The sequence below is a fragment of the Callithrix jacchus genome, chromosome 13 (genome assembly GCF_049354715.1).
Source record: "Callithrix jacchus isolate 240 chromosome 13, calJac240_pri, whole genome shotgun sequence".
NCBI classification, from domain to species: Eukaryota; Metazoa; Chordata; class Mammalia; order Primates; family Cebidae; genus Callithrix; species Callithrix jacchus.
This window is the reverse complement of record NC_133514.1, coordinates 48559823-48689877: the sequence shown is the minus strand read 5'-3', so window position 1 is coordinate 48689877 and position 130055 is coordinate 48559823. Positions and strand designations below refer to the sequence as shown.

Below are 130055 nucleotides of genomic sequence, written 5' to 3'. Positions count from 1 at the left end.
AGTGACTAGACTGCCTCCTAGCTGGGCAGGACAGCACAACAGACGCAAAGAAAGCCCCAACCCCCCCGAGACAGAGCATCTGAGAAAAAAAGGGTTTTTTTAAATGAGTTCTGTTGCAGCAGAATTAAACGTAGCAGCCTAACAGACCTGAATGAACAACAGAGCTCACAGCTCAGCACTTGAGCTCCTATAACGTAGAGACTGTCTCCTCAAGCAGCTCCCTGACCCCTCTATATCCAAAAGACTGACATTTGGAAGGCATCATTCTGGGACAAAAATAGCAGAAAAAGAAACTGGTAGCATCCCTCACTGTTCCGCAGCTGCTATGGGTGCACCCCAGACAAGCAGGGCCTGGAGTGGACCTCAGCAGTCATACAGTGAAGGGGCTAGACTGGTAGAAGGAAAACCAAGTAACAGAAATACTTCATCACCAACAATCTGGGCGTCCACTCAGAGACCCAATAGAAAAGTCAGCAACTAATCAGATGACAGGTGGATAAATCCACAAAGATGGGAAGAAACCAGTGCAAAAAGAAGGAAAACACCTGAAACCAGAACAACTCACCTCCTAGAAAGGACCAAAACTCCTCACCAGCAAGGGAACAAAGCTGGACAGAGAATGACTGTGACGAAATGACGGAATTAGACTTCAGTAGGTGGATAATGAGAAACTTTTGTGAGCTAAAAGAACATGTTTTAAATCAATTCAAAGAAACTAAGAACCTTGAAAAAAGATTTGAAAAAAGATTCGAGGAAATGATAACAAGAATGGATAACTTAGAGAGGAATATGAATGAATTAAAAAAGCTGAAAAACACAATATGAGAACTTCAAGAAGCATGCACAAATTTCCATAGCCGAATACACCAAGCAGAAGAAAGAATATCAGAAGTCGAAGATCAACTCAATGAAATAAAATGAGAAACCAAGATCAGAGAAAAAAGGGCAAAAAGGAATGAACAAAGTCTCCAAGAAATGTGGGACTATGTGAAGAGACCTAACCTACGTTTGATGGGTGTACAAGAATGTGACGAAGAGAATGAATCCAAGCTGGGAAATACTCTTCAGGACATTACCCAGAAAAATTTTCCCCACCTAGCAAGGCAGGCCAACACTCAAATGCAGGAAATACAGAGAACACCACAAAGATATTCCCCAAGAAGAGCAACCCCAAGGCACATAATAGTCAGATTCAACAAGGTTGAAATAAAGAAGAAAATACTAAGGGCACCCAGATAGAAAGGTCGAGTCACCCACAAAGGGAAGCCCATCAGACTCACAGCAGATCTCTTGGCAGAAACACTACAAGCCAGAAGAGAGTGGGGGCCAATATTCAACATCCTTAAAGAAAAGAACTTTCAACCCAGAATTACACATCCAGCCAAACGGAGCTTCAGAAGTGAAGGAAAAATAAAATCCTATGCAAACAAGCAAGTACTCAGAGATTTTGTCACCACCAGGCCTGCTTTACAAGAGCTCCTGAAAGAGGCACTACACATAGAATAAAACAACCAGTACAAGCGATTCCAAAATCACACTAAATGCTAAAGAGCATCAACATAATGAAGAATCTACATCAACTAGCGGGCAAAACAGCCAGATAGCATCAAAATGGCAGTATCAAATTTACACATAACAATATTAACCCTAAATGTAAATGGACTAAATGCACTAATCAAAAGACACAGACTGGCAAATTGGATAAAAATCCAAAACCCATCAGTGCGCTGTATCCAGGAAACCCATTAACATGCACGGATACACAAAGGCTCAAAATAAAGGGATGCAGGAAGATTTACGAAGCAAATGGAGAGCAAAAAAATCAGGAGTTGCAATTCTCATCTGTGATAAAATAGACCTTAAAGCAACAAAGATCAAAAGAGACAAAGAAGGCCATTACACAATGGTAAAAGGATCGATACAACAAGAAGAGCTAATGATCCTAAACATATATGGACCCAATACAGGAACACCCAGATATATAAGGCAAGTTCTTAATGACTTACAAAGAGACTTAGACTCCCACACAATAATAGTGGGAGACTTTAACACTCCACTGTCAATGTTAGACAGATCAACCAGACAGAAAATGAACAAGGATATCCAGGGCTTGAACTCAGACCTGGAGCAAGCAAACCTGATAGACATGTAAAGAACTCTCCACCCCAAATTTACAGAATATACATTCTTCTCAGCACCACATCACACCTACTCAAAAATTGACCACATAATTGGAAGTAAAGCACTCCTCAGCATATGAAAAACAACTGAAATCATAAAAAACAGTCTCTCAGACCATAGTGTAATCAAGTTAGAACTCAGAATTCAGAAACCAACGCAGAACCGCACAACGTCATGGAAACGGAATAACTGGCTCTTGAATGTTGACTGGATAAACAATGAAACGAAGGCAGAAATAAAGAAGTTCTTCAAAACCAATGAGAACGAAGACACAACATGCCAGAATCTTGGACACATTTAAAGCAGTCTCTAGAGGGAAATATATAGCAATAAGTGCCCATATGAAAAGAATGGAGAGATCCAAAATTGACAACCTATCGTCAAAATTGAAAGAGCTAGAGGAGGAAGATCAAAAAAACTCAAAACCCAGCAGAAGACAAGAAATAACTAAGATCAGAGCAGAACTGAAGGAGATAGAGACACGAAAAACCCTTCAAAAAATCAATAAATCTAAGAGCTGGTTTTTTGAAAAGATTCACAAAATACACAGACCACTACCCAGATTGATTAAAAATAAAAGAGAGAACAACCAAATAGATGCAATAAAAAATGATAAAGGGGAAATCACCACAGATTCCACAGAAATTCAAACCATCATCAGAGAATATTACAAACAACTCTATGCAAATAAACTAGTAAACCTGGAAGAAATGGATGAATTACTGGACTCCTGTGTCCTCCCAATTCTAAACCAGGAGGAAGCTGAAACTATAAATAGACCAATAACAAGGTCAGAAATCGAGGCAGCAATTAAGAGCCTACCACACAAAAAAAGCCCAGGTCCAGATGGGTTCACAGCCAAATTCTACCAGACACACAAAGAGGAGCTAGTACCATTCCTTCTGAAACTATTTTGAATAAACCAAAAAGAGGGAATCCTTCCCAAATCATTTTATGAGACCAACATCATCCTGATACCAAAACCCGACAGAGACCCAACAAGAAAAGAAAACTTCGGGCCAATATCCATGATGAACATAGATGCAAAAATCTTCAATAAAATATTGGCAAGCCGGTTGCAACAGCAAATCAAAAAACTTATCCATCATGATCAAGTAGGATTCATCCCGGGGATGCAAGGCTGGTTCAACATACGCAAGTCTATCAACGTAATTCACCACATCGACAGAACCAAAAACAAAAACCACATGATTATCTCAATTGACGCAGAGAAGGCATTCGACAAAATTCAACAGGCCTTGATGCTAAAAACCCTCAATAAACTCTGTATCGATGGAACGTATCTCAAAGTAATAAAAGCTATTTATGACAAACCAACAACCAATATCATACTGAATGGGCAAAAAATGGACGCATTCCCTTTGAAATCCGGCACTAGACAAGGATGCCCTCTTTCACCACTCCTATTCAATATAGTACTGGAAGTTCTAGCCAGAGCAATCAGGCAGGAAAAAGAAATAAAGGGTATTCAAATAGGAAAGGTGGAAGCCAAATTGTCTCTATTTGCAGACGACATGATAGTATACCTAGAAGACCCCATCGCCTCAGCCTAAAAACTCCTGAAACTGATAAGCAACTTCAGCAAAGTCTCAGGATATAAAATCAATGTGCAAAAATCACAAGCGTTCCTCTACACCAATAACGGACTTAAAGAGAGCCAAATCAAGAAAGAACTGCCATTCACAATTGCTACAAAAAGAATATACCTAGTAATACAACTCACAGGGAACGTAAGGGACCTCTTCAAGGAAAACTACAAACCTCTGCTCAACTAAATCAGAGAGGACACAAACAGATGGAGAAACATTCCATGTTCATTGTTAGGAAGAATTAATATCATGAAAATGGCTATACTGCCCAAAGTAATTTACAGAATCAGTGCTATCCCCATCAAGCTACCATTGACTTTCTTCACAGAACTGGAAAAAACCACCATGAACTTCATATGCAACCAAAAGAGAGCCTGCATAGCCAAGTATATTCTAAGCAAAAAGAACACAGCGGGGGGCATCACACTACCGGATTTCAAACTATACTACAAGGCTACAGTAATCAAAACAGCATGGTAGTGGTACCAAAACAGAGATATAGACCAATGGAATGAAACAGAGGCATCAGAGGCAACACAACATAGCTACAACCATACAGTCTTTGATAAACCTGACAAAAACAAGCAATGGGGAAAGGGTTCCCTGTTTAACAAATGGTGTTGGGAAAACTGGCTAGCCATGTGCAGAAAGCAGAAACTGGACCCCTTCTTGACACCTTACACTAAAATTAACTCCAGATGGATTAAAGACTTAAACATAAGACCTGGCACCATAAAAACCCTAGAAGGAAATCTAGGCAAAACCATCCAGGACATAGGAGTAGGCAAAGACTTCATGAACAAAACACCAAAAGCATTGGCAACAAAAGCCAAAATAGACAAATGGGACCTAATCAAACTCCACAGCTTCTGCACGGCAAAGGAAACAGTCACTAGAGTGAATCGGCAACCAACAGAATGGGAAAAAATTTTTGCAGTTTACCCATCTGACAAAGGGCTGATATCCAGAATTTACAAAGAACTCAAATAGATTTACAGGAAAAAAACAAGCCCATGCAAAATTGGGCAAAGGATATGAACAGACACTTTACGAAAGAAGACATATATGAGGCCAACAATCATATGAAAAAATGCTCATCGTCACTGGTCATCAGAGAGATGCAAATCAAAACCACATTGAGATACCATCGCACGCCAGTTAGAATGGCGATTATTAAAAATCTGGAGACAACCGATGCTGGAGAGGATGTGGAGAAAAAGGAACACTTTTACACTGTTGGTGGGAGTGTAAATTAGTCCAACCATTGTGGAAGACAGCGTGGCGATTCCTAAAGGCCTTAGAAATAGAAATTTCATTTGACCCAGCAATCCCATTACTGGGTATATATCCAAAGGACTATAAATCGTTCTACTATAAGGACACATGCACACAAATATTCATTGCAGCACTCTTTATAATAGCAAAGATCTGGAATCAACCCAAATGCCCATTGATGATAGACTGGATTGGGAAAATGTGGCACATATACACCATGGAATATTATGCAGCAATCAGAAATGATGAGTTTGTGTCGTTTGTAGGGACATGGGTGAATCTGGAGAACATCATTCTCAGCAAACCGACACAAGAACAGAAAATGAAATACCGCATATTCTCACTCATAGGCGGGTGATGAAAAATGAGAACACATGGACACAGGGAGGGGAGTACTAAACCCTGGGGTCTATTGGGGAGAAAAGGGGAGGGTCAGTGGGAGGGGGAGCTGGGGAGGGATAGCCTGGGGAGAAATGCCAAATGTGGGTGAAGGGGAGAAAGGAAGCAAAACACACTGCCATGTGTGTACCTATGCAACTGTCTTGCATGTTCTGCACATGTACCCCAAAACCTAAAATGCAATAAAAAATTTAAAAAATATATTTAATGGGAGGCCGGGTGCAGTGGCTCACCCCTATAATCCCAACACTTTCGGAGGCCAAGGCAGGTGGATCACGAGGTCATGAGATTGAGACCATCCTGGTCAACAAGGTGAAACCCTCTCTCTACTAAAAATACAAAAATTAGCTGGGCATGGTGGTGCATGCCTGTAGTCCCAGCTACCCAGGAGGCTGAGGCAGGAGAATTGCTTGAACCCAGGATGCAGAGGTTGTGGTGAGCCAAGATCGTGCCATTGCACTCCAATCTGGGTAACAACAGCGAAACTTCATCTCAAAAAAAAAAAAAAAAAAAATTTAAAGGCAACTAGAGAGAAGGGGCAGGTCACCTACAAAAGAAACTCCATCATACTAACAATGGACCTTTCAGTAGAAACCTTGCGAGCCAGAATAGATTGCGGTCTTATATTTAGCATTCTCAAAGAAAAGAAATTCCAACCAAAAATTTCATATCCAGCCAAACTAAGCTTCATAATTGAGGAAGATTCTTTTCAGACAAAGGTTACAAAAATTAATTACAATCAGAGCTGCCTTACAAGGAGTCCTTAAAGGAGTACTAAAGGTGGAAATGAAAGATTAAGAGCCACCACATAAACACTTTAATACATAGTCCATTGACACTGTAAAGTGACTATACAAGTCTGCATAACAACCAGCTACCAGCATGATGACATGATAAAATCTGCACATACCAATATTAACCTTAAACAAAAATAGGCTAAACACCCCCACTTAAAAGGCACAGAGTGGCACGTTGGATAAAGAAGCAAGACCCAACTGTATGCTGTCTTCAAGAGACCCACCTCATATGCAGTGACATCCCTAGGCTCAAAGTAAAGAGGTGGAGAAAAATTTATGAAGCAAATTAAAAAATAACAAGCGTTGCTATTCTAATGTCAGACAAAACATACTTTAAACCAACACACATAAAGAGACAAGGGCATTAAGGGTTCACATCAACAAGAAGAGTTAACTATCTTAAATATTTATACACCCAACACTGGAACAACCAGATTCATAAAACAACTTCTTAGAGACCTTCAAAGAGACTTAGATAACAACACAATAAAAGTGAGAGGTTTCAACACCCCACTAACAGTATTAAACAGATCTTTGAGGCAGAATAGTAACAAAGGTATTCAGGACCTGAACTCAACACTTGCACAAACAGACCTAGTAGACAACTACAGAACACTCCACACAACAACAGAATATACATTCTCCTCATTTGAACATGGCACATACTCTGAAATTGACTATACATTGCCCATAAAACAATTCTCAGAAAGAAAAAAAACAAACCAAAAACATATGAAAGCAAAAACATATCAACTACACTCTGAGGCCACAGTGCAATATAAATGGAAATAAATATTAAGAAAATCACCCAAAACTATACAATTACATGGAAATTACTTTTGGGGTAACTATGAAATCAATGCAGAAATCAAGAAATTCTTTGAAACAAATGAAAAAACAAAGATGTAATGTAGCAGAATCTGGAACATAGTGAACACAGTGTTAAGAGGAAAGCTTACAGTGCTAAACACCCATATTAAAAAGTTAGGAAGATCTCATATTAACAGCCTCACACTATATCTACAGGACCTAAAGAAACACGGCCAATCTGACCCCAAGGCTAGCAAAAGACAAGCAATAACCAAAATCAGAGCTGAACTGAATGAAATTGAGATATGAAAAACCAAACAAGAGATCAATGAAACCAGATGTTGGTTCCCTGAAAGAATAACATTGATAGGCTGCTAGTTAGACTAATAAAGAAAAAGAGAAGATCCAAATAAACTCATAGGTGACAAAGAGGACATTACCACTGACCCCACAGAAATTAAAAAAAATTTGCAGAGACTGTAACAAACACCTCTATATAAAAAAACTAAAAAACCTACAAGAAATGGGTAAATTCCTGGAAACACATAACCCTTCAAAATTGAACCAGAAAGAAACTGAAACCCTGAACAGATAAATAACAAGCTACAAAATGGATTCAGTAGTAAAAAGCCTGCCAACCAGAAAAAGTCCAGGACCAAGTGGATTTATATCTGAATTCAACCAGACAGATAAAGAAGGGCTGGTACCATTACTACTGAAGCTATTCCCAGAACATTTGAGGAGAAAGGACTCCTCCCTAATTCATTCTATGAGGCTAGCATCATTACAGTACCAAAACTTGGCAGTGACATAAGAACAACAAAAACTTCAGGCCAATATCCTTGATGAATATAGATGCAAAAATCCTGAAAAAAATACTAGCAAACCAAATCCAGCAGCACATCACAAAGCTAATCCACCACAAAAATGTAGGCTTTATCCATGGGATGCAAAGTTGGTTCAACAAACACAAATCAATAAATGTGATTCATCATATAAACACAAATAAAAACAAAAAATTTATAATCATCTCAATAGAGGCAGAAAAGGCTTTCAATAAAATTCATCATCCCTTCATGTTAAAAATCCTTAACAAACTAGGCACTGAAGGAACATACCTCAAAATAATAGAGCCCATAGTCTCTGCCCAAAAGTTGCTTGATCTGATAAGCAACTTCAGCAAAGTTTTAGGTTACAAAGTCAATGTACAAAAATTAGTAGCATTTCTGTGCACCAACAGCATCCACACTGTGAGCTAAATCAGGAGCATAACCCCATTCACAGTAGCTACAAAAAGTTAAAATACCTAGGAAATACAGCTAGCTAACCAGGAAGATGAAAGCTCTCTACAATGAGAATTACAAACCACTGCTGAAATAAATCAGAGACAACACAAATGGAAAAGCATTCCATGCTCATGGATAGGAAAAATCAATATTGTTAAAATGGCCATACTATCCAATGCAATTTAAAGGTTTAGTGCTATTCCTAACAAATGATCAAGGACATTTTTTACAGAATTAGAAAAAAAGTATTCTAAAATTCATATGAAACCAAAAAAGCCTGAACAGCCAAGGCAATCATTAAGCAGAGAACAAAGCTAGAAGCATCACATTACACAACTTTATACTACAAGGCTACAGTAAGCAAAACACCATGGTGCTGGTACAAAAAGACACATAGAGCAATAGAACAGAATAGGGGATCCAGATATTTTATTTTTAAGGCAGGGTCTCACTCTGTCCCAGAAGCAAAGCTGTACATCAACTACCTGATCTTCAACAAATTTAACGAAACAATTTGGAAAGGACTCCCTGTTCAACAAATAGTGCTGGGATGATTGACTAGCCATATGCAGAAGATTAAAACTGGACCCCTTCCTCACACCATAAGCAAGAAAATGAACAAAATCTCTGAGAAATATGGGATTATATTAGAAGTGCAAAATTCCACTTAAGATGGATTAAAGACTTCAATGTGAAACCCAAACACACAAAAACTCTAGAAGAAAACCTGGGAATTACCATTTTGGACATAGGCACTGGCAAAGATTTCATGATGGATATGCCAAAAGCATTTATAACAAAAAAACTGACAAATGGTAAATAAATGAAAAATTTTCTGCACAGTGAATGAAACTATCAACAGAGTGAACAGACAACCTAGAGAATAGGAGAAAATATTTGCAAAATATGCATCCAACAAGAACGAACTGCCATTCACAATTGCTACCAAGAGAATAAAATACCTAGGAATAGAACTAACAAGGAATGTAAAGGACCTCTTCAAGGAGAACTCCAAATCACTGCTCAACAAAATAAGAGAGGACACAAACAGATGGAGAAACATTCCATGTTCATGATTAGGAAGAATCAATATTGTTAAAATGGCCATACTGCCCGAAGTAATTTACACATTCAACACTATCCCCATCAAGCTACCAATAACCTTCTTCACAGAACTGGAGAAAACCACCTTAAACTTCATATGGAACCAAAAGACAGCCCGCATAGCCAAGTCAATTCTAAGCAAAAAGAACAAAGTGGGAAGCATCACACTACTGGACTTCAAACTATACTACAAGGCTACAGTAATCAAAACAGCATGGTAGTTGTACCAAAACAGAGATATAGACCAATGGAACAAGACAGAGGCCTCAGAGGCAACACAGCACATCTACAATCATCCGATCTTTTACACACCTGACAAAAATAAGCAATGGGGAAAGGATTCCCTGTTTAATAAATGGTGTTAGGAAAACTGACTAGCCATGTGCAGAAAGCAGAAACTGGACCCCTTCCTGACACCTTACACTAAAATTAACTCCAGATGGATTAAAGACTTAAACATAAGACCTGGCACCATAAAAACCCTAGAAGAAAATCTAGGCAAAACCATTCAGGACATAGGAGTAGGCAAGGACTTCATGAACAAAACACCAAAAGCATTGGCAACAAAAGCCAAAATAGACAAATGGGACCTAATCAAACTCCACTGCTTCTGCATAGCAAAAGAAAGTCATTAGAATGATTCGGCAACCAACAGAATGGGAAAACATTTTTGCAGTTTACCCATCTGACAAAGGGCTGATATCCAGAATCTACAAAGAACTAAAACAGATTTACAAGAAAAAAACAAACAAGCCCATTCAAAAGTGGGTAAAGGATATGAACAGACACTTTACAAAAGAAGACATACATAAGGCCAAAAATCATATGCAAAAATGCTCATCATCACTGGTCATTAGAGAAATGCAAATCAAAACTACATTGAGATACCATCTCACACCAGTTAGAATGGAGATCATCAAAAAATCTGGAGACAACAGATGCTGGAAAGGATGTGGAGAAATAGGAACACTTTTACACCATTGGTGGTAGTGTCAATTAGTTCAACCATTGTGGAAGAGAGTGTGGGGATTCCTCAAGGACCTAGAAATAGAAATTCCATTTGACCCAGCAATCCCATTACTGGGTATATATTCAAAGGATTATAAATTGCTCTACTATGAGGACACAGGCACATGAATGTTCATTGCAGCACTGTTTACAATAGCAAAGACCTGGAACCCTTTATAAACTCTTCCAGAATATAAAGGAGAAGCGAACAATTCCCATCTCATTCTATGAGGACAGTATTTGCATACCAGAAGCAGAAAAGGGCATTATTTTTTAAAAACCTATGAACAAACATTTCTTACAGACATAGATGCACAGATCCTCAACAAATCACTAACAAGCAGAATGCAGCAGCATATACAAAGAATTGTACACCACGATCAAGTGGGATTTATTCCATAGTGCAAACGTGACTTAACATCTGAAAGGTAATATATTTCACTGCACTAATAGAATGAAGGACAAAAACCACATAATCATTTCAATAGATAAAGGATTTTTACAAAATCCAGCATCCCTTCATGATGACAGTCTATAAAACTGGAATAGATGGGAACCTCTTCAATCTGATAAAAGCATCTACAAAACCCTACAGCTAACATCATAACTAAAGATGAAAGAAAATGAGGAATAAGGCAACAATGTTCAATCTCACCACTCTTATTTAACATTGTACTGCAGGGTTTAGCCAGTGTAATCAAAGAAGAAAATAAAATATGTATAGATAATCCTTAGAAATTCACAAGATTACATCATACAAAATCAGTATGCAAAAGTAGCTGTATTTCTATGTCTTAGCAATGAAGAAGTTAAAAATGAAACAGAAAAAATTTAATTGACAATAACACAGGAGTAAATGTGTTATTTTATAGTTTTAGTGTACAAAGTGTGAGGCTTGTACACTAAAACTATAAGAAGTATTGCTGAGGGAATTAAATACTAAAGGAAACTTTAGTTCCTTTAGTACCTTTACAAGGTACTAAATAAGTGGAGAGATATTTCATATTCATGGATTGGAACATTCAATATTGTTAAGATCTCAGTTCTCCTCAAATTAATCTATGAATTCAACATAATCCCCATAGAAACTCCAGCGGCTTTTTTTTTTTTGCAGAAATTGACAACCTGATCTTAAAATTTATATATTAATGCAAAGGACTCAGCATAGTCAAAACAACTCGTAAAAGGAAAAAAGTGGAAGAACTTATACTTCTTGATTTTTAAAAAATCACTATAATTCCACAATAAGACAATGAGTGTGGTATTAGAATAAAGATAGACATACAAATCAATAGAATGAAATGTAGAGTGCAAAAATAAACCCTTATATTTAGGTCCATTGATTCTCAGGAAAGGTGCCAACACATACAGGGAAAGAATAGTCTTTTTGACAAATAATGATGAAACAGTTTCAAACCTTACCTCATGCTACATGCAAAAACTATTCCAAAATGGATTAAAAACCTAATTTAGGAACTGAAACCATCAGATCTTTAGAAGAAAACAGAGAAAAATCTTCATGACTGGGTTAATCAAAGATATTTTGGATACGACACAAAAAGAATACATTAAAAAAAGATTGACAAATTGGACTGTGTCAAAATTTAAAACTTTGTGCATCAGAAAATGTCATTAAGAAAATAAGTAGACAATCTACATAATGGTAAAAAAAATACATGCAAATAATATTTATGACAAAAGTCTTCTATTCAGAATAAACAAAGAAATTTTACAATGCAACAATAAGGCAATCTTGCTTACAAGTAGCCAAAATATATGAATAGACATTTCGCAAAAGGTATGAATGACTAAAAGGCACAGGAAAAGATAGTCAACATGTTTAGTCATTCAGAGTTTCAAATTAAAACAACACAATATCACTTTTCACCCATTAGAATGGCATAATCAAGATGAACAGACAATAATAAGTATTGGGGAAAACAGAGAAAAGGGAGCTCTTTTGCTGATGGGAATGCAAAATGGTATAGCCACTTTGGAAGGCAGTTTGATATTTTTTTTCTTTCTTTCTTTCTTTTTTTTTTTTTTTAATTGAAACGGAGTTTTGCTGCTGTTACCCAGACTGGAGTGCAATGGCACGATCTCTGCTCACCACAACCTCCGCCTTCCGGGTTCAAGCAATTCTCCTGCCTCAGCCTCCCATGTAGCTGGGACCACAGGCGTGCACCACCATGCCCAGCCAATTTTTGTATTTTTAGTAGAGACAGGGTTTCACCTTGTTGACCAGAATGGTCTCGATCTCTTGACCTCGTGATCCACCCTTGGCCTCCCAAAGTGCTAGGATTATAGGTGTGAGCCACCACGGCCGGCCCCGACTTTTTCTTAAAATGTTAAACACAAATTTACCATGTGAACCAGCAATTTCACTCTTGGATATCTATCTACTTAAAGAAAATGAGAACATACGTTCACACAAAAACTTGTTCAGGAATTACAACAGCTAACAGTATTATTTATAATAGCTAAATGCACAGGTCCATCAAGTGGTGAATGGATAAACAAAATATGATACAGCCTTACAATGGAATATTATTCAATAATAAAAAGGAACTAACTTGTTATCCATGCTATAGCATGGGTAAACCTCAAAAACCTCAAAACATGCTAAACGAAAAAAAAAATCAGATTTAAAATCTTACATATTGTATGATTCTGTAAACAGGAAATGTCCAGAAAAGACAAGTCTACTGAGCAGATATCAACAAACGTTTGGTATAAAGGGCAATATAGGAAATATTTTAGGTTCTGTTGGCCATAAAACAAAGCTCTGTTACAACGATCCAACTCTGCATTTTTCAGGAGAAAGCAGCCACAACATATATGTAAATGAATGGGCAACACTTTGTTCCCATGAAACTACAATTGACTCTTAAACAACACAAGTTTGAACTGTGTGGGTCCACTTATATATAAATTTTCTTTTACTTCTGCTACTCCTGGGACAGAAAGATGAACCCCTCCACTTCCTCCTCTTCCTCAGCCTACTCAATGTGAAGGTGACAAGGATAAAGACGTTTATGATAGTGTTCTTCCACTTCTTTATGATAGTTCATACTATTACATATTGTAAATATATTTTCTCTTCTTCATGATTTTATTTATAATGTTTTCTCTAGCTTACTGTATTTAAAAATGTAATATATAATACATATAACATACAAAGTGTCCGACCTACCCTCTACGGGAGGACAGAGCTCGTTCAGAAAAAACCGGGCCGCAGGTTAGAAGAAAGTCTTAAGTTCAGGCTTTATTGAGAGGAAAGAGCCTCCAGGCGGACCAGCCGGGAAGAACAGGAAAATGGTCGCGCCGCTCAGAGGAGCAGGGTTCTTTTATAGGGAACTGAAGGGCCGAGGGGGTGGGAAGGCCGGGAGAGCCGAGGTGGCGGGCAACGGTTGGTCAGTTTGAAATGCCGGGCGGGGAAGCCGGGTGGCGGGAAGCCGGGCAGCGGGAAGCTGGGGAGAGCTGATGAGGCAGGCGGTGATTGGTCAGCCGGTTGCCGGGCCGGAGGTGGCTGCAGCTGGGCGGGAAGGCTAGAGCGGTATGTAGAGTGAGAGATAAGGGAGCCTCTTTGTAGGGGAGGGAAAGAGAGCTTTCACGATAGGGGCAGAGTTTTCCAAACACAAAGTGTTAATCAAATAGTTAATCAACTATTTTATTAGTAAGGCTTCCAGGCAACAGTAGGTTATTATGTTTTCGGGGAGTCAAGTTATATGTGGATTTTTGACTATGCAAGGGATTTATGTCCCTAACCCCTGTGTTGTTCTAGGGTCAATTGTATTTATAAAAGCAGGCCTCAGGCTGGATTGTCAGGCCCATTACAGTAGTTTGCAGACCCCTGCTATAGAGGGAAAAGTACATTAATGGTTGCCTGGAGCTGAGTGGGAGTGGGGAGGGTGACAACTGCAAGTAACTGAAAAAAGTGAAGAGGAATATTTTTCAGATAACAGGAGTCTGCAAACTACAGTTTTGTTTTTTTTTTGAGATGCAATCTCCCTCTGTCATCCAGTCTGGAGTGCAGTGGCACGATCTTGGCTTACTGCCAAGAATTCAAGCAATTCTCCTGCCTCAGCCTTCCCTAGTAGCTGGGGCTACAGGGACGTGCTGTCATGCCCAGCTAATTTTTTTTGTATTTTTAGTAGAGACGAGGTTTCACCATGTTGGCCAGGCTGTTCTTGAACTCCTGACCTCAGGTGATCCACTCTCCTTTGTTGTACTGGCCCAAGCATAGAAAGTCAACACTAAGACAAAAGTATGTCAAATTGCAGGGTCTTTATTGCCAGCAGCCATGGAGGACTCACGTCTCTCCAACCCGTGGCCCCAAAAGGAGGGTGTCAAGACCTTTTATACCTGTAAAACCACCTCGGGAGTGAGGGTGAGGGGCAGGGGTGGGGGTGAGGGGCTTCAGAGGTTCTGAGCGCTAGTGGATTCTGTAAATCACCTCCTGGGTGGAGATGAGGGTGAGGGGCTCCACATTTGGAGGGCCCGGGAACTTGACATTCTGATTGTTACTTAAGTGGTTCACAAAAGTCAAGATTAGCATTTGTTTACACATTGTCTGGGTAGGGTGGAAATCGCAGACCTTAATTACTTATTACAAGTTGCAGGGGCCAAGATGGCGTGAGTTTGGACTGCTTGCCTGTCACATTAGGGTTACAGAGAGCAGTTTCAAGAGAAAGCCGAGTATAGTTGGGATATGCAGTTTTATGGGACTTTTACTATGTCACAACTTGGCCTCCCAAAGTGCTGACATTACAGGTGGGAGCCACTGTGCCCAGTCTGGAAACTACTATTAAAGAAGAGAAAGAGGAAAAAAGTTAAAGAATATGCAACAGAGAGGATTCTGAGAAGATGAGGGAGTAGGAAGCACCAGGAATCTGTCTCTCCATCTAGACAACAACTGTATTGGCAGAAGCTATCTGATGTAACTGTTTGGGAAATCTGGATTATATGGAAATGTCCAGAGGTTTCCATGGGTTGTAAATTGTGGTTATTTTAGTTAATTTCAGCTCTTAACAAGGTAGCAACTCCCTATCCCTCACTCCCAGCCTCATGGCAGGGAGTTATGTGTGTATTCCTGGAGCAGCTTGCACACAGCTAGCCAGAGACTGGGAGGGCAAAAAAGACCCTGCTTTCCAAATTTTGAGGATCTTTAGTCTGATTCTGATTGCTGCTTTTGATCACACAGGTGTGGAAAAACAGGAAAAACAGGTGGTCAGCCACTGTTGTGGCTCTATAGCTAAATGACTTCCATGAGATTTAAAGGGCCAGAACCCCTCTCCTCTCTGTTTTCTTCTTTTTGGAGCCAGATATTACTGTCTAGGACATTAAAAAGCAACTGTATGTATGGGGAAAATTAGGAAGTAACCTCACATACCCAGGGAAAGGCACAGGCTAAGAAAGACCTAAGAAATCCTTAAGTTTACACCTCAAGCTAATCCTTGGAACAGAGACAGTCTACGATAATAAAAATTAATATACAAATAAATAAAAACAATAACAAAAAAACCCCAGCAAACTCAGGGGAAGGAGGAAAATCTGATTTTCAGAATTACCACATTACTAGATTCAAATGTCCAGTTTTCAATAAAAAAGACACAAAGTATGCAGAGAAATAGGAAAATAGGCCTATTCAAAGGAAAATTATAAATCAACAGAAATTGTCCGTGAAAAAAACCACAGGCAGATCTATCAAATGAAGATTTAAACAACTCTCTTAAGAATGCTCAAAAACTTAGGGGAGATGTGGGAAAAGTGAGAAAAGTGATGTATAGGCAAAATGGAAATATCAATAAAAAGAAAACCAAAAGAGAAACAAATAAATTCTGAAGCTGGAAAATACAATAACCGAAAAATTCACTAGAGGATTCAAAGGCAGATTTGAGCTGGCAGAAGAAAGAATCAATGGGTTTGAAGATAAGACAGTGGAAATTATCAAGTCTGAGGAGTAGAAAAAAAAAAGACTGAAGAAAACTGTACAGAGTCTAAAGAGACTTGTTGGACATCATCCGACAGTAGTCAGACACCATTAGGTGGGCCTACTAACCATTTTGGGAGTCCCAGAGGAGAAAAGAAATTTAAAAAAGCAGAGAAAATATTTCAAGAAATGATACTGAAAACTTAAATTTACTGAAAGACACAAATGCAAACATCCAAGAAACTCAACAAACTTCAAGTAAGATGAACTCAAAGAGACCCACACTGAAGTGCAGTGTAATAAAACTTTCTAAAGACAAAAAGAGAATCATGAAAGCAGTAAGAGAAGCTACTCATCATATAAAGGGGTCTTCAGTAAGATAATCAGAAGATTTCTCATCAGGAACTGTGCATGCTAAGAGATAGTGGGCCAATCAAAAGAAAGGGATGTCAACCACAAAACTTATATCTGGCAAAATTTTTCCTCAGAAGCGAGGAAGAAATTAAGACAGGGAATTTTTTACCACCAGGTATGTCCTGCAAGGAGGTCCTGCAGGTTGGAATGAAAGGGCAATAGGCAGTAGCCTGGAGCTGTATGAAGAAATAAAGACCTCGGTATGGGTAAATACGTGAGTAATTAGAAACGCTAACATTACTGCAACAACACATTGTAAGTCCATATTTTATTTCTACATAGTTTAAGAGACTAAAGAGATTAAAAAGAATTATTAGAGCCAGGTGCGGTGGTTCACGCCTGTGATCCTAGCACCTTGCTGAGGTGGGTGGATCACCTGAGGTCAGGAGTTGAGATCAGCCTGGCCAACTTGGTGAAAACTTGTCTCTACTTAAAATACAAAAAATTAGCTGGGCATGATGGCATGAGCCTGTAATCCCAGCTACTCCGGAGGCTGAAGCAGGAGAATCACTTGAACCCAGGAGGTGGAGGTTGCAGTGAGTCAAGATCTCACCATTGCGCTCCAGCCTGGACAACAAGAGCAAAGCTTTGTCTCAAAACAAACAAAAAAAAATTAGCCTGTTTTGTGGCAGATAATGTTTAAAGATGAAAGTTTGTGACATCAATAATTGGAAAGGGCAGGGACAGAGCTGCGAAGAGCAGAGGGGGCACGTACACAGAGGTCCCAAGCAACTGCTGTGTGGCATTCCCTGAAACATCCCTGACATCATGACAGTCAGCAACTCCATTCCAGACACCCATGATAAAATTCTCTAAATATAGCCCTTCTGACTCCAGTTAAAAGTTTTCTTCCACCACCATCTTGGAATCCACTGGATGCTTATTTACAGAACTCAAACCTGAACTCTTAACTTTGTTTCTGGTTTTTTTTTTTTTTTCCTCCTTTCTGCCTAACCAGTGTGCTAAACTTTGGTATAACTTTTTATATGAATATTTATCTTTTCCTTCCTAGGCATTTTTCTTTTCAGATCCTTGATCCCCAGGACCCTAAAACCACCAACCTTTGCCACTACCTCTTAACAGATGATTTCACTGCTTTACAGGAGGAACACAGTAAGAGTGCTCAAGAGACTATTTCTTAGACCCTGTTTTATACTTTTATCACCCACGAGTGATTCAGCAATGAATGGCATTCATTTTGAACCAAAGACTGTACAATATGCAACTTTATTGGAGCTCTGTGCCCCTGGAAGCAACCATGGTTAAAATAAGCCCCTCATCCTTTTGTGTACTCAGAAACAGCTCATTGCAAAAGACCCCCTGCCTGCATGTATTTTGAGACAAGGCCCCCGCTGCATACTTTCTCTTGACAACTTTGTTTCCTTGACTCTGTGAAACCCTATGCTTTCTCCTTCTTTGAGACCGTCCTCTTGCTAAATTAAATAAGTGGAAGGGTATTACTTTGAGGTTGGATTCCTACTTTAAGTTCTTACATAAAGGACTGCAACCTAAATACATAAACAAACTGAAAACCTAATTTAGGAGCATAGCAAATAGCAAGGTATCAGCCAATCACAGCACTGAGTTTCAGCCAATCACAGGCTGTCACCTGATCAGACCACTTCCAAATAAAGCTTAGCTACAGCCAATCAAGTTGTTTATGTACTTCCTTTCCATTTCTTTCTGTCAATACCATCTCCCCATGGAGATCTCAGACTCTCTTCTGGTTCTGAGGGCTGCCCAGTCATAAATTGTTCTTTGCTCAAACAAACTCTGCTAAATTTAATTTGTTGATTTTTTAAAAACATTCTTGAGCATCTTCCCTTTGGTAATAAGCTGAAAAAAAAAGTCTCCTTAGTTGCCTAGTGCATTTTTCTCTCCTGGTGGCAAGTTGAGCACAGATGGCTAACCATCAACCTAGTCTCTACAATCCCACTGAGGTGTTTTTCCAAAGAAAAAGAAAAATAAGCAAATTTATATCAAAGCTAGGAACAGTTTATTTTTCTTTCAGCATATATTAGAAAGGAGAGTAGCTTAATTAGGCATTTATGTATATGTGTGTGTTTGTATACATATATATCTCACCAATTTGCACCTCTCTCTCTCTCTCTCTCTCTCTCTCTATATATATATATATATATATATGAAGAAGAAAAGAAGATTACTATTTAAAACAAGAACAGGTGACTATCAGGGGAGTTGATTATTTCTTATTGGGTAGTTGGATTTTTATTCAGGAAACACCATGGTGGCTGCATATGGTGAAAGGTGAATTCCTACCTGGTGTATTAGGGTAAAATAAAAAACATATTAACGGAAGAGAATTTAGCTTCCAAGTGCCAGTGAGAGGAGCTAAGGGATTAAGAGAAAATGAGGGGAGATGAGAGATAAGAGAGAGGTATACAGTTTTGTTTTGCTTTGTTTTTTTTTTTTTTCTTCTTTTTTTTTGGGATGGAGTCTCATGCTGTTGCCCAGACTGGAGTGCAATAGCACTATCTTGGCTCACTGCAGCCTCTGCCTCCCAGGTTCGAGTGATTCTCCTGTGTCAGCCTCCTGAGTAGCTTGCATTACAGACTCCTGACACCACGCCCAGCTAATTTTTGTATTTTTGTTAGAGACGGGTTTTACCATACTGGCCAGGCTGGTCTTGAACTCCTGACCTCAGGTGATCCACCTGCCTTGGCCTCTTAGTAACAAGGCAGGGGACAGAGGGCCAAGATGCAGAACCATCCAGTGAGAAATCCCCAGGGTGAGAATAGCCACTGCTCTTTTAAGAATAGACAGGTAGGCCAGGTGCAGTGGCTCACACCTGTAATCTCAACACTTTGGGAGGCCAAGGAGGGGAGGTCGTGAGGTCAGAGTTCAAGACCAACCTGACCAACCTGGTGAAACTCCGTCTTGATTAAAAATATTTAAAAAATTAGCTGGGTGTCGTGGCAGACACCTGTAGTCCCAGCTACTCAGGAGGCTGAGGTAGGAGAATTGCTTGAACCCGGGAGGCAGATATTGTGGTAAGCCAAGATCGCACCACTGCACTCCAGCCTGGGTGACAGTGTGAGACTCCATCTAAAAAAAAACAAAAACAAAAAGAATAGTCAGGTAAGGTCCCAGCGTGGTGACTGATGCCTATAATCCTAGCACTTTGGGAGGTTGAGTTCTGAGGATTGCTTGAGCTCAGGAGCTTGAGACCAGCCTGGGCAAGGTGGTGAAACCCTGTCTTTACAAAAAATTAGCCAGGCATGGTTGTACTCACCTGTAGTCCCAACTACTCTGGAGGTTGAGGTGGGAGGATCACTTGAACCTGGGAGATTGAGGCTTCAGTGAGCTGAGATGGTACCACTGCACTCCAGCTTAGGTGACAGAGTGAGACCCCCCTGTCAAAAAAGAAAAAAAAAGATGTAATCCTGATGGGTTGCTTTAAACTTTTGGTTTACAACTTTTGTACTAATGGTGCTTGGAGAAACATTTAGTGAAAGATGCAGTGCTCCATGTTAACATCCAAGTGAAGACAGCAGCAGCGAGGTACCATGCAAATGGGATATAGAGATTTGGGGTAAGAGGAAGTAGGGGAAGAGGTGACAGTGGGAACTGAACAGACATCAGAGATAGCTGCACTTCAGGCGACAGTAGAGGTCTGACCCACAGCCTCTCAGTAGCCAGGCCTGGAATGCAGTCATCCCTCGAGAATAGTCAGGACTTGGTGAGTGACTGCAGTTTCCCTACTTTTTGTCTCACTTCCAGCTCAGGACCGACTAGGGAAAAATCTAATATACCCCCCAACCAATCACGTAAGATGTTTCGCTTCTAGCATGCCCACCCCCAGCGTCCCGTGCCCGCATGCTCCAAACAGCAAACCAGGATTATATTATTATTGTCACTGGTGTTGCTGTTTTCACTATGAGATGCTCCCATTCCCTTTCCTGCTTTAAGCATCCACCAGACAGGAGCGATGGCGTCCGAATACCTTGCTGTAGCAATCTTGAAATAATGGATTCTGTTTGTTTGGGTTCATTTATTTCCACAGCTCCCAGGAACTCGTAAGAATTTTGGGGAATTTTCTACAATTATTTGAGATGGTATTTGAACAGCCTTTATTTAAACATTAAAAACAAGGTGGGGCCGGGCGCGGTGGCTCAAGCCTGTAATCCCAGCACTTTGGGAGGCCGAGGCGGGTGGAACAAGAGGTCAAGAGATCGAGACCATCCTGGTCAACATGGTGAAACCCCGTCTCTACTAAAAATACAAAAAATTAGCTGGGCATGGTGGCGCGTGCCTGTAATCCCAGCTACTCAGGAGGCTGAGGCAGGAGAATTGCCTGAACCCAGGAGGCGGAGGTTGCGGTGAGTGGTTTCTTTTATTGTTGTTGTTGCTTTTTTTGAGACGGAGTTTCGCTCTTGTTATCCAGGCTGGAGTGCAATGGCGCGATCTCGGCTCACGGCAACCTCCTGGGTTCAGGCAATTCTCCTGCCTCAGCCTCCGGAGTAGCTGGGATTACAGGCACGCGCCACCATGCCCAGCTAATTTTTTGTATTTTTAGTAGAGATGGGGTTTCACCATGTTGACCAGGATGGTCTCGATCTCTTGACCTCGTGATGCACCCGCCTCGGCTTCCCAAAGTGCTGGGATTATAGGCGTGAGACACCGCGCCCGGCCGCTTGTGGTTTCACTCAGCTCAGTGTATAAAGGACTTGGCTCCTTCTGCATCCCCCTTGGCAGGACCCCTGTCTGTCCAGTCAATCCAGCATCATCTTCCCATATTCAGATCCCTTACTCAGTCAGATTTGCCAAGTCCTGATCATTATGTGAGGCAACAAATTCACAGGTTCTGGGAATTAGAATGTGGAAATCTTTGGGGGTGGCATTAGTTATTCTGTTTACCACAGACACATAACCCAATTCTGGTTAATGAGATGTCAGGGGAATCTGTTCAGGAGTTTCTGGAAAAAGTGTGCTCTCTCCAGTAAGAAGTTTTCTGAGGGGAAACTCCTTTTCCTCTGTCTTTGGACATAGCCATAGAGTAAGGTGATGTGTTTCACATAACCACAGGGAGCAAGTTTACCGATGAAAACAAAAGACAAAAATAGTCTGGATATTTGAAAACATTGTTGAGCTGTTTGATTAGCCATTCCTGGAGGCAGTCACCCCTGGACATCTTGTTTTGTGAATATTCTAAAAAGGTACCTGGCATTTGTTTTAAGCAGGTGTAAAACACGCAGGCACAGACATGGTTGCCGTAAAGGAAGAAGTTTATACTCACGGATCCCTAGACAGACAAGGCTATATGGGGAAGCGGAAGCACTAGAGGTTGTCAGGAGGCCCAGGGGGCCGGCAGAGCACGACCCAGACCTTTACTGGAATGTTGGTGGGGAGGAATAAGCAAGGCGAGTAGGGACACGGAGTAAAGTTGGATTGGGTAGTCTGAAAAGTTTCAGTGTGCTCAGGGATGCAGTGGTGGTCCCTTGTTGCCTGGTACCTGGCTCTGAAGTAATTTAGAGCAGGGGGATCTTGGCTTGGTGTGTGAGAGTTTGATAAGGAAAATTTTGGGAATGTGAGCTCTGGGTTGGTCAGTTTGCATATGAAAGGTGTGCCTGCAGGGAGTCATTTGCTCTCCAGCAATTAGCTATCCCTGGGAGGGGAAGTTTCTCCAGCATCAAGGCCCCAAACACCAGATTATCAAGAATGCAGAAAATAAAGTCAATACAGTAAGATAATAACTCTCTCTTGTTTAAGCCACGTGTACTTGTTTTCCATTTCTTGTAGCTTGAAGCATAATAACCAATACACTAAATATAGCTGTCACTCTGTACCCCTGGAGGGTTGGTTCTAGACCCCTGCATGGGTACCAAAATCCATGGATGCTCAAGTCCTTCATATAAAATGGCATAGTATTTGCACAGAACCCATGCATATCCTCCCATGTACTTTTTCCTTTTTCTTTTTCTTTTCTTTTTTTTTTTTTTTTGAGACAAAGTTTCACTTTGTTGCCCAGGCTGTAGTGCAGTGGCACGATCTCGGCTCAATGCAAACTCTGCCTCCCGGGTTCAAGCGATTATGCTGCTTCAGCCTTACCAGTAGCTGGAATTACAGGCGTCTGATACCACATCCAACTAACTTTTGTATTTTTAGTATATTTTAGTATATTTCATATTTTTAGTATATTTTAGTTCATGAGCCCAGGACTTCCAAGTTCATTGAGTGTTCACCAGGGAGCCCCTGAATTAGACAGGAGCAGTAAGGGGTAAAAAAGGAAAAAAAAAAACCAAGGTATTCCTCAGCCACCAATGATCGGAGGATACTGCATCCATAAGTGGGCTCTTGGTGGTGAGGGAGTTTTCACAGTGTGGGGCATCATTCTCAGGGAAAGAAAGCCGCCTGCATCAGCTTGATAGAAAACCACGTAAACTTCTCCAGATACTAGGTAAGGCTGTCAGTCTTCCTCTGTCCTCTAATTTTTCACTCCTTACTGGCTCTTTCTGGTATCAGAACCCTTCTTGATCAAAGCAATGAACCCAAAACCAACAACTTCTTACCCTCCCCACCTGCAGCCACAGACCTTGGCCACCACCACCCTCTCATCCTCATTCAGTCCTCTCTTTTCCTCTGTCACTAAGACTTTTGAAGAGAGCTGTGCTGCATGAATAAAACTGGAGTTCTGCTAATGAAGAAGAGAGGAAGGGAATGATTAAGACCTACCATTGATAGCACAACAGGGTGACTGTAGTCAATAATAACTGTACATTTTAAAATAACTTAAAGAGGCCGAGTGCAGTGGCTCACACCTGTAATCCCAGCACTTTTGGAGGCTAAGGCAGGTGGATCACCTAACGTCACAAGTTCGAGACCAGCCTGGCCAATATGGTGAAACCCAATTTCTACTAAAATTACAAAAAATTAGCTGAGCATGGTGGTGCGTAGCTGTAATCCCAGCTACTTGGGAGGCTGAGGTAGGAGAGTTGCTTGAACCTGGGAGGTGGAGGTTGCAGTGAGCCAAGATCATGCCATTTACTCTAGCCTGGGAGACAGAATGTCTCAAAACAAAAAAACAGGGTCAGGCACCCTGGCTCAGGCCTGTAATCCCAGCACCTTGGGAGGCTGAAGCAGATTGATCACGAAATCAGGAGATCGAGACCGTCCTGGATAACACAGTGAAACCCCATCTCTACTAAAAATACAAAAAATTAGCCAGGCGTGGTGGCATGTGCCTGTAGTCCCAGCAACTCTGGAGGCTGAGGCAGGAGAATTGCTTAAACCCAGAAGGCAGAGGTTACAGTGAGCCAAGATCATGCCACTACACTCCAGCCTAGGTGAGGGAGCAACAACAAAACAAACAAAAAACTTTACAGAACATAATTGGATTGTTTGTAACTCAAAGGAGAAATGCTTGAGGTGATGGATTCCCCATTCTCTACAGTGTGCTTATTTCACATCCTATCCCCGCTAGATGCCCCAGCAGGCCATGCGGAGGAGGCCTGAGATTGGCTGGATGTTGCCTGCGGCTGCCCCCCGAGTTGCTCCAGCCTTGGCTCTGGTGGAGCCTAAGGTCCCTGTAGGCAGGCCCGGGCCTGCAGGCTTTCTCCAGAGCGCCAGCATCCCGGGGCCCCACAGGCCTCAGGGATGGGAACGCTGCCCCCTAAGGCTGCGGGTGGTTTCCTTCCTCGACTCCTGTAGTCATTCGTACTTCTCTTTTGCTACATTATGGGTTATATGATTTTCATTCTGGGCTTCTCTCTTTCTGTTCATTTCACTGTAAACTGCCTGAGAACAAGTGGGTCTTCCTCACATTTGCTTTCCTTGGGAAACCCAGCCCCAAGCTGCGCACAGGAGCTGGATGAGCGTTGAAATCGACACATTCATGGAGGAGGGCAAATACAGAAATAGTATCTTAACTCACGGCTACCTACAACTTCTTAGAGAACGTCTATGAAACAGATATTCTGAAATTATTCCCAATATGAGGAGGTTTTAATATTAGGAAACATTTAAAAAATATTACTCCCTTCTTATCCACTCTGGAAATAGCCTCCCCTTAATCTCTATTTTCTGAAAATAGAAATTCATGTCAAGATGCTACCTTATTGGACTGGTGTAGCCCATAGTCTTTTACTCCACAGCATACTTACAAGTTCGACTGGAGAAGGGCATGCCATTTTAACCTCCATCCACCAAACAAGAACTATTTATACATGGAGGTTGCTGCCCTGACTTCTTTGAGATATGTGACATTCCATTTAAAATTAGATTGTTCAGGATGGGCACAGTGGCTCATGCCTGTAATCTGAGCAATTTGGGAGGCTGAGGTGGGCGGATCACCTGAGGTCATAAGTTGGAGACCAGCCTGACTAACATAGTGAAACCCCGTCTCCACTAAAAATACAAAAAAATTAGCCAGGCTTGGTGGCCTGTGCTTGTTATCCCAGCTACTTGGGAGGCTGAGGCAGGAGAATCACTTGAACCTGGGAGACAGAGATCATGCCACTGCACTCCAGCCTGGGCAACAAATAGTGAAACTCTGTCTCAAAATAAACAAACAAACAAATAAATAAAACAGATTGTTCAGAGTAGCAGAGACTGGAAAGACTTCATTGAGAAGAGCTAGATCCAAAGTTTAGATTCCCAGTGCATCTCCTTTGAATTTTTCTTTATTAAAAACTGCTTGTTTCTTCACATGCAACTTTGGAATGGGTCTTGTAGAATCCTAGGACCACCATTTCCTAGCCTTGTGACCTTGGACACATTATTGAATCCCACCAAACCTTAGGTTCTACACCTAAAAATGGGAATAATCATTCCTTCCTTTTACATATTAGAAGATATGTAGCTGGCATCTAACAGGTACTCAATATATATTCTCACACTGTAGTGTACCTAAAAACAGAAGATTATGAAAAACTGACATTCCCAGGCCTCTTCCCTCAGAGGTTCTAGCCTAGACTAAGGGTGCTCTGGTGTGTATTTGTCACAAGCCCCTTAGGTAACTCTTACGCAGCTGGTGTACAGACTGCACTTCAGGAGATGCTTCTGCTGAGCTCATCTTCTTTGGACGATAAATGCATCACTAGGAGTACTGGACCTCCATGGCTTGCTCAGGATGTATGTATGCAAAACGGTCTTACAATATCATCAGCTGAACTCAAACTCTCCTGGCCACTTAGAGTCCAGCTGCCTTGGTGCCCACTCCTCTCTTGGCTGTACACAGACGGTTGGAAATGGATCCTAGGTCTCCAAGTCCTTGTAGCCTCCAGTAGGGATTCAAGGCCCTGTAGAGAGAACCCATTGGCTGTCTTGCATTGTGAGCTACTCTCCCCTGGAAGGAGAAGGAGCATTTGCTCCCCCAGGTGGGGATTCCTCCTCTTCTCATTTACATCTGATTGTTCTTCAATAACTGGATTGAGGTCCACACTCTCCACTATTAGAGTAAAACCCTGGGCAAGGCATCAGATGGAGGGGTAGAGCACCCATGCAGGGCAAGGAATCAGGGCAGGAATGCAGAGAAGTGTAGACATCTGTCCTCCAGTGAAGGAAAGGTTAGGAGGTCCACTCTTATCACGTTGCCACCAGCTCACACTCACTCTCCAGACCTCTACCTCTCCTCCCTTCGCTGTTGTTTCCTGCCCAAATGCATATAGATACATTTATATCATACCTATTTTTAAACAAGAGGTCTCACTATGTTGTCCTAGATGGAGTGCAGTGGCTTTTCACAGGCATGATTGTAGCTCACTCCAGCCTCCACCTCCTGGGCTTAAGCAGTCTTCCCACTTCAGCCTACCAAGTAGTTGGGACCACAGGTATGTACCACCATGCTCGGCTACCATGTCCGTATTTCTAAGGATTGTTTATACGTATATAATCTCTTTCATTTCCTCCCTAAATCCTACGCCAAATTTCTCTGAGGTTACAATGGGACAAAAAGAAATGCTCAAGTGGTGTCTCCAGGACTTTGATTCTAAAGAGGAAAATTTAACTTCTTTCAGTTGGCAGCTGAAATAGGACCCATTTATGCCTCATATTCTCAAACACTGGACTTTTGAGAAAGAACTCACAGGATGACAGAAGTGACTATTAAGTGTCTCAAGAATTCATTTCTTTCTCTTCTCCCTTTCTTTAATATTCAATTTTTAAAAATAGAGATGGTGTCTTGCTATGTTGTCCAGGATGGTCTTGAATTCCTGGGTGTAAGGGATCCTCCCACTTTGGCCCCCACTTTGTTCCAGGGTGCATGGCTGGTCAATATACTGAACACTGGGTTGCAGCAGAGGAATGGGTTTAATTGTAAGGCAGCTGAGTGAGGAGGTGGGAGGACATCTCAAATCCAGTTCCCCAAGGAGTTTTGAGGCTAGGGATTTAAAGGGGTTTGGAAGAATAGTGGGCCAAGGTGTAGGAATGATTGATTGGTCAAAGAGTACAGGGTGAAGTCATGGGATGGGGAGATGAAGATTTTAGGTAACTATGATTAACATGCTAAGGCTTTACTGGAAAAAGGAGGGGAACAGGAGGACAGGTGAGTAATTTAATTAGAGAGTTAGAGAAGCTACAAAAACAATCAAAAGCTCCATCCATATTGCTGCAAAGGTATGATTTCATTTTTTTTATGGTTGCATAGTATTCCATGATGTACATGTAACATATTTCCTTTAGCCAATCCACCATTGATGGGCACCTAGGTTGATTCCATGTATTTGCTACTGTGAACAGAACAGTGATGAACATTTGTGTGTATGTGTCATTTTGGTATAGTGATCTGTTTTTCTTTGGGTATATGCCCAGAAATGGGTCAAATGGTAGCTCTGTTTTAAGTTCTTTGAGAAATTTCTAAACTGCTTAATTCTTAGCAAATTAATGCAGGAACAGAAAACCAAATACTGCATGTTCTCACTTATAAGTGAGAGCTAAACATTGAGCACACACAGACATAAACATGGAACAATCAACACACCGATGACCACTAGACGGGGAGGCAGTGAGAGGGCATGGGTTGAAAAAGCACTGGGTAATTACTATGCTCACTATCTGAGTGCAATGTACCCATGCAACAAACCTGCACGTGTACACCCAGAATCTAAAATAAAAGTTTTTTTTTTTTTTAAAAAGGAAATGGCAGAAGTAAAAAAAACCCACTGTGACAGAAATGAAGAAGGTGTTTTTTGGGCCCATGGTCAGACTGAACATGAAAAGAACCAGTGACTTGATGATATGTCAGCAGACACTTCCCATACTGCAAAACAAAGAGAAAACATAGACTTAAAAAATGGAATGGAATATCCAAGAACTGTGAGACATTTTTATTTTTTATTTTTATTTTTTGAGACGGAGTTTCGCTGTTGTTACCCAGGCTGGAGTGCAATGGCATGAGCTCAGCTCACCGCAACCTCCGCCTTCTGGGTTCAAGCAATTCTCCTGCCTCAGCCTCCCAAGTAGCTGGGACTACAGGCGTGCACCACCATGCCCAGCTAATTTTTGTATTTTTAGTAGAGACGGGGTTTCACCTTGTTGACCAGGATGGTCTCAATCTCTTGACCTCGTGATCCACCCGCCTTGGCCTCCCAAAGTGCTGGGATTATAGGCGTGAGCCACTGCACCAGGCCAATTGTGAGACAGTTATTAAAGGTATACATGTGGACAACAGAAACACTGGAAGGAAAAGAAAAAGAGAAAAATTTGAAGTAATAATGGCTGAGAATTTTCCAAAATTAATGACAGGCAACAAACCACCAATCCATGAAGCTCACAGAACACCAGGCAGGACCAATCCCAAAAAATCTGCACCTAGGTATTGTTGACAAAAAGAGTCAAACTCTGCAAAATATTTGAAGATATTTATTCTTAGCCAAATATGAGTGACCATAGGCTGTGATGCAGCCCTCATGAGGTCCTGAGAACATGTGCTCAGGGAGGTTGGGGTACAGCTTGATTTTATATATTTTAGGATGGCACCAGACATAAATCAAACACATTTAAGAAATACATTGGTTTGGTTCAGGAAGGTGGGAGAGGGTCAGGTGTGGTGGCTAATACCTGTAATCCCAGTACTTTGGGAGGCGATCGAGACCATCCTGGCTAACATGGTGAAACCCTATCTCTACTAAAAATACAAAAAATTAGCCAGGCATGATGGCATGCATCTGTGTTCCCAGCTACTCAGAAGGCTGAGGCAGGAGAATCACTTGAACCCAGGAGGCAGAGGTTGTAGTGAGCTGAGAAAGAAAGGTGAGATAACTCAAAGCAGGGGCTCCCAGGGCACTGAAAGTGTCATTCTTAGTGAAGGTGATGGTTGCCCGTAGCTTACCAAGCAGATTCCTTCCTAGCAGGGGCAAAAGGCAATCAGGCATATGTAAGAACTGGTGCATTACCTCATGACCCCCCACCTCACAAGTCCGAGGCAAACAAAAAGACTTTTTCTGACACTCCAGTAGCTTCAATGATATTGGTTGTTTCCTTTGATGGGGGATACAGGGGTGGTTACCACTGAATATTCAGCATCTGTGTTGATGAGGAAGTTAATGTCCTCATCCCCCACTGTCATTCTGACCATGGGCTCTTTGGGGGCAATTGAGCCCAGTCCCCTTCAGTCCAGTGGCCCTTCCATTAGATTAAACAGAGCTCCTTCACTTTCATCTGAAGCCTCGGGCTTAAGATCTCCCTGTTTTCTTGTCAACTGGGAGCACTGGTCCTTTCAGTGTCCCACTTCCTTACAGTAAGCACACTGGTTATGCTGCAGGAGTGGGCGATTGGACTGGGTAGCCTTCCAGGAGCCCCCTTTCCCTGACCTTTTGGGGGTGCTCCTCTAATAGCAGCAGCTATCAAGTCGGTGCTTCATCAGGCTCGATGCTCATTTTCTCTACAGCTTACCACGTCTCTGTTCACAAATACCTGGTTAGCTATTCCCAATAACTGTGAAGTATTCATGCCCACAAATCCTGCCTGCTTCTGTGGCTTTCTCCTAATGTCTTCTGCACACTGACTAACTAATGCCATATTTACCATGCGCTGGTTTTCGGGGCTCTCAGGGTCAAAAGGGGTATAGATGAGATAGGCTTCACATAGCCTCTCATAGAACTGTGCCGGGCTTTCCTCTTCCCCTTGAGTAACCTCAGACTGTATTGATGTTTGTAGCTTTCTGGGCTCCCTGTTTCAATCCTTCCAGTGAGGCCTCTCTGTACCAGATTAGCCTTTGTGTGCCCTCTGGGGTGTTTGGGTCCCATTGGGTAGCTGGTAGCTGGGCCCTGACATACTCTTGGGGGCTCTGGTAATCTGCTGGAACATGCTCCTCCAACCATTTGGAAGCTGCTTAAAGTACTCTCTGCCTTTCATCAGTGTTAAAAAAGATACAAGCAGCTGGTGGCAGTCAACCCAAGTGGCGTTATGAGTCTGGATGATAGTTTGCAGTAGGTCAATGAGAGCTTGTGGGTTCTTGGTATAAGATGGGGTGTTATTTTTCCTGTTGATAAGATCAGCTGAGATGAACAGCAGGTACCTGAAAACACGTCTTTTCACCATGTGGCCATCCTCATCCACTCCCATATACCTCTGCTCTCTTAAAGGCATCTGCACCCCTGGATTTGATCGCAGATGGGTTGCTAGAGGGGCAGTTCCTCCCGGGAAGTGGGTGGCTATGGGAGGAGTCCCTCCCCATTTCTTTCTTGTCTACCCTGGGTCGGTTAGGGGTGTGCAATTCTAGCGGGGGTGCTGAGGTTTCAGGCCCAGGGGCAAGGACTTTTTCCTCCTGATAAGGGGGTGGTATCTTTGGCAAGGGCTCTTCTACCGTTGAATCTGTCAGGACCTTAGGAGTCTGCATCCCTTGGTGGGTGGAGTGGGGTTTTTTCCTAGCTGCCTGCCCCTTTGCCATCAGTATGGTTGCTGCCTATCCTCTTAGGCACTGTGGAGGGTTTAGAACTAGCTGCAGCCATGAGTCTATATACAGAGATTGATCAGGGTGTCCTGGCTTGCATGTAACCTTATGCCATACTTTGGAGACAAGAGACCTGTCTAGGCTTCCCTGTGAGGGCCAATCCACCCCAAATGCTGACCAGTCTACCTCACATAAGGTCCTCAGCTTTCCTGGTGTCATAGTCACCCCATAATCCCCACTACATCCCTTCTTGAAATTTTTCAGCATGGTCCCTAGAGGAGTAGGCTTGCTATGAGTGTGACCCATGATTTTTGCACAGAAAACAGTACTCACAGGCAGTAAAGAGAGTCTTACTCCACCCTCAGTTTCTCCTGCCCTGCACGGCAGAACACACTTTCATTTTCACTTCAGGCCAGTAGGGCAGTCTCCCTTGGGGGAGTGTTTCAGGCACTGCTTGAAGAGTTCAGCTGGCATTGGAGAGTTTGTTACTCCCCCCAACAATACCTAGATTGCGAAGGCACCTCCTTCTAGCCCTTTGTGGATTGCCCCTAATCCCAGTTGACCCCACAGTTTGCTCAGAGCTTACAGTCCCCACTAATGGACCTGCCATTTCCACATTTCACAGCTAGTTAGTCCAATTGGACCCCCCAATCACTCACACAGTCATACACCTCCCACCACTCAAACTGAAACCAAAAGCAAGACTTCCAAGGCGAGAGAGAGAGAGAGAGAGAGAGAGAGAGAGAGAGAGAGAGAGAGAGAGAATGCGCGCCGAGTTCAAGAGTGCCAAATTCAGCACTCGCGGGTGATCAGGCCATGCTTCCACCTAAAGAAGGTGGGGGGACAAGTTTCCCAGGACTGGTCATACCGTGTTTCCATCGTCTGGACTGCCAGTGCCAGTTCCTTCCTGGTGTTCAGCCTCTTCGTGGATCCTCCACAGGGGCCTGCCTTACCCTGCTCTGACAAAGCATTCCCCCGGGACCAATGCCTATCTGGGAGTGCTCTCAGGACCCGCATTGTGCAAGCGGGCCAGAGGCCCCTACCAGGATGCTCCGCAAGGCAAGGCAAACTGCCTAAGAGGTTGTCTCAGTTGTCCACCAACTGCAATCATTTCCTGTTCAGGGAACCAAGAAATGTAGCAGGACACACTATAGACAAAACTTCTCGAACACCAAGTTTGTGAAGGAACTGCTTTTTATTCAGCTGGGAGTCTTGGCAGACTCATGTCTCAAGAACTGAGCTCCCCAACTAGAAAATCCTGGCCTCTTTTAAAGGCTCACAATCATAGAGGGTACATGTAAGAGGGTTGTGATCCATGAGGCAAGCTAGGGGTATGTGACTTAGCTGGGGTTCTAATCATAATTAAGCAAGAACAATACCTTCCAGGGAAGATTCTTCCATGCCATGCCTACAATCTATAGATAGGATAGGAATAGGGTGGGGGTTTGATCATTAACCTCCAGGTCTGGCTAGTGGCACCAGTTCTGTCTCTTCCACTGATTTTGTGCTTCTATTTTCAACTGTTACTTCTCCTTTTGGAATGCAATGTAGAAGGCTAATGGGAAGTGGTCTTAGAAGCTTAAGAGGAAGGGGTCTCCTTCCTCAAAACCAAAACTGCTTTAAAAATAAACTCTCTTAAAAAATATAGGAGAGGACTTATAAGATTGCACAGAATACACTCACATGCGGCTTGCTCTGAAGGCTCTGGAGCTGGCACAGCAGGGAAAAGAGGGTGCTGAGAATTGGGCAGAGCCCTCCAGGTGAGCTCCCAGGGCCCTTTCTGATTTACAGAGAACACGCCTTCTCTGGACTGGGAAGCCCCACCAGTGGTAGGAGGAATCTTAGTTTCAGGAGAGTTCCAAAAGTTTCAAGCAAAGTCTCTCATGCCCTTGTGAAAGGAAAATAAATCTCAGGAGTCCAAAATCACTAAGGCAAAGACAAAAGTCAAGCTGAGAACTGTGTTAGGCAAACCTGCCTCCCATTTTATTCCTAAATAAGATAGATACAAAGATAAAGCTACATGCCCCTGTCACAATTGGCCCGTGAGGAAATTTTCTGTGGGCCTCACAATCTTTGGCCTAAAACAGTTGTGTTGAATTTCACCCTGGCAATGTAAATTGTGAGCTTATCTTTGCAGTTGCAGGAACTCAAGGTCATCCCTCTGCTCACCTGAGACCTGGTAGCCCTTGCTTTGAATGGTAAAGCAACGTACATCTTACACATATTGATTCATGTCTCATGTCTCTCTACAGTGTAAAACCAAACTGTACCCTGACCACCTTGAGCACATGTCATCAGGATCTCCCGAGGCTGTGTTATGAGCATTTCCTTAACCTTGGAAAAATAAACTTTCTAAATGGATTAAGACCTGTCTCAGATACTTTTGGATTCACACCATCTTGTCACATAGCCAGGCCAGTCTGGCTAACCGGTTTTGCCAGGTGCAAGCCATCTGGTTAATAACCTGGCCCAGGTGCTGCCAGGCAAATTGTGAACTTTAAGCAGCATACAAATTACCAATTAACTTGCCTATCCTTATCTTGGTCAGGGGTCAGTGCAGACTTGCAGGTCTTCCCAGAGAGAAGCGCAGAGCTGCCCCAGGGCAGCTGTAAAACACTTAAACACTCTATACTTAGACACTCTTTGACTGCTGTTAAAAAAAGTCAAACTGTAAAGTATTTAAGGAAACTTACTCTGAACCCTATGTGAGGATCATGTCTTATGACACAACCACAGGTAATCCTGTGAACATGTGTCCAGAGTGATTGAGTTATAGCTTGGTTTCATGTTTTATGGAGACATAAGACATTAGTTAATGCATGTGGGGTATTCATTGGTTTGGTCCAGAATGGTGGGACAACTCTAAGTGGGGGCTTACAGGTCATAGCTGGATTCAAAGATTTTCTGATTGGCAGTTTGTTAGAAGAATTAAGTTATTATCTAAAGTCCTGGAGTCAATAGAGAGGAATGTCTGGTTTAAGATAAGGAGTTGTGGCTTAAGCCTGTAATCCCAGCACTTTGGGAGGCCGAGGCGGGTGGATCACGAGGTCATGAGATCGAGACCATCCTGGTCAACATGATGAAACCCCGTCTCTACTAAAAAAAAATACAAAAAATTAGCTGGGCATGGTGGTGGATGCCTATAATCCCAGCTACTCAGGAGGCTGAGGCAGGAGAATTGCCTGAACCCTGGAGGCAGAGGTTGTGGTGAGCCGAGATCGCGCCATTGCACTCCAGCCTGGGTAACAAGAGCGAAACTCCGTCTCAAAAAAAAAAAAAAAAGAGAAAAAGAAAAAAAGATAAGGAGTTGTGAGACCAAGGTTCTTATTATGCAGATGAAGTCTCATGGGTGGCTGCCCCTAGAGATAATAGATGGCAAATGTTCATTTTCAGACCTTTAAAAGGTGCCAGAGTCTCTGGAAAAGACCTAATGAGAGAATAAGATTCTCTGAATAATGCAAAATTTCCCCACACCACACAACTGTGCAGGGCCATTGTAAAATATGTCAAAGAAATAGTTTTTTGGGAAAAATATTTTGATTCCATTCAGGACCTGTTGTCTGTCATGTGATGCTGGGGTCAGGGTAGATTTGGTATCTTATTGCTATGGGGAGTCTGTTCTGTCAGTCTTAAGGTCTCTGTTTTAATGTTAATTCTGGTCAGTAGTGCCTGAACTCCCCAGGGAGGAGGGTGTAATGAGCATGTCCAACCTCACCTTCCCAGCATGGCCTGAATCAGTTTTTCAGTTTTCCAGTTTTTCAGGTTTCTTTGGAAGTCCCTAGGCAGAAACAGTAGTCCATTCAGCCAGTTGGGGGGCTTAGAATTTTACTTTTGGTTTATATTACAAAGCTATTTATAAAACATTTTAACTATCATATCCCTCCTCATCCTTTAGCACCTAAAAAAACTTGCTTTAGTTCTCAGCTATAGCAATGGAAGACAAGAGAAGCCACTCACATCAAATCACAGCAACCTTTTCCATAGAAAACACCCTCCCCACTTACTTAACCATATTCTGTTGAGCAGAAAGACCCTCTTTCATGAAGATACATGAGTGGGTGTAGGCATATTAAGGGCCAGCCAGTTCAGCAGTGGTAAGAGGCCACAGTAAGTCCTCACGGCTCGTGAGTCCCTTTCAAGGGGTGTTGACTATAGATAAGTAAATAAGTATCTGCTAGTTCTAGAGGATGTGCATCCACAGTGCAAAGACATCCTTGATGAGCAAGGCATTGGGTTACACACAGGCTGTCTGTAACCTAGGTCTGGCATCATCTGGGCCTTTGGACCTCAACTGCAGTAGCAGCAACCTACATAGGTTCAACTCTGTAGTACCCACTAATGACTAATGATCAGGACAGGTGTCATTGGACCAGGGTCTAGAATTTGTTAATAATTGTCTCAGACATTCAGGCAGTCCAAAAATGTTTAATGGGTGATCTGTAGAAATAGTTTCCATTTGTATTGACAAAGCTTAGTGACCATCCCAGCTAAGCTCTTCTAAAGGAAATGAACATTTCCAGTCTCTTGGATAAAAATAACTCTATGAAACTATGTTGGGTACCATGTTCCCCACCTACTAAAATTGCCACTTCCTTCATCAGCTGTTATTTGGACCACAGGTTTTTCATCCATTTCAACTAGCAGCTGCAAAGGGACCTAAGGTCAATTGTTTGGCTTTTCCTGGTTCCTGGCATTGGAATCCTTACTTCAATAACTTGATATGACTTCAGGCAATTTATTGTAAACAACAGGTTTCTTAGAGAATGGCTATGACATGAGTCATGCTGCGCCAGGGCCACAGTTGAGAGAGTAAACGGGAGTCAGCCTTGATGCTCTTCCTCCCAAGCTGTGTGCCTGGGCAGAGTGGAAGCCATGCTCTCCTGCAGGAAGAGGTGAGTCAGGGTCTCGTCACCGAACCACACGCCAGTGGGGCTGCCTGCCCCGGGGGACCCCTTTCCCTAACTCACACCTAGGTGCCATATAAACTGGCTCTGACTGAGTTAGGTATTCAGGAATGGAAAATTTGATATGGCACCTTGTTCAATATTGTGTTTCAAAATTCTGACTCAGAATATATTAAAAAAAAAAAACAAACAAACATAGCCTGCACTATCTTTTTAGCTTTTGCTTGAAAATATTGGGCTACAAAGTTGCTAGCTCAGAAAAGTTCCTTTCTCCAAGTTCTTTAACAGGGTGAAGGAAAAGGAAAGCTTTTGTTAGAAGAGGCAGCAGCTGGCGATCTATGCGGCAAATAAGCAGCACAGATTCTGTCCTATGGGATTGGACCTGGGAGAGCCAGGAGCCATGCTGAGCAGCGCATTTAGACAGCTCTTCCTCTGGAGTGGAGCTCTGGCAACTCTTCCTCTGGAGTGGTCTTGTACTTCAGCCACTCCAGGAGATTCAAGATGTTGGAGCAGACTTGTGGGATTCTTAATGACTGCTGCCTCAAGATACCTGAAATAGATACTGTTCTAACTTTTTGGGCTAGTGGGCACTTGAAAAGCACTGGGCAGGATTGGTTTTCTCTATTTTATTTTATTTTTATTTAGAGATGGAGTTTTTTGCTCTTGTTGCCCAGGATGGATGGAGTGCAATGGTGCGATCTCAGCTCACTGCAGCCTCCACCTCCTGGGTTCAAGCAATTCTCCTGCCTCAGCCTCTTGAGTAGCTGGGACACAAAACCCCTTGTAAGAGCAGATTGAGATGCTGCTGTGGAAGATTCCTATCCCGAAGCTAATAGAGTAAGTGCAGTTGATTTCCATCTCATTCTCACAGCCTTTTATGAATATCACTGAAAAGGCTGGGCAAGACAAAACCTATGAAGAAGGAATATCTCCACGGCTGCATTTAATGTGGAATGTGCTCCTCACACCCTTACACACAGCTTTCAAGTATTCAGCCTGTGAAGTTGGAGTAGGTACTGTTAGAGCTGAGCTGATCTGTTCTGGGGTCATGTGCACTTAGTTGTTCTGCTAGCCCTGAGTGCAAGAACACCTGCTCTGATGTGTGTATCATTTGTAGCAGGCATTGTCCTTTAACATCTGAGACGTGTAACAAAGTATCATCTTATATCAGGATGTTTCCTTGGGTCTTTGTGAATGGCTACACTTGGTTCAGCCAAGAGGTTTATTTGGAAAGTGTCAACATGAGCTTTGTTTTTGAAAATTTGTTGGCTGGCTGGTCTTTCAAAATTCTCACATTCCCGTGCAAAGATAGACACTGCAGTATCTGATCCATTTGTGAAACTTAAGCCTAAGAACAATTATAAGCTGCTGAAAATTGCAACATCAGTAATCCCAAATTTTCAAATATACCAGTCTTAGGTGAAGCTGTGATGAGTAATCATATATGGAGAAAAAAACAGTTAAGTATTCAACATTGTGAGAAAACAGTGATAATACTCAAAGGAAAAGTATAGAAGACTAAACTCTCTGAGAGCCCACCATCACACACTGAAGAAAGACAAAATGCGGGCTGGGCATGGTGGCTCAAGCCTGTAATCCCAGCACTTTGGGAGGCTGAGGCGGGTGGATCACGAGGTCAAGAGATCGAGACCATCCTGGTCAACATGGTGAAACCCCGTCTCTACTAAAAATACAAAAAAAAAAAAAAAAAAAAAAAAAATTAGCTGGGCATGGTGGCGCTTCCCTGTAATCCCAGCTGCTCGGGAGGCTGAGGCAGGAGAATTGCCTGAACCCAGGAGGCGGAGGTTGCGGTGAGCCGAGATTGTGCCATTGCACTCCAGCCTGGGTAACAAGAGCAAAACTCCGTCTCAAAAGAAAAAAAAAAAAGAAAGAAAGAAAGACAAAATGCTTGGTCAGGAGCAGTGGCTCATGCCTGTATTCCCAGCATATGGTGGCGGGTGCCTGTAAACCCAGCTACCTGGGAGGCTGAGGCAGGAGAATCACTTGAACCTGGGAGGCAGAGGTTGCAGTGAGCTGAGATCATGCCACTGGACTCCAGCCTGGTTAACAGAGTGAGACTCTCAAAACAAAAAATAAATGAATAAAATAATAAATAATTTTTAAAATTCAAAAAGACCCCCAAAAAACTCTACTTTAACACTTCCTTCTCCCCACTGCATAGCAACACAGGAGCAACACCTACACCACAGGCTGAAAACTAAAGAATATATATGAAACACTTGAAGAACTACAAAACTCTTTAAAAATATACTATCATCTGCTAAAAATTATACCTACACTCCTACATAATTCAAAAATAGATTTCAAAATGTGAGTTTGTACAGTGATTGACAGTTATTAAATGTATTCATTTTACAACACTTTACTGATACCTGTTATGAACCAGGCAGTGTGCCACATCTTGGGGATATATAAGTGATCAATACAGGCAGAGTCCTTGCCCTCATGAAATTTAAAATCTTTGAGGGAGACAAAATAAATGTTATTCCTCTAAATTATAAAGTAAAAACTGAGACTTAGAGACACAGGTGTGATTTTCCTATAACCAAGGTTTAAGTAGCAAAAAAATGAGACTACGCAAGACATGATTTCTGATTCTTCCAACAGTTCCCTTTCTGGTACGTCACAACTGTTTCTCAAGAAATACAATGATTAAGAATAGTATCTTAAAGCATTCTGAGAGTTCCAAGAACATGATAATGGGTCCACATTTTTATTGCTATTTTAAAAAACAAAGGTCTAACATAAAAATCAGACATTTCTTACCTCATGACCTTTACCTTTGAATTTTGCCTTATCAAAGACATGCCTTAAGGCTGGAAGTCCTCTCTCTGAAATTAATCTGTGAATAAAAATACGTTTTTAATTTCAAGTTTTCTAGAGTTTGGTCTAAATGAAGACCATAAGACAAAATATATTCTGCTGAACTAAAAAAAAGTTTTTAGAAATATAAGAACTCGGCCAAGCACGGTGGCTCATGTCTGTAATCCCAGCACTCTGAGAGGCCGAGGCAGGCAGATCACGAGGTCAGGTGTTCCAGACCATCCTGGCCAATATGGTGAAACCCTGTCTCTACTAAAAATACAAAACTTAGCCAAGTGTGGTGGCACGCGCCTTTAATTCCAGCTGCTCAGGAGGCTGAGGCAGGAGAATCACGTGAACCTGCAAGGCAGAGGTTACAGTGACGCGAGATCACACCATTGCATTCCAGCCTGGGCTGGTCTCGAACTCCTGGGCTCAAGCCATCCCTCTGCCTCAGCCTCCCAAAGTGGTGGGATTACAGGCAGGAGCCACTGTGCCCAGCCTCTCTTTTAAAATTTTTTTCTCCTCAAATACCTTTTACCACAGCCTCCTTTTAAAAACTCTTTATACACACCTTCATCAGGCTCAGCTCTTTCACCATTTTGTCTCTCTGGAGAGGCTGAAGGTGGGAAAGGAGGAAAAATTTCATCTTCTGCATGCTCATAATCTGGTACGTTAATCATGCCATTCTCCTCTGGTTCTAGCATCTTTTCCTCTAGGGGAAAATTGTAAAGTTATTTGTATTCATCCAGATAGTCTTTCCACTACATAGACAAGTTCCACCTGCAGCAGTTTCTGTTTCAAACAATTAAACCACATTTCAAACTCACACATCATGAAAAGTAGAGAAGACACTAATTATTATTATTATTTTAAGATGGGGTTTCACCATGATGGCCAGGCTGGTCTTGAACTCCTGACCTCAGGTGATCCACCCACCTCGGCCTCCCAGAGTGCTAGGATTACAGTCGTGAGCCACCGCGCCCAGCCAACACTAATTATTTTAAAAAAGTACTAGCCTAGAAATCAGAACTAAGTTCCAACGTAGACCCTAACATTAAATAACTCTATAATGTTGAACAAATCCTTTTACCTCAACTATTGAGTTTCCCCTACCATAAAAAGATGAATTTGACTTTTCAGAAGGTTTCAAACTGTGATCCAATAAATAGGGTATGAAATACACAGGATAGTGCTCGCTTTAGCAGCACATACACTAAAACCGGAACGATACAGAGAAGATTAGCATGGCCCATGTGCAAGGATGACATGCAAATTCGTGAAGCATTCCATATTTTTTAAATATAAAAATTTTTTTAAAATAAAAAAATAAAAAAATAAATACACAGGATATAGCTACTCCACCCCCACTTCAACTAGAGCAACTTAAAAAAAAATCTTTTTATATACACCATGTGCCCACAAAAATTAAAAGTAAAAAAAAAAATTTTTAATGTGTTTATATACTGGTCTTCTAGGTAAGGTTTCCTTTAAAGAAGGGTCGGGCGTGGTGGCTCATGCCTGTAATCCCAGCACTTTGGGAGGCTGAGGTGGGCGGATCACAAGGTCAGGAGATCAAGAACATCCTGGCTAACATGGTGAAACACCGTCTCTACTAAACATACAAAAAAAATCAGCCAGGCATGGTGGCACACGCCTGTAGTCCCAGCTACTCAGGAGACTGAGGCAGGAGAATCACTTGAACCTGGGAGTCGGAGGTTGCAGTGAGCCGAGATCACATCTCTGCACTCCAGCCTGGGCAAGACTCTGTTTAAAAAACAAACAAACAAACAAAAAAGAATGGGAAATTATCTTCAGGTTGATAATTCAAAAGAATGTTTTCCAGTACTGCCTTACTTAATTTCTCAATAACAACTGACACTTTTGGTCATTTTTTGTTTTTGTTTTTTTGTTTTGTTTTGTTTGTTGCCTAGGCTGGAGTGCAATGGCATAATCTCAGCTCACCGCAACCTCTACTGCCCAGTTGCAAGTGATTCTTCTGCCTCAGTCTCCCAAATATCTGGGATTACAGGCATGCACCACCACACCTGGCTAATTTTATAATTTTAGTAGAGACAGGCAGGATTTCTCCATGTTGGTCAGGCTGGTCTTTAACTCCTGACCTCAGGTGATCTGCCCACCTCAGCCTCTCAAAGTGCTGGGATTACAGGCATGAGCCCTGGGGCCCAGCCTTTTGGTCAGTTTTTTTTCTGGAAAAACATGTTTACCTTAACTTCTAAGACATAGTAATCATCTGGCTTCCCTCCCTTTCTGGAGCCTCCTTCTGGATTTTCTTTGTAGGTTTATCTTCTAACCTGGCTATTAAGTATCCAAGACTCTATCCTATGGCTTCTTCATTCATTTATGTACATAGCTTTAATAATTACTTATTCATAGATGACTCCCTGATTTTTATCTCTACCCTAGGCCTTGACTTTGTCATCCAGATCACTATGTCCTGTTTTACACCTCCTAAATGCCTCAAAGGCACCTATAACTCATCATGTACAAAACCGAACTTCTATATTTTCCTAATTCAGTGGATGACATCCATCGAGCCATGCAATTCAGAAACCTACAAGTCATCTCTGGCTATTCCTTCCCCCTACCCCACAGATCCTACCCATTTTATTTCCTAAATATCCCTTGAATCTATTTATGTCTCCCTGTCTCCATAAACACTTCCCAACATTTCTTGTTTCCATTACTTCATTACTCTCAACCACTCTTGCGTCCTTCAATTGTCCGTATTACATCTAAACTGAATCTGAAAATGTAAAGCTGATCATCTGAAGTGGCTTAAGTATTTCAATAGTTTCTGATGGCACTTAAAATAAAGATAAAACTCCAAGGCCCTGTGTGATCTGGTCTCTTACTACCTCACCAGCCTCACTTCACACTACTCTGTTTTTTCTTTCCCTGAAAGAGATACATCCCACAGGCCACTGGCTCTTTACGAATAATATTTCCTGTCTTGAAAGCTCTTCTTTGACTTCTAATCTCTTTCAGATCTCAACTATCACCTTTTCAGACGTTTACCTCTGAACAAGTCTAGGACTTATTCACCTCATACAAGGAATACCTTGTATCCTTGGACTAATACCTCCTAACTTCCCCCTCTTCCCAGCCCCTGGGGACCACCATTCTGCTCTCTGCTTCTATGAGTTTGACCATTTTAGATTCATCAAATAAGTGATATCATGTAGTATTTGTTCTGGGTCTAGCTAATTTCACTTAGCATAATGTCCTCCAGGTTCATCTGTGTTGTTGTAAATAAAAAGATTTCCTTCTTTTTAAGGCTGAATTATATCACTGACTCAGTCTGTTTGAACTGTTATAACAAAATACCTATAGGCTGTGTGGCTTATAAACAATGGGAATTTAATTCATACAGTTTAGCAAATCTGATGTCTGGTTAAGTGTCACCTTTTCATTGTAACCTCAGGAGCAGAAGGGTGATAATTTCTCTGGGGTCTCTTTTATAGGAACACTAATCCTACTTAGAAGGAGTCTGACCTCATGATTTGATGACCTCCAAAACTTCCCACCTTCTAATACCATCTCCTTGGGAGTTAGGATTTCAATATATGAATTTTGGGGCACACAAATATTCAGACCATAGCATCACAGAGTGTGTGTGTATACACACACACACGTATGTATGTGTATATATGTGTGTGTGTGTGTATATATATATATATATATATATATTTATACACCACATTTTCTTTATCCATTCATCTGTTTTTGGACATTTAGACTGCTTCCATATCTTGGCTATTTTAAATAATGTGGGAATAAACATTGGAATGGAGATTTTTTTTGAAATCCTGACTTCAACTTCTTCGGATATATACCCAGAAGTGAGATTGCAGGATTATATGGTGTTTCTATTTTTAATTTTGTGAGGAACCTCCATAGTGTTTTCCTTAGTAGCTATAACAATTTCCATTTTCACACAAAGATTTCCTTTCCTCCACATCCTCACCAACACTTGTTATCTTTTGTGTGTGTGTGTGTATATAGTAGCCGTTCTAACAGATGTGAGGTGACATCTCATTGTGTAAAACTCATATTTAAATATATGTTAAATAGATATCCATAAGCAAGTTACCCTTGTACTCATCCGTATACAATTTACCCAATTTACATGTTTGAACGGTACAAGTTCATTTATACATAGATTTTCTTCCACCCCTGCTACTCTTGAGCAAGATCAACACCTCTTCTTCCTTCTCCTCAACCTATTCAGTGTAAAGTTGATGAGAATGAAGTTATTTATAATGATCCATTTCCCCTTAATGAATAGTAAATGCATTCTCTTTTTTATAATTTTCCTAATAACATTTTATTTTCTCTAGCTTACTTTATTGCAAGAATACAATATATATAACATACAAAATATGTTGTAATTGACTATGTTATTGGTAAGGCTTACAGTCAACAGTAGGCTATTAGTAGTTAAGTTTTAGGGGAGTCAAAAGTTATATGTGATTTTGAGATGGCATGGGGGGATGGCATTCCTAACCCCAGCCTTGTTCAAGAAGCATCTGTAATTTAATATTAGTTCTGGACAGAATTTTTTTTAGAAATACGATGGTAATTTTATTTGTTTAACATGAAAAACATGCACATACTATCATAGATCCTAGAGGATTCCCATTAAACAGCAGAAGGAGCATAACCACTGTGACCACTGTGGTTTAACACTGTTCTGAAAGGTGTAGAAAAAAACAAGCCATGGAAATAATTAAGCTGGATAACTACTGAAAATGACACAACAAAATTATGATTTCACTGTGCTCTTTGCCTAGAAAACCAAAGAAAATGTGCTAATAAAAATTTACTAAGATAATGAGTTTAAAATGGCATATACAACATTAAAGATTTTACATATGTTCAACAACGCAGAACATAAAATGGTAAAAAGAGTCCACTGACATAAACCACTGAAATACGCAGGATTAAACTGAATTTGAAATATTCAGGACCAACTGAAATAAAGATCCAAAAGAAAAAGACAATTTAATAAAAATAGATACCATGCTTCTGGATACAGACTACTCAGTATCATAAAAGTTGTCTCCAAATAGGTTTACACATTTGGTAAAATTAGTAATGGGGTAGTGTACAATACTGAGATTCTAAAGTTCTTGTGGGTAAATAGGCAATAATAGTTTATAAATTTTGAAAAATAAAACTGGAACAGGGATTTATAATACTAGATATTAACACATATACATTTTCAATAATTGAGAGTGGGGGCTTTGACTTACAATTCTGATGGAGTAGCTTCCTATAGAGCAATGCTCCTGCCAAGAAAACAAGAAAAGCCAGATAAAATACAAAAAGCATCAATGTTTGAAGGCATTGGTGAGCTGCCGAGGCAAAGAAAAGATAATGAAGATAATGGAGTGACGTCTTTAAGTGCTGAAAGAAAATAACTAGAATTCTACAGTGTTAAGAAAATAACGGTGTGGTGCAGAAGAACTGAATAAAGCAGATATGTTCATACAGAGACCCTTCCCCTCTTTGAAGCTTCCTTCACTAGAATTATGATCCCAAATGCCTCTGGATTAAACTTTATTTAGGACTCATCCCTAGGGTGGAGAAAAAGGGGATGGACAGGAGAAGGCTTTAGTATTGCTTCTGTGCCATAACCCTAGAAACCAAAATCTCTTTCCCCTGCCCCCAGTTTTTGTTCTTTCTCTTTTTAACCCCCATTGGGATACAGGGAAGACTACAGTCCCCAGGGTTGTGGCCATGCCCTGTGCAGAAACATCTCTGGAGAATCAGGGCAATTCTGCTGGCTTGTAGAACTACTTCCTTAATTCTTGTCTCTATTTTGCATATCCCCCTGGGATAAGTAACTTAAGGACTTCCATAGCTCAGTCTTTGGAATCACCTGCTAAGTATTTTTAAATGGATCAGAGGGCATGACTTATCTTTACCCAACTTCTGACATAAGAATTCACTCAGTATTCTACTTTCCATCTTAAATGGGGTTCAGAGACTCTGATTAGTCAGGGCAACAGACTATATAGTATGCATTAAAAGATGCTATATCCCTAATTATATAGTGCCAGGCATATGCAATGCCCCACATGGCTGCTTCTTTCAAAAAAATGGCCTTTCCATCTTACCCCAGGCACCCTCCTCACTTCTAACTAAAGATGAATCAAGAGCAAGCTTCTCCCTCCTCTCTTCACTCCACCTGCATGGGAAGTTACTTCTTCTGGACAGTCAGGTTTGAAGACATTTCACAGGCCAGGTTTTCTAGGGGTAACATTTCCAAAGGAATTAATAATTAGCACTGTGAAAAATAATTAGCACTGGGGAAAAAATAACTCTTTTTTTAATTCCCTGCCTGCATCCAGAATAACCAACTATTTGCCTCTCTTATCCTGTGTGGCAGTGGCACCAGAGCTGCTGCGCTGGTCTGGGCAAATCAGGAGGCAAGCCTGCCTTCTCTTGTCCTCCGGCTTTTTGTTTCACTTATCCTGATGAGTGGGGGGTGAATTCCAGAGATCAAATGGATGTTGTGAACATCTTCTGCTCAGAAGTAAGAGCTGGTTTGGGAGAAATTTAGTGGGAAACAACACATTTGGGAGGTTTCTTGAGTGCTTTCAAAGGGTTTTGTGTATACACTATACCTTATATGCAAATAAGGTATATAAGCAAATACTAAATTTTTTTCCCAAAGAGATTCACTTGTCTTGGGATTTCAAAAGCTCTCTCTTGATTATTTTCTTTTTAAGAAAACCATATTTAAAGAAATTTTTGGCTTCAAAAATGACAACAATGCCTCTTTAAGCTGCTTAGACATATGCATTTACTCTTTGAATCAACAATCTCAATTCTAAGAATCTATCCCAAATAGACTCTTGCGAAAAAAATATAAAAATATGCATGCAAGTGGCTATTCTTTAAGCATTTTTTAGATAGAAAGGGACTGGAAATGGCACAAATGTCTATCAATGATTGGTTGACTGTTGAGAAGGAATTGAATATGGGGAAGATTGCTACAAAGGAATTAGAAGAGATAAGGAGCAAATGAGTTAGTGGGGAAACCCAGGGGTAGCAACTTCAGGCAGCCCTTCCGTCTCCAGGGCCAGAAGGACAAAAGAAAAATCTGTTATTAGCAGCTAGGGCTTTCCAGTGAGCCTGAAACCTTATAGCAGACATGGTCAGAGACATGGCCCAAAGCAGAAAAGAATGGAAACCTGCTTCTTTCCTCTGTGCCTCTCTCTCCTACACTAACTCTACCAACCAAAGAAGGCTGGTTTGCCAAGGTCAGATTGAGAAAAGCTGGAAAAGACAGAGGATACAAATGAGACCCTCAGATTCAGTTTCTACTGACTGCTTTTTTCCTCCCTCCCTTGAATATGAGACTTATTTCTTCATATATCCCATAATGCTGTTTATTGAAAATTAGACTTTGATAATATAGCAACTCTGGGTCATGGTTTTCTTTCCTGACATTTGCTTTTGTTGTTTTGTTTGTTTGTTGAGTAGCTTGCGTGGGCCAAATCTGTAAAACTGGCCCTCCCAATGGCTGCTTGTCTCTGTTCCTTTTTTTTTTTTTTTTTAAGTTATTGTTGTTTTTATGTTGGACTTAAGAGGGATCATTTTCTGTGTAGCATAGTGGTCAGCCAATGATTGCGCAGAGGCCATACTCAAAGCATTTAATCCAGTAAGGTTTCTGTTGATGGATTTATGTGTGGGAAGAGTACCACATACAAACTTCAGGTTGTTTTCAATTTTTCTCCAGACTTTTCTTTCCACCGGGCTTTTTTGCATGTCTTCTGTTTGTGTGCAGCCTCAGTGTTGGCCAGTAGGATGTAGAGGGCTTGGGCCATCTTGGTTTCTGTCATGGATGTGTATAGCCTTAGCCAATCTTATGTTTGCCCCAACAAAAACCTCTGATTAGAAGAATCATTGGTCTATTCCACTGCCCTCTGCCGAGACCGTCACTTTTACTGACATTGCCACATGGGCATGGTGCAGCTCTCCACATCAAGTGTGCCCGGCATGACCGTGGTAGCACAACGACTAGTTGTCACAGCCTGTCCCACTCTCATAAAACATCCCTGGCAATCAGGCTGGCAGGAGCTTTGGAGTTGTCCCAGTAAAGAATGCCCTAAGCTCCTAGTAACTTTCACAGTTCTACAGGTTTTTAAGAACAAATGCTTCTCCAATTGGCTATGCTTTTGGTAGAGCATAGACATATGAGCACAGATATAGTTGTTATGTCATTTTTGTTTAGCTTCACAGTTGCTTTTGGGGAGAGGATTTGCTAACCTTCTTACTAAGCCATACCCTGAAGTTCTGCTTCATTCAGCTAATAAATATCTTTTTCATATTTTCTTATAAAAGGTATTTTTCTGGGCATTGCAATTCCTTAATAAATAAAACAGACCTAGTTCCTGTTCATGTGTTTTTACAAGGGTGATGACAAGTGATCATATAATTATTATTTAATTACAAATGTAGTGAGTGCTACAATGGAAAAGCACTTAGACTTCTGTTTTTGTTTCATGTCTTACTGAATTAGCCATAACTTCTAGAAAATTATTACCATAACATTGTAATAGCAATAATGTGTGTAATTTTCATGTTTCTGATTTTAATATACATGCTTCTAATGTGTAACCACTAAGATAAATGTTTTTAGAAATCATGTCGAAGAATTACATATTTATTCCTAGTTTTCTAACATGTTTTCCCCTCAAAAAATTGACGTTGAGATCCTTTTGTGATTCATAAACATGATGACTGGGTTTTGATCCTTAGGTGTGAGATGCGCCTCCCTCAAATCTTGCTATGACATCTGTACATTACTCAACTGACATGAGGAAAAAAAAGAAAAAAATCCGTGTTGAAAGTTATCAGATGGTTTTTCAGCATCTTTTGAGATTTTTATATAAGTTTTCATATTAGACCCATTTATATCACATTTTATATATTGAGATATTCTAATAGCAAAGTACTTTGCATAATTAAAATTATCTTGATGGTAGTGATCATTTAAATTTACCTGAATTTCATTGACTTGTATTTTGTTTAGTATTTTATTGAAAGTGATTTGGGACACTATTTTAGTCCTATTATTTTTCATTCTTTAATCATTTTTAATATTTTTCCAGGATCTGCAATTGTTCATGTAAATGCGTGACAATTTAAACAAAAAGAAGGGAAATAAATTTGGTAATTTAATATTACATTAGTTACAGGGCAGGAATACTGCCTAGGCCCCAGACTCACAAAACCAAAATTTTTATTAATGCATCTTGAAGGACTTTTTAAAAGATTATCTGGTTGACAATTGTAAGTCCTCTAGCCTTAAGAAAAATAAACCTATGTCCTAAAAACTTAATCTGACTGGTTTTTATTTAGTAGCTTTGAATTTAGTTTAAATCACGATAATGACAACTCCTCAGAATGAGAAAGACAAAGAAGTCCCACGAGGCAGAGAACTGTGATTCCCATGGCATCAGTAAGTATATCTTTATTAAAGTACTTGTCTCATTGAATTAAAATTATTTACCTACATGTAGATAATCCCCACTAGCCCGTAGCATTTTATGTGATTATTTAATCAGCTCTCTGTCCCTACATCCTGGTGTAGCTCCGAGTACATACAGTTACTTCAAATCTTTAGGAAGAAATGTATGGGGCCATAGAGGACACCTCAAAATCTAAATGCCAATTCTTACTCTTCCAATGTCCCAATAAAATACCTAAAGAAGAGATACTATACAGGCATAAATGTGATTTAAAGAGAAGGTTAAAGGAGCCAAGCATGCAAATGAAAGGGACTTTCACTGATGGATGGACAGTCGTTACAATGTACGCTGTGCTTCTGCAATGATCTCTTACCAAGAAGAAAGGCAGTCTGTTTTCCTAGAGATGACATCAGATTCACAGAGATCTATACAAAATGTGTTTTCTTGAGGGTCCACATCTAGCTATATGAGCTCAGGCAAGTCAAGTAATTTTTCTGGATCTCTGTCTTTCCAGCTGTGACATACAGGGGGAATAAGTCTGAGAGTCTCTTCTGTACCTCATATCTTTTGATTCCATGATGAATGAAAAACAAGCAGTGGTTTTCTGAAAGATTTATTATAAAATAGAAAATCAAATTCTACCTTTTTATAATAATAGAAGTGAGTTGGAGATTGCCAAGCTACTGACAATCCATATGAGCAGGAAATTTCTCCTAAAGGAAACAGAAACACAATACAGTCCCAAAATATCAACTTTATATCTGTCAGAAGGAGAAATGATTATTTGCTCTTGGTAAAATGGAACAGTTATTCAAGCCAAATAAGTTAAGTAGGTTTGTCTTCCCAATATTTGAGACCTGGCGCTTGCTTTCTTATTTCTGCTCGGAGAGTATTTGATTTAGTTAATGTTTAGCAGAAGGAAAAAGAAAGAGAGAGTATGTGTGTGTATGCATGTTTGAAAACTGTAGTCACTTTTCTTCTAAAGCCACAGGCTATGATGTCAGGAAGTAAATGCTAGAAGTTGTCAGCTCTCCTATCTATAACCTCATGCTTTGCAGTTTCCCTGGGGCTGCATGCACTCTTACACCTTCTTAAACAGGAAGTAGACCTGGCAAAAAATGTAAGTGCATTTTACAGTTGATACACCACAGACTCAGCCAGAACAGTTCTAAACAGAAGACTATATAGAAATTCTGAAACTTTGTTTTTTGTCAAAGAACAGTGTCTTTTTCAGAAATGTTGATTTGGGGATCATGGACTTCTCCTTAGCAAGTATGTTGGAAGGAGGAAATTGGTGCCTTTGAACAGATGATTCTCACACACAATAGCACTTGGTAAGGGACAATATGCAGCACAGGTGAGTGCTGTTAGAAGGCCAGGTGGGAAAGAGGAAGAAGGCAGAGAAGGAGTCAATAAGAGGTTAAATAGAAAGAGCAGAGCAACCCAGAGAGCCTGAGAGCACTGGGTGATGAGAAGACCTGCAGGAAGGGAATGGTGAGATAAAAATGTTACAATGAAAAATCCTGTTGTCCATATCTTTCTCTACTATAAACAGCTGGAGTTTTGTACAAACTGTGTGCTCTCATGAGAATCCAGAGCTGACTGCTCTGAGCATTTCATGGTACATACTGTGGGACTTTGACAAATGCTGGTAGAGATCTTTAATTTCTTCCAAGGATTGGAGTATACAGGAATTTGTTTTTTATTACATAGATCAATCATTAGAAACAGCTCAGATGATATTATTCATGCAGTTAACCTGTTGATTATCTTTAGTGTCTCTTTTCATCTTCAAAAGTGCCTAGTTTTGGAAAATAAATTATTCGGTGATTCTAAGGGACCTGAAATGAATTGAAAGCCACACCATATTTGCTTAACAAATCTTGATAAAGGCTACATCAGTAAGTGTCAGTGCAACTAGTAAAGTCAGAAAAGGAGACAGCATGAGCCTGTCAGTCATCTCTCTACCTGGGACAGGTTCTTCTCTTATTGCCTTATGCATTTTGGTAAATTTTGAAGTTTATATATGTTTTTTAAGTTGAATAAACACTTGATACTTGGTGGTTTAATTGATTGTGGATGAAGCTGGATATCTGCATGTGCTTTCCTTGGCTCTGTCTTTGCAGACTTTATTACTTAAAAGTTAATCATGGAAGGCATTTCACTATACATACTTCTCAATTTATCCTCAGGAGCTAAGTAAGAATACAGAAGCATGGTGCTGTATTCTATTTAAATGCCCTGAACTGGTCATAGCAAAGTTAAATATCACAGAGCAGATTCTGCTCATGTGCAGTCCACAACCTAAGCCATGTTGACACCTTAAAACAATTTTTATTTAAAAAGACTAAAACCACACAGCCAGGCATGGTGGCATGTGCCTGTAATCCCAGCACTTTGGGGGCCTGAGGCAGGCAGATCACTTGAGGTCAGAAGTTTGAGACCAGCCTGGTCAACATGGGGAAACCCCATCTCCACTAAAAATACAAAAATTAATGGGTATGGTGGCACATGCCTATAGTTTCAGCTACTCAGGAGACTGAGGCATGAGAATTGCTTGAACTTGTGAAGTGGAGGCTGCAGTGAGCTGAAATTACAATTGTACCACTGCACTCCAGCCTGGGCAACAGAGCAAAACTCCATCTCAAAAAAAAAGAAAAGAAAAGAAAGGCTAAAACAACACAGCCAGGCATGGCGGCATGTGCCTGACCTGTAGTCCTAGCTACGCAGGAGGCTGAGGTGAGAGGATCACTTGATCACAGGAGTTTGACGCCGAAGTGAGCTATGATTTTGCCAGTACACTCCAGCCTGGGTGATTAAGTGAGATCCCCATCTCTTAAAAATAAAAAAATCATCACATGATTTGAACTTGGACCTTTCTGACCTCAAACCTGTTTAAAAACCCTAAAAGAAAAATCCTCAACAGGGATGAAAAAAACTAAAATGACATAAACATGCTGTGGATGGATGAAAGCTGTTGCTATCTTTTGACTAATGGAAAATGCAAGGTGAAATGAGCATTTCCTATTTAGAGAGTGTCTTGGGGTCAAAGAGGACCCTGCCTTCATTTTCTATTGTACTCTTACATGTTTTTCCCTAACTTTAAAAAACACAAAAACAGGCTGGGCACGGTGGCTCACGCCTATAATCCCAGCACTTTTGGAGGCCGAGGCGGGTGGATCACGAGGTCAAGAGATGGAGACCATCCTGGTCAACAAGGTGAAACACTGTCTCTACTAAAAATACAAAAATTAGCTGGGCATGGTGGTGCGCGCCTGTAGTCCCAGCTACTCGGGAGGCTGAGGCAGGAGAATTGCTTGAATCCAGGAGGTAGAGGTTGCAGGTGAGCCGAAATCACGCCATTGTACTCCAGTCTGGGTAACAAGAGCGAAACTCTGTCTCAAAACAAAACAAAACAAAAACAAAAACAAAACCCCACAAAAACAAAGTATTTTATTTCTTGAATATTCTGAGGTTTTGCTTTCTAAAGGGCTTTTTGGAGGCAAAGTGGTGCCAGGATTTCTGGGAAAAATAAAACACTAGAAAAAAAGATGCTTTAACTTAGTTCCAATGTGTTTCAACCTTAAAAGAAAATTTCATTGCACTACTGAGGATTCCAATTTAATAAAGCTGTGTTTAATATAAATGTCTGTGGGCCAGGAGTAGTGGCATGCCCCTATAGTCCTAGTTACTTGGGAGGCTGAGGTGGGGGGATTATTTGAGCCTAAGAATTTGAGGCTGCAGGGAGCTATGATCATGCCACCACAATCCAGCCTGTGTGATAACAAGAGCCTGTCTCAAGACATATTTGTGGATCATAGTTTTCTAATGTAAATTTTATCAAAGCATAACATTCTTACTAAAAACATATACAAATCATAGGTGATCAGCTCAATGAATTTTCACAAAGTGAACGTAGCCGTGGAACCAGCCTCAGGATCATGAAGCAAAACACGATCAGCCCTGGAGAACCCCTCATGGCTCCTTCCACTTATCAACACTACCCCAAAGTCGCATCTGTTCTGACCGCCAACACCAATGTTTCCTTTTTTTTTCCCTAATAGAGATAGTGTCTTGCTATATTGTCCAGGCTCCCAAAGGGCTGGTATCATAGGTCTGAACCACTGTGCCCTGCTATTACTTTTTTTTTTTTTGAAGCAGAGTCTTGCTCTGTCACCCAGGCTGGAGTTCAGTGGTGCCATCTTGGTTGACTGCAATCTCCACCTCCCAGGTTCAAACAATCCTCCTGCCCCAGGATTCCAAGGAGCTGGGGCTACAGGCATGCGCCACCACACACAGCTAATTTGGAATTTTTAGTGGAGACAGGTTTTCACCATTTTGACAAGTCTGGTCTCGAACTCCTGACCTCAGGTGATCTGCCTGCCTTAGCCTCTCAAAGTGCTGAGACTACAGGCCTGAGCTACAGTGCCCAGCCCCGGCTATTACCTTTGAACAAAGATTCATCTGTCGAAAAACTTCTTATTTGTCTTATTCATACTTTATCCCTACACCTGGCACAGTGCCTGGTGCATAATACTTGTTTAATCACATAGGTCAAATGAGTGAGAACAAGCAGGCAGGCATCTGACTTTTACAAGATAATTGACCAAATTAACACACATAATATATAGGGGGAAAGTGACACTTGATTTGGGTGAGAACTAGGATCCAGAATGCTAACACAGAAATGAGTTGAAAACTCAAACTTTCATCAGAAGACTACACTTCAGTTTTCTCTTATAACAATGGTAAGAACTGGAATAATCTAGAGCTCTGGAAAGCTTTCCTTTGGAGTTCCTCAACTGTCCTCCAAACACAGGCAATGACCTGCTAAGGCTCACCCCCGGAGACCTCACTTCTTCTCACTTGTCAGTGGCCCTGTGTTACAGAGACCCTCCTGCCTAACAGACACAGTTAAGAAATGACTATTTTCAGCCTTCCCAGTCAGTCTGAGGACAGAACAGTCACCTTCTCCCTAGGCCAGCCATGTGACCCCAGCCTCAGTGCTTCCCGTCCCAAAGAATGAGATAATGAGAGGCCAAATAAGGTTTCAAAGCATGCATCGCCTCAGCATTACAGTTTTCCTTAACTGTACTTTTTTTTGTTTTTGTTTTAAATGGAGGCTTCATTAGATAGGCACAACTGATGATACTGGCCACTGGCAACTATCTCAAATTTCAGTTGCTCTGTCTTCTCCGGATGTTGAGGGAGTGAGTGGAGCTGAAAGTTCCAACCCTGTAAACAAGGGTTGGTTCTTTTGGCAATCAGCCCCCATCATGAGGCTTTCCAGGTGCACCCAGCGACCAGTCATCTCATTGGCATATAAAGACATTTACCACTTAAGAAATTCAAAGGATTTAGGAACTGTGTACCAGAAAATGAGGAGGATAACCAACTATATATTTCCTATTCTAAATCATAGTATCTATCACAATAGTTACCAACGTAACCTCAATAGGATACAAAAACATTGCTCCTATCAATTTTGCCTCCCCAACTTTTACATTGTCACGTTACATCTTCTTACATGTGTGCCTAATAACAGATTTATAGTAACAGTCGCTATTATTTTGAGACAGAGTCTTGCTCTGTTGCCCAGGCTGGAGTGCAGTGGTATAATCTCGGCTCACTGCAACCTCTACCTCCTGAAGTGATTCTTCTCCCTCAGCCTCCCAAGTAGCTGGGATTACAAGTGTGCTGCTGATTTTTGTATTTTTAGTAGAGATGAGGTTTTTTTTTTGTTTTGAGATGGAGTCTTGCTCTGTTGCCCAGGCTGGAGTGCAATGGCGCAATCTCAGCTCACTGCAACCTCCACCTCCTGGGTTCAAGTGATTCTTTTGCCTCAGCCTCCTGAGTAGCTGGGAATACAGGTGCATGCCACCATGCCTGGCTAATTTTTTTATTTTTAGTAGAGATGGGGTTTCACCATATTGGCCAGGCTGGTCTTGAACTCCTGACTTCATGATCCGCCTGCCTTGGCCTCCCAAAGTGCTGGGATTACAGGTGTGAGCCACTGCGCTTAGCCAAGACCAGGTTTTGCCATGTTGCCCAGGCTGGTCTCAACTACTGGCTTCGAGTGATCTGCTTACCAAAGTGCTGGGATTATAGGTGTGAGTCACCATGCCCAGCCAATTTATAATTATTTTTCATGCATTTGTACTTTAAGTGCTGTAGGAAATAAAAATTAGTTACAAACAAAAACAGAACACTAGCTTTTATATTTGAACATGCATTTACTTCCACTTGAGATCTTTTTTCCTCTATATGGTTTTAACTGTCTAGCGTTCTTTTATTTCAACCTGAAGGACTCCCTTTATCATTTGTTGTAGGGCAAGATTAGTAGTAAAGAACTCTCTCAGCATTTGTTTATCCGGAATGTCTTAATTTCTTCTTTTAAAACAAAAGTTTTGCGGTATATAGAATTCCTGGTTGATCTTTTTCCCCATCTTTTATCACTTTAAATATGCCATTTCAATCCATGGCATCAGTAGTTCCTGATGAAAAATTAATTTTATTGAGGATAACTTGTATGTAATGAGTCACTTCTCTTGTGTCTTTCAAAATTCTTTTCCTTTGTTTTTCAACAGTATAATTATAATGTGTCATGGTGTGGGTCTGTTAAAGTTTATCCTACTTAGAGTTCATTGAGCATCTTGGATTTGTGGATTCATGTATTTCATCAAATCTGGGAACTTTGGGAACATTATTAAACTATTCTTCATTCTTTGTTTTTCTATCTGCTCCTCAGATGCAGTAATTTCAAGTGTTTTGTCTTCATGATCACTGATTTTTTTTTTCATCTTTATGCTTATGGCTGCTGTTGTACTCTCTTATTGAGTTTTTTTTTTTAATCTCAGTTATTGTACTTTTTCTCAAAAACTTCTCTTTGATTCTTCTTTACAGTTTCTCTTCACTCATATCCTCATTTTGTTCATATATTGTTTTCCGATTTCCTTTAGTTCTTTGTCCATGTTTTCCTTTAGCTCTTTGAGCATATTTAAGATAGTTGGTTTAAAGTCGTTGTATAATAAGTCTGTTCTAGACTTTCCCAGGGACAGTTTTTGTCCATTTATTATTTCATTAAATGAATGACAGTTTCCTGTTTCTTTGTATGCTTTGTGACCGTTGTTGTTAACTGAACATTTGAATAATATAATAGTATAATGTGACAACTCTGAGACTCTCCTCCCTAAAGTTTGCTGTGTATGTGTGTTTGTGAATGCTGTAGTAGTCTACTCAGCTAGTGATTCCCCAAACTCTTTTTGCAAAGACTATTATTCCTTGTTGCAAATGGTCACTGAAGTCTCTTTTCCTTAAACAGTGTTCAGCTGATGTTTTGACATATTTCCTTGAGTACTAGGAACTAAAAAGCAACAGCCCTCTCCCAGTCCTTGCAGATTGACTCTGTGTTAGGGCCCTCCTTTAACACTGAACTAGACTTGTCCTAAACCTAGGGATTAGCCTGAGGTGAAAGCTAATACTCTCCTCAAGTCGTTCCTGAGCATTCATCTTGCCTAGGCAAACGTGATTTTTAAAATACCCACATATACATATATAGATGATACTGTTTTTGTTTTTTTTATTTTGAGACAGAATCTGTCTCTAGCTCCCTGCAGCATTGATCTCTTGGGCTCAAGTGATCCTCCCATCATAGCCTTCCAAGTGGCTGGGACTATAGGTGTTCATCACCATGTCTGGATAATTAAAAAAAATTTTTAGTACAGATGAGGTCTCGGTATGTTGCTCAGGCCAGTCTCAAACCTCTGAACTCAGGTAATCCTCCTGCCTTGGCCTCCCAAAGTGGTGGGATTAGAGGTGTGAGTCACTGAGCCTGGCCTCCATTATACTTTTGAATGATTTTAATTTTCTAAAGAAACTCTCCCCAGCTTTTCCTCCTAGGCCTTAGACAGGCTATTGCATATTTTTATCACAATCTTTTCCACAGACAACTATGGGTTATTAATGTAGCTTGTTTTTTTCATGTTTCTGAGCAATGTCTGTTACCTTCTCATTCTGAATTCTGGATTTATTTTGCTGGGATTCTATTAAGGATTTTGCATCCATATTCATAAATATTGGCCTGTAGTTTTCTTGTGATGTCTTCATCTGGTTTTGGTTATCAGGGTATTACTGAACTCAGAGAAAGTGATGGAAAGTTTTCCTTTCTATTTTTGGGGAGAGTTTGTGAAGAACTGGTATCAGTTCCTCAAGTGTTGGGTAGAATTGAGTGGTGAAGCCATTTAGGTCTGAGCTTTTTTAGTGGGTAGCTTTTTGATTACTGATTCAATCTCTTGAATATTTTTCCTACCTTCTGTCTCCCCTCTCTCTCTAGTACTACCATTATGCATACTTAATGCACTTAATGGTGTTCCACGTTTCTCTGAGTTTTTGTCCATTTTCTTCATTGCCTTTTCTCTCTGTTCAGTTTTTACATAATTTCTAACAATTTGTCTTCAGATCCACCAATTCTCTCTTCTGCCAGTTCAAACCTACAAGTAATTTCAGTTATTGCACTCTCCAACTCCAAAATTAGCACGTGGTTCTTTAAAAAACTTTCTATTTATATATAGTAATTATATATACACACACGTTTAATTTCAACTTTCATTTTAGATATAAGGGGTACACACGTGTGGGTTTGTTACATGGGTATGTTGCAACCAAGGTAGTAAGCACAGTACCCAATGGGTAGTTTTTCAACCCACTGCCCACTTCCCACCCCAGTAGTCCACAGTGTCTATCGTTCCCATGTTTATATCCATGTGTGCTCAATGTTTAACATCTTCTTGTAAGTGAGAACATGTGGTATTTGGTTTTCTGTTTCTGTTAGTTTGCTTAGGAGATATTCTTTATTTGATGTGACATTGTTATAATGTTTAGTTCTTTAATCAAGCTTTTGTTTAGTTCTGTGAATATATTTATAATGGGTACTATATATGAATATATAATTTTTTGTTAAATATGACATCTGATCACTCTTCAGGCAGTTTTTCCTTCCTACCTTATTTCCAGTGTATGAGTCACTCTTCGTTTCTTTGCATGCCTCATACATTTTTGTTGGAAACTGGACATTTTAAATAACATGCTGTAGCTACTCTACTAGTTCACCTCCCTCTGGTTTGGTTATTATTATTTGCTTAAGTTTAGTGACTGGCTGGATTATTTTAGTGTAATCTATCCTTCCCTGTAGCCAACAGTGTTGTTCCTCAAGTTCTTCCTCAGGAAGGCACAGCTTTTGGGTATGCCCAGAGATCCTGGGGATAATAATGGTACTCGTAGGGCTCTCTTCCACTTTTTCTTCTGACCATCTGCCCTGTTGTTCAGCTCAACTAATTGCTGGCTTATTGCTCTACTGTTTACACCAATGCCCTAGTTTCAGTCTTTACTGTCTCACCCTTAAGAGCAGCCTTCCCTGAATCCTCTCTCTCTCTCAGGGTGTACTGTCCATTCTGCACTTAACTTTCAAAATATTCTTTCTCCTTTATGATAAATTACTCTATGTTGCACTTCTTTTGCTGTGTGTCTATTTTTAAAATTCTTTTAAACTAAGAAGAACCCAGGTATCACCACAGCCATCAACAGCGTAATTTCTACTATTTTTGAAAGAACTCTTTTTAAACTTCCCATTTTCTTTTGTAAAAGACATTTCCTTTGGAAAGAGATTAGGAGATACTTGTTTTGTTTTCATCCTACCTCCTTTGCAGGCAAAAATCTCTGAGCCAGGGACCTGGAGCTAGAGGTGGGAACAATGGCAAGCTTGAGTTGACACTCTAGCTTTAGAAGTTGAGTGCAATGGAATGGGGCAGTAGCCTGAGATCCTCTTGACTTGCTTTTCCTGGGGTAGAACCCTGCTTCATGAGCCAGAGGGCTATCAATGCCCCAGTAATCTCAGCACATATATTCAAGGTTTTGTAGGCTGGTGGGAAGAAGACAGCTCTTATCTCTTGGCCACACTGACCCAGGACTTAGTGCTAGCAAAAGGCAGTTGAAGACAGGACAAGAATCACTAAAGTCTTGCTCTTTTTTGGGAAAAAAAAAAACCTTCTGGCTGGGAGACGGTGGGATAAGGAACCCAGCATTTTTGGCTGCATTAGTCTGCTTGCTGAGCTTGGAAGTGAGTAATCAGTTTTGGTTCAAACTACCACAGATTTTTATCTTCCTTACTGAATTTTTGTAGATGTTCTTGAATAGATGTTTCTTCATTGCCATATGCCCTTAGGACTGTTTCCAGAGGTTTTATATGGCTGCTTTTAATATTTTTCACCAATTTCACAGTATAAAAATTGAACATTCAAATTTTTTTACTAAAAGGGATGTGAAGGATCTCTTCAAGGAGAACTATAAATCACTCCTCAAGGAAAATAACAGAGGGTAAAAACAAATGGAAAAACATTCCATGCTTATGGTTAGGAAGAATCAGTATTGTGAAAATGGCCATACTGCCCAAAGTAATTTATAGATTCAATGCTATTCCCATCAAGCTACCATTGACTTTCTTCAGAGAATTGGAAAAAACCACCTTAAATTTCATTGGGAACAAAAAAAGAGCCCGCATAGTCAAGACAATCCTAAGCAAAAAGAACAAAGCTGGAGGCATCACACTACCTGACTTCAAACTACACTACAAGGTGACAGTAATCAAAACAGCATGATACTGGTACCAAAACAAAGATATAGAACAATGGAACAGAACAGAAGCCTCAGAAGTAACGCCACACATCTACAACCATGTGATCTTTGACAAACACAGGCAATGGGGAAAGGATTCCATATTTAATAAATTGTTTTGGAAAAACTTGGTAGATATATGCAGAAAGCTCAAACTGGATCCCTTCCTTACAACTTAAACAAAAATTAACTCAAGATGGGTTAAAGAATAAACATAAGACCTAACACCATAAACATTCTATAAGAAAACCTAGGCAATACCATTCAGGACACAGGCATGGGCAAGGACTTCATGACTAAACACCAAAAGCAATGACAACAAAAGCTAAAATAGACAAATAGGATCTAATTAAATTAAAGAGCTTCTGCACAGCAAGAGAAACTATCATTAGAGTGAACCAGCAACCAACAGAATGGGAAAAAAATTTTTGCAATCTACCCATCTGACAAAGGGCTAATATCCAGAATCTACAAAGAACTTAAACAAATTTACAAGAAGAAAAACAATCCCATCAAAAAGTGGGTGAAGGATAGAAAACATTTATGCAGCCAACAAACATGAAAAAAAGCTCATCATCAGTGGTCACTACAGAAATGCAAATCAAAACCACAATGAGGTACCATCTAATGACAGTTAAAATGGTGATCATTAAAAAATTTAGGAGACAACAAATGCTGGAGAGAATGTGGTGAAATAGGAATGCTTTCACACTGTTGGTGGGAATGTAAATTAGTTCAACCATTGTGGAAGACAGTGTGGCGATTCCTCAAGGATCTAGATCTAGAAATACCATTTGACCCAGTCAATCCCATTATAGGGTATATACACAAAGGATTATAAATCATTCTATTATAAAGCCACATGCATATGTATGTTTATTGTGGCACTGTTCACAATAGCAAAGACTTGGAACCAACCCAAATGCCCATCAATGATAGACTGGATAAAGAAAATGTGGCACATATACAGCACAGAATACTATGTAGCCATACAAAAGGATGTCCTTTGCAGGAACATGGATGAAGCTGGAAACCATCATTCTCAGCAAACTTACACAAGAATAAAAAACCAAACACCACATGTTCTCACTCCTAAGTGGGTGTTGAACAATGAGAACACATGAATACAGGGAGGAGAACATCACACACCAGGACCTGTCACACGTGGGGGGCTGGAGGAGGAATAGCAGGGGGTGAGGGGTATGGGAGGGATAGCATTGGGAAATATACATAATGTAGATAATGAGGTGATGGATGCAGCAAACCACCATGGCATGTGTATACCTATCTAACAAACCTGCACGTTCTGCACATGTACCCCAGAAGCCAAAGAATAATTAAAAAACTCGATACTAAAAATACAATGGAATTAACCCCATCATTTTCATGACTATAAAATAATAAAGTCACAGAGTCAAAGTACAGACAATTTAGAAGATGGAATTTTATCTTTTTAGCACTAATATTTAACAATAGAAACCAATTTCACTTAAAATAATCTGAATATTATATATGCAACATAAATTTTAGTTTCTATAAAGAATCTTATACCAAAAGCTCTATAAAATGTTAAGTAAATTAAGCCTATTTTTACCACAGGCCTGGCCAAATGTACACATTAAAACTGATGAGCATAATGTGCAAAAAGGCTTGGAAAGGGTTTTATTTCAGTCACTTCAAAATACAAGTAGACTATTATTTTCCTTTGGAAGAAGAAACCAGAAAAAAAATCCTGATTGTAACTTAGTGACAAATTTCAGATTATATAACACATAACAGGATAAATGGCTGTAGCAATTTTTTTCCAGTTACATTCTTTTATAGTAAAAGTCTAGTATTAAATCTTAGAAGAAAATTTTAATTGTTCTTACCTTTTACATATTAAACACAAGTGATTTATTATTAATATTTGGTACAGTATGAACCTCAGTATTTGCTCAAATACAGAAAAGTTTACCTTAATATGCTGATAAATATCCTTAGATAAATCCAGCTGTGAAAATGTAGAAAAACTTTTTACTGTAATTACTGGGAACCACAAAGTTAATTTTTACAGGGTGGAAAAACTCTGCAAAAATGGACATTCATACTTAAAACCTTATTTTACTATAACACTATTTCTTTCCAATATTATAAAGTGAACAAAAATTTACAGATATGGGCTTGGTGCTAGATAATATCCATAGAATCTACCATATTAAGGAATAAAAATTGACGCGTTGGTGCATGCCTATAATCCCAGTTATACAGGAGGCCAAGGCAGGAAGATCGTTTGAACCCAGGAGTTCAAGACTGGCATGGGCGATGTAGTGAGACCACTGTCGCTTAGGGGAAAAAAAATTGACATGTTTTTAAACACACTTCTAATAAAAATTAAGACAGTTTAAAAACAGTTTTTTTGCTTCTAGATAGTTTCAATGTCTTGGATTTGAAACATGACTCCTTTTTGATACAATGAATTATAAAAGCAAACTAGTTCCACATATTAATTATACTTTCAAGTCTAGTTTCTAAGTCATTTCTCTTTAACCTTTCTTATCTATCAATCATTTTCACATAATCTAATGTCCAGATATTATCTGTACAGGTGAGTATCCCTAATCTAAAAATCAGAAACCAGAAATCTTCCAAAATTCAAAACATTTGAGTGCAGACATGACACATAAAGGAAATGCTCACTGAAGCATTTCCAATTTCTAATGAAAGATATTTGGATTAGGGATGCTCAACTGGTAAATATAATGCAAATATTAAAAACAACAACAACAACAACCAAAAAACAAAACCAAAATCCAAAACACTTTAAGTCCCAAGTATTTACAATAAGGGATACTCAATGTGTAGTACTATGGGAGCCAATCTTCTCCATGACTAATTGTCTAATTGCCATTTTGTCTGTTTCTTTCTGTAACAACAGTTTAAATGATTTCCAATTATTAAGATAGGTTGACACCACAAATGTTTTTTAAAAAGATAACTTATATGAAGCTTTCAATATTAAAAAAGAAAAACACTTATCTATTCAGTAGGGAAGAAACAACCTTGTTTATTAACGTCCTGCATGTTTAGAAAGGGTTTAAAAACACATACATTTCCTGGGACACAAACTTACCAAATGTATGTCCTTACAAAATAACTTCACAGATCAATAGTCTTGAACTTCACAAAGACATATATATGACATACATTATCTTCAGTTAATATACCATTCAAATGTTTTTGCAGTGACTTTCTACCAGAAAGTACATTAATGTGAGAATGTATGTTCTTTAACCCCTTAAAAATAGTAATAAACAATTACAAAATAATGTAAATGTAGAACTAAGGCTGAGACTACATATTCTAGTATTAATAAAGTCAAACATAGTTATAAAACTTGCTGCTGCTGAATATTATATGTATATACAGGATAAGTCTTTTGAAATTTGAAATGCCACCATTGTCACAAGTTCCCTCATCAATTTAATGGTTTTCTAGGTATCTTAACATTTCCATTCCCAAATACCTGTGCTTTTAAAAATTTTAGCCTGAATTCTGCATTGAGTTTTCTCACATATTTACAATGAGATATCTAGCCTCTAGAACCTTCCTTACACAAAAGACAAAACATCTTTGTTAAATAAATTCAAACAAAAGTAATAAAACGGTTTTCAAGAAATAGTTCTAAGATGTTCATTATAATTATACTGAAAAATAGTACATACACTTTTCTTCAGGATTAATAAATGCCGCGTGCCAGTTTTAGAGTCACTGACACATTAGCACATTTTCCTCTTATACATTTGCAAGATAATGACAACCAAAGGGCATCATGTCTGGAATAAGTCCAGTAAATCCACATTGTTCAGTAAGATTCATAAAATGGAATGGTTGTTTCCAGTCCCATCTGAATAGAAATGGAAATTCATGCCCAGTTACTTGTATTGTCCCTAGAAATATTCAGTCTGGTAAGTCACTCTCTTGGTCTTCTGAAACAGAGATGCAGAAAGCAAGGCATTCTTAGTAAGGCCAATGGCCTCTTCTGTCACCTCTCATACATCTGTTTTGGTTATAATCCTGGTCAAGGAGGGAAGAAAAAAAAAGTTTTATGTACCAAAGTCTTCCTTTCCCTGATCTCCCTCATCATATCTGGATGCTTAAATAGCCAATAAAACCATGTTCTCTTAATTATAATTCTTGGTATAAACAGATTTAATTAAATCCTTATATACAATCATTTCCATCACATGTATGCAAAACAATCCCCAAAGTAGTTAACACACAAACACACACAGTATAGGACATATATAAGTAATTTGTATCACAGTGCTTTGAAATGGTATTATCTCAGACCTGAATTCTGCAGATTTTTGCTTTCTACCTCCTTTCCTTAAATAAACTTATTATTTTAAGAACAGGAATTACAATGCTTATTACAGAAAAGTCACAAAATAAAGACAAGCAAAATAAAACATTTAATATTCATAATCTCATTCATGTAGAGATGAACAAAGTGAACACCTTGACATATATACCTACAGATTTTAAAAATTCAGATATATTTAAATATTTTCTAATAGTTACCTGAACTGCCATCTCCAAATAGAAGATACATATTTTTAACAGAACTAATTTTTAATCTTAATATGTAGAAAATGATTTAGAAAACTGAAGTCTCCATTCAAGAAAACAGTGGAGCCAACTGCATAGGATCATATATTGCTAAGCATACTGAATGGATTCTAAGATTTTTTCTGGCGTTTAACATCTCTGAAATCCAGATGTACTTTATCATTTATGAGTTAATTTGCAACAGTTTTCTTTAATGTTTCATAAAATAATGCCATTTCTTATAGTTAATGAAATCTTAAAGCTGCTGAAACATAGTATGTGATCTCTAAGCACAAACAACAAATATATATTCAGTACACATATGTAAATAAAAACATAAACATAGACAGACACACATATAATGTACCTATTTCCTTTCCTACTATTAAATTTATTCCTGATAGTATGGATGAAATATACCAATATTTAATACTGTTAAGATATTTTATTTCAAATGCTCTGACCTTTTGAGAGTATGAGATTTATTAAAGAGTTACGGTATATAGGACAAGACAGGATGAGAAAATCCCTAACAGTGATTTTAACAAATATCCTGAAGATAATCAGGATGCAAAGGGGAGAAAGTCATAGTCCAGAATACACCAAATTTTCAACCTAAACTTCAAATACTGCCATCACAAAGCTAAACAAATGATAGCTGTGTGTGTGTGTATCTCCTCATGTGCCAAAAACTGTACTGAAAATATGGTTCTTTGGCTTTCTAAAAACACTGACATTCTTTCTTCCTTTCCTTGATATGATACAGTATCATTATGAAGTATCTTAGTGAGTATGTCAGTCACTGTTGCTGGGTGTTCAATGGGTCTGTGCCTTTCATTCATCCCTGGAAAATTCTCTTCCACATGATAGCTTTTCCTTCTCCATTTTCTTCTTTCTGGATTCCTAATAGTCTGAATTGGTTCTCTATGTCTTCTATCTTTGTTTGTATTTGGGAATATTTCTTTTTTGACTTTAGTCCTCCTATTCAACTTTTTATTTCAGCAATAATATTTATAATCTGTTTATTCATTCTTGTCCTGGCTCCTTTCTGCTATGTAGTAATTTTAATTTTATAAAAGAGGTCTAGTATCTTTAATAAATTGTCCTCCAGGTTGATATTGGCACTTAGCTTGAATTTTGTCTCTCATGTTGCTGGCTACCCTCAGATGTGTGATGATCCCTGGTTTATAATTACATTTACGAAAGAGGATTATGTTGCTAGCTGGAATTTCTTCTACTTTTATAAAAATATAACTGTTTTACCATCAAGTCTCTTTTGAGTGAAAACTATAACTGGGATAGGGCAAAGGAAGGTCCAGAGGTTTTGCTTTAAACGTGTGGCTGTTTGGCCAAGTGCGTTGACTCAAGCCTGTAATCCCTGTACCTTGGGAGGCCAAGGCAGGAGAGTAGCTTAAGCCCAGGAGTTTGAGACCAGCCTGGGCAACAAAGCAAGACCCCATCTCTATAAAATAAATAAATACGTAAAATTATTGAATTAAAAAAATACATAAATGTGCAGTTGCAAAGCCAATTATCAGTCTTTTGGTTCCCAGAGGCCAGCATTAGGCCCTAGGGGACCAGCAACTACCAAAAGCCAATATACCAACATTTAATTCATTTCCATTGTTATCTAAATTTGTAGTGGCATCTTTTTATGCCTGATGGCAGGGAAACAAAGCTTTCAAAGTTTGGTTTGAAAATTAATACATTCTAGGCTGTGGCTTTCTTTCTTTTTCCATTCTGTTCTGTCCTTTTTATTTGCCACTCTCCCTGTTTGGAGCTGGACTTCTCACTCTTTTGCTCTTACTGACTCTGAATCCAAAGTGTTTCTGGGGCTAAATCAGGCATAATCTGTCTCCTATTATTAATAAACTATTTCCCAAACCCTTCTCCTCTAGTATATTCTAGCCTTCTTTCTATCCTGTTATCCCCAGAAAACCTCAATTAAATGTGAATGCAAAATAAAGACATTTTTGGACATGGAAGGGCTCCAAGTTTTCTTCCTATACATTTTTTCTAAGGAATTTATAAGACAGAGAAAGACATAGAATCCAATGAACAGTGGATACAATCCAAGAGAGTAGCTAAGGAAGACCCAGGATGGCAGCCTGCACAATTACCAGTCACTGGAAGAGGAGGAAGAAGGTGTGATTAAGATACATAGGGAAAGGAAAAAAAAAGATGGCTTCTAGAGAATTTAAAATTATATATGTGGCTCACATATAGTACAAACCTGTAAATCTGTACTATATATGTATATATATATATAATGTATATATGAGATACTGATAATCATTATACCACCAACAATATTAAAACGAAAAAATAAAGTTTAACCCATACTCACTCCAAATTGCTATAAAATCTTAAATAACAAGATTCAAATCAATGTCTATAGTAGTGTTGTAGTAACCAGATGGTCTATGGCAAATTCAGTGCTGAGACTGCGGAACAAGAACATGTCCCTTACATCTCAGCCTAGAACTGCACCTGAGGAATTTCCTTAGTGGGAAGTGGGCTCTGGTCTCTTAAACACTGGAAAAATAATCCCACTGATCATAAAATAGTACTTTAAAATATTACGCCAAACCTACATAAAAGCAGAGGGAATAATACAGTAAATTTCTTTTCTTAATTTTTATTTGTTATTGCATTTTAAGTTTTGGGGTACATGTGCAGAGCATGCAATACAGTTGCATAGGTACACACATGGCAGTGTGTTATGTTTGCTTTCTCCCCTTCACCCACATTTGGCATTTCTCCCCAGGCTATCCCTCCCCACCTCCCCCTCCCACTAGCCCTCCCCTTTTCCCCCAATAGACCCCAGTGTTTAGTACTCCCCTCTCTGTGTCCATGTGTTCTCATTTTTCATCACCCGCCTATGAGTGAGAATATGTGGTGTTTCATTTTCTGTTCTTGTGTCAGTTTGCTGAGAATGATGTTCTCCAGATTCATCCATGTCCCTACAAACGACACAAACTCATCATTTCTGATTGCTGCATAATATTCCATGGTGTATATGTGCCACATTTTCCCAATCCAGTCTATCATCGATGGGCATTTGGGTTGATTCCAGGTCTTTGCTATTGTAAACAGTGCTGCAATGAACATTCGTGTGCATGTGTCCTTATAGTAGAACAATTTATAGTCCTTTGGATATATACCCAGTAATGGGATTGCTGGGTCAAATGAAATTTCTATTTCTAAGGCCTTGAGGAATTGCCACACCGTCTTCCACAATGGTTGGACTAATTTACACTCCCACCAACAGTGTAAAAGTGTTCCTTTTTCTCCACATCCTCTCCAGCATCTGTTGTCTCCAGATTTTTTAATAATCGCCATTCTAACTGGCGTGAGATGGTATCTCAATGTGGTTTTGATTGGCATCTCTCTGATGACCAGTGACGATGAGCATTTTTTCATATGATTGTTGGCCTCATATATGTCTTCTTTCGTAAAGTGTCTGTTCATATCCTTTGCCCACTTTTGAATGGGCTTGTTTGTTTTTTTCCTATAAATCTGTTTGAGTTTTTGTAAATTCTGGATATCAGCCCTTTGTCAGATGGGTAAACTGCAAAATTTTTTTCCCATTCTGTTGGTTGCCGATTCACACTAGAGACTGTTTCTTTTGCTGTGCAGAAGCTGTGAAGTTTAATTAGGTCCCATTTGTCTATTTTGGCTTTTGTTGCCAATGCTTTTGGTGTTTTGTTCATGAAGTCCTTGCCTACTCCTATGTCCTGGATAGTTTTGCCTAGATTTCCTTCTAGGGTTTTTATGGTGCCAGGTCTTATGTTTAAGTCTTTAATCCATCTGGAGTTAATTTTGGTGTAAGGTGTCAGGAAGGGGTCCAGTTTCTGTTCTGCACGTGGCTAGCCACTTTTCCCAGCACCATTTGTTGAACAGGGAATCCTTTCCCCATTGCTTGTTTTTGTCAGGTTTATCGAAGATTGTATGGTTGTAGCTATGTTGTGTTGCCTCTGATGCCTCTGTTCTGTTCCATTGGTCTATATCTCTGTTTTGGTACCAGTACCATGCTGTTTTGATTACTGTAGCCTTGTAGTATAGTTTGAAATCCGGTAGTGTGATGCCCCCCGCTGTGTTCTTTTTGCTTAGAATTGGCTTGGCTATGCGGGCTCACGTTTGGTTCCATATGAAGTTCATGGTGGTTTTTTCCAGTTCTGTGAAGAAAGTCAATGGTAGCTTGATGGGTATAGCATTGATTCTGTAAATTACTTTGGGCAGTATAGCCATTTTTACGATATTAATTCTTCCTAACCATGAACATGGAATGTTTCTCCATCTGTTTGTGTCCTCTCTGATTTCGCTGAGCAGTGGTTTGTAGTTTTTCTTGAAGAGGTCCTTTACGTTCCTTGTGAGTTGTATTCCTAGGTATTTTATTCTATTTGTAGCAATTGTGAATGGCAGTTCGTTCTTGATTTGGCTCTCTTTAAGTCTGTTATTGGTGTAGAGGAAGGCTTGTGATTTTTGCACATTGATTTTATATCCTGAGACTTTGCTGAAGTTGCTTCTCAGTTTCAGGAGTTTTTGGGCTGAGGCAATGGGGACTTCTAGGTATACTATCATGTCGTCTGCAAATAGAGACAATTTGGCTTCCACCTTTCCTATTTGAATACCCTTTATTTCTTTTTCTTGCCTGATTGCTGTGGCTAGAACTTCCAGTACTATATTGAATAGGAGTGGTGACAGAGGGCATCCTTGTCTAGTGCCGGATTTCAAAGGGAATGCTTCCAGTTTTTGCCCATTCAGTATGATATTGGCTGTTGGTTTGTCATAAATAGCTTTTATTACTTTGAGATACGTTCCATCGATACCGAGTTTATTGAGGGCTTTTAACATAAAGGGCTGTTGAATTTTGTCAAATGCCTTCTCTGCGTCAATTGAGATAATCATGTGGTTTTTGTTTTGGGTTCTGTTGATGTGGCAAATTACGTTGATAGACTTGCGTATGTTAAACCAGCCTTGCATCCCCGGGATGAATCCTACTTGATCATGATGGATAAGTTTTTTGATTTGCTGTTGCAATTGGCTTGCCAATATTTTATTGAAGATTTTTGCATGTATGTTCATCATGGATATTGGCCTGAAGTTTTCTTTTCTTGTTGGGTCTCTGCCGGGTTTTGGTATCAGGATGATATTGGTTTCATAGAATGATTTGGGAAGGATTCCTTCTTTTTGGATTATTTGGAATAGTTTCAGAAGAAATGGTACCAGCTCCTCTTTGTGTGTCTGGTAGAATTTGGCTGTGAACCCGTCTGGACCTGGGCTTTTTTTTGTGTGGTAGGCTCTTAATTGCTGCCTCTACTTCTGACCTTGTTATTGGTCTATTCATAGTTTCAGCTTCCTCCTGGTTTAGGCTTGGGAGGACACAGGAGTCCAGGAATTTATCCATTTCTTCCAGGTTTACTAGTTTATGTGCATAGAGTTGTTTGTAATATTCTCTGATGATGGTTTGAATTTCTGTGGAATCTGTGGTGATTTCCCCTTTATCATTTTTTATTGCATCTATTTGGTTGTTCTCTCTTTTATTTTCAATCAGTCTGGCTAGTGGTCTGTCTATTTTGTTGATCTTTTCAAAAAACCAGTTCTTGGATTTATTGATATTTTGGAGGGTTTTTCGTGTCTCAATCTCCTTCAGTTCAGCTCTGATCTTAGTTATTTCTTGTCTTCTGCTGGGTTTTGAGTTTTTTTGATCTTGCTCCTCTAGCTCTTTCAATTTTGACGATAGGGTGTCAATTTTGGATCTCTCCATTCTCCTCATATGGGCACTTATTGCTATATACTTTCCTCTAGAGACTGCTTTAAATGTGTCCCAGAGATTCTGGCATGTTGTGTCTTCGTTCTCATTGGTTTCGAAGAACTTCTTTATTTCTGCCTTCATTTTGTTGTTTATCCAGTCAACATTCAGGAGCCAGTTGTTCAGTTTCCATGAAGCTGTGCGGTTCTGGGTTGGTTTCTGAATTCTGAGTTCTAACTTGATTGCACTATGGTCTGAGAGGCTGTTTGTTATGATTTCAGTTGTTTTGCGTTTGTTGAGCAGTGCTTTACTTCCAATTATGTGGTCAATTTTAGAGTAGGTGTGATGTGGTGCTGAGAAGAATGTATATTCTGTGAATTTGGGGTGCAGAGTTCTGTAAATGTCTATCAGGTTTGCTTGCTCCAGGTCTGAGTTCAAGCCCTGGATATCACTGTTGATTTTCTGTCTGGTTGATCTGTCTAATATTGACAGTGGAGTGTTAAAGTCTCCCACTATTATTGTGTGGGAGTCTAAGTCTCTTTGTAAGTCATTAAGAACTTGCCTTATGTATCTGGATGCTCCTGCATTGGGTCCATATATTTTCAGGACCGTTAGCTCTTCTTGTTGTATCGATCCTTTTACCATTCTGTAATGGCCTTCTTTGTCTCTTTTGATCTTTGTTGCTTTAAAGTCTATTTTATCAGAGATGAGAATTGCAACTCCTTTCTTTTGCTCTGCATTTTCTTGGTAAATCTTCCTCCATCCCTTTATTTTGAGCCTTTGTGTATCCTTGCATGCGAGATGGGTTTCCTGGATACAGCACACTGATGGGTTTTGGATTTTTGTCCAATTTGCCAGTCTGTGTCTTTTGATTGGTGCATGTAGTCCATTTACATTTAGGGTTTATATTGTTATGTGTGAATGTAATAGTGTCACTTTGATGCTATCTGGCTGTTTTGTTCGTTAGTTGTTGTAGATTCTTCATTATGTTGATGCTCTTTAGCATTTAGTGTGATTTTGGAATGGCTGGTACTGGTTGTTCCCTTCTATGTGTAGTGCCTCTTTCAGGAGCTTTTGTAAAGCAGGCCTGGTGGTGACAAAATCTCTGAGTACTGGCTTGTTCGCAAAAGATTTTATTTTTTCTTTACTCCTTAAGCTCAGTTTGGCTGGATATGAAATTCTGCGTTGAAAGTTCTTTTCTTTAAGGATGTTGAATATTGGCCCCCACTCTCTTCTGGCTTGTAGTGTTTCTGCCGAGAGATCTGCTGTGAGTCTGATGGGCTTCCCTGTGTGGGTGACCCGACCTTTCTCCCTGGCTGCCCTTAGTATTTTCTCCTTTATTTCAACATTGTTGAATCTGACGATTATGTGCCTTGGGGTTGCTCTTCTTGCTGAATATCTTGTGGTGTTCTCTGTATTTCCTGCAATTGAGTGTGGCCTGTCTTGCTAGGTGGGGGAAATTTTCCTGGATAATGTCCTGTAGAGTATTTTCCAGCTTGAATTCATTCTCTTTGTCACATTCTGGTACACCTATTAAACGTAGGTTAGGTCTCTTCACATAGTCCCACATTTCTTGGAGACTTTGTTCATTCCTTTTTGCGCGTTTTTCTCTGATCTTGGTTTCTTGTTTTATTTCATTGAGTTGATCTTCGACTTCTGATATTCTTTCTTCTGCTTGGTCAATTCGGCTGTTGAAACTTGTGCATGCTTCACGAAGTTCCCATATTGTGTTTTTCAGCTTCTTTAATTCATTCATATTCCTCTCTAAGGTGTCCATTGTTGCTATCATTTCCTCAAATCTTTTCTCAAGGTTCTTAGTTTCTTTGCATTGATTTAAAACATGTTCTTTTAGCTCACAAAAGTTTCTCATTATCCACCTTCTGAAGTCTAATTCTGTCATTTCGTCACAGTCATTCTCCATCCAGCTTTGTTCCCTTGCTGGTGAGGAGTTTTGGTCCTTTCTAGGCGGCGAGGTGTTCTGGTTTCGGGTGTTTTCCTCCTTTTTGTGCTGGTTTCTTCCCATCTTTGTAGATTTATCCACCTGTCGTCTGTGTAGTTGCTGACTTTTCGATTGGGTCTCTGAGTGGACACCCAGATTGTTGATAATGAAGTATTTCTGTTACTTGGTTTTCCTTCTACCAGTCTAGCCCCTTTGCTGTACAACTTCTGAGGTCCACTCCAGGCCCTGCTTGTCTGGGGTGCACCTCTAGCAGCTGCGGAACAGCGAGGGATGCTACCAGTTTCTTTTTCTGCTACCTTTGTCCCAGAGTGATGCCTGCCAAATGTCAGTCTTTTAGATATAGAGGAGTCAGGGAGCTGCTTGAGGAGACAGTCTGTACTTTGTAGGAGCTCAATTGGTGAGCTCTGAGCTCTGTTGTTCATTCAGGGCTGTTAGGCTGCCATGTTTAATTCTGCTGCAACATAACTCATAAAAAACCCCTTTTTTCTCAGATGCTCTGTCTGGGGGGGGTTAGGCCTTTCCTTGTTAGTGTCCGCCTCGCTGTCCTGCCCAGCTAGGAGGTAGTCGTGTCACTATCTGCCTGCCGAGGCTCCGTCCTGCTGGTGTGAGGTTTGCCCTGTTGCTGCAGGCTCTGCCCTTCTGCTGCGGTCTCTGCCCTGTTGCCACAGGCTACGCCCTGCAGCGGAGTCTCTCTGTTGTACTGGATTGCCTCAGCAATGGCAGGCTGCGTCGGCAATGGGCGGGTACCTCAGTAGGGGCTGATTTCCTCGGTAATGTTGGACGCCCCTCCTCCATGGAGCTGCGCTTCAAGAAAACCTCCTCACCGGGAGCATTTGGAATCACCGTTTTGTTTGTCGCACTGTGCTACCCCAAACGCTGTGTCCCGGGGTTTCCTGGGTTGGCTCACTGTCCAAGTCTCGTTCGGTCTCAAGTTCAGCACTCTCAGGTCTCAGTTTGCTGGTTCAATAGGGCATCTGTAACAGTGCGCTTTTGTATGGAGCGCTGTGGGGCGCCTCTGTTCTCCGGCGTGGGCTGCCGTCGCACTGGCTGCCGGCTACACCAGCCAAGACCTCTGCCTGGCGTCCCGCGTCTTTTTTATACCTGGGAATTTCCTTGTTCTGTGGGCAACTAAGATCCGTCTGGAAATGCATCCCCAACTCACCCTCTTTGCGCATCCAGCGAGAGCTTCAATCCTGGGTGTTCTCAGAGTGCATCTTGAGTCCTCCCCAATACAGTGAATTTCTTACTTAAAGCTTCAGTAATTAGAACATTCTGCCAAGTGTTGTTTTGATATCCTCTGTCACTTTATTTTCCTGGAGTATTTTAGAGTATATCCCAGACACCACATTATTTAACCAATAGAATAACTTTCTCCAAAGAAGAACTTCTACAAAGAAGAACTTTCTGTAACTATTTGGTAATCTGAAAGATAGAGCATACAAGGAAGGCAGAACATGTGTCTTTTCTATATGAATATATACATTTTCAGTTACAAGTTGGTACCCTAGCAACCAGCAACAATGACCAATGAGGGCTTTTTACATCATTCTGAACTTGCGATCTCTAAAAATTATATGTTTAAATCCACTGCAAAGAGTCTTTCTGATGTTAAATTGCCCCAACACCTTCTGAATGATCAGCTTAACAGTCTGTATAAATCTCATGCCCATGAACACATCATTCACATGCCTACATGTGTGATACTCAAAAGATATCAATGAACTTAAAATAGAATTTTTTGCAACATGATGAGGGAGGAGTTTCATAATCTGGACTCTGCCTCTATGTCCAACCACAGCTTGGCCCTCTCCTCTTGCATACCATGCCTTATCCACTAGCATCTTTTCAGTTCTTCAAACATGCCACACCTGTTATTTTCTTAGAGCATCATGCTTCCTTCCCAACCTCTGACTGAAACCAATCCCTATATGGCTGGTTTTTTACCATCCTTCTTCTGTTTCAATGCACCTCTCCTGACAACTAATACTGTTTCTCCACTATTTTCTACACTTCATCATTTTTTCATTCATTCTTTTCTCCCCCCAACTTTTTTTTTTTTTTTTGAGATGGAGTTTTGCTCTTGTTGCCCAGGCTAGAGTGCAATGGCGTGATCTCTGCTCACTGCAACCTCCACTTCCTGGGTTTAAGAGATTCTTCTGCTTCAGCCTCCCAAGTAGCTGGGATTACAAGTGTATACCACCATGCCTGGCTAATTTTTGTATTTTTATTAGAGATGGGGTTTCACCTCATGTTAGCTAGGGTGGTCTTGAACTCCTGACCTCAGGTGATCCACTGGCCTCGGCCTCCCAAAGTGCTGGGATTATAGGTGTGAGCCACTGCACCTGGCTTTTTCATTCCTTATAATTATCAAAAAGTTTATTTACTTTTTAAATTGTCCCTCTACTGCCCAGAATTGCAGAATTCCAGTGGAGGTAAGAACCATGTCAGTTTTATTCACGAACCAGCAGCATACAGCACAGAGTGAGATTTCAAATCTTAACTGAATAAATTTAGAATATGCAGATGGACAGGGCACAGAATACCAACTCCAAACACCATAGTTTCAAGGGAACTCCTCTAAGGTTGATTTAATATGAGAAACATATTCAGGTACAATCTATAATTAAACCTTTTGAAATAATATAAAGGAAATATCAGTACCATGATATCCTTCTGTGGGATGACTTTTCTAATATTTAATCTAAAAGGGACAGTTTTCTAACTACAGAGTTAGGGTGCAAATGGCTGTGTTGGTTTTTTGGTCATCTAAACGGCATCTGATTCTCCAAACCAAAAATTAGAAGCAATTTAAAAATAAGTAATTTACAAATGTTTTTGCATATTCTTTAATTATCAAGTTACTGATCCTATGAAAGAGAATGCGGTGAGCCAAACAACAGACAAGCAATTTGACTCTTAACAATGACTTTTAACATAACATAAAAATAAACGATTAACATTTCTAAAGAATTAGCAAAAGTTATTTAGAAGCCTGGGTATCCTAAGAGAATATAATGCTTAAGTTTTATCTTCATTATCATTACTTAATTTTTTTTAAAATTTAAAATACTAAGTCTGGCTCAAGGAAAGAATTAGACATGAACTCATTCTGTTTTTAAAATATGATGATCTGGTCAGGAGCAGTGCCTCATGCCTGTCATCACAGCACTTTGGGAGGCCACAGCAGGCAGATTCCTTGAGGTCAGGAGTTTGAGACTAGCCTGACCAACACAGTGAAACACCATCTCTACAAAAAAATACAAAAAGTTAGCCAAGCATGGTGGTGCACGCCTGTAATGCCAACTACTTGAGAGGATGAGATATGAGAATCCCTTGAGCCTGGGAGGTGGAGGTTGCCGTGAGCCATGATTGCACCACTGCATTCCAGCCTGGGAAACCGGGCAAGATGTCATCTCAAAAATAACAAAAAAAGGTATCATGAGACCCAAGAACTTTGGTAAACTACCCAAGCATAATTTTCAAGTCATAACAGACTCACCTATTTTGTCTTGTAACTTCTTGTCTCATTCTTTTAGGAGGAATTGGACAATCTGTCATCTCAACCTTAGGTGACTGACACAATGTCATTACACTTATGTATGGGAGTCATACCTGTGAAGATGGAAAATGTAGAAAGTTGCTTTACAATAAAAACAATGGAATTATTTGATGAGAGAAATTCAACATGAGCGTGTCATAATTTATAGAAAAAGAATTAAGAAAGAATACTGAGAATGCCTCTTATTACTTCTGGTAAAAGAATAGTTTATAACCATTTATCAGATAGGACTCAGAGGTTAAGAGTTTCTGTTGATTTAAGTTCTGAATCGTTTGCATTCTTTTTTCTTGTAGTTGGGTTCTGTCTCATCATAAATATTTATCTTCATATAAAGAAAGCAGAAGTTAACAAAGAGTAAAGACTTACCTAGTTTTTCCTCTTTTAGTTTGAGATTTTTCTCATGTTCATCAAGTTCTTGCTTTTTCTTCTTTATATCTGGAGTGTGAACGTACTCTAACTGACTGTTAAAATCCTTATTCACACTGTCTAGTTTGCACACAGCAGAACGATACTGCTGAAGAAGATCTGCAAAGAAACCAAAGACATTTGATTAAATTACTGCTGTCACACCAAACCCATGTTTTAGGGGAAAAAATTAGTAAACTGAGACTTGTGTTATGGTATCATATGGGAACTACTTTTAAAGCCATAAAACATCCAATATAAACAAATGAAATTTAAAAAGCATAGTTAAGATACCAGCCCAAAATTGTTAAATTTAATTTTCTCTGTTTAAGTTTATTTCTGTGTCAGGGAGAATTCTCTATATAAAAGTGCTCTGTTTCACTGGCTTACTCTCTCAAGCCAATGTTTATATCTTGTCTGATATTCAATATTCAGTCCAATTCCATGTGGACAAATTTGGCAGGGGGAAGGCAAATACATCAAATATTGTATTGTTAGAAAATCACTGCTTCCCAAATGAAAACTGATGAGTAACAAGGGGTTTCTAATAAAGACATTTCTAAGTGTAACTGACAGTGGTTCAAACTTGGCTGCAATGCAACTCATTAATTGTTCTTATTCTTTGTATGGTAGAAAGAAAAAATCACGCTTCCAAAAGCCATGGCTATTATGTTTAAACACAGGATTTTTCAAAAACACACTCAGAAAAATACTTCACTTTCAAAAAATTTAACTTTCCTTAAATTACTTTGTTTAAAAATGTATTACATTGTTTAAATTAATGACCTGGGAAAAGTATAGAATAGTATACAGAAAAGGACCATAAAACAACATTGTTAGATTAATCCAACTTATTTTAAACTATATATACTCATATGTACAGACAAAAGGCTAAAAGACGATACAGCAAATTATTAACGATGTTTAATCTCTGGGTTTGGGAATAATGAGTTGTTGTTTTTTTTAATTCATGGTGCTTGCCTGTATGTTCCATTTTTTTCCCACAATAATCCTGTGTTCTTTTTGCCATAAAAATAAATTTTGAAATTCCAAAAATAGTATTACATTATTCAGGTTTGAGATTATTGCCTGCCTGCATGATTTATTAGACACTAAGTATTAAATAGTGACTATACTCCAGGCTAGGGGTTAGTAAACTACCACTCATGGGCCAAGGATGGTTTACTCATTTTTTGTTTTTGTTTTTTGAGACAGTCTCACTCTGTTGCCCAGGATGGAGTGCACTGACACAATCACTGCTCACTGCAGCCTCAACTTCCCAGGCTCAGGTGATTCTGCCACCTTAGCTTCATGAGTAGCCTGGACTACAGGCACAAGCCACCTTGCCTATCTAATTTTTGTAGAGATGGGGTTTCACTATGCTGTTCGATCTTTGGGAGGCCAAAGTAGGTGGACTGCTTGAGCCCAGACTGGTCTCGAACTCCTGGGCTCAAGCGATCTGACCACCTTGGGCTCCCAAAGTGCTGGGATTATAGAAGTGAGCCAGTGTGCCTGGCCTATCCAGTTTAAAATGGTTACATTTTAAACAGCTATATAAATATCTTCATAATATCCTTGATTTTGCCAGTTGGCTTGCAAAACCTAAAACATTTAGCATCTGGATAAGGCTCTAGTCACACACCAAGATGATCACTATCTAGGGGAATGGACATATAAACACTCAAACACTTAACAAACATATATAAATAGTTTATATATAAAACTGTGGAAGAAATTAATTCTATACTTTAAGGGTCAAGAGTAGCATTTTTTTAAAAAATCCACCCAATTTTCTAGAAATCTACACTTATTGAGTGACAAAATTACACATACACATCTGTGTGTGTTTGTGAATATATTCATATTTAAATACAAATTCTATATGTGAAACCAAGTGACAACAAGACCCTTATGCTTCTTATGCTATATAATTTATTGGGAACTTTATTCTGGTCTGACAGCACTTCTAGTTCCACATTAAAGCAATGTAATTATTATTACATACAAAATGATGTTTATTTTGTATTTAATGAGTTACAATATTACATACAATGTAATGTTTATTTTGTATACACATGAGTTACAATATTAAGAAAGACAGGTTACTTCAACATGTTCCAGAGAATGACTATGCGAAGCTACTAGAAACAACACAAAAGGATTGAAAGTAGATCCGAAAGGCTGTTATTAGGTAAGTGTGTAAGAGCTGCCCAAACATGGGTTAACAGAAGGCTGAAGCAACTTTCTGACCACTGAAGGATTTATGCAGTTTAGATGCATAAGTAGACTTTCCTAAATAATATTTAGTGCTCTTCAAACTTTGTGCTCCATATAATTCTAAGAAACCTACTGGCAAAAAAAACCAACAACAACAACAACAAAAAACCTGATAAACACTTATGACTGGGAAAAACTATGAGAAAAAATACCCTAGAACCTCTGCTTTGACTTGCTTCAAATAACCCACCCAGGAAGAAGACAGAGGCAGCTGTGACAGGGTGGGTATAAATGAAACAAGACTGGCAATGTTTTAACAATCAAAGCTCCTTCCTGGGTTCCCCCTTTCTATTTTACTTAGTCTGGAAAGTCTCCATGCAGTAAGCTGAGGCAACCATAGGGCTACTTCAGTTGATTCCTATTTCTCAGGAATTGCCATTCTTCATTGGTTAATATCCAAAGTCCTGAAAACTATTCTTTCACATATTTTGCTCAGTGCTTTGTTTTTGTTTGTGTTTTTGAGACAGAACCTCATTCTGCCACCCAGGCTGGAATGCAATGGCACAATCGCCTCTCACAGCAACCTCAGCCTCCCAAAGAAGTGGGACTACAGGAGCAAGCCACCAGGCCCAACTATTGTATTTTTTTGTAGAGATGAGGTGTCACTATATTGCCAGGCTGGTCTCAAGTGATCTGCCCACCTTGGCCTCCCAAAGTGCTGGGATTACAGGCGTGAGCCACTGTGCTCTGGGCCTCAGTGCTTTTTTTTTCCTTTGGTTTGTTTTCATGTAAGTTATTCCATCTTAGTGAGAAGCAGAAGTCTCTGTTCTTAGGTATTCATGCATGTTTATTTTTGTTTGTATTTAGGATCAACATGTTTAGCTGCAGAAACATCTTTTAAAACTTATTTTTGTTGTTCTTGTATATGACCTTTTTGTTCCCATTATATCTTCTAACTACTTGCTGTAAGATTATATGAAGGCTATTTTTTATGCTAATTGTATAACTTTCTCCCTTAATAAGTTATTTTAATTTTTATCCTTGAATACCTTGGGTTTTATAGGTATACTGTTATACAATCTACAAATAGTTGCAATTTTACTTCCTTTCCAATTCTCGTTACTTTTTCATCTTCAAAATGTGACAGATGTACACATTTTCAGGGCACATGTGATATTCTGATACATTTATATAATGTGTCAAGATAAATAAGGATAATTGGGATACCCCTCATCTTAATATTTCTTCTGCATGCTAGGGACATTTGAATTATTTTCTTTTACATATCGTGCTATTTTGTCTTTTGAGATGGAATCTCACTATGTCACCCAGGCTGGAGTGCAGTGGCATGATCTTGGCTTACTGCAACCTCTGCCTCCTAGGTTCAAGTGATTCTCCTGTCTCAGCCTCCCAAGTAACTGGGAACTCCTGACCTCAGGCGATCCACCCATCTTGGCCTCTCAGAGTGCTGGGATTATAGGCATGAACCACCATACCTGGCCTGTACTGTGTTTTGTCCTAAACATATCAGCCTATGATAAAGTTTAATTTATAAATTAGGTACAGTAGAGATTAACCACAATAATAAAAATATACTGTAATAAAGCTATATGAACATGGTCTTTCCCTCTCAAAGTATCTTGTACTGCACTCACCTATTCTTGGACTGTCGTTGACTTTCAGATTTCGGTAATTAAATTTGTAGAAAGCAAAATTGCAGGGAAGAGGGGACTACTGCAAGTACTTACTGATTATGATAAGATGCTTCTCTTCTTTTGAGTTTATTTTAACAACTCCTTCTCTCTTCTGCCTACATCCTGGCTTCTACAGTGTCCTCAGTTATTATCTTTGCATTTTAAAAAATTTCTATTTCCAAGATCTCTAGAGAAAACTTGAAATAATACAGATGTTCCTCAACTTATGATGAAGTTATATCCCAATAAACCTATCACAACTTGAAAATATCGTAAAAGTTGAGTGTGTGGTTGCAACTTATGATATTCTCAACTTATTAAGAGCTTATCCAGACACAGCCCATTGTGAGTTAGGAAGTGTACTGAATATGTATTGGTTTAACACCACTGTAAAGTTAAACCTAAGTTGAAACATCCTAAGTCTGTATAGGAAACAAACGGTGGGAGAAAAAAAAAACCAGTGGGTCTACCATCTCACTTTTTTCTTTTCAGTCCACAGGTTTAATTTTTAACATGTGTAACATTTGTATTTTTAATCACCTTCCACTTAACTTTGACGTAGACATTCTCCAGATTATAAATTCAATTAAAGGATTTAAGATTTCTGTGTTTTATTTGAAAAACAAGGCTGTGGCCAGACATAGTGGCTCACGCCTGTAATCTCCAGCACTTTGGGAGGCCAAGGCAGGCAGATTGCTTGAGCCCAGGAGTTTGAGACCAGTCTGGGCAATGGTGAAACCCCATGTCTATAAAAAAAAAAGATACAAAAAAATTAGCCAGTGTGGTGGTGCAAGCCTGTAGTTCCAGCTACTCAAAAGGCTAAGGTGGGAGGATCACCTGAGCCTAGGAAGTTGGAAGGCTATGGTGAGCCATGATCGTGCCACTGCATTCTAACCTGGGCAACAAAGTGAGACCCTGTCTCAAAACAAAAACAAAAAAACAAACAAAAAGAAAAAAAAGCTGTGATATTCATCTGAGTAAAACAATGCCTTATCTATATTTAGGATTGTTTGTTTAGGCACATTTCCTAGAAGATCAATTACGCATTAAAAGAATATGAATTTGGCTGGGTGTGGTGGCTCACATTGTAATCCCAGGGGAGGCCAATGTGGGCAGAAAGCTGAGGTCAGAAATTTGAAACCAGCCCGGTTAACATGGTGAAACCCCATCTTTACAAAAATATAAAAATTAGGTGGGCATGTAGGTGCACACCTGTAATCCCAGCTACTTGGGAGGCTGAAGCACAAGAATCACTTGAACCTGGCAGGTGGAGGTTGCAATTAGCTGAGATTGTGCCACTGCACTCCAGCTGGGGCAACAGAGCGAGGCTCCATCTCAAAAAATAAAAAATAAAAAAAATGAAAATAAAATAAAGAACATGAATACTAAAAGCAATTAGCAAATTTTTCTGATTATGAAAGTGACACAATGTTCACTGAGGCAGGTCTGGAAAAATTTATAGAAAGGGATAATGGAGAAAAAATTATCTCAATTATATAAACCAGAATTAAAGAAAAGTATTTTTCTTTCTACTCTTTCTTCAATGTGGTAACGAATACACACACTGTTCTAAACATGGGAAAGTTAACAAACCTTTTTGAGCCTCAACTTCTTCATCTATAAAATGAAGATAACCGTAGTAAATAAGATCATTCTTGTGACAACCTTAACAGGGTGTCTGCTGCATAATAATATTTTATAATATGTTAAATGTCCAGTAATTTTTTCTTCTTATGCTCTGATTTGCTCTTATCTCATACCAAATACTATCATGCAAGACGATGTATAGGCAAATTATTTAGAAGACAAATACTTTGCTTATAACTATGCTATTAGTAGACAATTTTTATTGTGATGGCCTTCCTCAAAATTGCTTTTGCTCTGAGAATGATTCCATGATATCCATGGGAACGTCCCCAAAGCTGTTTGCTTTATTTGATCTGTACTAAATCCAGCTGAGCTGGAAGGCGCTGGGCATTTCTCTCTCCCAGTAGTGGTGGGAGTTGGGTTATATTAAAACTGCAGGATGAAGGTATATGGAACACAAGGTTGTTGACTGTCCCAGAGTCATTTCTGACTTTGTCTTGGCTGTTTCCATCTCCTTTAAATCTATGATATCTTCTAGTTTCCTTCCAATAGATTCCTGTTTGGCTTAAAGTAGTCACAGATGGTTGCTTACAACCAAAAGTACTTTATATAATTAGTAACCTTAAATGGTCTCCTTTGAGTTCTTACCAATGAATCATTAGTCTATATCTAGGAGTGTATCTTTGAAGACATGACATTTGTGTATTTTTAAGTTCATAGGTAATTCTTTCTGGTACTGGGAACTACTGCCATAAAATGCTTATGTACAGAGTTGAGGCCTTTTACGTTGGTTCACTGACCTTGATTAAAACATTTTCTCTGATTTCTTATCAGTTTCTTTAGATATGTACTCATTGCAGAGACTGTGTATGTGTTCACTGACATCATAAACAGAAGTATGACTCTTCTTCCCACCACCTTTCTCAACTACTCTTTTAAAAACTTCAGGCTAAATTGATAGCCCCAAATGGAAATTACCTGCTATGGTTTGTCCGTCTTCACCAAAGCTCATGTTAAAATGTAATCCACGGTGGTGCTGGGAGGTGAGGCCTAATGCTGAGGTCATGAAGGCAGATCCCTCATGAATAGATTAGTGCCATCCCTTGGGAGTGAGTGAATTCTTACTCTGTTCCTAAAAGCTGATTGTTAAAAGAGCATGGCACCCGCCCTCCCCTTTTGCTTCCTTTCTTGAGATGTGATGTTCGCACATGCCAGCTCCTCTTCATCTACTGTGACTGGAAGCAGCCTGAGACCCTCACCAGATGCAGATCCCCAATCTTGAACTTTTCAGCCAGAAAAATTATATGAACAATTATCTTTTTTTCTTTATAAATTACTCAACTTCAGGTATTCCTTTACAGCAACACAAAACAGACTAAGACACTACTCAAATTCCTCAACAGTAGAGTAAATAAATTGTAAATTTCATTCACACAATGAAATACTATCCTGCAAGGAAAACAAACTATATGCATAGCGTTGAATGGACAAAAGCAGACACATAAAAAGGTATGCACTGCAGAATTCCATGTATATAAAGTATGAAAATGGTAAAAATTAATCTGTTACTGTAAGTCAAGAAAGTTGTTATCCTTTGAGTATGGAGTATTGGATGGGGACTGGAGGAGCAAAAAGAAATTCTCTAAAGTACTGGTGTTAAAAAAAATTTTTTTTTTATATGGAGTTTCGCTCTTGTCACCCAGGCTGGAGTGCAATGGCACAATCTCGGTTTATTGCAACCTGTGCCTCCCAGGCTCAAGCGATGCTCCTGCCACAGCTTTGTGAGTAGCTGGCACAAGAGCCACCTGCCACCACCCCCAGCTAATTTTTGTATTTTTAGTAGAGATGGGGTTTTACCACGTTGGCAAGGCTAGTCTTGAATTCCTAACCTCAGGTAATCTGCCTGCCTCAGCCTCCCGAAGGCTGGGATTACAGGCATGAGCCACCACGCCCAGCCAGGTGTTCTATTTTTAATACAAGTGCAGTGTTCATGTTGTGAAGATCCATCAAGCTGAATGTTCATGAAATGTGCACATTTTTCTATGTGTATTTACTTTAATAAAAGTAAACAGAGTGGCTGGGTGTGGTGGCTCATGCTTGTAATCCCAGCACTTTGGGAGGCCAAGGAAGGAGGAATCACTTTAACCCAGGAGTTCAAACCCCAGCTCTACTAAAGATACAAAAATTAGCCAGGTGTGGTAAGGCATACCTGTAATCTTAGCAACTCGGGTGGCTGAGGCAGGAGAACCTGGGAGATGGAGGTTGCAGTGAGCTGAGATCATGCCACTGCACTCCAGCCTGGGAGCCAGAGCGAAACTGTCTCAAAAAAGAAAAGAAAATAAAAAGACCAGCAGGCACGGTGGCTCATGCCTGTAATCCCAGCACTTTGGGAGGCCGAGGCGGGCAGATCATGAGGTCAGGAGATTGAGACCATCCTGGCCAACATGTTGAAACTGTGTGTCTACTAAAAAAAAAAATTAGCTGGGCATGGTGGTGCGTGCCAGTAATCCCAGCTACTTGGGAGGCTGAGGCAGGAGAATTGCTTGAGCCAGAGTTGGAAGTTGCAGTGAGCCAAGATCGTGCCACTGTACTCCAGCATGGTAGCATGGTGACAGAACAAAACTCTGTCTCAAAAAAAAAGAGAAAGAAAAAATAAAAGCAAATAAAACATTACAAATACATGCAATGGAATATATATTATTCAGCCTTACAAAGGAAGGACATTCTAACACTTATTACAACATGGACAGACCTTGAGGACTTTATGCCAAGTGAAATTAGCCAGTCACAAAAGAACAAATACTGTACGACTGCACTTATATGAAGTATCCAGAATAGTCATATTCAGAGAGACAAAAAGTAGTATAATGGCTGCTAGGGAATGGACATGGAGAGTTTATACAAAGTTTCAGCTGTGCATACTGAAAACGGTTCTTGACATAGAATGAACAACAATGTGAATGCACTTAACATCAATGACCTTTACTCTTAAAAATAGTTAAGATGGTAAATTTTATGTTATATGTATTTTGCAATTAAAAGAAAGTTAACAACAACAAACTGCTCTGTTTTGGGAACATAGAGAGTTGAGTGTATTAGAATTAATTACATAAATTAAGAACAAATAGGCTCTAAGGTAATAGATGGTAAGGAGACTTCCTATTAAGTATGTACTTCAGAGAACAGATGTGCACAGACAATTATAATATTGGCTAATTAGATGCAAAGAGACACAGCCTGTGGAAGGGTCAAAGGGGAAGGAGATCACTTTCTAATAAGCCTTAATTGTTCTAGATAGTTACAAATTTCAAGATAAAATTAAATATTATGATTAAGTAATAAAATACTGACTTATTCAAACAGGACAAAAATATCTTTTTTTAAAGAGATGGAGTCTCACTGTGTTGCCCAGGCTGACCTCAAATTCCTGGGTTCAAGCGACACTCTTATCTTAGCCTCCCAAGTAGCTGGGAATGCAGGTATGTGACACATATAAGAATGAAAATATAAAGGATAAAGCTACTAGCTACATAACTCTAAACTACCCGATATAAAAAAGCTGAAAGTAGTAGACCAAAACATCTTATTTAAATTTGTTACTGGTTAATTTTTCAGGTTAGAGTCTTAAAACATAAGCTCTTAAAAAAAAAAGAGTAAAATCAAATTAGAAATTGCTATTTAAGTACTTATTTAACATACCTATTTGTTCCCCTAAGATCAGGCACTGTTTTGGTACTGGAGCTCCAAATACCATTCCCTGAAGTTTATCCATTGGAGGAGCTTTATTCTGAAGGCCCCCAAACTTTCCATTACTTCTAATTCGATCTCCATCTCTGGTCAACAGTGTAAGACAGTGTGTAATTTTAACAACCTATTGTAAATAAGTGAATATTAAGTAGTGAGCAACTTATTTCAACTGCTCCAAAAAAGGAGAAATCATTTTAGGTTTCTGAGATTAAAAATGACAGGATCCTGGCAGTATTTTCACAAAATTAATAACTAGTGACGTGTAAGATAAACTGGAGGGAAAAAAATCCAGAGGCAGAGAGATGAATTAGACAACTTCTCAAATGTCAGCCTAAACTATCAGAGTGACAACACAAGTGAAAAAAGTGAATGATGGCTGGATTGGTAAGTAGAAGGAAGAGGACAGGCCAGAGAGTTCTGTGCTTTAGAACCCACAACAGTTAAGCATCAAGGTAGCATCACACACTCAGTTTCCTCTGTTAGATGTTAAGTTTTTAGGTGACCAAAGGACAGCAAAAGGAGAATATTACATTGCAGAAATTCAGACTGGAAAGCATTAGACTGACTCTTCTGAAGATAACACTATGGTTTTAGTTATGGGAAGATAAAGAGGTGATAATTTGAGAGTTAGGGTAACTAAAATCATGTAGAAAAGCTAAAGTCATGGGAGGGAAAAGATGAAGAGTTAATTAAGAATGGAATTCTTCAGAGAAGTCAGAATAAAAGAAAAACCTTGGAGTTAGTATGTCGTGATCTAGAAGAATGTTCTTGAAAAAAGGTGCAGGAAATATTTAAAAATAAAAGTTAAACTTCACTGGTAATCAGAGACGTGGAATTCAGATAATTTTACTATTCAGTATGTTAAAATACACACACACACACACCCCTTTGGGTGTGCCCTGAGACAGCCCTTCTCAAAGGAAATGTGACAAGTATTGAAAAGCTTAACATTCTGTATGATTCAGCAATTCTACTTCTAAGACTGTCATCAGGAAAAAATAATCACAGATGTGAATGATGTACAGTGAAATATTGTTTTAATAATGAAGAGTGAACTTACATGTCTCAACAAGTTACACAAGTAAATTATGGCACGCCCATACAATGAAATAAAATACGCATACATACATTAATGACTGAAGAAGAACATTGTAATTTTTAACAAGCACAAAAATGTAGTCCAGTCTAATACTGGGGCTAAATAGTCTCTGAATTATATAAATACAAGATAAAGTAAATGTAAAAAGATGATTATTTGAAGAAATCCTGTGGTGAATTCTTTGGTATAGTCAGTATTTACAAATTCAAAAATTATTTGTTTTTATAAGCACAACTTAATTTCTTAGTTTTGGTTTAGGTTTTTATGTTTCTAGTGGTGAACAACAACCACCAAAAATACAAACTGGCTTCATGTGCTAATCATTTATCAAGATTCCGGCAATGTTTCAAAGGATTTTATATATATGTATGTATGTGTGTGTGTGTGTATATATATATATATATATTTTTTTTTTTTTGAGTTGTGGTCTTGCTATGTTGCCCAGGCTGGAATGCAGTGGCATGATCATGGCTCTCTGCAGCCTCTGACTTCTGGGCTCAAACAATGATCCCAACTCAGCCTCTTGAGTAGCTGGGGCTACAAGTGTAGGCCACTATGCTTGGTTACTTTTTTTTTTTTTTTTACTTTGTAGAGTTGGTGGTCTCACTATGTTGCCTAGGCTGGTCTTGAACTCTTGGCTTCAAGCAATACTCCTGCCTTGGCCTCTCAAAGTGCTGGGATTACAGGCATGAGCCATCATGCGCAGCCTAATATGATCTTAAATAAATACACTAAAATGTATAGATTTTTTTATTCTCTTGTTAACAGACAATATAAGGGAAGAGAGTTATGGAAGAAGGACAGACAATTTGACTCCCCTTTTATAATAATTCTGGAAATATTACTTTCACAGTTTCTCAATTCTCCCTCAACCTCATGATTCTACCTAAGGACAAAGAAAGTCATGATAGTGTTTGGAAATTCTGGAATGAACAACAATATTACAACTCTGACACTCAACAATGTGAGGAATGTCATTAAGAGCCTTTTCTCAGAAGAGCTTTAAAATAGTATTTAATTGGCAAAGTTACATAAGACTTCATTTAGAAATCTGCAAGCAAGGAAATCAGTTTGTGCTGTTATCGATTATGAAGAACAAATACTATTCTACCCTCCCCGTCTCTTCAACTTCTTTGTCTTAACATTCCATTTTTTCTTTCTCTCTGAGTTACAGTCTGAATATTTTTTTCTGACCCTTCTTTTAATTCACAAATTCTTTCTTAGATGTTAAACCTGCTCAGCATTTAATTTCTATTATAGCTTGTGATTTGTAGAAGTGTTATTTAATTTTTTTCAAGTTGACTTGTTCTTTTTCATTTTCAACACTTTCATTTTTTTTGAACTATATTATTAATCAAATATTAATTAACACTTTAAAAATATTTGCTCTCATTTTCAATGTGGAAATTATTGCCATTCTAAAACAATGGTGAAATTCCTCCAGAAAATATTTGTGTTTGCTTCAGTCAGGTATCTAAGGACACTACTAGTCTGGCACATAAAATCCTCAAGTTCTGCACTTGAGGGTTTTCAGAACATCCAAGTAGTATGGATGCCTGTTGGAAACAGATATTAGTGCCAATCTGTTTACACTGATGAATTCTCTAGAAAAATGTTCAACTTTTTAACGTTTCTACTTAGTGCCAAGGTTCAAGAAAGAGAATTTTCTGGTAGTTCCCTGAAGCAGCTGGAGTTAAGATGAAGGTGACATGTGTATGTGTTTGTTTACCTTTAAGCTAAGGTTCCCCCCATGGAGGGGGTATCTCCAGTTATCAGATTCCCCATGTTGTTTAGAGCCCTGGGTTTTGTCTCCTACCCTCGAGCCCTGTGAGGGAGTGAAAAATCAATGCTTAAGTTCAATTAGTTTGGCAAATGTTCTCACTGCGAAACCCCAGCATTAGTGTTCTGTTTATCTCTCTGGTTCCCATATCCACTTAGAATCCTCACTTTCTTAGCAGTTCATTAAGATATATATCTGAAATAGCATTTTAGCTAATCTCACCTGGAGTTTCCAATGGCTTTTTAGTTTGCCTAGTTCATCACTGTATAACCCTTAGTGCACTGTGCCTAGTGATGTGCTGTAGCCAGTTTGTCCTGGGTCACAGAAGTCAAGTCTCCTGAACACCACATTCATATAGGCATGAAGGTCTTCATATAGACTGCTGGAAATGATCCATGATACAAGCACTTACACCACAGAAACTGGCAAAAGCTACAATCAGGGACTTCACATGCCTCCTCAGAGAGCTAGTTCAACATGTAACGGCACACCCCTGTGTCTCATACAGAGTAAGTATCCAAATATCTGGTTGAACTAGAGTCTTCTAGTTATCATCCTATTCATTAGTTCTATCCTCACTAGTAAGCTTCTCACCTCCCCCAAACTAATTCCATGCTATCGTAACATTTAATGAGTATGTTTCTATTTCATAACTCAGGATATATAAGAATGCTAATCACAACCAGAATATAGTAGCTCTCCCACCCACAGCCAGTTTCTGGTACAGTATATTATACTTATTATTAGGTTTAAAAGGAAACATTCATGAAGATGCCAAATACCATTTTCCAATCAGCTATATAATGCTCAATAACCCCAGTAATTTAGTTTTTCTAAACTAAGATGCATTTATTATTGCTTCATTCCCCCCGACCACGAGATGGGAGTCTCGCTCTGTTGCCTAGGCTGGAGCGCAGTGGCATGATCTCTGCTCACTGTAACCTCTGCCTCCTGAGCTCAGGTGATTTTCCTGCCTCAGCCTTCCAAGTGCCTGGGATTACAGGTGCCTCCCACCATGCCTGGCTAGTTTTTGTATTTTTAGTAGAGATGAGGTTTCACCATGTTGGCCAGGCTGGTCTCAAACTCCTGACCTCAAACTGCTGGGATTACAAGTGTGAGCCACTGTACTCACCCCTATTATTTTCTTTTTTTTTTTAGGTGGATAGGAAGTCAATTTATTGGTTCATTATTACGAGAGGGTAGCACAGTGGAAACCCTCATGAATGCAGGGCCCGCCACTTGTCCAGAGGGCCACGATTGGGGATGTACTTAACCCCACAGCCATCTGGGATGAGCCACTTCTCAGCCACCATGTCTTCAAATTCATTGGCATTGAACTTGGTGAAGCCCCACTTCTTTGAGATGTGGATCTTCTGGAGGCCAGGGAACTTGAACTTGGCCCTGCGCAGGGCCTCAATCACATTCTCCTTGTTCTGCAGCTTGGTGCGGATGGACATGATCACTTGGCCAATGTGAACCCTGGCCACAGTGCCCTGGGGCTTTCCAAAGCCACCTTGCATGCCTGTTTGGAGCCTGTCAGCCCCAGCACAGGACAACATCTTGTTGATGCGGATGACGTGGAAGGGATGGAGCCTCACTCGGATATGAAAGCCATCTTTGCCACAACTTTTCACCATGTACTTATTGGCACAAATTCGGGCAGCCTCCAGGGCTTCAGAGGAGAGCTGCTCATATTCATCCGATACCATGTGGCCACAGAGTGGAAACTCATCCACTTTTGCCTTCTTCTGCCCCAGGTCAAAGATGCGAATCTTGGTGTCAGGGACACCTCGGCAGAAGTGGGACTTTGGGTACGGCTTGTTCTTACGATATCGGTAACAACGGGTGGGGCGGTGGCCCATAGCGACACCAGGATCTTCAGTGGCGTGCTGAAGGAAAAGAGCTATTATTGTTTCTTAACTAGGCCCAAAGAAAAATTACTCAGACCAGTTTAGGACTCAGACCAGTTAGGTCTAGCTCTGCCATGTGACTTGGGACAAATACCCTACCTCCCTTTTAAAAACTTAAATTTTTTTAGAGACAAAATCTCATTATATGCCTAGGCTGGAGTGCAATGGCTACTCAGAGGCATGATCAGAACACATGACAGCCTATAGCCTTGAACTCTTGGGTTCAAGAAAACCTCCCTCAGCTTCCCAAGTAGCTGGAACTACAGGCATGCATCACATGTCCGGCTCTCCATTATTTGTTATCAGCTTACGGTTTCTCTCTATTCTCACTGGTTGTAGATCATCCTAGATGAACCCTATGGTCCCTGTAATTCTAGAATACACTATTTACACATACTGGCTTAGATCGAATCCAGGCTACTGTCTGTAAAATGTGGCCTTAGAGTCAAAATCAAGTTAAGGATGTTCCTTTGTTAAGACTTCTGAAAGATTTAAACTACTGCCCTCCTGGATCCTCTTAGCTAGACAAAAGAGGTTTTAAAACTCTAAATGGCATTAGCCTACGCTACCTCACCCTTATGGGTGAGAATAATAACCCTAGCAGACATCCCCGACAGAACCTCTGGCCAATACCAGCTGATTTGCCAGGTGACAACAGGTACCTGTTGCCAGCTATATAAGGCAGGCATTTTGTCCTGCCATCATCCCAGTTCAACTAGCAAATATCACTTGGAGAAACATACAGAGTTAAGAGGGCTAATATGTCATTGTTGTTGAACCTTACTATTTAGAGTGTTATAGAGCAGCAGTAAATAACTGAAATATTTATATTGCCAAACTCCCCTCCAAAGGTGCTGTGGCTAAACTGTGCTCCCTCAAAATCTTTCATTTTATTATATTTTTTTATAAGACCAGTAAAATAGACTAGTGAGAAGGGGAGGAAAGTATAAAACAAAGAGTTAGATCCCTAATTGACTGTGAATAATCAATTGAGATAACTCATTACCTTTGGACCAGCCCCCCGACAAATCCATGTTAAAGTCCTAACCCCTAGTCCCTCAGAATGTGACATTATTTAGAGATAGGGTCTTTACTGAGGTAATCAAGTTATTATGAGGTCATCGCGGTGGGCCCTAATCCAATATGACTGGTATCCTAACAACAAACAGGAAATTTGAACACAGTTACACACAGATGTAAAGAGACAGGGGAAAGACAGCCATCTACAAGGCAGGGAGAGGCCTGGAACAGATCCTTCAATCACAGTCTTTAGAAGAAACCAACCCTACTGAAATTGTGAATTTGGATCTCCAGTGTCCAGAACTGTGGGACAATAAATTTCTATTATTTAAGCCACCCAGTCTGTTGTGGGACAATAATATTTCTATTATTTATACCAGTTAATAGCTGCCCTAGCAAACTAATACAAAGTGATGTAGCAAATTACATTTTACACCCAAACTATCTGACAGTACTTATTTCCAATACTAACAGACACTGTTTTGAGTCTTAGATAATTTCATAGCCCCCAAACACATCTATTAAAATTTGCGTCCTGGCCCATTCATTCCTACATTTTGCCTACTTTTATGCTGCTTATCAATTTGTAGAATTTAAATTGGTTATGAAAAGGCTACTTAGACATTGGTATATGTATCATCAAATGACATGATACACATTAAAATTGAGGCCTACAAATTTAAAAAGAAATCAAATACATACCTCTTTTCTATAATGATTGGCTGCATCCAGATTATCCAAAATAATGGTGTCTCCTAACAGCATACCAAATACTAAAAAAGTCAACAAATGAATTTTGAAAATTATGGTATTTTCCTTGGTCATATTAAAATATAATGCATATTTCAAATCTTTCTTTGAAAGAATGCTACTATTGTTATAATTTTATTTGACTGTCCTCTGGAAAATACTGATAAATCATGACTTATAAGCAAAATAAGAACATAAATTTTCTTTTTTTTTTTTTTTTTTAATTTTTTATTGGATTATAGGTTTTGGGGTACATGAGCAGAGCATGCAAGACAGTTGCGTAGGTACACACATGGCAGTGTGCTTTGCTTTTCTTCTCCCCTTCACCCACATTTGGCATTTCTCCCCAGGCAATCCCTCCCCACCTCCCCCTCCCACTGGCCCTCCACTTTTCCCCCCAATAGACCCCAGTGTTTAGTACTCCCCTTTCTGTGTCCATGTGTTCTCATTTTTCATCACCCACCTATGAGTGAGAATATGCGGTGTTTCATTTTCTGTTCTTGTGTCAGTTTGCTGAGGATGATGTTTTCCAGATTCATCCATGTCCCTACAAACGACACGAACTCATCATTTCTGATTGCTGCATAATATTCCATGGTGTATATGTGCCACATTTTTCCAATCCAGTCTATTATCAATGGGCATTTGGGTTGATTCCAGGTCTTTGCTATTGTAAACAGTGCTGCAATGAACATTCGTGTACATGTGTCCTTATAGTAGAACGATTTATAGTCTTTTGGATATATACCCAGTAATGGGATTGCTGGGTCAAATGGAATTTCTATTTCTAAGGCCTTGAGGAATCGCCACACTGTCTTCCACAATGGTTGAACTAATTTACACTCCCACCAACAGTGTAAAAGTGTTCCTTTTTCTCCACATCCTCTCCAGCATCTGTTGTCTCCAGATTTTTTAATGATCGCCATTCTAACTGGCGTGAGATGGTATCTCAATGTGGTTTTGATTTGCATCTCTCTGATGACCACTGACGATGAGCATTTTTTCATATGATTGTTGGCCTCATATATGTCTTCTTTCGTAAAGTATCTGTTCATATCCTTTGCCCACTTTTGAATGGGCTTGTTTGTTTTTTTCCTGTAAATCTGCTTGAGTTGTTTGTAAATTCTGGATATCAGCCCTTTGTCAGATGGGTAGACTGCGAAAATTTTTTCCCATTCTGTTGGTTGCCGATCCACTCTAGTGACTGTTTCTTTTGCCGTGCAGAAGCTGTGGAGTTTCATTAGGTCCCATTTGTCTATTTTGGCTTTTGTTGCCAATGCTCTTGGTGTTTTGTTCATGAAGTCCTTGCCTACTCCTATGTCCTGGATGGTTTTGCCTAGATTTCCTTCTAGGGTTTTTATGGTGCCAGGTCTTATGTTTAAGTCTTTAATCCATCTGGAGTTAATTTTAGTGTAAGGTGTCAGGAAGGGGTCCAGTTTCTGCTTTCTGCACATGGCTAGACAGTTTTCCCAACACCATTTGTTAAACATGGAATCCTTGCCCCATTGCTTGTTTTTGTCAGGTTTATCAAAGATTGTATAGTTGTATGTATGTTGTGTTGCCTCCGGTGCCTCTGTTTTGTTCCATTGGTCTATATCTCTGTTTTGGTACCAGTACCATGCTGTTTTGATTACTGTAGCCTTGTAGTATAGTTTGAAATCCGGTAGTGTGATGCCCCCCGCTGTGTTCTTTTTGCTTAGAATTGACTTGGCTATGCGGGCTCTCTTTTGGTTCCATATGAAGTTCATGGTGGTTTTTTCCAGTTCTGTGAAGAAAGTCAATGGTAGCTTGATGGGGATAGCGTTGATTCTGTAAATTACTTTGGGCAGTATAGCCATTTTCATGATATTAATTCTTCCTAACCATGAACATGGAATGTTTCTCCATCTGTTTGTGTCCTCTCTGATTTCGTTGAGCAGTGGTTTGTAGTTCTCCTTGAAGAGGTCCCTTACGTTCCTTGTGACTTGTATTCCAAGGTATTTTATTCTTTTTGTAGCAATTGCGAATGGCAGTTCACTCTTGATTTGGTTTTCTTTAAGTCTGTTATTGGTGCAGACGAATGCTTGTGATTTTTGCACATTGATTTTATATCCTGAGACTTTGCTGAAGTTGTTTATCAGTTTCAGGAGTTTTTGGGCTGAGGCGATGGGGTCTTCTAGGTATACTATCATGTCGTCTGCAAATAGAGACAATTTGGCTTCCACCTTTCCTATTTGAATACCCTTTATTTCTTTTTCTTGCCTGATTACTCTGGCTAGAACTTCCAGTACTATATTGAATAGGAGTGGTGAGAGAGGGCATCCTTGTCTAGTACCAGATTTCAAAGGGAATGCTTCCAGTTTTTGCCCATTCAGTATGATATTGGCTGTTGGTTTGTCATAAATAGCTTTTATTACTTTGAGATACGTTCCATCGATACCGAGTTTATTGAGGGTTTTTAGCATAAAGGGCTGTTGAATTTTGTCAAATGCCTTCTCTGCGTCAATTGAGATAATCATGTGGTTTTTGTTTTTGGTTCTGTTTATGTGGTGAATTACGTTGATAGACTTGCGTATGTTGAACCAGCCTTGCATCCCTGGGATGAATCCTACTTGATCATGATGAATAAGTTTTTTGATTTGCTGTTGCAATCGGCTTGCCAATATTTTATTGAAGATTTTTGCATCTATGTTCATCATGGATATTGGCCTGAAGTTTTCTTTTCTCGTTGGGTCTCTGCCGGGTTTTGGTATCAGGATGATGTTGGTCTCATAAAATGATTTGGGAAGGATTCCCTCTTTTTGGATTGTTTGAAATAGTTTTAGAAGGAATGGTACCAGCTCCTCCTTGTGTGTCTGGTAGAATTCGGCTGTGAACCCGTCTGGACCTGGGATTTTTTTGTGAGGTAGGCTCTTAATTGCTGCCTCAACTTCAGTCCTTGTTATTGGCCTATTCATAGTTTCAGCTTCCTCCTGGTTTAGGCTTGGGAGGACACAGGAGTCCAGGAATTTATCCATTTCTTCCAGGTTTACTAGTTTATGTGCATAGAGTTGTTTGTAATATTCTCTGATGATGGTTTGAATTTCTGTGGAATCTGTGGTGATTTCCCCTTTATCATTTTTTATTGCATCTATTTGGTTGTTCTCTCTTTTATTTTTAATCAATCTGGCTAGTGGTCTGTCTAGTTTGTTGATCTTTTCAAAAAACCAGCTCTTGGATTTATTGATTTTTTGAAGGGTTTTTCATGTCTCAATCTCCTTCAGCTCAGCTCTGATCTTAGTAATTTCTTGTCTTCTGCTGGGTTTTGAGTTTTTTTGATCTTGCTCCTCTAGCTCTTTCAATTTTGACGATAGGGTGTCAATTTTGGATCTCTCCATTCTCCTCATATGGGCACTTATTGCTATATACTTTCCTCTAGAGACTGCTTTAAATGTGTCCCAGAGGTTCTGGCACGTTGTGTCTTCATTCTCATTGGTTTTGAAGAACTTCTTTATTTCTACCTTCATTTCGTTGTTTACCCAGTCAACATTCAAGAGCCAGTTGTTCAGTTTCCATGAAGCTGTGCGGTTCTGGGTTGGTTTCTGAATTCTGAGTTCTAACTTGATTGCACTATGGTCTGAGAGGCTGTTTGTTATGATTTCAGTTGTTTTGCGTTTGTTGAGCAGTGCTTTACTTCCAATTATGTGGTCAATTTTAGAGTAGGTGTGATGTGGTGCTGAGAAGAATGTGTATTCTGTGGATTTGGGGTGGAGAGTTCTGTAAATGTCCACCAGGTTTGCTTGCTCCAGGTCTGAGTTCAAGCCCTGGGTATCCTTGTTGATTTTCTGTCTGGTTGATCTGTCTAGTATTGACAGTGGAGTGTTAAAGTCTCCCACTATTATTGTGTGGGAGTCTAAGTCCTTCTGTAAGTCATTAAGAACTTGCCTTATGTATCTGGGTGCTCCTGTGTTGGGTCCATATATGTTTAGGATCGTTAGCTCTTCTTGTTGTATTGATCCTTTTACCATTATGTAATGGCCTTCTTTGTCTCTTTTGATCTTTGTTGCTTTAAAGTCTATTTTATCAGAGATGAAAATTGCAACTCCTGCTTTCTTTTGCTTTCCATTAGCTTGGTAAATCTTCCTCCATCCCTTTATTTTGAGCCTTTGTGTATCCTTGCATGTGAGATGGGTTTCCTGGATACAGCACACTGATGGGTTTTGGATTTTTATCCAATTTGCCAGTCTGTGTCTTTTGATTGGTGCATTTAGTCCATTTACATTTAGGGTTAATATTGTTATGTGTGAATTTGATACTGCCATTTTGATTCTAAGTGGCTGTTTTGCCTGTTAGTTGTTGTAGATTCTTCATTATGTTGAAGCTCTTTAGCATTCAGTGTGATTTTGGAATGGCTGGTACTGATTGATCCTTTCTATGTGTAGTGCCTCTTTTAGGAGCTCTTGTAAAGCAGGCCTGGTGGTGACAAAATCTCTGAGTACTTGCTTGTTCGCAAAGGATTTTATTCTTCCTTCACTTCTGAAGCTCAGTTTGGCTGGATATGAAATTCTGGGTTGAAAGTTCTTTTCTTTAAGAATGTTGAATATTGGCCCCCACTCTCTTCTGGCTTGTAGTGTTTCTGCCGAGAGATCTGCTGTGAGTCTGATGGGCTTCCCTTTGTGGGTGACCCGACCTTTCTCTCTGGCTGCCCTTAGTATTCTCTCCTTTATTTCAACCCTGTTGAATCTGACGATTATGTGCCTTGGGGTTGCTCTTCTTGCGGAATATCTTTGTGGTGTTCTCTGTATTTCCTGCAATTGAGTGTTGGCTTGTCTTGCTAGGTGGGGGAAATTTTCCTGGATGATGTCCTGAAGAGTATTTTCCAGCTGGGATTCATTCTCTTCGTCCCCTTCTGGTACACCTATCAAACGTAGGTTAGGTCTTTTCACATAGTCCCACATTTCTTGGAGACTTTGTTCATTCCTTTTTGCGTGTTTTTCTCTGATCTTGGTTTCTCGTTTTATTTCATTGAGTTGATCTTCGACTTCAGATATTCTTTCTTCTGCTTGGTCAATTCGGCTATTGAAACTTGCGTTTGCTTCACGAAGTTCTCGTATTGTGTTTTTCAGCTCCTTTAATTCATTCATATTCCTCTCTAAGGTATCCATTCTTGTTATCATTTCCTCGAATCTTTTTTCAAATCTTTTTTCAAGGTTCTTAGTTTCTCTGCATTGATTTAATACATGATCTTTTAGCTCACAAAAGTTTCTCATATCCATCTTCTGAAGTCTAATTCCGACATTTCGTCACAGTCATTCTCCATCCAGCTTTGTTCCCTTGCTGGTGAGGAGTCTTGGTCCTTTCTAGGAGGCGATGTGTTCTGGTTTCGGGTGTTTTCCTCCTTTTTGCGCTGGTTTCTTCCCATCTTTGTGGATTTGTCCACTGGTCGTCTGTGTAGTTGCTGACTTTTCGTTTGGGTCTCTGAGTGGACACCCAGAATGTTGATGATGAAGTATTTCTGTTGCTTGGTTTTCCTTCTACCAGTCTAGCCCCTTCGCTGTATGACTGTTGAGGTCCGCTCCAGACCCTGCTTCTCTGGGGTGCACCTCTAGTAGCCGTGGCACAGCGAGGGATGCTATCAGTTTCTTTTTCTGCTCTCTTTGTCCCAGGATGATGCCTGCCTAATGACAGTCTTTTGGATATAGAGGGGTCAGGGAGCTGCTTGAGGAGACAGTTTGTACTTTATAGGGGTTTAATTGCTGAGCTGTGCACTCTGTTGTTCATTCAGGGCTGTTAGGCTGCTATGTTTGATTCTGCTGCAACACAGCTCATTAAACAACCCTTTTTTTTTTCTCCAATGCTCTGTGTTGAGGGGTTTTGGCTTTATTTTTGGATGTCCGATCAGGTGTCCTGCCCAGCTCAAAGGCAGACTAGCCACTGTTTGGCTGCCGAGGATCCGCCCTGCTGTTGTGTGATTCGCGCTGTTCCTGCCGGCTCTGCTGTGGTCTCCGCCACGCCCTGCGGCGGAGTCTCTTCATTGTAGTGTGTTGCCTCAGCAACGGCAGGCTGCGTCAGCAGTGGGCGTGTATCTCAGTAGGGACGGGTTGCCTCGGCAACGGCTGGCTGCGTCAGCAGTGGGCGTGTATCTCAGTTGGGGCGGGTTGCCTCGGCAACGGCTGGCTGCCTCAGCAGTGGGCGTGTATATCAGTTGGGGCAGGTTGCCTCCATAGTGGTGGACGCCCCTCCCCCACAGAGCGTCTCGGACCGTCTGCCCGGGATAGTTTGAAATCGCGGTTTTGTTTGTCCCACTGGGTATCCCAAACGATCTGTCCCTGCAATCCCCTGGGCTGGGCTACTGTGCAAGTCTCATTCAGTCTCAAGTCCAGCCCTCTCAAGTCTCAGGTTGCCGGTTCAACAAGGCACCCGGACAAGCGCACCCTGTGGGGATTGCTGGGTAGGGCCTGCTGCCGCCGCCCCGGCTGCCGGCTTCGCCAGGCAGACCTACTGCCTGGCGTCCCGTGTCTTTCTATACTTGGGAGTTTCCCCGTTCTGTGGGCAACAAAGATCAGTCTGGAAATGCAGCACTGACTCACCATTTGCGAATTCAACGCGGGCTCCAATCCTGGGTTGTTCTCACAGCGCCATCTTGAGTCCCCTCGAACATAAATTTTCATTATCAGTCATTTGTAGATTTTTATCACAAATTTAACATCTGTACAAAAGTAAAGCCACCATAATGTCTTTTACCTGTTTCACAATGTTCTATATTATCTGGAAATGTTAACAAGTCTCGAGCAAAGACTGGATCTCCAATGGGTTTAAAATACAATTTTCCATTTTGGAAATAAGGTAGAGATCTAAATAAAAAGAAATTTTAATAAAGTACTAAAGCACATGACTTTTTAATTTTAAAAAGACAATATAGAAAACATGAATATACTGCACATCATTTTGATCATATAATCGACTTCCAATTTACCACAAGTGACACTTATAAATGATCAGCTATTATGCCCTTAGAAATGAAAACAGTATTTACCACATAAAAAATTCTTGGTGTTATCTGTACTACTACCCCTCTATTAGTTCGTATTAACGATATAATAATAGTTTCATTTGACGAGGAAAGAAAAAAAGGTAGCCTCTAAAACTAGCTCCAAATGAGAGTACCAATGATATAACTGTTCATGTGAAGAGTGGTCATAGAATGAGTAGGGGAAGGGGCAAGGCCTAACACTGAGACACATACGAGGGAGGCAGCTCTATGTCCCCTGGCTCCCTGTCCTTCCCATACAATAGGAAGAGCAACAGAAGCCAGAAGATGGTAACAATGGAATTTCTGAGACTGTAGTTGATTGGAGTGTCAGGGACCTTCCCTTCAACATAGGCAGGGAGGAGCTCTAGTTAACTCAATCCCAGTAAGAGGGAGAATACCAGAAACAGAGAGGATATTCTAGAACAAACATTATGCTAGTTTCTAGAACAAACATTAGCTCTAAATGTGAAATCCATAGTTTCCCTAAATCAAGGATTTTTAACTTAGTCCTCAGGGATTATAGAGATAAAGAAGCACTCTTAGAGAAAAAATTCTTCTCACAAAAATATTAGGGTGTGGGGGTATGTGCCTCTACTCCCAGTTATTTGGGAGGCTGAGGCAGGAGGATCACTTGAGCCCTGAGTTTCAGGCTAGAGTTAACTATGACCGTTCCTGTGAGTAGCCACTGTACTCCAACATAGGCAAGAGTGAAACCCCTTCTCTTAAAAAAAAAAAAAAAAAAAGAGGGAGGACTCATGATGGCGCTGTGAGAACAACCCAGGATTGAAGCTCTTGCTGGATGCGCAGAGAGGGTGAGACGGGGAAGAATTTCCAGACGGATCTTAGTTTCCCACAGAACAGGGAAATTCCCAGGTATAAAAGAGACATGGGACACCAGGCAGAGGTCTTGGCTGGTGCAGCTGGCAGCCAGTGTGGCTCCGGCCCGCGCCGGAGCACAGAGGTGCTCCACAGTGCTCCATACAAAAGCGCACTGTTACGGGTGCCCTGTTGAACCAGCAAACTGAGACCCGAGAGGGCTGAACTTGAGACTGAATGGGTCTTGAACTGTGACCCAGCCCAGGGAATCCCAGGGACTCAGTGTTTGGGGTAGCGCAGTGCGACAAACGAAACGGCAATTCCAAACTCTCCCGGTGAAAAGGTTTTCTTAAAGCGCAGCTCCGTGGGGGCGGGGCGTCAGCCATTACTGAGGCAATCAGCCCCTACTGAGGTACACGCCCATTGCTGACGCAGCCTGCCATTGCTGAGGCAACCCGGTACAACAGAGAGACTCTGCTGCAGGGCATAGCCCGTGGCAACAGGGCGGAGACCACAGCAGAGGGGCAGAGCCTGCAGCAAAAGGGCAAACCTCACACCAGCAGGGGGGAGCCTCGGCAGGCAAAAAGTGACTAGACTGCCTCCTAGCTGGGCAGGACAGCAAGGCAGTCCCTCACAAGGAAAGCCCAAACCGGCCCCCAGAGAGAGCACCTGAGAAAAAAAAGGGGTTTTCTTACGAGTTAGGTTGCAGCAGAACAAAACATAACAGCCTAGCAGCCCTGAATGAACAACAGAGCTCACAGCTCAGCACTTGAGCTCCTACAAAGTACAGACTGTCTCCTCAAGCAACTCCCTGACCCCTCTATATCCATAAGACTGACATTTGGCAGACATCATCCTGGGACAAAGATAGCAGAAAAAAAACCTGGTAGCATCCCTCGCTGTTTCACAGCTGCTAGAAGTGCACCCCAGACAAGCAGGGCCTGGAGTGGACCTCAGCAGTCATACAATGAAGGGGCTAGACTGGTAGAAGGAAAACCAAGTAACAGAAAGACTCGATCATCAACAATCTGGGTGTCCACTCAGAGACCCAATCGAAAAGTCAGCAACTACACAGATGACAGGTGGATAAATCCACAAAGATGGGAAGAAACCAGCGCAAAAAAAGAAAAACACCCAAAACCAGAACACCTCGCCACCTAGAAAGGACCAAAACTCCTCACCAGCAAGGGAACAAAGCTGGATGGAGAATGACTGTGACGAAATGACAGAATTAGACTTCAGAAGGTGGATAATGAGAAACTTTTGTGAACTAAAAGAACATGTTTTAAATCAACGCAAAGAAACTAAGAACCTTGAAAAAAGATTTGAGAAAATGATAACAAGAATGGATACCTTAGAGAGGAATATGAATGAATGAATTAAAGGAGCTGAAAAACACAATACGAGAACTTCGCGAAACATGCACAAGTTTCAATAGCCGAATTGACCAAGCAGAAGAAAGAATATCAGAAGTCGAGGATCAACTCAATGAAATAAAACGAGAAACCAAGATCAGAGAAAAACACGCAAAAAGGAATGAACAAAGTCTCCAAGAAATGTGGGACTATGTGAAGAGACCTAACCTACATTTGATAGGCATACCAGAAGGGGACGAAGAGAATGAATCCAAGCTGAAAAATACTCTTCAGGACATTATCCAGGAAAATTTCCCCCACCTAGCAAGACAGGCCAACACTCTATTGCAGGAAATACAGAGAACCCCACAAAGATATTCCGCAAGAAGAGCAAACCCAAGGCACATAATTGTCAGATTCAAAAAGGTTGAAATGAAAAAGAAAATACTAAGGGCAGCCAGAGAGAAAGGTCGAGTCACCCACAAAGGGAAGCCCATCAGACTCACAGCAGATATCTCGGCAGAAACTCTACAAGCCAGAAGAGAGTGGGGGCCAATATTCAACATCATTAAAGAAAAGAACTTTCAACTCAGAATTTCATATCCAGCCAAACGGAGCTTCATAAGTGAAGGAAAAATAAAATCCATTGCGAACAAGCAAGTACTCAGAGATTTTGTCACCACCAGGCCTGCTTTACAAGAGCTCCTGAAAGAGGCACTACACATAGAAAGGAAGAACCAGTACCAGCCATTCCAAAATTACACTAAATACTAAAGAGCATCAACATGCTGAAGAATCTACAACAACTAACGGGCAATACAGCCAGCTAGCATCAAAATGGCAGTATCAAATTCACACATAACAATATTAACCCTAAATATAAATGGACTAAATGCACCAATCAAAAGACACAGACTGGCAAATTGGATAAAAATCCAAAACCCATCAGTGTGCTGTATCCAGGAAACCCATCTCACATGCAAGGATACACAAAGGCTCAAAATAAAGGGATGGAGGAAGATTTACCGAGAAAATGGAGAGCAAAAGAAAGCAGGAGTTGCAATTCTCATCTCTGATAAAATAGACTTTAAAGCAACAAAGATCAAAAGAGACAAAGAAGGCCATTACAGAATGGTAAAAGGATCGATACAACAAGAAGAGCTAATGATCCTAAACATATATGGACCCAATACAGAAGCACCCAGATACATAAGGCAAGTTCTTAATGACTTACAAAGAGACTTTGACTCCCACACAATAATAGTGGGAGACTTTAACACTCCACTTTCAATATTAGACAGATCAACCAGACAGAAAATCAACAATGATATCCAGGGCTTGAACTCAGACCTGGAGCAAGCAAACCTGATAGACATTTACAGAACTCTCCACCCCAAATCCACAGAATATACATTCTTCTCAGCACCACATCACACCTACTCTAAAACTGACCACATAATTGGAAGTAAAGCACTGCTCAGCAAATGCAAAACAACTGAAATCATAACAAACAGCCTCTCAGACCATAGTGCAATCAAGTTAGAACTCAGAATTCAGAAACCAACCCAGAACCGCACAGCTTCATGGAAACTGAACAACTGGCTCCTGAATGTTGACTGAATAAACAACAAAATGAAGGCAGAAATAAAGAAGTTCTTCGAAACCAATGAGAACGAAGACACAACATGCCAGAATCTCTGGGACACATTTAAAGCAGTCTCTAGAGGAAAGTATATAGCAATAAGTGCCCATATGAGGAGAATGGAGAGATCCAAAATTGACACCCTATCGTCAAAATTGAAAGAGCTAGAGGAGCAAGATCAAAAAAACTCAAAACCCAGCAGAAGACAAGAAATAACTAAGATCAGAGCTGAACTGAAGGAGATTGAGACACGAAAAACCCTCCAAAATATCAATAAATCCAAGAACTGGTTTTTTGAAATCTAGGCAAAACCATCCAGGACATAGGAGTAGGCAAGGACTTCATGAACAAAACACCAAAAGCATTGGCAACAAAAGCCAAAATAGACAAATGGGACCTAATGAAACTCCACAGCTTCTGCACAGCAAAAGAAACAGTCTCTCGTGTGAATCGGCAACCAACAGAATGGGAAAAAATTTTTTCAGTTTACCCATCTGACAAAGGGCTGATATCCAGAATTTACAAAGAACTCAAACAGATTTACAGGAAAAAACAAACCAGCCCATTCAAAATTGGGCAAAGGATATGAACAGACACTTCACTAAAGAAGACATATATGAGGCCAAGAATCATATGAAAAAATGCTCATCGTCAGTGGTCATCAGAGAGATGCAAATCAAAACCACATTGAGATACCATCTCACGCCAGTTAGAATGGCGATCATTAAAAAATCTGGAGACAACAGATGCTGGCGAGGATGTGGAGAAAAAGGAACACTTTTACACTGTTGGTGGGAGTGTAAATTAGTCCAACCATTGTGGAAGACGGTGTGGCGATTCCTCAAGGCCTTCGAAATAGAAATTCCATTTGACCCAGCAATCCCATTTCTGGGTATATATCCAAAGGACTATAAATCATTCTACTACAAGGACACATGCACACGAATGTTCATTGCAGCACTGCTTACAATATCAAAGACCTGGAATCAACCCAAATGCCCATCGATGATAGACTGGATTGGGAAAATGTGGCACATATACACCATGGAATATTATGCAGCAATCAGAAATGATGAGTTTGTGTCATTTGTAGGGACATGGATGAATCTGGAGAACATCATTCTCAGCAAACTGACACAAGAACAGAAAATGAAACACCACATATTCTCACTCATAGGCGGGTGATGAAAAATGAGAACACATGGACACAGAGAGGGGAGTGACAAACACTGGGGTCTATTGGGGGGAAAAGGGGAAGGCCAGTGGGAGGGGGAGGTGGGGAGGGATTGCCTGGGGAGAAATGCCAAATGTGGGTGAAGGGGAGAAAGCAAACAAAACACACTTCCATGTGTGTACCTATGCAACTGTATTGCATGCTCTGCACATGTACCCCAAAACCTAAAATGCAATAAAAAAAAAAAGAGGGAAAAGGAAAGCCCATAAGCTTCTCTAAGGAAAAAAAAAAAAAAAAAAGAAGTATACCCTTATTAACATAGTAATTGTGTATGACCTGTCAGGATTTCCCAGGCTGTTCCTTTGAGCACTGACTAGTTGCAGGGTGGTAACTAGAATCTGATAGATTTGAGTTCAATACCCAGCTGTTTCCTCAATCTAGTTTTAGATTTATAAGATGAAATAACATGTTTACTGAATCTATAGACTCTTAATGAGATCCCGTTCTCCTTCAAGTCCCCGTTCCTATCCAATTACAGGCCCTAAAATGCTTTGTTTAGTAATCTAAGGAAATTACTCACCAATACTCTGTTACACATTTTTATTTATTATTTTGTTAGTATTTTCTTCCTGTCTTTAGGTGAATTTTTAAAAGTAGGCCTAATCAAGAGTACACATAAAATACAAAAAAGGGGCTGGGTCAGTGCTCATGCCTGTAATCCCAGCATTGTGGGAGGCTGAGGTGGGAGGACTGCTTGGTCCAAAATGTTTGAGACAAGGCTGATATAGCAAGACCTCATCTCTTAAAAAAAAAATTAGCTGGGTGTGGTGGCATGTGCCAGTAGTCCCAGCTACTCGGGAAGCTGAGGTGGGAGGATCACTTGAGTCCAGGGAGGTTAAGGCTGTAGTGAGTTGTGACCATGCCCAGCTTGGCTGACAGAGCAAGATTACATCTCAAAAAATAAAAGAAAAATTTAAAAATTAAAAAAAAGGAATTTAGATTAAAAATGTGTAATTGGTTTCCATAGTTAATCCCCTAAAAACATATTTTGAAAAGTAAATGAGAAAACAATTAAAGAAACTAAATTTATATTAAAATAAAGATGTAATATCCAACTAAACAGCCTCTTAAATTTCAACTCTACTGTTGGCATTTCCAATATCTGCTGAATAGCCATTTCAACAAATCCTCTCTATCTAAATGATGGTTTATTTTCATAGAGCATAAATAGAATAAAAGATAAGCAACTCTAGCCTTATTCCAAATAAAGGTGTTGCATATTCAGTTAACGATAATAATATCCTTCCATCTTTCTTGTTGTCAAGGCCAAAGATTTGCTGTGGGTTTTTTTGTGCATGTCTTTGTGTGTATACATGACATATAATGACATTTAATTAGCAAATAAAACATAGCCAGCATAAATAATAAAAAATGCCTATTTGTGATGAAGACAAAAATAATGTAAATAATTAAAGTCAATTCTCTCTTTTAGATATCTTTTAGATAAATCATTTTTAAATAAGGCTTTGATAAGAAAAACAGAACATAAATTTCAGAAAAAATCATTACTTTCACTGTTTTCTAACCTTTTCCAATCTGGAAGAGTCTTCTTATAAATAGAATCAAGGGGCAACACTTGCTGATGACCTTGGGTTTCATCATAGATACGACGTGCAGCATCAGTGGTTAGGGTGACTACACAGTCCATGTCACTTTCCAGTTGCCAAGAAATAACCATTGCAGCTCTATCATCTTCAATTTGTGCTAGATGTGTAATCTATAACCCATTTTAATAACATCAAGTAAAAAATATAAAATACATACATAAAAATTTGATATTACTTTAAAAGCCCAAGCCTAGATAACAAAAACTTTTCTGAAACACATGAATTAAAAATAGTCAAGTTGTTAAAAACTTAACTTGAATATATTAAACCTTCTAGTTTGCTATTAAATTAAAAAAAAATTTTCTAAAGACTAAACTCCAGTAAAGTTGCCAAAAAAAGAGCAAATAAAAATATTAGGAATTTTTTCTTTTCTCAGACCTCTCAGGGATGAAATAATTAGGAATATTATTAGGTAGTAATACATACTTTTTCACATTTTAACACTATAAAAATGAAATCTGTCTTATTGGTAAAATCATCATAAAGTACATTTAAATAATACACACATAAAATAATGCAGTTCGATTAAACATAAATACAGTTAATATACCCTTCCCTTCTAAGTAAACACTTCGCTCCACTATTACAGCATTCCTTTCAGAAAACAAATCTAAACATCACAAATAAGAATTGTTTTTTCTGCTACTCAAGAGGCTGAGGCAGGAGGATAGCTTGAGCCCAGGAGGCTACAGGGAGCTGAGATTGTGCAATGCACTAACTACAGTCTGGGTGACAGAGCAAGACCCTGTCAACAACAACAACAACAACAAAAAAAGAACTGTTTCTGTTTCTAGGAACAATTCTTTGAGGCTTAGAATAAATAAATAATTATAAATCTTTGCTTGAGTCACAAGTATTCTTTTTCTTTCCCTCAGGTCAGACAGGTAATGTGCCAACATCATAACAAGGTTTAAGGGTGGCATATGTCACATACATGTGTGACCACCCAATCATCAACAAGGATTCTTGTTCAAAGTCAAGTCCACCAAGGTTGGACTATTCTGGCCAGAATCAAAGCCTAATTCATCGTGCTAGTATGGTGGTGTCTACCCTTTAATCTTACTTGATCTGGTAGCACAAACCTGCCCTAGCAATAAGAACACTGTGTGTCACTTTTAGAAACATCAGGCTGGATGTGGTGGCTCACAACTATCATCCTAGCACTTTGGCAGTTGAGGCAGGTGGACTGCTTGAGCCCAGGAGTTTGAGACCAGCTTGGGCAACACCACGAAACCCCATCTCTACTAAAAACACAAAAAACTAGGGGTGCATTGTGGCATGAAACTGTTTTCCCAGCTTCTCAGGAGGCTGAGGTGGGAGGATCACCTGAGTTCAGGAAGTTGAGGCTACAGTGAGCCAAGACTGCACCATTGCACTCCAGCCTGGATGACAGGAGTGAGGTCCTGTTTCAAAAAATCCCTAAAAACAAAACACATCCTAACATCTACCCTTACATTCTAATTCTCTAGAATTTAGTGGAAGAAAGCTAAGAAAATGATCATGCAAAAAAACTAGTACATGTAAATGAAAATAATGTTCTAGCCAATGGAGAAAGAATTAATAGAGGCGGATGAAATGTAAGCACAAGAAATGGCTTACTGTGACATTTAGATGTGTTTTGTAAAAAACACAACAATACTGGCATAAAACCTATTTAGAAGGGCATGTTAATAATAACTATATGTTTAACTGAACAAAAAAGTGTTAAAACTATTAAATCATCCTCATTTAGAGATGGGATTTCAAGATATTTGGAATTGAGGAAGAAAAGCATAAAATATCTAAGTTACTTGAGGTATTCACGATGTTAAAAATAAATACGTTTTGAGATGGGGGGATCTCACCTTGTTCCTACCATCATTTATTCTAGGTTTGTTTTTTTTTTTAGACAGAGTCTCACTTTGTCGCCTAGGCTTGAGTGCAGTGGTGCGATCTCCGCTCACTGCAACCTCTGCCTCCCAGGTTCAAACAATTCTGCCTCAGCCTTCTGAGTAGCTGGGATTACAGGTGGACATCACCACATCTGGCTAGTTTTTGTATTTTTTATTAGAGATGAGGTTTCACCAGGTTGGCCAGGCTGGTCTAAAACTCCTGACCTCAGGTAATGCGCCCGCTTCAGCCTCCCAAAGTGTGGGGATTACAGGTGTGAGCCACCGCACTCAAGACTATTCTAGTTTTAGAATAAATGCCAGAAAGAGTATTTTTTAAGGAAGCAAGGGAAAAGACTAAGGATGACATGGAGGGATTATAAAGTTCTTCTACTGGTTAGTGTAGGGTTTGTACTTCTGAGGAAACAACAGAGAAACTATGAAAAATGAGATTTAAAAGATTTTCCCAAGATGCAATGGGAAATATTGAAAAAGACTTTAAAATACAACTCTCTTGCTAAAATATATATGTTGGTAAAAATCTTACATATTGTGCCAGGATTTTATATTGGATGGGCTATTAAAAATGTGGAAACCAGGTATTTACATGCTTAGGATCAAAGAACTGATTTCTAAAACTTGGTTCCAATGAATAACATTTTAAAACATTGTATATTGGCAACTCGTTTCCTAATGCATAAATTTATATTTAATTTAACCTAAATTAAAATTCAATTAATTTTTTTAATCTGCAGATTTGAGGTTTGGGTAATAATGTAACACAGCTTTCATCATAAACATTGCTACACATTACCCCCTATTTTCAGGGGGCAGTACTACCATAGACTTTAGAGTCAGAAAGACTTTGAGTCATACTTAAGTTATGCCTTTAACTATATTTTAATAAGTTATTTGAGCTCCCTGGATTTCAATTTTCTTATGCATAAATGAGAAATACTACAAAATAATGGTTTAGACTGTGGTTATAAAAGTAGAATATACATGTATAGGCAATAACCATAGACTCCAGAGTCAGACTACCTGGGGTTTTGGCCCTGGTTCTGCCATCTGCTAGCTGTGCAACTCTGAGCAAATTACTTGCCCTCGGTTTCAGCTGGGCACGGTGGCACATCCTGCAGTCACAGCTACTTGGGGGGTAGAGGCAGGAGGATCGCTTGAGCCCAGAGATGGAGGGAGCAGTGAGCCACGGTCTTAACCACTGCACTCCAGCCTGGGTGGCAGTGAGATCGTCTCTCCCTCTAAAAAAGAACTGCATTACATGAAAGCATCTCTAAGTAAATAGTAAGCCTTGAACTAATAATACATGCTAACAACTTCTGCCACAGCCCTCAATAGTAATATTACAGATTTTGGATTAAACTCTGCCAAATCCCTATTGTGAAAATGAGAGCAGGTACTTTATCGAAAGGAATTAAATTACAAAGAACCTGACACGTTGTCACTTTTAGAAGACCATTTTAAACAAACAAGATAATAAAATGTACTGTCTCTCAAAATGCTTAACAAACACAAACCTTTCCCAACACATCTCCACTGCCTTTAGTATAGTTTGGAAGAGTACATGATCGTCTCGGTTTTTTCTTTAGTTCTTCCTGTTCTGATAGCTTTCTTTTCAGAAGTATTTCAATGTGTGGCACCTATAATTTATTTTTTAAAAAAAGGCAGCCCATAGTGACAGTGGAGAAAAATTAACAATTTAGATAACTTAAGAATATAGAGTTGGTAAGCAGACATTATTTAAAAAACAATCAGAAAACACACACACACACACACACACAGAGAGAGAGAGAGAGAGAGAGAGAGAGAGAGAGAGAACAAAATTTTAAAAACCATGGTTATAGTAATATAAAGTTTCCACTTCACTGAGTTTAACAAAATCTTGGCCAAGAAATACACTACCTATAATAGGACTTTGAAACCTAGTTACACATATAAAAATATATAAATTTTAAAAATCTAAATTGCTTTTTGTTATTTTCTCTTATTTATGAACCCGTGTATTGACTATGCAGCCTTTTCAATGCAGTACTTGAACTGATGTATTAACTGCATTTATTGGCGTCATTACATTAAAAATACAAATTGCAATTTCTTTTAATAGAGCACTCTATCATTTTGTTAGTCATGTTTTATGTCTAGTAAGTGACTAAACTATAATGTACACATCTTTGTACACTAAAACAGTACTCATGGAATTCCTAATAAAACCTGAAAAACTGAGAAAACTGTAGAATAGACTTTAATAAAAAATCTTTCATGTATACTTGGAAACTATACCTGTTGTGTTGTAGGAATGTCAATATTATGTATTTTTAGTTCATTTCACAATTGGGCTTCTTTTAATCTTGCTTCTTCAACTTGACCTAAAATTAAAAACAAAAAATTCGCATCAATTTCTGAAAGCTGCCAAAACCATAGATTTTAAAAAATATTTTAAAATTCCTTTTGTTTTTCCCTTTTGATGTGTGATGCTAAAATGAAAATTGATAGGTGACTATTTTAGAAATTGAAAATTAAACTATACATCTTAAGGCTCAATTCTGATATATAAAAATAAGAAAACAGAATTAATCCAACTAAAGGGAGATATGATATACTGCGAACTCCTAGTAATCTTGGATAAGCGATTTAATCTTAATCCACATGCGTATACATAATTTATATATACTTGCTCAAGGTTGTTCTCAAAGTAAACTTTACAAAAACAATTTTTAGTGCTACACAGATGATATATTATCTTATTTCTAGATTTAGCTCCTATTATATTCTAAATATCCTTGATCTTGTATAGGCATAGACAAAAGTGAGTACTTTGAGGCAAGCAGTAAATATTTGTTGGTTGACTGATCAAAATAACTAACACAAAGCCAAAACCCTTAGCAAAAAAATCTGAGAAATGAAAACGGAAGAGATGATAGAGCACAACTCAGAAAGTGTCTTGTCTTTCAATTATATACAATATTATTAAGAATTGCAGCAAATGTAGGCTGGGTGTGGTTTCCCACACCTGTAATTCTCGCACTTTGGGAAGCCAAGGTGGGCAGATCACTTGAGAGCAGGAGTTCAAGACCAGCCTGCCCAACATGGTGAAACCCTGTCTTTACTAAAAATACAACAATTAGCCAGTGTGGTGGCACGCACCTGTAATCCTAGTTACATGGGAGGCTGAGGCATGAGAATCACTTGCTCTCAGGAGGCAATGATTGCAGTGAGTGAGATCGAGCAACTGCACTCCAGGTTGGGCAACATAGTGAGACTGTGCCTCCAAAAAAAAAAAAAAAAATTGCAGCAAATGTTCTGTGAATTGCCTCAAGAATAATTTACATATTTCAATATGAGTGTATGATGCCCCAGATACCTTCATAGTATGACAAACTGTGGATGTTTGAAGTAAAATACATATAGCTCAGGAGCCAAATAAAAAATTTATGTTACACATCACTCCCCTGGTGATAATATTATCCAGCATCTTTTGCCAGAAGCTGGAGATAAATATAAACATTATTATTATGTTGAAAGCCTTAAATTTTCCACAGGTCCAGATTCCTAACAGAACATGTCAATTTTCTACAAGTAAGTACGATACATATTTATTTAAAAATAAGAAATACTTCATCTTAAGAATTATCAGCGACAATGTCAACCATCATTATCATTGCCACCTTTCTGCAACATTCTGCATTTTACTTGTGGATTAGGAAAGTGGAAGCACGTTTGTGTATCACAATCTCACCTTCTGACTCATCATTCCCTAAAGCATAATTTTTGTCTGAATACAAAATGACTTACATTTCATTTCATTAAGAAGCTGTTGGCCTGCTTCAAATAAACTTTTATACATGATAATAGACTGAGATAATTGGTCCTTTTCTTTTGTAAGTGCTGCCATTTGTTGCTGCTTTTTAACATCTAAGAAAAAAAATTCAGATAATTTAAAAATGGACTTTTCTAAAATATGTCATAATGTGATTAGATAGCTAATAAACACCATGTTAATGGAAAGCAAAACAAGGTTATCTAAAGTATCATTAGCAATGGGGTTTAATCATTTATTTTCTAGAAACTTACCATTGTAAAACATGAATGGTAGGATATATGGTTCTAAGGTTCTTGATAAAAGTGGTAGCTGGGGCTCAAATATGATAAAATATTCAGTACTATCTCTTCCAGGACTACTTTCTGCCAGCACCAGACTCTGTACATAGAAACAGACAATAGGGGAAAAAATATTTAAAAAGATATTTTTCTTTTTTAATTTTGTATTGCATTTTAGGTTTTGGGGTACATGTGCAGAACATGCAAGACAGTTGCATAGGTACACAGATGGCAGTGTGTTTTGCTTCCTTTCTCCCCTTCACCCACATTTGGCATTTCTCCCCAGGCTATCCCTCCTCAGCTCCCCCCCACCCCCACTGGCCCTCCCCTTTTCCCCCCAATAGACCCCAGTGTTTAGTACTCCCTTCCCTGTTTTTCAACATCTGAAGTTTTACATAACTCATTATGTTCTGTTTTCAAGTAAGTAGTTAATTTTAAAGGCAAAAGGCATAGGCTGATCCTTAAGATTCCATTAAACTATCATCACCACCCCCACTACCCATGACATAAAACTTTTTACCTTTTGGTATTGGTTTGAAAGCCAAATAACCGTATCAATAAACCGCTTATGTAAAAATTATATATAATAAAAATTTCAAGAAAAAGTTATTTCCTTCACATTAAAAATATCAAAGGCTGCTTACAGTTTTGACCTGTAAAATCTTCTTGAGTCTAACCTCTAAACTGAAAGCAGCATAAAACAGCTGATAGTGTGAAAGTTATAAAAACAATCACAAAGCCCAATGCAGAGTTTAAGTTACAGCTGTTACCATGGAAATAGACTCATCAGTCCCAGGTGACTGAACAAGAGGTTTTGAAAAGCTCTAAAGATTTTTTAAGTTGTATTTTTCTCATTAATGCACAAAAAAATTTTTGCTATATTTTAAGACCATAACATACAACTAGTAAATGACACAAATGTATTTTTATCTAAAACAATTTTTTTTACAAGTTCTAAAGGAAACAACAGATAGTAGCTATTTTTGTTTAGACTGTAACAATACAATTTACAGAGAAGTAATTTTTTAAAAAATCTAAATCAGTGTGACACTATAGGGCAATCCATGAAATATTATAAATTACAGCTCACAGATTTTTTTTCCCAAAGAATATAGAGTACAGGCCCACCACTAAACCAACTGCCAATCAGTTTCTGAATGTGGTTTCAATAGACTTACATAAATGCAAACATGTATTTAAAAACCATCTTGCATTAAAAAAAATAAGTAACATAGACTTTATACTTTAGCAACTTGCTTTCAGCACTTGATTTGATTTGTATCAACAAATCAAATACATTCATGTGAATGTATAGATGCCAATTTAACAAATTTATACATAGTACACTATACTAACCATTCATTGGGTGGTGAATACTGAGTATATTTAAAATCTTTAAACAATTATCTATAATATAGCAAAAATTTATCTCCAAATGCTTCTCTGCAAATGTGTTTTCTAGGATTAATAATGAGAGCATAAGTTTATTTTAATAGGTAGTATCAAATTTCCCCTAAAAGAAGCTGTATCAATTTATCCTCTTCACCAGCAGTGTATGGGAGTGCCCAATTCCCCTGATGCTAGCCAACATTTAATATCAATCATGTATTTTTTTCTAAAAAGGGGAATTAAAGAGCAACCAGTCATTATTATTTTAACCAACATTTCCGAGTGGTACTGAAATCATGCTTCTTATGTTTAAAGGTTATTTATACTTTTTTTTCCATTAATTGCCTGCTCATATTCTTTGTCCATTTATTTTTCTACTGGTTTGCCTTTTTAAAAAACTGACTTGCAAGTAGTTCCTTAGGAGGTTTTAGAAATATGTTCAAATATCAGTCCTTTAATTATATGTATCTACACATATAGTCATGCACCACATAAGGAAATTTCAGTTAACAAAGGACCGCATGTACAATGGTGGTCCCAAAAGATACTGTAGTTTTACTGTACCTTTTCTATGTTTAGATACAAATATTATTATGTTAAAATCACCTACAGTGTTCAGTACAGTCATATACTGTACAGGTTTTTAGCCTAGGAAAAATAAGTTATGCTACTGGGTGTGGGGGCTCACACCTATAATTCCAGCACTTTGGGAGGCTGAGGTGGGGGTGTATCACCTGAGCTCAGGAGTTCGAGATTAACCTGGCAAACATGGTGAAACCCCATCTCTACCAAAAATACAAAAAAATTAGCTGGGTGTGGTGGTGCATGCCTGTAGTCCCAGCTACTCGGGAGGCTGAGGTGCAAGGATCGTTTGAACCCAGGAGGTGGAGGTAGCAGTGAGCCAAGAGTGTACCACTGCACTCTAGCCTGGGTGATAGAGACCTGTCTTAAACAAACAAAACAAAACAAAAAGAAAGAAATATGTTATGCCATATAGCCCAGGTATATAGTAGGCTATACCACCTAGGTTTGTGTAAGTATACTCTACAATGTTTGAACAACAATGAAATCACCTAATTATACATTTCTCAGAACGTATGCCCATCATTAAGTGATGACATGACTGCGTATAGCAAAATCGTTAGTTCTCAATTTACTACCATAAAAACATTTTGTTCTATTAAAGAATCACATAATAAATCTGATCATCCACTGTCAACAATTATCAACACATTGTCATTGTTTGCAGCGGCATAATCGTGGCTCATTCTAGTCTCAACCTCCCAGGCTTAAGCTATCTTCCCACCTCAGCCTCCCGAGTAGCTAAGGCTACAGATGCATGCCACCATGCTTGGGTAACGTGTTTTTTTTTTTTTTTTTTTTTTTTGTAGAGGTGGGGTTTTGCCATGTTGCCCAAGCTAGCCTTGAATTCCTGGGCTCCAGCAATTCTTCCACCTTGGCCTCCCAAAGTGTTAAGGATTTCAGCCATGAGCTACTGTGCCCAGCAGAAAGTATAACTTTTAATATAATTAATATAATCTTTTTTTAATTGCATTTTAGGTTTTGGGGTACATGTGCAGAGCATGCAATACAGTTGCATAGGGACACAAATGGCAGTGTGTTTTGTTTGCTTTCTCCCCTTCACCCACATTTGGCACCTCTCCCCAAGCTATCCCTCCCCACCTCCCCCTCCCACTGGCCCTCCCCTTCTCCCCTCAATAGACCCCAGTGTTTAGTACTCCCTTCTCTGTGTCCATGTGTTCTTATTTTTCATCAGCCGCCTATGAGTGAGAATATGCGGTGTTTCATTTTCTGTTCTTGTGTCAGTTTGCTGAGAATGATGTTCTCCAGATTCATCCATATCCCTACAAACTTCATGAACTCATCATTTCTGATTGCTGCATAATATTTCATGGTGGATATGTGCCACATTTTCCCAATCCAGTCTATCATCGATGGGCATTTGGGTTGATTCCAGGTCTTTGCTATTGTAAACAGTGCTGCAATGAACATTCGTGTGCATGTGTCCTTGTAGTAGAACGATTTATAGTCCTTTGGATGTATACCCAGAAATGGGATTGCTGGGTCAAATGGAATTTCTATTTCTAAGGCCTTGAGGAATCACCACACCGTCTTCCACAATGGTTGGACTAATTTACACTCCCACCAACAGTGTAAAAGTGTTCCTTTTTCTCCACATCCTCGCCAGCATCTGTTGTCTCCAGATTTTTTAATGATCGCCATTCTAACTGGCGTGAGATGGTATCTCAATGTGGTTTTGATTTGCATCTCTCTGATGACCAGTGACGATGAGCATTTTTTCATATGATTGTTGGCCTCATATTGTCTTCTTTTGTAAAGTGTCTGTTCATATCCTTTGCCCAATTTTGAATGGTTTTTCCTGTAAATCTGTTTTAGTTCTTTGTAAATTCTGGATGTCAGCCCTTTGTCAGATGGGTAAACTGCAAAAATTTTTTCCCATTCTGTTGGTTGCCGATTCACACGAGAGACTGTTTCTTTTGCTGTGCAGAAGCTGTGGAGTTTCATTAGGTCCCATTTGTCTATTTTGGCTTTTGTTGCCAATGCTTTTGGTGTTTTGTTCATGAAGTCCTTGCCTACTCCTATGTCCTGGATGGTTTTGCCTAGATTTCCTTCTAGGGTTTTTATGGTGCCAGGTCTTATGTTTAAGTCTTTAATCCATCTGGAGTTAATTTTAGTGTAAGGTGTCAGGAAGGGGTCTAGTTTCTGCTTTCTGCACATGGCTAGCCAGTTTTCCCAGCACCATTTGTTGAACAGGGAATCCTTTCCCCATTGCTTGTTTTTGTCGGGTTTATCAAAGATTGTATGGTTGTAGCTATGTTGTGTTGCCTCTGATGCCTCTGTTCTTTTCCATTGGTCTATATCTCTGTTTTGGTACCAGTACCATGCTGTTTTGATTACTGTAGCCCTGTAGTATAGTTTGAAATCCGGTAGTGTGATGCCTCCCACTGTGTTCTTTTTGCTTAGAATTGACTTGGCTATGCGGGCTCTCTTCTGGTTCCATATAAAGTTCATGGTGGCTTTTTCCAGTTCTGTGAAGAAAGTCAATGGTAGCTTGATGGGGATAGCATTGATTCTGTAAATTACTTTGGGCAGTATAGCCATTTTTATGATACTAATTTTTCCTTACCATGAACATGGAATGTTTCTCCATCTGTTTGTGTCCTCTCTGATTTCGTTGAGCAGTGGTTTGTAGTTTTCCTTGAAGAGGTCCCTTACATTCCTTGTGAGTTGTATTCCTAGGTATTTTATTCTTTTTGTAGCAATTGTGAATGGCAGTTCGTTCTTGATTTGGCTCTCTTTAAGTCTGTTATTTGTGTAGAGGAAGGCTTGTGATTTTTGCACATTGATTTTATATCCTGAGACTTTGCTGAAGTTGTTTCTCAGTTTCAGGAGTTTTTGGGCTGAGGCGATGGGGTCTTCTAGGTATACTATCATGTTGTCTGCAAATAGAGACAATTTGGCTTCCACCTTTCCTATTTGAATACCCTTTATTTCTTTTTCTTGCCTGATTGCTGTGGCTAGGACTTCCAGTACTATATTGAATAGGAGTGGTGAAAGAGGGCATCCTTGTCTAGTGCCGGATTTCAAAGGGAATGCTTCCAGTTTTTGCCCATTCAGTATGATATTGGCTGTTGGTTTGTCATAAACAGCTTTTATTACTTTGAGATACATTCCATCGATATCGATTTTATTGAGGATTTTTAGCATAAAGGGCTGTTGAATTTTGTCAAATGCCTTCTCTGCATCAATTGAGATAATCATGTGGTTTTTGTTTTTGGTTCTGTTGATGTGGCGAATTACGTTTATAGACTTGCGTATGTTGAACCAGCCTTGCATCCCCGGGATGAATCCTACTTGATCATGATGGATAAGTTTTTTGATTTGCTGTTGCCACCGGCTTGCCAATATTTTATTGAAGATTTTTGCATGTATGTTCATCATGGATATTGGCCTGAAGTTTTCTTTTCTTGTTGGGTCTCTGCCGGGTTTTGGTATCAGGATGATATTGGTTTCATAGAATGATTTGAGAAGGATTCCTTCTTTTTGGATTATTTGGAATAGTTTCAGAAGAAATGGTACCAGCTCCTCTTTGTGTGTCTGGTAGAATTCGGCTGTGAACCCGTCTGGACCTGGGCTTTTTTTGTGTGGTAGGCCCTTAATGGCTGCCTTGACTTCTCACCTTGTTATTGGTCTATTCATAGTTTCAGCTTCCTCCTGGTTTAGGCTTGGGAGGACACAGGAGTCCAGGAATTTATCCATTTCTTCCAGGTTTACGAGTTTATGTGCATAGAGTTGTTTGTAATATTCTCTGATGATGGTTTGAATTTCTGTGGAATCTGTGGTGATTTCCCCTTTATCATTTTTTATTGCATCTATTTGGTTGTTCTCTCTTTCCTTTTTAATCAATCTGGCTATTGGTCTGTGTATTTTGTGAATCTTTTCAAAAAACCGGCTCTTGGATTTATTGATATTTTGGAGGGTTTTTCGTGTCTCAGTCTCCTTCAGTTCAGCTCTGATCTTAGTTATTTCTTGTCTTCTGCTGGGTTTTGAGTTTTTTTGATCTTGCTCCTCTAGCTCTTTCAATTTTGACGATAGGGTGTCAATTTTGGATCTCTCCATTCTTCTCATATGGGCACTTATTGCTATATACTTTCCTCTAGAGACTGCTTTAAATGTGTCCCAGAGATTCTGGCATGTTGTGTCTTCGTTCTCATTGGTTTCGAAGAACTTCTTTATTTCTGCCTTCATTTCATTGTTTATCCAGTCAACATTCAAGAGCCAGTTGTTCAGTTTCCATGAAGCTGTGTAGTTCTGGGTTGGTTTCTGAATTCTGAGTTCTAACTTGATTGCACTATGGTCTGAGAGGCTGTTTGTTATGATTTCAGTTGTTTTGCATTTGCTGAGCAGTGCTTTACTTCCAATTATGTGGTCTATTTTAGAGTAGGTGTGATGTGGTGCTGAGAAGAATGTATATTCTGTGAATTTGGGGTGCAGAGTTCTGTAAATGTCTATCAGGTTTGCTTGCTCCAGGTCTGAGTTCAAGCCCTGGATATCATTGTTGATTTTCTGTCTGGTTGATCTGTCTACTATTGACAGTGGAGTGTTAAAGTCTCCCACTATTATTGTGTGGGAGTCTAAGTCTCTTCGTAAGTCGTTAAGAACTTGCCTTATGTATGTGGGTGCACCTGTATTGGGTCCATATACGTTTAGGATCGTTAGCTCTTCTTGTTGTATTGATCCTTTTACCATTACGTCATGGCCTTCTTTGTCTCTTTTGAATTTTGTTGCTTTAAAGTCTATTTTTTCAGAGATGAGAATTGCAACTCCTGCTTTCTTTTGCTCTCCATTTGCTTGGTAAATCTTCCTCCATCCCTTTATTTTGAGCCTTTGTGTATCCTTGCAAGTGAGATGGGTTTCCTGGATACAGCACACTGATGGGTTTTGGATTTTTATCCAATTTGCCAGTCTGTGTCTTTTGATTGGTGCATTTAGTCCAGTTACATTTAAGGTTAATATTGTTATGTGTGAATTTGATACTGCCATTTTGATGCTAGCTGGCTGTTTTGCCTGTTAGTTTTTGTAGATTCTTCAGTATGTTGATGCTCTTTAGCACTTAGTGTGATTTTGGAATGGCTGGTACTGGTTCTTCCTTTCTATGTGTAGTGCCTCTTTCAGGAGCTCTTGTAAAGCAGGCCTGGTGGTGACAAAATCTCTGAGTACTTGCTTGTTCGCAAAGGATTTTATTTTTTCTTCACTTCTGAAGCTCAGTTTGGCTGGATATGAAATTCTGAGTTGAAAGTTCTTTTCTTTAAGGTTGTTGAATATTGGCCCCCACTCTCTTCTGGCTTGTAGAGTTTCTGCCGAGAGATCTGCTGTGAGTCTGATGGGCTTCCCTTTGTGGGTGACCCGACCTTTCTCTCTGGCTGCCCTTAGTATTTTCTTTTTCATTTCAACGTTGTTGAATCTGACAATTATGTGCCTTGGGGTTGCTCTTCTTGTGGAATATCTTTGTGGTGTTCTCTGTATTTCCTGCAATTTAGTGTTGGCCTGTCTTGCTAGGTGGGGGAAATTTTCCTGGATGATGTCCTGAAGAGTATTTTCCAGGTTGGATTCATTCGCTTCATCACATTCTTGTACGTCTATCAAATGTAGGTTAGGTCTCTTCACATAGTCCCACATTTCTTGGAGAATTTGTTCATTCCTTTTTGTGCTTTTTTCTCTGATCTTGGTTTCTCGTTTTATTTCATTGAGTTGATCTTTGACTACTGATATTCTTTCTTCTGCTTGGTCAATTCGGCTGTTGAATCTTGTGCATGCTTTGTGAAGTTCTTGTATTGTGTTTTTCAGCTCCTTTAATTCATTCATATTCCTCTTAAAGTATCCATTCTTGTTATCATTTCCTCAAATCTTTTTTCAAGTTCTTAGTTTCTTTGCGTTGATTTAAAACATGTTCCTTTAGCTCACAAAAGTTTCTCATTATCCACCTTCTGAAGTCTAATTCTGTCATTTCGTCACTGTCATTCTCCATCCAGCTTTGTTCCCTTTCTGGTGAGGAGTTTTGGTCCTTTCTAGGTGGCGAGGTGTTCTGGTTTTGAGTGTTTTCCTCCGTTTTTCGCTGGTTTCTTCTCATCTTTATGGATTTATCCACCTGTCATCTGTGTAGTTGCTGACTTTTCGATTGGGTCTCTTAGTGGACACCCGAATTGTTGATGATGAAGTATTTCTGTTACTTGGTTTTCCTTCTACCAGTCTAGCCCCGTTGCTGTATGACTGCTGAGGTCCACTTCAGGCCCTGCTTGTCTGGGGTGCACCTATAGCAGCTGCGGAACAGCGAGGGATGCTACCAGTTTCTTTTTCTGCTATCTTTGTCCCAGAATGATGTCTGCCAAATGTCAGTCTTTTGGATATAGAGGGGTCAGGGAGCTGCTTGAGGAGACAGTCTGTACTTTGTAGGAGCTCAGTTGGTGAGCTGTGAGCTCTGTTGTTCATTCAGGGCTGTTAGGCTGCCATGTTTAATTCTGCTGCAACATAACTCATAAAATAACCCTTTTTTTCTCAGATGCTTTGTCTGGGGGGGGGTTGGGGCTTTCCTTCTGAGTGTCTGCCTCGCTGTCCTGCCCAGCTAGGAGGCAGTTTAGTCACTATTTTCCTGCCGAGGCTCCACCCTGCTGATGTGAGGTTCACCCTGTTGCTGCAGGCTCTGCCATTCTGCTGTGGTCTCCGCCCTGTTGTCAAGGGCTACCCCCTGTGTGTGGGGGGAGTCTCTCTGTTGTACCAGGTTGCCTTGGCAATGGCAGGCTGCATCAGCAATGGGCGTGTACCTCAGTAGGGGCTGATTGCCTCAGTAATGGCAGACGCCCCTCCCCCACGGAGCTGCACTTTAAGAAAACCTCCTCACCGGGAGCGTTTGGAATTGTCGTTTTGTTTGTCGCACTGTGCTATCACAAACTCTGTGTCCCTGGGCTCTCCTGGGCTGGCTCACTGTCCAAGTCCCGTTCAGTCTCATGTTCAGCCCTCTCAGGTCTCTGTTTGCCAGTTAAACGGGGCACCTGCAACAGTGTGCTTTTGTATGGAGCACTGTGGAGCACCTTTGCACTCCGGCGCGGGCCAGAGCCGCACTGGCTTCCGGCTACACCAACCAAGACCTCTGCCTGGCATCCTGCATCTCTTTTATACCTGGGAATTTCCCCGTTCTGTGGGCAACTAAGATCCATCTGGAAATGCGTCCCCAACTCACACTCTTCGCGCATCCAGCGAGAGCTTCAATCATGGGTTGTTCTCATAGCGCCATCTTGAGTCCTCCTCCAAATATAATCTTTTCTTTTATGTCCTGTTTAAAGAGGTCTTGTCTATCTCAGTTTTATAGTTTTTAGTCCCTAATGCATATCTACCAATAAAAAAGGATAAACAGAATAACAGAAATGAAGAGAACTGAAGAGTCCAAAACTGTATCCAAGCATAAGTGGAAATTTGGCATATGAGAAACAAACAAACGATATCAGAATGAAACTCAGACACTGCCATCAGAAATTTCTGGATCATGTAGGCAAATAATACACTGAATTCAAATAGCACAATTAACAAACTTGAGCAACTACAAATTTAGATTATAACTTTAAACAAAGCAATAATGTGCAACACTTACAAATATTGGTTGTGCTCTGGACTAGTGTTTCCTAAACTTCCCTAATGATAAGAATCATCTGCTTGTTAAAAATCAGATTCTACATCCCTGCTTCAGACATACTAAATCAATATCTGAGGCAGGAGCCGAGAAGGGCTCGAGTTTTCTACTTATTCAGTGAGATATTAGGGACCTCTAGTGGTAAGAAGACATTTACATGCATGATATGAAGAGATTTTTATACACAGCTGTTGGGGGATAGCTAAATCTGTCTGAATCTCAGGAATATATACAGCAGGCTTAGCAATTTCAAATGTCTACAAGGGGGCTAAGAAAACTAGACACAGGTAAATAGGAAAACAGGTACAGTGGACTAGATGTCCTCTTTCAACAGAAACCCACTCTGCATGTTAAGTATGTTTCCCATTTCCCTTTGTTTTTCAATATGGCTTTCAGTACCTAATTTTTTTAGGACACAAGAAAATTTTACTTTATTTTCTACTGTAATAACAATATAAGAACAAGTGTGAATCTAAGTGGCAAATAACATGTGTCTTCAATGTCAATAAATGAAAAGAAGTGGCATGGAAGCGGCTGACTGGAAACCAGATGCACTGAGAGAAGCAGTAACTAAGGCTGCACATACAGCTGGCATAGAAGAATCCTCACCCAGTGTTGCCACATCTTTAGATTTCACCAAATATATTAGAAATGCAGATTTTTATGTGCAACTCCAGAATTTTAAATGTTGAAGACTAATTAAAATGAAAATGCTGTATTGGTCAGCCATTGCCAGACCAAAGGACAAGTCTTTAGGCCAGGTACAGCTGGCAAGCTCCTTCTGTATAAGCCTAATTTTACTGAAACGATGTGATATTAGCAATGAGTTAGATACAGAAATGAACAACAAAAATACAAGAAAAACTAACATTTCACATCTATTAGTACTTTTAGAACTACTGATAAAGATACCAAGAAATCTAATGGATTTGAAAAAGGGTCAATAAAACCCGGAAATATAAAAAATTAAAGGAATAAAGATATCAGAGATAGCATTGTGAATATAATCTGCCCCTCCAATATAAACAAAGGAAAGTTCTAAAAACAAAACAAAACAAAAAACACCTCAGGAAAAAGTACTTATTTACCAAAGAGTGCTAATATTTTTAATTATTAAGAAAATGAAAATTCTAAAAGAAATGGTCAGTGGACAATCTTAGAAAGATTGAAACCAAAAAAGTTCAACCATAGTAGTAACAAAAATACTTTTAAATTGGATTTTTTTTGAGTCAGAGTCTCGCTCTGTTGTCAGGCTGGAGTGTAGTGGTGCTATCTTGGCTCACTGCACCCTCCACTTACTGGGTTCACACAATTCTCCTGTCTCAGCCTCCCAAGTAGCTGGGACTACAGGCATGCACCATCATGCCCATCTAATTCTTCTATTTTTAGTAGAGATGGGGTTTCACCATTTGGCTAGGATGGTCTCAATCTCTTGACGTTGTGATCCAACTACCTCAGGCTCCCAAAGTGTTGGGATTACAGGTGTGAGCCACTGAGCCCAGCCTGGTTAGAATTTTAAAAACTGGTCATATATATAGTGTTTCTAATATAAGTAAAATGGACATATACTTCTGGTGGGAATATAAACTAAGAGCAATTGGTAGGAACTACCAAAAGAGTTAAAATATGCATATCCTATCTCTAACACATTCTGTCTCTAGTAATCTCTTAACATAATAACATATGCAAAAGGATATATAGTTATCCCTTGGAATCTGTGGGGTACTGATTCCAGGACTCCCACAGATACCCAAATCCATGCATACTCATGTCCCTGATATAAAATGATGTAGTATTTGCATACAGCCTATGCACATACTTCATATACTTTGAATCATCCTTAGATTACTTAATAATAATACCTAATACAATGTAATCACTATGTAAATAGTTGTATTGTTTATATAATACTGACAAGAAAAAAATCTGTACGTCTTCAGTGCAGATAAAATTTTTTCCCAGTATTTTTGAATACACAGATGTAAAACCCATGGATATAGGGGGGTTGACTGTACTTAGAAGAAACCTAATGGAAGGACTTTTGATAAAAACAAACTTTAGAAAAGAACTAAATTTTCACTAAGAATTGACCAAATAAATTCTGGTCATTAATGGACAACGATGTAGGCTTACTTTTACCTAGAAGATATTAGAGACATTAAACAAGAAAAGATTTTTGTAAAGGCGTAATTTTATTAATGAAATTTTACACCCTCTAAACACATACATATAATGGTATACAGGCAACATTCGTGTATATTTCAAAACTCTGGAAGGTAATAATAAATTTTTAATCACCTATTATCTCTGACAGGTGACAATATCTTGATTATTTATGGAGGTTCTTGCACTGGATATTTTAAAAATACAAATAAAACTATTTTCATTTTAGAAAAAAATGAGTAACAAAGAGTTTAATTAAAATTTACCTGAGCTATGTTTTATTTTGTTTCTATCTGCATAATGGCAGCTTTTCAATGAAACATAAAACATCACATATTTTCACTAAACTTAAAAATGACTAGAATTGGAGAAAGCTGTTTGTCATCCCATAGGAAAAAGAGGAGTCTTACTTACAAAGATCCTGGGTTCAATATGTAATAGCAAAATCAGAAAATATTTCAGCTAACTTTCCAATTTAGTGCCGTGATTAGAACATCTTCATAACTATACAAAAGGAAAGCTATCTTAAAAGTGGTTAAAAACATTAAATACAGAAATCCTATCTACCAAAAGATAGAAAAAATTTACCGTGATTTCAGCTGAACCATTCACAAAACGGAATTCAAGTGTTCTGACTTTCCCAATAAAGAGTGGGGTATCAGTATCTTTTTCATTAGAACCTTTAATGGTGGCTCCTATAGTGCCGACCAAATCAATTCCAGTATGGTTATTGTAGTCATCCTTAAAATAAAAAATGGAAAACAATTAGAGAAACTGGCCAAATGATTAAACCCAGAGAAGAGCATATACAAATCAGAAAGAAGACATGGAGCCCCCAACATTAAATTATCTGGATCTTTCTTAATCTAAGCACAGAATCCAGTTCTAAGTTTGAGTGTTCCACAGGCAAGAAATAGTTCTAGACACCATAAAAGAGCAACAGACTTCCACCTAATACAACAGTTCCTACCTTACTGAATTACAAGGACTCCCATTTTAAAATGTCACCTTTTCATGTACTTTTAGCACCTACTGATGTGAAAAAGTGCTTAATAAAAAGTTATCATAAATTTGTAGTGACTTTAATTATTTTATTAACTCCAGCAGCATCTGTATACATTTGAAAACCAATAGGCCTATATGTGTCTCACACAATGTTTGGTGCTTATATGAGATTCAAAGATCCTTGGAGTAATTCTATGGTGCTGTTTACCCCAACAAGATGTTTTGGAAAAAGAGATGTTTGAGGAAAAATAACCAATCATCTAAAGCTGGAAAATAAACTGAAAGTAAATATGTATCCCACCAAACACATTTTCCATAAAGGTGTAGTCCCACTACCGTGTTCTACGTGTTTTTGTTAATATTTTTGGCAGCCGAGTTGCTGCTTATGCTTTATGAAATCAGCAGCCTTAGAGGAGCTCTGATTTTCTTTCTTAACTATAAGCAGTCATCAGAGCACATCTCTTAAAAAAAAAAAAAACTTATCTCCTTCTGTCCCCTCAGTGAACTGGACATTGAAGAGTCAACACAGTTCACACTCATTCATGATATATACATGAAACAGGTAAGTAAAGATATGTATTAGGCAAGGTAGCAGCTGGCTGCGTGGTTCACAGCTGTAATCCCAGCACTTTGGAAGGCTGAGGAAGGAGGATAACGTGAGGTTAAGGTTTCAAGACCAGCCTGGGCAACATAGCAAAATCCAGCAAAATCCCACAGAAAAAAGTTAGAACTAGCCATGTGTGGTGCTATGTGCCTGTGGTTTCAGCTCCTCAGGAGGCTGGGGTGGGAGGACTGCTTGAGGCTGCAGTGAGCTATGATTGTGCCGCAGCACTCTAGCTTAAGTGATAGAGCAAGACCCTGTCTCAAAAAAAAAAAAAAAAAAAGGTAGGCAAATTGAGATTTCTGCATGTTGAGTCAGTTCTGCTTAGTATGTCTGGATTCACTTCATGTATAATGCTAAGTATTTTCTATTCGTATTTAAATACAAAGATATTTATGAATACTTAATTCATCTGCACAAGTTTTCCCTATAACCTTAAACACAGCAATTGATAGAATCCATAAAAATCATTTTGTACCCTAAAATCAAAGATAATTTTTCTTGTTACCATTTGAAGCTTTGGAAGAAAATAAATATTACCGTGATACTGAGATGTAAATCTCTGACCGAGGTCCTACTGGCAACTGAGTGAACATTAGAAACAGCTGTTGTAGGTGGTTAATTTTAGGCACTAACTTCACAGGTTGATTAGGCAGGACATCAACTATAGTCTTACAAAACAAGAGAGACATTCTGATTAACAACCTGTCTACGTGTTGTCATTTAAGAAGAAGGGAAGACATAATGATGGCACATACTAAATAAAATTAGAAGTTTAGCGGGGCGCATGGCTTACTCCTGTAATCCCAGCACTTTGGGAAGCCAAGGTGGGCAGATCACAAGGTCAGGAGATTGAGACCATCCTGGCCAACATGCTGAAACCCCGTCTATACTAAAATACAAAAAATTAGCCAAGTGCGGTGGTAGGTGTCTGTAGTCCCAGCTACTCAGGAGGCTGAGGCAGGGGAATCATTCGAACCAGAGTGGTGGGGGTTGCAGTGAGCTGAGATTGCATCACTGCACTCCAGCTTGGCAACAGAGCAAGATTCTTTCTCAAAGAAAAAAAAATTAAACGTTACCTTCTAAAATTTCCATGAATCTTTTAAAAGTAACCAATTTGCTTTTAAGATTCAGTATAAAAGTCAGGTCAGGTTAGTTTTTGATGTTTACGGCCATCTAAGAACAAACTTAGAGGTATTAAAAAACATAGGTAATTAAAAAAATTAGTATACCATCAGTATTGTTTTTTTGAGATGGAGTCTCGTTGGGACACCCAGGCTGGAGTGCAATGGCATGATCTTGGCTCACTGCAACCTCCACCTCCCAGGTTCAAGCAAGTCTTCTTCAGCCTCCCAAGTAGCTGAGACTACAGGCATGCAACCACCATGCCCAGCTGATTTTTGTATTTTTAGTAGAGATGGGGTTTCACCATATTGGCCAGGCTGGTCTTGAGCTCCTGATCTCAAGTAATCCACCCACCTCAGCCTCCCAAAGTGCTGAGATTACAGGCATGAGCCACCACGCCCAGCCTATATTAACAGTATTAAATGTAGATGATGTATACTTAAACTACCTTGAACATCACTATCTAGAATTCTAATAACTGAAACACTGTTTAGTTTTAATTTCCAATTTTTGTTATTTTAAAAATTTTACCTTAGATTCAGAAAGCATATGTGCAGTTTTGACATGTGTAAACTGCAGGACACTGAGGTTTGGGCTTCTAATGATCCCGTGATCCAAGGGGTGAACACAGTATCTAACAGGTAGTTTTTCAACTCTTGCCCACCTCCCTCTATCCCCCCTTTTCCAATCCCCAGTATTCACTGTTCCCATCTTTGTGTCCATGTGTACGCAATGTTTAGCTCCCACTTGTAAGGGAGAACAGGCAGTATTGGGTTTTTTGTTTCTTAGTTAATTTACTTAAAATAATGGCCTCTAGCCACATTCATATCGCTGCAAAGGACATAATTTGGCTCTTTGTTATGGCTGTGTGAAATATTACTAATATTTTTTCATGCATGGTTGGTATGAGCAACTTTACCACACCACACACTGAAATGCTGACTAAGTCTCTGATATAATAAAGACAAATGGAAATGTTACTCCTGTAATAGGCCAATTATTGAACAAATTTAAACATATTCTATACTAATTTTCCTGAAAATTGAATTATTTATATTTCGCATCCAATAATTACTTCACTTTTAAACAAAACATTTCGTTCATAAACTACAGGAGAAAATTGTAAAGCTATTTCATTTAATGCAGAACCAAAGGGGAGAAAAGAAAATATAAAGCTAACTGATATATAAATAAAGCAAGCAAACCTGTTCACTGTTGAGGATATTTGTTTTATCCATCATAAAACCAAACTGGATACAATATGTCCCCACTTTATTAGGAATGACTTTATCCCCACATTGAAAAGAAAGTTAAGATTGCTGACAATGTTTGTATAAAAGAGGAAAGAATTTAAAGTGTCAACATTTCTGTTCTTTCCACAAAAATAAATAACTAGAAAGAACTACTAATACTATTTTGATCTTCATTCATTCAACAAATATTTCTTGCTTACTCCCAGGTTCCTCTTACCTGTTCATTCTTTCACAAAACATCCAGAACAAAAGCACTGGATACGATAAAAATGGAAAGAACGGGACTATGAAGTTGGGAAGGCAGTAAAATACATAAAAAATGCTGTATTATATGTAAATTTTGCTTCATTTCTAGTTTATAAATTTCTGAAAGTTTTGTATTTCAAAATTATAGAACATCCTGCTAATCTATGTAACTTTACTTCCATTCAGGTATTATTTGAAATATTTAACTACATATACTAAGTATTTACTGTGATTCAATAATCAATAAGGAACTCAGTGCCTAAGAAGTACACTTATTAACCTATTTAGGTCACACTTTACCACAGTGAAAATATGAATGATATTCTACAGTATGTGTAATGTAGCTCATGATCCCTAGAGTAGCTTTTGCATGTCATTCATATTCTCAAAATACTGGCTCAATGTATTAAAAAGCACAGGCTTTGAATACATATTTGAATTGAAATCCCAGCACTGTAACATTTACCCAACCTTGAAGAAAATTATTTAACCTTTCTCTATATGTTTTCTTTGAGATGGTAATTCTTAAGAAAGTTATATTGGGAGTTAAAACAAGGCTGGGTGCAGTGCCTCGTGCTTGTAATCCCAGCGATTTGGGAGACCAAAGCAGGCAGATCACTTGAGGTCAGGTGTTTGAAACTAGCCTGGCCAACATGGTGAAACCCTGTCTCTACTAATAATACAAAAATGAGCCGGGTGTGGTGGTGTGTGCCTCTAGTCCCAGCTATTCAGGAGGCCAAGGCAGGAAAATCACTTGAACCCGGAAGGCAGACATTGCAATGAGCCAAGATCATGCCACTGCACTCCAGCTTGGGTGACAAAGTGAGACTCTGTCTCAAAAAAAAAAAAAAAAAAAAAAAAAAAGAGAAAGAGAATTAAAATGAACTTCTGCTTCCAAATGGCAGGCCAACCCTTCATGATGAAAACAGCTGTAGAACAACAAAAAAATTGCTTGAAAATGTTCAAGAGTTAACAAGCTAAAGTAAAAAATAACTCAGCAGAATATAAGAATGGAGATTTCACATTTAAAGATGCTTTACTCCTGGGAGTAAATTCTAGCAGCACAGGTAAACCTAAAGCAGACCAGCTTGCCAAAGAAATGGGACTTGGCTTTGAATCATCTCAAATCTCTGAAACTGGACTGAAGTGGTAATAGATGGGTAGTGGCCCAGACAACTGACAGAAACAAATGTAACATACTCTTATCCTATATATCAATTATTTCTATAAATATTCATAAATAAAATGTCTAGTACAGCCATAATAGAATCACCAGATACATGAAGGACAGAAATAAAATGAAAACTACAGAAACCAGGAGAAAATCACAACAGAACTAAAGGAACTCTAGGCAGACTTTAATACATTGATTAACTGAAAATGCCAAATGGAAATTGGCAACTCAGGAAATGATTTAACAGAAAATAAGATGTCACTGAATAGAGAATCAGTTAACTGAAGACAGTTCAAAGTAATCACCTAGAAAAAGAGAAAAAGAATGGGAAAAAATTTAAAAAAATTTAAACTTGAGACCATGAAATCAAAGCCCATGAAAACTCAGCAGGATATAAAAAAGAAATCCACATAGACATATCACAGTAAAACTGCTTGGCAGAAACTGCTGGGGTAGGCAGGGGAGGAACCAACCACAAAACAACCAAAGGAGGGAAAGTATATTTTCTAAAAAACAATAATGAGACTGACAACAGAATGATGGGATAGTGAAGGATGGTGGTAAGAAGCTGCTGACCTTTAATACCATACACAGTAAAAATATCCTTCAAGTATGAAGGTGGAAGGAAGATATTTTCAGGTAAAACTAAGATAATTCATCACCAGCAGACATACTGAAGAAGCGTCCCAAGATGGAAAACAATACCAGATGAAAGCCTTCAGTTCAAGATTAACAGAAAGGATAAATGAATAAATCTAAATGAACACTGACTGTAAGCAATAAAAATGATGCCTTGATAGGTTTAACATGCACAACAAAAAAGGCATGTCAATTAGGAGAAAGGAATGAAAGTAATGGTCCAAGATCCACACACTGCTCAAAGCAAAAAAATACAAATTTATTAGATATTGGTATGTCAAGTATACATGTTACAAATCTCTAAGGAAATCAGTTAGAGAACAGTGAAAGATTGTATAACTACCAAGTTACAAAGGAATAGAAAATGACAACTAGAAACAATAAATAAATAAATAAAACAGGAAAGAGGAAAAAACCGATGGATCATACAGAAAACAAAAGAGATCCCAAATCAAGTGAATTGGTATATGCAAGACCTAAACTTTCAATTAGAAAACAAAGATCATCAGAAAAAAAAGATAATGCCATTTACAAAAGATACACTTAAAAGTATACATACATACATGCATGCATGCACGCATGCACACATGCACACACACACTAATCCTCGCACACACTAATCCTCATGATTCCTAAAGTGGCTTTTGCATGTCATTCACAGGGAAAGTTGATATACTGCTATCAAAGTAAACTTTAAGGCAAAAAACATTACAAGAGAAAAAGAATACTTCATAATAATAACAGGTTTCATTTGCAAGAAAAATATAATAAAAATCTAAGTCTGTATGTACCTAATAACAAAGCCTCAAAATATGTAAGGCAACCACTACAAAACTAACATAAAAAATAGACAAACTGGAGATTTACTGCCCTGTTAGGTGAAAGACAAAAAAAATAAATAAAAGTCAGAACACTGTACCTCAAATACAAAAATCACATTATTATCTAATATATGTGGGACATATACCAAAATTGACTATTACATACCCAGCACAAAAACAAATACCAACTAATTTCAAAGGACCGAAATCATCTAGTGTAGACTTTCTGCCCATGTAGAAGTAAGCTAGAAATTGAAAAAGATAACTAGAAAATTTCACAGTTTAGTAAACATCTGAATAAGCCATGGGTCAAAGGATGAAATCACAATCAAAACTGGAAAATATTTAAATCCAAGGCTGGACTCAGTGGCTCATGCCTGTATCAGCACTTTGGGAAGCTGCAGTGGAAAAACTACTTGAGACCAAGAGTTTGAGAGCAGTCTGGGCAACACAGTGAGGCCCCCATATCTACTAAATTAAAAAAAAAAAATTAGCTGGATGTGATGGTGCACACCTGAGGTCCTAGCAACTAAGGAGGCTAAGGCAGGATAATTGCTTGAATCCAGGAGTTCAAGGCTGTAGTGAGTTACACAGGACCCTCCAGCCTGTGAAAGAGTAAGACCCTGGTTGAAAAACAGTAAAAAGAAAAAACAATTTTTGATCCAAATGCTAATAAAAATAAAACATACAAAACTTGTGAATGCTATTAAAGCTATGCTTAGAAATGTACAGCTCTACACTTACACATATACATGCTGTGTATATGTATATGACCACAATAAATAAGAAACCGTCTCAAGCAGTTTTAATAAAAGAACAAATTAAATGCAAAGGAAGTAAAGGAAATTAATTACAACATATGTAAAATGTATTTTAAAAGCCAAAAGTCTGTTCTTTAAAAGATCTACAAAATTGAAATCTCTTACTAAGATTAATCAAGCCACAAAGAGAGTACAAATAATGTCAAGAATGAGAGATCATTAGATCTCAAAGAAAATAAGAATAACATAGTATGAAAAACAAATTTGAAAATTTAGATAAAAATTGATAGTTTGATAGCCAGCCATGGTGGTGCACACCTGTAGTCCCAGTTACTTGGGAGGCTGAGGCAGAAGAATTGCTTGTACCTGGGAGGTGGAGGTTT

At 39.3% G+C, this 130055-nt stretch overlaps 1 protein-coding gene, 2 non-coding genes and 2 pseudogenes across 3 annotated transcripts; 2 read left to right on the top strand and 3 right to left on the bottom strand.

Moving 5' to 3' along the window:
* Positions 1-31772: 31772 nt before the first annotated feature.
* On the bottom strand, positions 31773-126076 carry LOC100407488 (structural maintenance of chromosomes flexible hinge domain-containing protein 1-like; the record flags this gene model as incomplete). The annotated part of the gene is given in 20 exon segments (XM_078346876.1): positions 31773-31779; positions 33195-33315; positions 38967-39107; positions 57592-57631; positions 68480-68498; positions 74371-74454; positions 74456-74483; positions 74797-74955; positions 84033-84204; positions 90592-90662; positions 97342-97451; positions 104204-104394; positions 107688-107810; positions 108451-108536; positions 109963-110082; positions 110242-110368; positions 122636-122788; positions 124194-124273; positions 124276-124324; positions 125984-126076. Coding segments are annotated over 20 exon segments (1974 nt in total), but the record flags the coding sequence as incomplete, so codon positions are not given.
* LOC118146991 (U6 spliceosomal RNA) lies at positions 39585-39691 on the top strand. The gene has a single exon (XR_004733174.1). It is a non-coding gene; the product is annotated as a U6 spliceosomal RNA (small nuclear RNA).
* Positions 47140-47243, top strand: LOC118147076 (small nucleolar RNA U13). The gene has a single exon (XR_004733246.1). It is a non-coding gene; the product is annotated as a small nucleolar RNA U13 (small nucleolar RNA).
* Positions 88103-88863, bottom strand: LOC100406763 (ribosomal protein L10 pseudogene; annotated as a pseudogene).
* On the bottom strand, positions 105159-105248 carry LOC118147080 (small nucleolar RNA U13; annotated as a pseudogene).
* Positions 126077-130055: the final 3979 nt, after the last annotated feature.